Below are 144,179 nucleotides of genomic sequence, written 5' to 3'. Positions count from 1 at the left end.
ATGTTCACTATGTTTATATGCAACCCATTTTAATTGTCCCTTATGATTGTCCGTCTGGATATTGTCGGGTCTAGTTTTAAAGACAACTATATGTTAACACTACAGGAAAAAATGTGGAACTGTGACAAAGGTTCTCAACCCCACAACACAAACAAGTCTTTCCTTGGTGGCTTGTTAATGTGAAGATTCCCAAACTCAGCCCTCAGCAGGTCTACTTCAGCTTCTCTTGGCTCAGGCCCTGGGTTTGTAAGTACCACCTGTTCCCACTTCATATGACTCTGATGTAGGTGGTTCCTGAATCATGATTTTTAAACACTGGTTAAAGAAGGGTAGCACAAGAGGTCCTTGGATGAGAATGTTTCCGTATCTACACACAGGGCATCAGTCTCAGCCCTCAGTATTGTCACATCCCATATAGTTCATAACCTGGCTTTTCTAACCAACAGTGAAAGCTGCAGACAATTTGTCTTTAATAAACCAATGAATTAGCCAACTGCTGGCTTGGTCAGCCTGCCTTTATTAGGCTTCTGTGATGTTTCTCAGTTAGGTACACAGTTCTACAATCTGAACCTAAAAATAAATGCTGTCTATTCTCCATGTGCAAGCCCTCCATCATGTTTAGTTAAGTGGACGGATTAAATGTACTGTTTAAGAACATTGGGAAGCCAACGCTCCAGAAAGTAGATCTCTTTACAAAATAGACTTGTTCTCACAGCCATACCTCCACACAGCCTTCTCCAAGAAAATTTAAAATTAACTAAAAGTGTTTAGAGATTTTCATCCTAATATTTTAAAAATACATGATCAAAAATGTATAGGTAAATTGTATAATGATTTGCTTCAAAATAATCCTAAGAGGAAGTGGGGAGGAGCATAGAGAGAGTAAGATCTGATCCAGATGGTTCATTGCTACATACTGGATACATGGGGGTCCACTATCCATTTCTTCGCTTTTATGGATTGTTTGAAATGTTTCATATGAAAATGTTTAAAGAAATGCAAAGGCCAAATTAGAAGCATCCTGAGTGAAGCAAAGAAGACAAATCCTAGCCTTCACAGTGTGTAGTGTGCTTGTCTGAAACACAAGTAACCCAGTAGGAACCTCACATTCCCTTTCAAGGACACAGAGTGCTGCTGAGTTGACCCTGAGGAGCAGTAGGCTGATGTCTTCCACAGGCTGTGGGTGGCAGCTGTGTCCAGCTCAGCCCCCACAGTAAGTACCAGGCCTTTTAGGACCTCAGATTTACATCTGAAGTCTTCACATTCACAATGACGCACTGTTCTGGAAAAACCTTTAAGAGAGTAAGAGACATGTGCTTCACCTTACTTCCAGGATTTTGTAAATACTAACAGAAAAGATAATGATTTGTTTTCTTTTTTTTTTTTTTTTTTTTTTTTCATTCTTAACTCATTTAGAGAGCAGACTGTCTCAATAGCTTTCAGGCTTAGGGTTTCTTTCCTAGTCCCTTCCTTGTTGGGGGCAGGAGATGGTTACAGCCAGCCAGCCCCTAGGAGAGGGATTTCAAGCCTCTAGAAGCAGAGTTAAGGGGCTATCAGGGAGATGCAAAATGGCTGCTGCACAAGCATAAGGACCCGAGTTCAACTCCTGAAAAGTATGAAAAAGCCAAGCACAAGGTGTCAGCCTGCACTGCAGGGCAGGGAGGGGGAGAGCAGGAAGAGGGAGCAGACTTAGGCAGACTTCTGAAGTTCCACTGGCCAGCCACTCTAGCCAAATTCACCAGCTTAGAGTCACTCAACGACCTTGTCTCCAAAATTAAAGATAGGAAGTGGTTAAGGAAAGACACCCAATTGTGAACTCTCAGCTCTATGTGTGCACACACACGCTTATACACGTGTGCTTGCACAGGTGTGAGTGCACACACGCACACTTACTGCATACATTCACACTAAAAGATGATACGCTACACAGAGAGAGAGGGTACAGGGAGAGAGGGGAAAGAAGGGGAGACAGAGAGACAGAGAAACAAGTTAGTGAATAAAAAGAAATGGACTTGAACCCAGGATTGGCACACATACTCTTAACTACATGTACCCTTTACCCACTCATAGAAACCCTCTTGTCTTTTAAAAACACATTTTCCCCTGTCCTTGAATTTCTGGTTGGTAAATGATGCTTGCAAGTAGCTATCCCTTGAGTCACTTTGAAACTGCATGATGCTCTGGAAGACAAAAACAACAGATCAATCACAAACACACACACACACACACACACACACACACACACACACAGAGCCAATTAAAACACTGGGTGGCTAACTCTTATCTTTCTTCCAGCAAGATTCTTTGAGGATTTCCAGGGTGTAATGTAGTTTAGGTAGCATAAGAGTTTCAGCTCATTTAGAGTTGAAATGTTCATGCCACTGGAGAAAGAGCATAGCCACAATTAAAAATTTACCCAGAGTCCTGAAATAACATGACCCACTTTATGTCAATGTATACTTGTAAAATGAAATGTATGGCTAGTGATCATAGATGTTTTTAAACCATCTCAGAAATAGAGTTCTGCAGCCTAAAAAACAATGATCCCAAATAGATGCACCAGTCTCCCAAGAATCAGGTTGTCACTGACATTCATTTTAAATAAAAAATAATAATAGCAGCTGCTAAAGGCCTGTGCTGTGTGTGGTAAGCCACACTGATTATTTTTCTATTCACTTTGAACTTGCAGATAGGAATTATTACCTCTGAGTTTGAGGTGAGGAAACTCAACAAGGCTAAGGGATGGGACCAATAATATAACCTAGGTCTAGACTGAGACAAACCCCACCACCACCACACACACACACACACACACACACACACACACACACACACACACACACACATATATATATATATATATATATACATATATATATATATATATATACAGAGTTTCCTTTTGAATCACACATCTCAAGTCCCTGCTGAGCCTGTTCCAACACAACATTGGGAGAGATGATTCATTCAGGAATAGAGGGTCTTTGGCATCTGGTGTTTTGCTCACCTTGACTAACAGTAAATGGATGTAGTTAATACAAAAAAACCTACTGTTCATGCTTGTAGAAACCATGGACTTCCCTGGTTGAAGCTAGTATGTGGTTAAGAGCACAAGTCCCCCTAAGGAATGCCAGTGTACTAGTTAGCTTTATGCCAACTTGACACAAGCTAGAGGGATCCTCAATTGAGAAAAATGCCTCCAAAACATCTGGCTGTAGAACAGTTTCCTAATTAGCAAATGATGGAGGAGGACCTACCTAGCCCATTGTGTGGGGGACAATGAGTTGATGGTCCTGGGTTCTATAAGAAAGCAGGCTGAGCTATGAAGAGTAGCCAGTAATTTCATCCATGGCCTCTGTATCAGCTCCTGCCTCCAGTTTCCCTGCCATGTTTGAATCCCTGCCCTGACTTCCTTTGATGGTAGAGTATGATACAAAAATATAAATGAAATAAACCCTTTCCTCCCCAAGTTGCCTTTTTGTCATATCTTATGACTAAATAAGACAGCAGGATGTTTACCACATTTTTTGGTTGCTTTTACATTATGACATTACCTGACTAAAACAACTAGAAGAAAAAAAAGATTTATTTAGAGCTCATGATCTCAGTGGGGTGGCGGTCAGTATGTTATGACAGGAAGAACATGGCAGAGAAGTCCATGGTGGTAGGAGCAGTTGGTGAAGTCTATTTCCATCATGACAGAGGAGAAAGGAGACAACCAGGGACTGCATATAACCTTCAATGTCCCAAAATTAGTGACCTACGTTGACCAGCCAGACTTAACCCCTAAAAATTCCATGACTGTGAAACAAAAGTGTCAAACATGAGCCTACAGAGGACATTTCAGATCCAAGTCATAATATCACCCAGAGAAATGTCCCAGTGACCAAGGGGACAGAGAAGGACGGACGAACATTCAGTGTAGGCTGGACCTGGAGGGCTGAATGGTTCTTTAGAAACTTGGTTCTCTAGGAGCCAGGGAATGATGTATCCTTCTACTAGATGATTATGGGGTGTTTTATAACACTTGGAATTCTAATGACATCATTAGCACTGGGAGCATCCTGTAGATTCTATCCCAACACTATCTATTTCTGAGTTCGATTCTTGGAAACCCTACCTCTAAGCATCATGTACAGGGTGGTTTGAATGAGAATGACCCCGTAGGCTCATGTTTGAATACTTCATTCATAGTAGGAAGAACTGTTTGGGAAGTGGTTAGAAAGTGTAGACTTGTTGTAGGAGGAGTCAATAGGGGTGGGCTTTGATGTTTTTCAAAGACTTTCACCATTTCCAGTCAGGATTTCTCTTCCTTCTGCTTTTAAAGTAAAATATAAGCTCTAGATGTTCTGCTGCCATCCGTTTGCTCTGTCATCACGGACTCTAACACTTTGGGATATAAACCCAATTAAATACTTTATAAGTTGCCTTGGCCATAGTTTTGTTATAGGAACTGAAAAGCAGTATGTGAGCTGTGAGTGTTCTGAGGAGATTCTGAATACATGGAGTTCTGGAGTCACCTATGCAAAGTCTGCTCATGGCCAGCGAATTATGCAAAGGAAAAGTATTATCTTCAAAAGTTGTAAAAAGAGATTGAAAATAATTTCTCTGTGTTCAGTGTGGAGGAAGACTACTCTCTGCTCCAAGGTATATAGCTTTAAATGTATGTATAAGGTGGAGATGAGTGTATTTATAAAAAATTTCAAATGTATGAAACAAAGCCTGCCTGTGGGCAATAATCATTTTAAAATGTTAAACCTGAATCAGGAAAACTTCCAGTGATTTTGAGAAATGAAAGTTCATTTGGCTGAAAGGCTGGTTGATTACATCTGCCTGTTCATTTTATTATTCCATAAATACTTTTTCTTGTAATAACCCACACCAGGTCATGTGGGTATCCATGGGAACACCAGAACATAACAACTGGGCAGAAAATAACAACGAGGCAGAAAACAGCCAAGTAGGTAGATTCAGGTAGATTTTCTCAAAGGAAAGCTTTCAAGCCAAGTAGGCTATTAGAAACTCCTCTTCCTAAAATGGGGCCATTTTTCTTTCTGTCTGAATTCCCCACTGCCTGTAATGTTGAGATGAATGAGGGCCATATAAATAGGCACTTGCAATAATTTATTGAATCAATAAGTGGGTTCAGGTGAGACAGCACTCCACAGGAGTCAGATGGAATGGAATCTTTCCCAGAGTAAGGATGTGCCAGCATTTGGGGATTAAGAAATCAACTTTCTAAATTTTGAACCTGTACTTGTAGAAATAATTAAGATACCTCTCAAAATTCCTTAATGCATAAATTACTCATATATTTGTATCCTTTCTCCAAGCCTGTTCAAATCCTTACCCTGGTAGAATTTCCTTTCTTCCCTGACCACCCTGGTTCATGCTGAGCTTTCACTGCTTATAAATATTGTAATCTAATAAGCCTTAGTGCTATTTACTTCAGAATAGAAGATACAATTAGTTGCATTTGGAAATGATTAATTCTACCACTCTGCCCTTGGGTACAGTGCATGCCAGGCTTCTGCTCATCTGCTGTTTTAGTCCAGCTGCCCTGCTACATCTTGCTGAAACTGTCTGCAGTTCAGCCTCTTTGAGAAAGCCCAATGAAGTGTGGCTTACAGTAATAAAATGTGCATTAGGACACTACAGGAGAGTTTAGCGCAATGATAATGTGTTCATATCTGAGGCCTGCGCTCAATAGTCTAAAGCTAGGTGCTTTGGCAAACTCTGCTGCTACAGGCTACAAACTTGTCTTTTGACACCTAACTGCAACGTTTTGTCACTGCTATTGGCTCATTTCCAGTTATCTGTTCATAGTTCCTGGGCATTGTTCATTCTTGAAGCACCACCCTTCACAGTCAAGAGTCAATGACAGTGGCAGGCTTTTATTTCTGGTCAATGTAATAAACGCCTACTCTTGGTTAGCCTTGAAAGGGAGGCAGATGGTATACTGAGGATTGTGGGTCCTTGAGGAACAGGGACTGGATAAGAGGAGTGGAGATCAGTAACTGTGGTAGATCATCTCCTGCTGTCACTGATTAAAAGATCAACAACCAGCCAATAGTTGCTTTGGGAATTAAGTGAAATTCTTGTCCCCTCTCTCTCTCTCTTCTCATGCATAGCAATATCAGACACCTCTCTCTCTCTCTCTCTCTCTCTCTCTCTCTCTCTCTCTCTCTCTCTGCGTGTGTGTGTGTGTGTGTGTGTGTGTGTGTGTGTGTGTGTGTGTGTGTAAAACAGTGCTGGAGACTGCAATCTTTCACAAGCTAGATAATCATCCTATCATTAATCTACATTCCCAGGTCCTCTCCTGAAAATCTTGTAAAGTTTTAGTTATTGGTTTATAGAAAGCTATGTACAGTGTTTCCCAAAATTGTTTATTGTGATGTGGAGTAAAATTTCAGCTGCCAGTCTTATATAAGAACTTGATGAATAGCCTTTTTCCAAATGAAATGTTTTAAATTTTGGGTTAAATTTCCATTTAGACCCCAGTCTCCTACAGTGTACCACAGATGAGCAGCAATCAAAATATTGGGGAAATTGTCTCCTGGTACTATTCTGTGTCCTCTCTTTCTCTTTCTTTCTGTCTTCTTCTCTCTCTTACTCTCTCTCTCTCTCTCTCTCTCTCTCTCTCTCTCTCTCTCTCTCCTCCCTCCCTCCCTTCTTCCTCCCTCCCGTGTGTGTGTGTGTGTGTGTGTGTGTGTGTGTGTGTGTGTGTGTGTTTTTCTTTTCACACTCCTCTAAGCTAAAGATCAAACCCAAGGCCCCTGAAACACTCACACTGGGCAAACCATACCCCACCCCCCCCCCCCATTACTGTTTTGTCTCATCAGTGACATCTTCATGTCTTCTGCATGTTCTGTGAGCAGCTATGCTATCACCATAGAAAGACATGGGCAAGGAAGGATATATGTCTCAAATTCATAATCAGATCACAGTGTGTAGCCATAGCAGAGGCCGGAGCTCCAGTTTTTAGTACCTGTCCAGGTTTGGGCCACCACCCACTGCTGTTCAGTTGCCTCTTGGCTCTTTAATTAGAGTTGCTGAGTGTGTGGAGGAAAGAAACTGTGCTAACAGTTGCATCCTTTGGTGCAGACTGAGACTATATTGCAACACCCAATTAAGCCTTCCACATGTAGGCCTTGAGGATTTTTCTGAGCTTCTGGTTTTCCAAGTCACCTGCCCTCCATTTTCCCCATTTTGGAGAGAGAGACAGAGAAAGAAAGAGGGAGGAAGAAGAGGGAGAAGAAGGAGGGAGGGAAGAAGAGGAGGAGGAAAAGGAAGAGTAGGAAAGGAAAGGAAAGGAAAGGAAAGGAAAGGAAAGGAAAGGAAAGGAAAGAAGAAAGGAAAGGAAAGGAAAGGAAAGGAAAATGTAGCTACTTTGTTCCCTCAAACCTCTACTTGTAAATAGGGAAAACTGAAACACCTAAGCCAGTCAAGTGCAGATGTACATATGACCATCTTAACCCTTCTGATCACAGGAACATGAGTGAGCTCAGCTGAAACCAAGAAAGGAATGGTCCCAGCAACCTGTGAGTGGAAAGCCATGATAACTCACTGGTGTTTTAAGCCAATAAGTGGGAGGCTGGTTACATGGCATAGGCTGAGAAACTTTCAATACACGGCTTTAATGTTTAGGCTTTTGAAATAGAACAGCCTTCATGGCTGTAGGGCATCAGAGGGGAGAAGAACAATGTTTATGAAGGGAAAAAAAACACATCCAAGTCACCAAATTGTCTACAGCTAAGAAATACAACCCGGAGAGACCCCCCCACCAAGGGCTCAGCATTCTGTGTAACCAGTACTGTAAGTGTCAATACCCATCACACAGCAGGTATTTATAGGAGGAGTTGTATTCTTAACTATTAGTTCCTTGTAGAATACTGGTACTTCTAGTAGCTGTAAGAACTTGCCTGCCTTCTGAGAGTGTTGGGATCGAAGAACCTGTTCCTCAGAGATATGCTGATCACAGGCACCAGACTGCTTGGGGACTCACTGTACACAGAGGACTCACAGGCAGTGAAACCACCAGATGTTCCTAATTTGAAATACTGTACCACTGTGCCTGGGCACTAAACTAGAAAAGAAAAGGTAATTAAAAGCCTGATCTACTGAAGGAGTTTTCCATTTTCTTGTCATGAGGTTCTCTTCCTCTCTAGCAAAGTTTTGTTTCATTGTTATCATTTGGTTGGGGGGTTGTTTGTTTGTTTTTGTTTGTTTGCTTCCAAATATGCTACCATCTTTTGACAACATTATTAAAAGGAATTAAATTGACAGATTTTATCGCAATAAATCTTTATCGATTTACCCAGTGTTACCCTAGCCCGATATCTTTAAACCCACAGTATTCTTGGATCCTTTTTATATATAGCTTGCAAGAGGAAAGTTTGGCTATAGGTGGAATAAAACCCCACCATGCTGATATTTCAGTAGATGCTTCTCCCCAGACAAGGATTGGAAAATTACTCAAGTTTACAATCTCATCTTTGGGGGCTGTCTCTGTGTGTTTTTCTTTGTGACTGGGGGAAAACTCACTTAGGGAAGAAACAAAGAAGAAGATGCCTATCAAGCATCTCTTATGTGCTTGACCTTTATTTGTATCACTTAACTGGGTACTGATATTAGTTCTACAGAGACAGGGTGGAGGCCCAGACAGTAGGCACCATGCCAACTCAGGTTTGTTTGTCTTCCAAACACTAGTGAACTCCAGCCCATGTCACCATCTCTTGGGAGGCCTGATATCTTGTGACGCACCTCCCCAGTGTGTGTGTGTGTGTGTGTGTGTGTGTGTGTGTGTGTGTGTGTTCATGAATGTATATGTATGTAGTTATCCTGGATAGCTTTCTGTCAGCTTGAACAAGCTATAATCATCTGAAAAGAGGGGAAAACCCAACTGAGAAAATGTCTCCATAAGATCGGACTGAAGGCAAGCCTATGGGGCAGTTTCTGAATTAATGGTTAATGTGGGAGCACCCAGCCCTTTGTGGATAATGCCACCTAAGAGCTGGATAATTCTTTTCCTTTCTTCCCCCTTCTTTCTTTATATTTACACCAGGATAACTGCCCTTCTTTCAACCTTTAGCTCTGATGCTCCATTCACATCCTGTTAAACTTGAGACTCATGGGGAGAAAAGACAGAATCCACAATTGTCCAATTAAAAGCAAGCTGTATTTTGGGATGCACCCGGGACTGACCAGCCAGCTCTCTCACCCAAAAGGGATGTGATAGAGTAGCCCCTGCTGGCCTCTTAAGGTCCCTTATATAGAGAGATGAAGTGCTCACAGGGGTGAGAGTGTTGGCTATTATACATTGTAAGAAAAATACAATGAAAGGAAAGGAACAAGGTTATACATCATGTGAATGGGGTCGCAAGTACAAGTTTAGTGTAGGTTGAAAAACATGCTTTGCACTTTACATCAGATCTAAGAAACAAGAACTTATTCTTAATTACAAATAGAAATCTTAACTTACAAGGACTTAACCCAGGACCAGGAACTTGCCCTTTAACTACAAACAGAAACTGTAACGTGCACAAGACAAACAGGAACTTATCCTTAACTGTCTTAACTGCAAACAGAGAGAACCCTTAACCTACGAAGCATATTGTTCCTACTTTGATCTTACAACACTTTCTTCAGATACTTTAAAGCCTTTTATAGAAAGAAAAGGTGGCCTGTTTTCTAAAAAGCAATGTCAACTTTGAAGTGAACTTTTATGTTTCTCACTCAGGCTCTGAAAGTTGTTTTAAACTGTTAGAAATCAACTCTGAATTCTATCTTCCACTATCAAAAGTTTGATGTATGGTGTTCTAGATCATTCTCTTGTGAGTAGATTTCATTCCAATGAGCTCAGAGCACTTTCAGCCCTATAAGCAGATGAGACTGGTCTGTAAACCTTTCATTTCATGTACTGCCTTCTGTTCTAGCTATTTAACGCCATCTGCCTGAGCACTACAACTGAGGTACTGGACTGATTTCCAAAAGCTGTTAGTACAACATACTGATTTATAAATCTTTGGATGGTGTCTTAGTTTGGATTGCTATTGCTATGATGAAACGCTGTGACAAAAAGCCACTTAGGAAGAAAGGGTTTACTTCACTCACAGTTCCATATAACGGTTCATCATTACAAGTGGGACAGGAACTCAAGCAAGGCTGGAACCTGGAGGCAGAGGCTGATGCAGAGGCCATGAAGGGGTGCTGCTTACTTGCTTGCTTCCCACAGCTTGCTCAGTCTGCCCTCCTAATAGAACCCAGAAACACCATCCCAGACATGGCCAGACCCACAAAGAGGCGGGTCCTCCCACATTAATCACAAAAAAACAAAAAAGTTCCACAGGCTTGCCTACAGCCAGATCTTTTTTGTTTTGTTTTGTTTTTTTTTAAATTATATTTAATTTATATTTTTTTCTTATTTTACAAATCAACCCCAGTTCCCTGTCTTTCCCTCCTACTTCCCTCTCTGCCTCCCTCCCATGCCCCCAACCACTCTCTCTTCCCATTCCCCCCCACTACTCCACTGGGTGGGTGGTGCTTTCCATGAGGGGTCAACAAAATCTGTCAAGTCATTTGGAGCTGGGACCAGGCACTCCCCACTGCCTCTAGCTAAGGGGTATCCCTCCATGGGGAATGTGCCACCAAAGTCCTTTGTGCACCAGGGATACATCCTGTATGCTGACAGGCTCCACTGTCAGAGGTCCCTTAGACTGCCCAGACCTTCTAACTGAGACCCATGTTCAGGGAGTCTGAGTCAGTCCAATGCTGATTTCCCAGCCATCAGTCTAGGGGCCCATTGGCTCCTCCTTGTTCAGGTCTGCTATCTCTGTGGGTTTCTGTAGCCTGGTCTTGTCCTCCCTCTCTGCATCTTGGGTTAGGCTCAGTGTTTAGCTATGGGTGTATGCTTTTGTTTCCATCAACTACTAGATGAGGGCTCTATAATGGTGGATAAGTTAGTCATCAATCTCATTATCTGGAAAGGGCATTTATGGTAGCCTTTCCACTGTTGCTCAAATTGTTAGTTGGGGTTAGTCTTGTAGGTCTCTGGACATTTCTCTAGAGTCAGTTTTCTCTTCACATCTATAATGGCTCCCTCTTTTATGGTGTCTCTCTCTCTCTCTCTCTCTCTCTCTCTCTCTCTCATCTATTCCACCCCTGAGTTAATCTTCCTAGTCCCACGTGGTGCCCTTTCCTCCCCCTTCTCTTTCTCCTAGCTCCCACTCTACTCACTTCCCCCCCACTCCCAATATGCTCAGGAGATCTTGTTCCTTTCCCCTTATGTGAGAAACCTTGTATGAATCTCTTAGATTCCTCCTTGTATTCTAGTTTCTCTGGAAGTGTGAATTATAGGCTGGTGATCCTTTTCTCTAGGTCTAAAATCCATATATGAGTGAGTACATACTGTGTTCCTCTTTTTGTGGCTGGGTTACCTCATTCAGGATGGTTTCTTCAAGTTCCATCTATTTGCCTGAGAATTCCAAGATTCCATTGTTTCTTTCCCCCACAGAGTAGTATCCCATTATGTAAATGTGCACAAGATAAGGCTGCCCTCTCTCTCCATATCTCTTCAATATTGTACTTGAAGTCCTAGCTAAAGCAATAAGACAACAAAAGAGAAGATCAAGGGGATACAAATTGGAAAGGAAGAAATCAAACTGTCACTATTTACAGATGATATGATAGTTTACATAAGTGACCCAAAAAGACTCTACCAGGGAATTCCTGCAGCTGGTAAATACCTTCAGCAAACTACCAGGAAACAAGATAAACTCAAAAAAAAATCAGTGGCCCTACTATATACAGATGACAAAGAGGCTGAGAAAGAAATCAGAGAAACATCACCCTTTACAATGGCCACAAACAACATAAAGTATCTTGAGGTAATGCTTACCAAACAAGTGAAAGACCTATATAACAAGAACTTTGTTTCTTTAAAGACAGAAATTAAAGAAGATACCAGAAAATGGAAAGATCTCCCATGCTCTTGGATAGGTAGAATAAACATAGTAAAAATGGCAATCTCGCCAAAAGCAATCTACAGATTCAATGCAATCCCCATCAAAATCGCAGCACAATTCTTCACTTACCATGAAAGGATAATAATCAACATTATATGGAAAAACAAAAGACCCAGGATACAAAAACAATCCTATACAATAAAGGAACTTCAGGAGGCATCACCATTCCTGACTTTAAGCTCTATTACAGAGCTATAGTCCTTAAAACAGCTTGGTATTGGCACAAAAATAGACAGGTAGATCAATAGAATTGAAAATCCTGATATTAACCCACACACCTACAATCACCTGATTTTTGACAAAACAGCTAAAAATATACAATGAAAGGAGAAAAGCATCTTCAACAAATGGTGTTGGCACAACTGGATGATGGTGTGTAGAAGACTGTAGATAGACCCATGTCTGTCGCCATGCACAAAACTCAAGTCCAATGGATCAAAGACCTCAACATAAATACAGCACACTGACCCTCTTAGAAGAGAAAGTGGGAGGTACCCTTGAACAAATTGGTACAAGAGACTGCTTCCTGAACTTAACTCCAGGAGCACAGACACTGAAATTGACAATTAATAAATGGGATGTCCTTAAACTGAGAAGTTTCTGTAAGGCAAAGGACACAGTAGACAAGACCAAATGGCAGCCCACAGACTGGGAAAAGATCTTCACCAATCCTACATCTGACAGAGGGCTGATCCCCAAAATATACAAAGAACTCAAGGAACTAGTCAACAAAACACCAAATAATCCTTTTTAAAAAATGTGGTACAGAACTGAAGAGAGAATTCTCAATAGAGGAAATCAAAAGGGTGAAAGACACTTAAGAAAGTGCTCAACATACTTAGCTATCAGGGAAATGCAAATCAAAACAACACTGAGAAACCTGCCAGAATGGCTAAAATTAGAAACACCAATGACAACTTATGCTTGAGAGGATGTAGAGAAAGAGGAACACTCCTCCACTACTGGTGGGAGAGCAAACTTGTACAGCCATTTTGGAGATCAGTATGGCAGTTGCTCAGGAAAATGGGAATCAGTCCACCACAGGACACCACTCTTAGGCATATACTCAAATGATTCACATCCATGCAACAAAGACATCTGTTCAGCTATGTTTGTAGCAGCATTATTTGTAATAGCAAGAGCCTGGAAGCACCCTTGAAGAATGGATAAAGAAGATGTGGCACATCTATAGCCAGATCTTAAGGATAAATTTTCTCAATTGAAAATTCTCTCCTCCTGTGAGGGACCTTATATGAATCTCTTAGAATCCACCTTGTATTCCTCACAGAAGGGGGGAAGGGACAAGTTGTACAGAGCACATGGAGAGGAAGGGTGGGCAGTGAGTGGAGAGGGAACTAGGAGAAAGAGAAGAGGAGGAGAGGAAAGCATGTGGGACTAGGAAGATTAAGTCAGGGGAGGAATAGAAGACAGGAGAGAGAGAGAGAGAGAGAGAGAGAGAGAGAGAGAGAGAGAGAGAGAGAGAGAGAGAACATAAAAGAGGGAGCCATTATGGGATTGGAAGAAAACACTGAACCTAAAGAAATGTCCAGAGACCAATTCCAACTAACAATTTGAGCAACCGTGGAAAGGCTACCATAAATGCCCTTCCCTGATAATGAGATCAACTAACTTATCCACCATCATGGAGCCCTCATCTAGTACCTGTTGGAAACAGAAGCAAACACCCACAACTAAACACTGAGTCGGACTAGAATCCAGATGCAGAGAGGGAGGACAAGACCACACTGCAGAAACACATAGACAGCTGACCTGAACAAGGAGGAGTTAACGGGCCCCCAGACTGATAGCTGGGAATCCAGCATGGGACCTACTCAGACCCCCTGAACATGGGTCTCGGCTATAAGGCCTGAGCAGTTTAAGGGACCTCAGACAGTGGATGTATTCCTGGTGCACAAAAGGAACTTGTGGGCACATCCCCTGTGGTGGGATACTCCCTTAACCTAGAGACAGGAGAGAAGTCCTAGTCCCCACTTCAAATGACAGATTCAGATGACCCCTCCTGGATGGCATCACCCTACATGTGGAGTGGGGAGGGGTATGAGGGGAGGGTGGTCAGGATACATGTGAGGGGTGAAGAGAGGGAAAGAAAGAAGGATGGAGGGAGAGAGGAAGGGAGGGAGGGAGAGTGAACTGGGATCAATATATAAATAAATAAATAAATACATAAATATAAAAAAGAGAGAGAGTAGCCTGAGGTTCATCAAAAGAAGCAAAAGGAAGGAAGGAAGGAAGGAAGGAAGGAAGAAAGAAAAAATTCTCTCCTCTCTGATAACTCTAGCTTGTGTCAAGTAGCCAAGACAATGGTGTCACATGCCTGCAATTTCAGCACTTGGAAGGCAGAGACAGGCATATTTATGAGTTCAAGGCCAGCCTGATCTACAAAGTGAGTTTCAGGACAGCCAGAACTGTTACACACACACACACACACACACACACACACACACACACACACACACACACACATGCCCTGTCTTTTTGCTATTGTACATATGAGTTGAGGCTGTCATTGCCTTTTTGTTATAATTTTTCTCTATTCCTGACAGTTTCGTGCATATGAATATAATGTAATAGGATCATATTCACCCCCATTTCCACCCTCCAACTTCTTCACCAGGTTTTCTGCCCAACCCAGTGGTGTGTTTCTGTTACATAGCCCACAAGTCTAATCAGTTCTTTCACATACATGGGTGTAGCGCATCCACTGAATGTTCAAATCCTACCTGTGGCAACACCCTCAGAAACTGCTTTTTCCTTCCCAGGAAACTATCAACATCCACCAGCTTCTCAGTTTGGAGAAGTGCCTTTGTTACATTTTAACTTTTTGATCCTTTGAGAATTTCATCCATGATGTATTTCTATCTTGTCAACCCTTCTCTCTCCCAGGATCCTACAATTCCTTCTGTGTCCCCCACCCCACTCACTCTTGAATTCATGACCTCTTCTCATTGGAGGAGAACAGGGGATATCTCATCATATACTTTACATCACATCATTGAGGAAAGGCAAGGCAAGAACTAAAAGTAGGAACCTGGAGGCAAGATCTGACACAGAGATTATGGAGGAAAGCTGCATACTAGCTTTTTGCCTTTCTTATATAATCCAGGCCTATGTGACCAAGGATGGCACCTTGCACACACAATGGCTTGAGCCCTACTACATTTAATAATTAATAATTATTATTAAATTAATAATTTAAGGAATGCTCTCAAAGATGTGCCCATAAGCCAATCTGATGAAGCCGAGTCCTCCATTGTGAGTTCCTCTTCATAGGTTTATCTAGGTTTGTGTCAAATTGACAAAAACCATGATGAACAAATGATCTACTGAATCCAGTTCATGTTGCTCCTATATGCTTGTGTTTAGGAATCATCAACCATCCACTGCCTGTAGCTTTTGATCTAAGCACAGAGCTTTGTATAATTTCCCATACACCTTGGTGTGTCAGCTGATGTGGTCATTATGCAGGTCTTGTGTAGACAACTATACTGTTGATATTTCATGGGTGTAGTACTCTTCTCATGTCTAGAAGACACTATCCTACATCAGGCATCTTAGTCCTGCTCTGGATATTAAATTTTCCTCTCTCTCCTCTTCTGTAATGTTCATTGAACTTCAGGCATGGGGATATGTTACAGATATGACAAGTGGAGTTGGTCACCATATGATCACTTATTTATTGTCTGAATTTTGGGCAGTTGTGAATGTCTGCAGTTGTCTTTATCTGCTTCAGAAAGAAACTTCTTTGATGAGAGTGAAAAATACACTCATCTGTGTATGAAGATAACTATTTAGAGTACAATTAAAACCTATATTTGTTTAGGAAAACAGAAGCAGTAGGTTCTATACTAGGGTTCAATACCTAGTTCTCTAGCCATAAGTAGGTTTATAGTACCAGGACTGAGTTCCCTCCTATTGAACTGGTCTTAAATCAGACTTGTTGGTTACCCCTACGATACAAGTGCCACTGTTGCATCATTATTAACATTTTGCCTATCCAGTCATTACTGGGGTTTGGAGGCTTTATAGTTGGGTAGGACTATTGATTACTTTTATCCTTGGATACATAAATAGCACTTCCCAGTACTATGAGATTAAGTTCCAGCTTGTGTAAAGTATGGTATCTTCATCAAACTCTCGGAAGCAATCAATGGCAATGGCAACAGCCTGTATTATTTGAGGGGTCTCTTTGACCCTCCTGACCAACAACTTGAAGGGTGCTTTTCCTGTCTAACACTGGGGTTTTTGTTAGATAGCCTATAGCTTTTGGTAAGGAACTATTGCCCCATGTAGCATAATGCCATTAAAATATATATGTACACATACACATATACAACATATGTATTTTAAGTAATGTTATAAAATGATGCTTTCTTGTGTCTTTTCAAACAACCTTTATGTTATTTATCTCTCCTTCCTCCCTCTCCCTCTATATTACTTTCCTCTCCTATCTCCAGTTAAGTTCCCCCACACCACCCTTCTTCTCTTCATAGCACCAATGTCCTTCTAGCCCCTTCTCTAAGGATCCTTATCCCTCCTATTGTTGTCCCTTTCTACATTCCTGGCTTCTACAGCTATTTCAGGTCACATATTTAGATCTAGTATCTGAAAATAAGAAAGAATACACAGCATTTATCTTTCTATGCCTAAGTTATCTCACTCAGTATAGTATTTGCTAGTTCCAACCATTGACTTGCAAATTTCATAATTTATTTTTCTTTACAGCTGAATAGAATTACACCAAGTATGTGCACTATGTCTTAGTTGGGGTTTCTATTGCTGTGATGAAACACCACAACCCAAGCAATTTGGGGAACAAATAGTTTACTCAGTTTACACTTCTCTAGCACCATTCATTATCAAAGGAAGTCAAGACAAGAACTGTAACAAGTATGGTTTTTCTACCCGCCACCTGGTCTTGCTCTGCCACCGCACCAGCCCCAAATAACACACTGGGACTCTGTATTTGATACAATGCTATTGGCCAGGTGCTAGTTTCTAATCGGCTAGCTCTGTCTTAAGTATTAACCCATTTGTGTTAATCTATGTATTTCCATGTGGTCTTCTTACCAGGAGCCGGCTGCTGCATACTGCTCTCTCCTGACTCTCCATCTTGACCCTTCCTTACTCCTTCCTCTTCCTCCTTGTCTCCTAGTACCTCCTATCTTCCTTTCCTATTGGCCAACAGTGCTTTATTTATTAACCAGTATGAGAAACATATACAGAATGACATCTCCCATCATCTCCTCTTTTCTGTCTAAATAAAAAGAAGGGTTTTTTAAGCTTAACATAGCAAAATATATCACATAACAGTTATCAACAAAGAACTCAAACAGAGCAGGATTCTGGGGGCAGAAACTAATGCAGAGGCCATGGAGGGATGCTGCTTGCTGGTTTGTTTTTCATGACTTGCTCAGCCTGCTTTATTATAGAACCTAGTAACACCAGTCCAGGGTGGCACCACCCACAATGGACTTGGCCCTTCCCCATCAATCACTAATTAAGAAAATGCACTACAGGCTTGCCTATAGCCCAATTTTATGGAAGCATTTTCTTAATTAAAGCTCCCTCTTCTCAGGAAACATAAGCTTGTGTCGAGTTGACATAAAACTATCCAGCACATACTGCCTTTTCATTATCTATTCATTAGTTGATGGACATGTAAGCTGCTTCCATTTCCTATGCAGCATTAACCATGACCAAGAAGGTATCTCTATAGTGGGATACTTGAGCCTTTTGGGTACATGCTGAGGAGTGGTATAGCTGGGTCATGTGTGGAGATCTATATTCATCTTTTTGAGAATTCTCCCCACTAATTTCCACAGTGGCTGCACTAGCTTGCAACCCCACTACCATGTTCCTCTTTCTCTGCATTCTTACCAGCATTTATTCTAGGTTGTTTTGTTAGTCTTCTGACTGGGATAAGATGGAATCTCAAAGGAGTTTTAATTTTTATTTCCCTGATGGCTAAGAATGTTAAACATCTTTTAGATATGTGTTAGCCTTTTTTTTATTTCTTCTTTTGAGAATTCTTCGTTCAGATCCATAGCCCATTTTTAATTCAGTTGTTGGTTTTCTTAATTTCCTTTTTTTAAATATAGTATTTGTACATTCTGGTCAATGATCCTGTATCAAATGTGCAGCTGACAAAGATTCTCTCCCACTCTCTGGGCTTTCTCTTCACTTGCCCAATTCTTTCCTTTGCTGTAGGGAGAACTTTTTGTTTTATGAGTTCCTATTTGTCAATTGTTTGGCCCTGGATTTCATACTTTTGATTGCAAGTTTAGATATTAAGAAACAACAACAACAACAACAAAAAAAAAACACTGCAACTTTACAGCATGTGTGCCACCAGAAGGTGGTGATGTGCTCTAAAAGCATTTTAGTAAAGACTCAACTATAGAAGTGAGGGAGTTTTTTCCCCCTGAAAAAATTTCTCATTTTACCATTTTATAATTCATCATTTTTCCATTCCAAAAACTCAAATTCCAAACAGAAAAATTCAACATTCTAGAACTATGGAGTAGGGAATAGATAATAATGTAGAGAAGTTTTAAGTGAGTGTTTACATAGCAGTGATGTGTTTCCAATTGATCTTGCCATCCTCTCCTAAATTTTAACCTAGCTCTGGATTTAGATAAAATGTGTGTATTGATTTTCATCTTGGATTTTATCTTGAAATTTAATTTTTAGTCTTCTAAACAGCTTCCTGTTTCAGTGATTTTTAAACTCCAAGGTAATCCTGGCATGACACTGAAACCTCATGACCTGTTACACCCAAATGTCAGCAAATTTAGGCTTTTCTCTGCTTTGGTTACATTTCATTAATGCATGAGTCTGTTTGAATCTCCAGGAATCCTATTTGTGAGTAGCAGGAATAAATTCTGATTCTGACTTAAAATAAAGTAGGTTTTATTGTTCTATTGCAAATACATAGGCGAAAGCCTTCATTGAAAGTGGTTCTGAATGCACACTTACTAGGAGAGATGGTTACTAAGTGATGGCATGGACATCTGAGCATCTTGTCTACCAGGAAAGACCACTGACCTTCCTCTAGAGGTTGTAGACCACTGATCTATGTCTAGTAGTTGCAGACCTCAGGCCTGCTTCTGGTGATTGTAAAAAGAGGAAAGGCTCCTTTAATGCAAACTCTAGCAGCTTTACCTCCAAGGGGAGGGGCAGGAGTATGGGTTGACCCTCTACTAAGAATCCCACAAAAGAATTCACATCACTTTAGGAAATAATGAGGGAGCTCAAAAATTTTAGGTGCTAATAATTGCCACACAGAGATTGGTGAAAGCCTCTGCTTCACATTATGCCCAGACACGAAGGCAGGCACAACACTGTTCCCCTCTGAAGGAAGAGGCTGGGTAAATTGGATCAGTTGTTCCTCCCCCAGGGAGTCTGGCTTCCAAGAATATCACCTGGGTTATGCCATCCCACCAAAAAAAATCTCCAAGTTGTTATATTTTCCTTATAAAACTAGGGGGTGGCATCCAATGAGCATTTGGACTTGTCAAAGCCTCATATTTGAAATAAGCCCTTTCTGAAAAGCATTCCTCACTTTTACATTAATTTAAATATAATATGCCCTAGCGTCATGACTGAGAACATTCCCACAGCCCCAACAAGGTGCATTCTAAACAGTGTGTGTCTTTGACAACACAATGTGACATTTTGGTCTGAAGTGCAAAATCCTTTTTTCAAAGGGCACTGGCCTTTTTGTATCTGTAGACTCATCTCACAAGGCAACTGCAGTGTTTTTTGACAGACTTATGAGATAAATATAGGTACATGTCACATCAGAAGGGTGTGGATCTGGATCTAAATAATGAAACAGGGAAAGGTGGCATATGCACTCTGTGTTGCTACCACTTTTCAGGGCTGCAGCAGCTCAGGAGTGGTGTTTGTATTAAGTTTTGGTTATTCATAGAGAAGAGTCCTCATAAGAACAAAAGAAACCCCCCTCTCTTATTTCTACACAACCAAGGACCAGATTGCATTTTTTCTATTATTTTGATTGCTATATGCAAGGACTCTGATCCAAAAGAAAACCCTAACAATGATCCTCCCCCAGGGAGTTTGGCTTCCAAAACATTACCTGAGTTATGCCATTCCACCGAAAAATGTCCAATGACTTATTCCTGAAAGTAGAAAAGCAGCCACTGCGTAAGTTTATCTTACTGTAGGACACATGGGTGGATTTAGTCATCTCAGGGAGACTAAGCATAAGAATTTATCAGACATACCAGACTGAAGGAAAGATGAAAGTCCCTTGCCAGAAAGAGTTACTGTCCTTGACCCAAAGAATCTTTCCACTCTTGGCCTTTCACTACAAATTTATGTCAGGCATACCTGCTCTAGGACTCTGCTGAGCCTCCTGCAGGTTAGCCATGCCTCTGCGGAGTGTGTGTGTGCCAGTGTGCCAGTGTGTGCATGCATGTGTATAGCAGTTTTGGAAGACTTACAGGGTGGCAGGCGGTGGGAGGTCACGATTTCAAAGGTTTCAGTGCATTGTGGTGGGAAGGCATGTGGAGCACAATGGCTCAGCTCTCATCAGGGCAGCCAGGAAGCACAGACAGGATGCCTTCCCCCTTTTCTTTCTTTATTCCATCCTGGCCCCACACTAAGAGGTATGGCACCACCCACAGTCGGGTGGTTAATCTTCTCTGAAAACACATTCACAAACCCTCAGGGATGTACCTCACTGATCTCCTAAGCATTTCTCCATCTAACTGACAATCAAAATTACCCATCATCTCATATGAGAGTAGTATGTACTCTCCTAAGAAGCTGCAGGTATCACAAAGTATGAAACAAAATCAAGAGCAATGCTTACTAAACCCCCTATAGGTGGGGAATTATTGTTCTAGCTGATGACAACTACCCAGCCATATGCTATATTTTAATCTTCTACTAAATACACTATAAATTGCTTCTTTAGGCATTCTTTCATCATTACAAACTGTAAATGTGGGATGCTTTCTTGAGAGAGAAACAAATGTCCTATAAATTCAAAATATTCCTTTCCTACTTAAAAAGTATCTATTTGTTAAAGCAGCTTAGAAATAACAGTAAGCACAGAAGGTAATTAAATGTGAGGTATAAATTTCCCTAGGGGTTGGAGGAAAAGAAGAAAACATCCACACTAACACCAATCTGTTCGTGTATCTTCACATGGAAAATATTGTGTGTGAAAAAACACACACAGCATATTTGGGCTGGATATGGAGCTTGGCTAGTAGAGTGTCTGCATGGCATGCACAGAAGGAACCCTGGGTTTGATTCTCAATATGGCACTAACTGGACACGGTAGTGTGCACCTCTAACCTCAGCACTTAGGAGGGAAGTAGAAGCTGTAGCATCAGAGGATTAACAGTCAACCTTGACTATGTAAGAAGTTCAAAGCCAGTCTACATGAGACTCCTGTCAGAAAAAAATAAATAAATAAATAACAAGGTTGCTTATATAAATACCTTGAATTACTCTTAAGCTAATAGACTAACATTAACTTAAGCTAGTAGCTAACTGTATCAAGACTGAGCGAAGTAAATGCATAATTTCACTGTTCACTGCCTGCATATTTCCATCAATAAAAGTTATGTACCAACTCCAGACAGAAGCAAAGTGAAATGAATCCCTAATTTGAAGGAGCTTTGGAATAAGACTGTACACTTTGAGAAGAATAATAAGATTACAACTGTGAATTAGCGTCAGGATAAAGGCAGTGAACCCTGGAACTCTATAGCAGAGAACATGGTCTAAAGAAGTGTCATATGCCTCTAAGAGAATACAGGCCAGACAGCCAGCCTTGGTAAATAGACCTCAATGTCCCTTGTGGGACTTTTTCCTGTGCAAGATAAAGACAGCTGACAGCCATCTAGATGGCACCTCCATATGCCACACGGTGTTCCTGTTTCCCTAAGTCATTTCCAGAGTGAGAAACCTGTGTGCTTATTTAAAATTAGAAACAAACACTGTACTCTCTTCCTTGCCTCTCCTAGTGTTAGCATAAGTACAAAGCAGAGTTTAAACGAGCTTCACTGCAGGCTGTAATTAATTAAATAAGTGTTTTCCAAAGTCCTAAAATAGCTCTGGGGTACATAAGATTGATTCCATTTTAATGCTGTGCTGCATGTGGCTTAATTTTCTTCGCCTTGAGTTTGATGATTTTCTGGATCATGATTGGAGCTGATCTGCTGAAGTTTGTATGGATCTGCATGTCTCTGGGTGCCCTTCCTAGGATCTTGTTGACGGAAGCAGAGGGAAAGTTTGGGAGTGAACTCCTTCTTGTGGTTATTTCTTAAATATCTAGTTAACCCCCGAAGGGAGGCATTGCTATTATACAGCAGTATTACCCATCAGCTGTCTGACATGGGCACTTGTGCATGATTGAGTGTGTTGTGTGACCCAGGGGCTCCTAACAATTTTCTCTTCAAAGGACAGGGCTCCCGATGCTGCAGCCCTGACCTCATGCCATGTTCCCTTTCTTGGGCAGTGGTAATCACACCCATCTAGTGACCAAGCCATGTAACTTTAATTGCCAGACTGTTACCTTCTTTCTTTGCCATATCCTCCTAACTCCCACCTCTTCCTCAGCCTATTTCTCAATGCTCTTTACTCTCTCCACCATCGCCACCATGTTCTTGGTTCAAACAAGAGCATCTTTTGCTTTGACTGAAAGTGTCTGGCTGTATATCAGTCTCCCTTCATCTGCTCATACCCTCATCAATCCTCCTCTCCACTACCATCAGAGAGAGACTTTGAAGACCTGGATATGCTGGTCTCTTCTCGAGAGCCCACAATAGCTTCTTGTTGGTCACTAGATAAAACCTTTGTTCTTAACTTGGTCACAAAGTCTTGTATTATCCGGCTGATTCTCCTGTCTCATCTTGTGCCCTTTTTGCTATAGGCACACTGACCATTTTTACCTCCTAGCACCCTCCCTCCTGTCCTTTGCCCAAACTGTCCCATCCTTCTCTGGTCCTCTCCATTACCTCCACTTATTTTCCAGCCACTGTACTGGGTCTCAACTTAAACTATACTTCCTCCAAGAAGCCTTCTCAACCACCTAGGGTAAGTTAATTTCACCCACAGGTACTCAGCTACCACACTCATCATGTTTAGCAATGTGACCCCCTGGGGCCCTGGAAGATGGAGAGCATTTTTCTAATTGGCTGCTGTCCTTTCTATGGTCAGAATGGGGCCTGCCACATTGTAGAGTTAACAAATACATAGTAAGTGAATTAATGATATTACCATAAACATTTCCAGCATAGACAAAAGGGCTCTGTGTTGGTTTGTTGGCAACTGAACATTCCCCCCTTGTTTATTACAAAGAGAAGCTAAGGGTTTCATTTGGGGAAACAGAATTGAATGAAGAACTATCTATGTGAGCCATACTTTTGGTGCATGAATATATTGTTCTTTGGGTTCAAAGTGGGAAAGAGGTAGGGGGAGGAATTGAGGCAGAAAGGCATCAAAGGTCACTTGTGCAACCTGTAGGTAGTGCGGACAGACTGACTTTCAGAAAATGTCTGCATAAAAAACTAAGACAGTGTCAGTTCCTCAACACAGGCCACAGAGGACACAATCTAAAGAATTTGACTGACTGAAGAGTTTTGTGGACAAGTTTCAGAAATTGTAGATGAAAGAGTTAAAGGGATTGTGGGAAAATCTAGAGATGGTTTGTAGTAGGAAATAGAAGTCCATAGGAAATAGAAGTCCTCAGTTGTAGACATTAAATAAGAACCAGTCCAATTCATATATAAGTGATGTAAAGTTTTATGAGAACTGTGTATGCATCAGAATCAGTATTACCTAGATGGAGGGCTTCATTGTGGCTGATATCTCCTGAATCATAAAGTTTGTGAAGAGGCAAAGGGTGAATCCTAGGAACCTTGTTTGTCTGATGGCTTTCATGTGTGTTCTCGGTTTTGTTGTATTGTGAATTAGTTGTTGTCCCTGATCCTTACTGATAATCAATGCTATGTTAGTGCCAGGCCCTGTTCAGAGTCCTTCTCATACATCAATTCACTTCCTTCTCAGAACAGTTTCCTGAGCCACATCAAATACTGCCTAACGAGTAGGCAGTGCAGACCTGTCTCTTTATTCTCTGTCCTTATTTGTTCACTAGGGCATTCCTGGTGGCAACCTGTGGCCAGCACAGAGATGGCTGCTGTCTAGCTCTAATTGGGAAAGAATCCCTGACTCTGTAGCAGGAGGCCTTGATGGACCATCTTATGCAAAGTGAGCTTCTGCTATTACTTCAAGTGGGGAGTGACTAAGGACAGGTGCACTTTCACTTTCTCTCTCTTTCTCTCTCTCTCTCATACATATAACATCACAAAGAAATGAGACAATCTTGCTGGCTTCATGTGCAAATATGCAGAGCTCTTCATTTGTATAGAGGTCTAAGTTTACCTATAGGAAGAGTAAACCTTGGTCTCTTCATGCTTCCATTTCTTTAATCAGTTCTTCCTTCAGCCAGACCAATGCGGGCAACTAAGTCAGAAAATGTCAGGGAGGAGTATCATCTCATAAACTGTCAGGACATGTAAGAACAATAGCCATGGTGTCCTCAAATAGCAGGATGTGCTGTGGGTGGTCCAGCTTTTGTCTGGAGCTGTCTAAAGGCAAAAAAAAAAAAAAATCATGATCTGCCATTGATTCAAACTATATGAAGAGACACCATAGCATGTAGCCACAGAAGTCAAGGCCCCATGAATGTTGTCAGCCACGTGTAGACCTGGATTCCAAGCCTCAGTCCAAAGGCTGGCATTCACAAGAAACTGAAGTGGGAGGCATGATGAGAAACTTGCTATCAACTAGCCACAAGGAGTCAAATGCTTGCTCAGGACATCCAGTGACTGCTTGTTCCTCTACATTACTAAGAGTATATGCTTGGGCATTCTCTAATTTTAAATCCAGTATAGAGGAAAAAGTTCTTTCAGGAAAGAGAAACAGTTGGCTAGATAATTCGTAGTTTAAGAGCTGAGGTGGCAACAGTGGGAAATTCCAGCAGAGGACCTTGATGACTAGGGAGGGGGTGGGGAACTCACTGTCATGACCATGGAGAAAGAGACCTTTAAAGCACTTCTTTTCAAACTGCTCAAGTATAGCAATAAAAAATCCCAAAAGAGCATGAAAGCAATTTGGAAGCAAAGCATTCCAGCTTTTAAGTTCCCTTTTGAAGACATGCACAGCATTTCTTGTGCGGCTTTTTAGCCTCCTGCTCATAAGTAAAAATAAGTATTAAAATACTTTGTTGATGGATCAGTGAGATGCCTTCAGTTGGTAACGGTGCTTGCTGCCAAGCCTCATGGCCTGAGTTCAATCTCCAGACCAGACCTCTCATGGTGGAAAGACATGAAGAATAACTCCCACGAGTTGTTCTCTGACCTCCACATGAGCTTATGCACCCATGCACTAGATAAATAAATAAATAATGTAATAAAAATAGCCTATGCTAAATTTAACATCCAGGGTAAAAAGAAGTATTGATAGAGGGGACAACAACTGTATGCGTTATGCAGGTTCCACTCCTGACTTTACTTCTAATTGACTTAGCCCTGCCCAGGATGTCTCACCTCTCTCACGGTCCACATGTCGTTATCTGTTACCTCTATTAATTCTTGGGATGGAATGTGATGACATGAACAGAGAGATTAATCGCATCTCTCTGTTGGCTACTTGAGAGCAGTTTCTATGCGGGCTGCACACTTTTCTGAGAGCCCTGCCCTGCAAACTTATGCGCTGGCATATGTTCCTGGTTAGTGGCAGAAGATCCTGACTTAGTCTCATTGTCATTTGTTGTTGCTTTTTAATAAGATATAGAAGGAAGATGAGAACAGGTAGACATCCAAACATCTCCTGTGTGCCGATGTCTATGCTTCTACTTGCTTGGTTATCAAAATTCATCCCTGCAAATGTAGTGCCATTCACCTCACTTTATAGATGAGGAAAATAGCATGGGGGGAGGGAGTTATAAGGCTGGAAGGTGGCAAAACCAATATTCGAATTGGTCTGCATGATTCTAAAATTCCATTTTTGTGTTACTCTACCATGCCTAACAAAATAGTTGATGGCTCCTTTTCTATATGCATATAAGTTCAACCTGCCACCTCTACTTGGATGTATTCATCCAGGAGGTGGGGATTAGATTGATCCATCTCATGGAAAAATATGGGGAGAAATGCTATTCATAATAAAAAGGACTTTGAAAAGAAAGGATGCTTGACTGGCATTATTAGCCTGGAACAAATTAGCTTTGAAAACCCTCAGTCCTAAAATGTTTGGATTAGAAGTTGATGTGTTTTCCATGTTTCTGTTAATATAAGCTCTTCAGACAGAGGTTCAGAGCAGACAATTTGATGAGATATCATTACCAACTTGTGGGATGAGATCTTTGATGAAACTAAATCAAAGATGACAAAAGTTGCTTGACATATAGACAGACACACACAGCCACCACTGGTAACAACATATTATTTAAAGTGTAGGGACTTATAATGAATGACTGGACCTGACTAGACCAAGCTCAGATCTGATACCTGCTCATTTAAGTGGATGGCTTTTCAAACACCCCACCCTGCAGTCAAGACAGTGGGCTTGTACTCTCCATCAGAGTTGTCAACCTTGAGATCCTGTTGTGTGTTTGGTCTCTCACATTACTGGAATGCAGACAATAAAAAGAATAAACAAGTTATTTGTGCCATTAGTCTTCATTTTACACAAAAGTTCCATAAGACTGGGTACTCTCGGATATACCTATAATCCCAGTACTCTGAAGGCTGGAGGATTATGAGTTTGAGGTTTAATAGAGCTACATGGCTGTGTCTCTGTAAAGAACTGTACCAAGAGTGGGCTTGTAGAAGAATAAGTGCATTATCTATCTCAAGGGGTAATTATTCCTCCCTTCTCTTTAACATGTCTTCATATAGTCAAGTTTTATGTTGGGTGGACTCCTGGCCATGTGATTAACAGACCTAGCTAGATCAACTCTTAAGAAAGAAAACAATAGTATATAATTTTTTGATGTTTGGAGTGGATTAAAAATGTCATGTCTCCACCCAGGACCATTGTTAGATTCTATTCTTTTGGCCACAGCTTTCCCTTCATGGGCCTCAGCAAAGCTCCAGTAGCCACCTTTGATGGCTTCCAAGACTATTGTAACCCCTTAAGAGTTGAGACCTTAATGATGTTTAAAAGACTGAGGAATATATACAATCAATTTTCATCATAAAAACCTAGAGATCCAGTTCCAAGGTTCTTCATCAAAAAGGGCAAATGCTGGACTGGCATTTCAGTGACACCTTCATGTATAGGCAGGGCTGCTCATTTAGATGAGATAACAAGAAATAAGAATTCTCCTAGTATCCTTGGCATCTGGCCAGGACAGAACCACCATTTTCTGCTTTGGGAAAAGCACAAGGACAAAAACTAGAACCTTTTACTTTTTGATTCAGTCCCTGCCTTCAAATCTGTCTAACTTGTTTCTACCTACTATCGCCATCACCCATGCACATACTCTAAGAAGGAACCCTACAATTAGGGAAGATGGTGAATCTCCCAATATGGTTTCTGCTTCCTGGATGGGGTTACTAGAGTGTGGAAGCTGAAGTATGCTGTTGTTCCCCTAAAGTAGGGTGGAAACTCCAGGGGACCGAACTAGGTCCTCTGTATGTGGGAGACAGTTGTGAAGCATGGACTAGCTGGAAGCCCCTGTCAGGAGAACTACAATACAAACCTAATACATGAGCTAGCTTGTTTTAGCCCATTTCTTAGTGTGGATTGCCATGCTCAGAGGCAATAGGGCCACAACATAATCCCAGTGCATGAGCTAGCTTGTTAGAGCATACTGCCTATGGCAGGATGCCATGCTCAGTCTTAATTCATGGGAGAGGGGCCTGTCGCTGCCCCAATCTATTGTGCAAGATTATGTTGACTCCTCATGGGAGCCCTTACCAGTGAGGAGGAATGGCTTGGGGTGGGCTAGGAGTGAGCTGAGAGAGGGTAGGAGAAGGTAAGGGGGCAGGAAGAGAGGTAGAAGGGAGAACTGTGATTGGAATGTAAAATGAAATCAAAAACTAAATAAAAAGGAAAAAATGTACTTGCAGCCAGGCATTATGGTTTGTAAATGTAATCTCAGCACTTGGGAGGTGAGGTAGGAAAGTCATACGTGAAGGTTAGTGTGAAATATTGAGTAAGATTCTGTCTTACAAGTAGAAAAGTTATGGAATCAACTCTATGTTTGTCTGGGGCATGTGATGTACAACGAGGTTATTTCCAACCATGAAAGCAAAATTATGTCACTGGTGGGAAAACAACTAGGGATAATTATATTAAGTAAATTAAACCAGACTCAAAAAAAAGAGAGATGGTGGCCCTGGAGTGATGTATCTTTTGGTATGAGTAAATGTATTTTATGGAAAATTTTGATTTATAAGATGAATGATACAAGCTACCTATCTTTGAGGCTTGGCTCAATACACAGAATAATGTCTGGACTGTTTTCATGAGCCAGTTTTTGTTTTGTTTTGTTTTTCTTGCTGGTGACCAGAGATTTTTTTTTCACTTAAGAGATTCTTGGGTTCTTGGGTTTGTCATACACTATTACCCAGAATTTTTCAAATATTTTCTCTTCAAGAGAAAATGGGGTCGAACACTGAGGAATGGAAAGATAAAAGCCTCAAGAGCTTTTCATGACATATTCATGAAAATCCCTGCACACTCCATTGGTATTTAAGAGCACAGCCATGGAAAAAAAAGGGTTCCCAAGTCCTGTATCACTACTTTGTTCTTATCAAGTACACTTTTTTTCATCAGGTCAGGAAGTATTTGTGGTGGAAAACAGCATGCCTCTTACTAAAATGCGGATTTATAGGCAGTCTGTGTGCTATAAAACACCTTCACCTCTACCTTATCTACTCCCACAGAAGCCTGCTTTGCTTCCAAGGCAAACGAGCTATAAGTGCCTGGAGGGTCATTGTCTTTAACTAGTTCATTGATTTCCAGATTGATCAACACACTCCGAAGGGGATCAGTGGAGCAGTACATCCCTGTTTTAGTTTTGTTGGTATCTGCTGTCATCCTTCTGGGATTCATTTGTAAATGTGACATGTTCCTCTCCTGAGGTCTGGGGTGGACTCTTGCTCTGCTCAGCTCTGTGGCATGTAAGCCTCAACAGCAGTGTGCCTTGAAAGATTTCATAAAATGTTTTTGAAATGCCAGGTTATTGCACTGTGTAATGATGGATTGCTAAATGAGCTAAAAGACCAAATCAAAAACCTTTTTTGGAGTGGACAAACGCAATAAGAACCTTTAAAAAGATGCTCACCCTCCAAAAGCAATTACACTTCTATGGCTTTATTTGAAGAAGATATTATTAGGGTCAGCCACTAATTGGTCTTTTCATAGACATAAAGTAGATTGCAAAGAATCTTAATAGTAGGATTTTTCCTCTTTGTAAATGTATTATATGTATCCACATAAAACAACTATAGATATATATACATATATACGCATGCACGTACACATGTGTATATGGTTGTTTATATAGAGTATATTGAAAATGTATATCAAACTGTTAACTATCTTTAGAGAATGTTTTTTTAAAGATTTTATAGTCAAGTTCTTTTTTGTTTTTTATTTTGTTTTGTTTTTGAGACAGAGTCTCTCTATGTATTTCTAGCTGTGATGGAGTTCATTGTGTCGATCAGGCTGGATTTTGAGCTCACAGGGATCTGCCTGCTTCTGTCTCCCAAATGTCAAGGGTTTTTTTTTTTCCTCCATTTTTTTATTTTTTGATTTCATTTTTCAACCACAGTTCTCCCTCCTATCCCTCCCACTCTACCCTCCCTAACTTCCCTCCAGCCCACCCCTAGTAAATGTCAAGTTTTTTTAGTAATAAATTCTATTATATATGCAAATAGTACTTTTATTTAATGATTTATTTTGGGTTTTAGTTTGCAAACAATAGAAATTTATTTTCATGGTATTATAGTCTCAAGTCAAATATCAAGGAAGCATACTCTGCCTCTGATGAGGGTTCAGTGTCTAGTTCATACATAAGCAAGGAACTTTTGTGGACTCTATCAACAAAGAACATTTTTACTAATATGAATTTTCTAAATGTTCTTTAATTATCATAGAACAGTCCTAATGAAACTCTTTTGAAACAGAAGTCACACAGCATATTTTTCCATGGGAGAACTGTACTTAAATTAAGCACCAGAGATGTTGCACAGCTCCGACATATAGAAATTAATCAGCATACTCCCAAACAGGCAAAGAGGCAGTCTGAAGGGAACTGAAATACTGTGAATGAAATGACAATAAAAAAATATCAAATCTGGGATGAACCAAAGCCATCCTAGAAAGCCATTTGTATAATAAAATACTTACATATGAAAATTTTAGATGTTTTGATGATTTAAGTTTCTATATGTAGAAAATTAAAAAGGAAGAAAGGAAACAGAATAAAGAAACCTGAAATCAATCCAAAGGATGCTAACAATGGAGATGAAGCTGAGCCAGACATGCTGGTGGAGGCCTGTAATCTAACTATGCAGATAAGATGGACAAATGATTAGAACAGCATAAACTACAGCTTCATAAGTAGTGGTTTGAAACCTAGGGGGATACTTAACTGGATGCAGGGAAAATGTTTCAGATTAAATTATCATTACATACATTTTGACTTGGGTTTAGCCAGAATTTTCAACAATTTCTATTCCTAAACACACTCTTGCTATATTGTACTACATATTTATATGAGTCGTGGTCTCAGCACTAATAAGTATAAACTCAATGTTTTTCAACTTGAAAAATAATTGAAGCTCTTCATCAAATTGTACTGGAGATATGTCAACATTGTAACTCCTTATATAAAACTCAATCAGCAAATCTTTTAGTATGAAAAATTGCTCCCATCTTTAAAAATGGTAAAATTATATGTAGACCAAAGAATTGTTTTAAAATTAATTTGGTTTTGATGTAATATCAGTGAGTTTTTATTTTATGTATGTTATATACTCATATTACCCAGGCTTTGCAAGACTTTCTCAGACAAAATGGAGTCGTGTGTAGAAAAAAATTTAAAAGGCCAGACATGCAATGGAGATACTGGAAGAGGACATAGAATTGTGATTGTCTTATGAATGTTAAAAGAATTTAAAGCACCCTAGGTGCAGATGATTTTAGTAACGAACTCTTCTTGCCTTTTGAGGAATAAATAATATGAACTCTGTTCAATGCCTTGTAAAATTTCAACTGGAGAAGGTAATGCCTGATTTATCCTATGAGGCCAACTCTGCCGCTTAAATAAAAAATGTAACAAGAAAGCAACAAACTATCACTCATCATTAGGGAATCAGAAATTAAAAACCATACTTGGACCTGTGACTAGAGCCATATCACAAATATCACAGTAATAATGAAATCTTTAAAGTTTTCATCTGTACTGAGGAGACCAAGAGTTAGGCAAAGATGTCCCCCTGCATTACTTCTGTTCAAATTATATGATGGTCTGGAGCCATGCAATGAGAATAAGAAAAAGCCATGAAAGATCATTTTAGCTAGCTTTCCTCCACTTCACCAAATACCTGAAGTGATTAACTTACAATTAGAAAATGTTGACCTGGGGAGAAAACCCAGTCAGCAAAACGCCTGCCTTACAAACAAAATCCTGAGGGAATCCCTAGCACTCAGGGTTTTGGTTTTGTTTTTATTATTATTATTATTATTATTATTATTTTGTTTTTTTCAGCTTTTTTTGTTCTTAAAAAATTAGGTATTACATGGTGAGCATGTGTTTGTTCATAAACTAGAAAAACATGAAATAACCATTGATAAGGTAATAGATGATCAGCTGTGATACATTCACAAAATGGAAATGAATTCGCTGAAAATTCACAAAACATTTATATGAATCTCACCAACATCATATCAAGTGAAGAAATCAAGACATTCAAAATATACAGAGTGAACCACCCATTTGTAAAAAGTTCAAGGAACAATTTAGTAGTCAGAGGATTTTTCTGACTCTTGAGTAGTCAAACTATGGGAAACCAAGGCTGCTTCTTGGAAGCACCCAGGAAGTCCTGTCCCGTCCTATCTTAAACCACAATTTCCCATCATCAAACATAAACATAGCTTAGAGCTGACTGGAAAGCTACCATTCCCTTTGCTTTTTGTGACTTCGGCTTTTCCCCTTGCTTCAGATTAAACATAAAGGAATTGAGGTGTTTTATTTCTGGCTTGACTCAGCCCAGGTATCATAACTGAAGCAAGTTTGAAATTCTTGGGAAAAGATTCCTGTCTGATCTGTGTGCAGGTTCTGACTGGGTTTCTGACGAGCTCTGCTAAGTCAGTGTAGGACTCCTCAGACTGAGGAAAGGCTGGATTCCACTGTGTATGGATGGGAAACTTTGCCCTAACAAAAATTTAGTTTTAAGAGCTGACTCATCTTGTCACTTTAACTCTTTTCAGAGAAATATAATTACTTCAAGACATAGTTGTGTGCAGAAACAATTGGGCCATGTTTACTATTTATTTTGAACATTTTCTCTGTGGGACTCTCACTGGCTCTTATACTCGTTGTTGAAAGACCAATAAAACAATTAGCGTTTGAAATAATGAAACATAAGGGTGGTCCTTGTTTTCTTTGCTATGTTTAAAACTCTTAAATAAGTAAGCACCAAAAATTGTATAATGCAACAGATGTGTGGGTGATGAGCTTCTCTGGAAGCATTATTTCGACCCAGCCCAACTGCAGGTCCATGACTTTCTAGCACACTGGCTTCACCTGGAGGTGGAGCCTTACTCACAAATTAGAAAAATGAGGGACTTCAGCCCTCCTGGCTGGTGCTGAGCCCTTCACTTAGTAAGCCAGGGCTCTTCAGGTAAATTGTTTCTCCTTGATGGTGTGTTATTGTTCCAGTATGAGCAAAAAGAAACCATCCCTCATAACAAGGATTTGTGAGGATAAAGGAGGTTCATGTGGCCCTGGATTTGACTTCCAGCACAGAAAGAAAGAGAAGCACAGACCAAGTGGCTTAATTGCTCAGAGTAGACAGCTGTAAACCAAAGTAAGTTATTTACAGGCAATCTTTGTTAAGCCGGTGAAAAATTAATAAAACAATTATACATATGTGGTTAACAGTCCACATTAATGATTAAATAGCCATAATTAATGTTTGCTCGGCCAAAGTATTTCTAGATTTGCTTCTGAGATATGTATAACACAAACTCTTCCCCCTTGCTCGCCCCCTCGCTCTCCCTCTTTCTATTTCTTTTCCTTCCCACTCGCCCCTTCCTCCCTCCCTTCCCCCTTCCTTCTTCCCTTTGTATGTTCCTTCTTTTCTTTCTCCCTTCCTTCCTCACTCTCTCCTCCCCTTCCTTAATTTCTTTTATCAAATATATATCAATTTCTTACTGCAAGCTAGACACTGTACATTAACAAATAATTTGTTAATTAACAAATTACTCATGGTTTTAACAAATAAGACTTCATTACTCTTTTGTCAGTTTCAGTTAAAAGACACAAAGACATGAAAGTCAATTAAAAACCCAAAAGAGAGTTAAGGTGTTTCATTTTGCCTGTCTTCAATTCTCAGCTCCATGCGTCCCTGCTAGATTTCTGTCCCCATCTCGTTAGAGAGACTGTTCTTTCTGCTCGCTGACTAACTGTACCACAAATTTGAATACTAATTCCATGAAAATATGAACATATCTCTTTTCTGATACTATACTTGCATATAGTAGGTACTTGATATTTGTTGCCAAGTTACTCACCCACTGTGAGAGTCCACACAGTGCTAAGGGGCAGAACCACTTACTCCTCCCAAAGGATGCAGGCTTAGCAAGGTTGGCAATGCAATTTTACAGTTTGAGTTTGTGACAGAATTGTTTGAGAGTAAAACAGTGAGTGCAGAAAGATAATATAGAAAGAGGAAGTAGGATGTGGAACTGAGAAAAAAATAAATTATCCAGTTTGTAGTAGAATAAATTGGTTAGAATACAAAGAGATGTGTGCTAAGTAGTCACAGAATAATCTTAGCCAAAATAGTGATGTAGTCAATTTTTATTTTCACAAGATTCTTCTGTTAATGTGATGGGAAAGGCTTCTGTGGTGGGGATGGGGCAATGATTCCAAGATGGGAATTTTTGTCCCAGCTGCTGTTTTGTTTTAACTGTGCCCTATTCCTAAGAACAGCTCAGAAGTTGGATCAGCACTTCACTAGGAGATGTTTGGCATTCTACAGACAAGCATGCAAGTAACCTAGAGGCTGTGGATTAAAGGGTGGTGGGAAAGACCCAAGAGAAACTCAGGAGGCCTTACTTGAAGGGATGATGAGTGAGTTAGGGTGAGAAGAGAGGAGCTGGTGATGGAGTGAGATTATGTAGTGTGATTGGAGAACGATACTGTTAACTCAGTTCACCTGAAGTCAGCACTTCACCGTTCAACAAGGGGAAATGCTGAGTTTGAAGTCCTTACAGGATATTTGGGTAGGAAAAGATGGGGACATAGAAAAGTTATGGCTTCCTTGGTTACTTTTATTTAAGATCTTTATATAAAGAGATTGTTACGACAGTTGCAATAGCAACTTAAACATCATCTCAGCCAACTTCCTTATGCATTGTTACTTGCCCTGGTGCTGTTACAGAGTTTGTGACCCCTGGGGAAAGACTGTAGACTTGGTCTGGATTAGAGTTAGTTAAAATCTTAAAATTAGAGTTAGTTAGAGTATGTCAACAGTCTCTGAGCCAAATCAGAGACACGTTATATGAAGGGGAAGGGAGGTGAGGAAAGGGTTTTTAAACGTAAAAACCACAAGAAGACCTTGAATATCTGTACAAACAAGCCCAGGCTCTTCTGCTCTGCCTAGATTTGGAAGTCAAGGCAGCTTCAAAATAGTCCTCAAATATCTACCTATGCAGGTTACAGAAGCCAAAAGCAGTTAGACATCATAACAAAGCAGTTGGTCATAGCTGTACAGTTTTGGGTGGGGAGGTCACTGAATGAGGGTTACTGGGAACTTATCTTCCAGGGACTGGAGTCAGAGATATATGGCTAGTGAGTACCAAGATGCATGTCTAGCATAAAATGGGGTTTCTTTAGCCATCACAGTGCTGAGCCTCATACTGACATAGCACTATTTTAATAAGGTTATAGACTTTATTGATATGCTTAAACTTAAGTATATTAATATATGCATACATGTTCATATTTTAGTCATATACTTTAGAAGTAAGTTTTTCAGTTTTCCAAATCTCCTTTAAACCTTTTTAAAGCATGTAATCTGCAGCCTTCGTTATAGTAACTATAATCTATTGTTCTTTGCCTCACTAGTCACTGGCTTTAATGCTTTATATTAACTTATCATTAAGCAAACCATTAAAAGGGAATTAAATAAAGCACTGACTGTTAAAAACTAGATACTAAAGTAATTTGTCCAGCCTAAACTTTACTGTACTTTATGTCATCATTCTCTCCTATGAATGAACAGTCCTTTGCCCATTCATAACCTGTTAGTCCATTAGTTACTACAGGAAATTGTTTTATTGTATTATTTAATTGACATGCAGTGTGATGTAATTGTGAACTGTTTATATTTTTATTTTCTAAAATAATGCTTTTATCCTTTGAAATTTTCAGACAATGTATCTTGATAATATTCAACCTCCTCCCCAATTCCCCTAATATCCACGCCCCACCTCCCTACCAATCCAATTCCATTTCCTTTTTTATTATCTATTATTTACTTTAAAGCCCATAGAATCCAATTTGTACTGTCCAAAGCCTTGAGGGTGGGGCCTTCTGGAGCGATGTCTACTTGCTCCGAATCACACCCTGAAAGGAAGCTGACTGTCCCTCTCCCAGCAGCTAGCATTTGCCAGAAGCATTATTTTAATCATGTTCTCCTTGTTGACACTTAGAATTGTTCATGTACAAAATTATATTCCCTTATAATGGGAAACAATGGAGAGCCTTTTATAACAACTTGCAATCCTACTTGAGGTTTTTATGTATTTATCATTTGAACAATTCAGTGACATCAACAAACTCAGCAAGTGAGCAGAAGAGCCAGCACAACCTGGGCTGCAGTTACAAGGTTGGTTACTGGTTTCTTCTAGATGGAATCATACTCACCTTGACATCTAACTGCAGTTGAGGTGGTGCCAACTTCATTATGAAGCAAATGGGCTCTGGAGATGAAATCGCCATTAATTTCTTCTTGATCATCTTTAAGGGCTTCTTCAATTGAAACTATAAACATACACAATTGTATTCTGTTATTATCCCTGTCTGAGTAAGCAACACAAAGAACCCACAATCTCATCAAAATAACCCATTGTACCCTGTAATTTATAAAGCTGTCCCACAGTGATGCTGTAGTTAAAGATAACATCCACTTGCAATGCAACAATTTGAGTTGTTTTTCCAAGGCTGTAATACGATGCTCTTAGCTGCAATCAAACCTAATTTATTCCAAGTTTTTGCTTTCAAAGGCAATGCTGGGTCCCACATGTCTAAACACAGCAGTTAGGAACAAAAATAAATCAATGTCCTTTTTCCTCCATCTATCTCTCAGCCTCTCACAATCTCCATGTCTCTCTTTTCACCAATGGCCCTTCCTTCATCCAATCATTAGATTCCTGGTATATTTTAGAAATGCCAAGTAATGCACCTCACTCCATACCAACAAGCTCAGGCTCCAAGTGAAAGCTGTTATAATCCTCTAAGCATTCCTAATACGAACCAGAACTGGACACCCTTGTCTTGGAGCAATGCATATCAATGATGCTATCATCTTCAATGTGACGATCCACCTCCTATTGTCACATTATTGGCATGAGTGCACATAATCTTTATATGGTATTGAAATCTTTGCCCCATATTAAGACTGTGTTGATGAATTTCCTCTTCCTACAAGAAGGGTCGCCTCAGAACTGTTTGATTGGTTCTTGATAGCCTGCACTAAGATGAAAGAGGATAAACCACAGGTATTGAAAGGCGATATCTGTCAAGGCATCCTTCTTGTAGAAGGGGCTCTTCTGCCTTGTAGGAGGGTCTCCTCTATGGCTGAATGATAAAGGAATACAGGAGTTGGCTGCACTCAACTATGAAGGAGCCAACAAGGATGCAAAGCCCACAATTGCAATGACTTCATCACAGGCTAGAAAGTGAAAACAATGCTTGGAATGGGGAAGACATTTCATGTGTTCAGAATGGGAAAATGCTGCATATGATTTCATTCTTTTGGTTATTTTATTTTTTGAGACACAGTCTCATATGTCCCAGGCTGGGCTCCAACTTGCTACATTCTTAAAAAAGACTTTGAGCTTCCTTGAACCTAGAGCCTTTTGCATTCTAGTCAAGAACTCCACCAAGTGAGCTACATCCCATGCCCCAGATAATATACTTAAATAAATCCAGTTGCTGGGTAAAAATACACTTTCAAATTATATCTGAAGTACTATCTGCCTGTGGTACTACTGCGATGTATGTGTTGATCCATTTTCTTCTAACTCTTTAATGACCTCAAATACTCCATCTCAAGGCTCTTGCATTCTGAGACACTGGAGGCTATAACTGATATGAATTAGGAGAGGAGAATAATTCAGTCATTTCAGGGAGGAGAGTCAATCCCATGTCTGGAGGAAAGAAGTGAAGAGATGCTAAAAAGAGAGCAAGTTATTTATTGATAGCTAGACAGGCAGAAATCATTTTAATGAATCAGAAATTTTATTGGACAATTGCTTTAGTCATTATTTTATCATCATATTGTGGGCTCTACATTTTATTATTAAAATTGATCTACAGCCCCATCCCCTAGCCAGAATATGTGAATATCCCTGACACATGACAGAGAAAACAAAACTCTCCCATTGTCTTTTGGAGCAAGATCTATGTCATTGTAAAACTTTGATTCCAGCCTAGGCATTGGTGGCACACGCCTTTAATCCCAGCACTCTGGAGGCAGAGGCAGGTGGATCTCTGAGTTCAAGGACAGATTGGTCTACAGAACTAGTTCCAGAACAGGCTCCAAAATAATACAGAGAAACCCTGTCTCAAAAAAACAAACAAACAAAAAAATGATAAAATAAAAAATAAAAAACAAAACAAACAAAAAAAAAAACCCACTTTGATTCCAGATGCACTTCCAACTATATGCTCACCTACCCACAATTCATACCAAAAGCAATCAGAACGGGGGCTTTTCCAAGACAAGAGAGTTCAAAGAGGGAGCTGTTACCAAGAGAATTGAAGGTTTCTAGTGGCCTTTGGTTATTGGACCAGCTAATTAATTTGATTTTTATTTTTCTGAAAATTCAAAGATGCTGCCCTGAATGGCTCATGCCTGGAAATAGAACTCTTTAAAGGCCTAGGGATAGCTCATGTGGCATAAATAGGTTTAGGAACTAATTTCAAGATATGGGACAGGCAAGCAACTGCCTCTTCAGTAACATTAAGACATTTCCTTATGTCTCCAATTCTCCATAAGTTAAAAAAAAAAAAGCAATAGCCCAGCCCAGTGTTGTAGGAATAAATGCCTCCTCGATGCACCAAGTTTCATTCTAGAAGTTAAGTAAGTTGGTTATTTACTTGGAAGTTACTTACTTGAAACTCAGGTTTCTGGTAAACTTGCCCATCTCAAACATAGCCAAGAACCAGAAATAAACCTTGGGTAGCAAACCTAAGCATCATATGCACTGAGGGTCATACATTTCATGTGTTAGAGATCTGCTCAGACACTCTATAATGACCTTATTAACCCCTCCTACTCATGAATTTCAAATGAATGCAGAGGTCGTCTGATTTTTGGGTTCAGTGAGCATCAGACTGTAAGACTTTTATTGGCCAGAAGACAGGAGAGAGGAGAGTCAACTGGTTGTAAGGAAAATGTTTCTGAGGACAAGTTTCTAACAAACAAATGATTTTTAAAATTGGATAAATTTGAAGGTTAGTGTATGTATCAAAAGTGCCTGTTCTTGGACTTTGGGGGGCCCTACTCCTCATATGAGTCACCTTGCCCAGCCTTAATACATGGGGGAGGTGCTTAATACTATCTGCAACTTGATATGCCATGTTTTGTTGATCCTCCTGGGAGACCTGCCCTTTCCTAAACAGAAATGGAGGAGGAGTGAATGGAGGAGGGTAGAAATAAAGGGGGTGGGCAAGGCCTGGGAAGAGGGGAGGGAGGGAAAACTGAGACCGGTATGTTAAATAAATAAATAATGTACTTATTTAATAAGTTTTTTAAAGTGCCTGTTCTTGTCAAGTGTCTTGCATACCAAATACAATGTGTAATGATGATCTGGAATTAAGGAGATTGAGGATTAAGCAGAGTATGATGTTGTTGGTCAACTATCTAGATGTTAAAGAACTGCACTGCTCTGGAAATATTCCCATTCTGAATAAACTACGGAAAAAGTTAAAAACATTAGCACTGAAAAAGATGATTCTAACTTGCATGAAGTTAAGTATCATTGCCTGAGAAGATTCACTATAATTGTCCATTTCTAGCCAAAAAATAGTCTCTGTAAGTCACGTCCTGCCATGCTGTCAGGTCAAATGACAAGCCTGCCCTTTCTGTGAGGCCATACCCGGCTGTACTTCCTTCTCTACATTACCTTGACCTTTTAATGGGCAGGGTGGTACAGATTCATCAGTCCCTGACACCAGGTGGGGGGGGCCTAAGGTGATTAAATCTTAAAGTTAATGCCACCATTTACCCATATTTTCAATAAAGATGTAACTAGCCCACCTCTCCTACAGAACAGTGAGAAGCTGATTCCTCTCACATAAATTACATATATAGTCTTTTATCCAAATTTCTAGAATACTTGAGTCATATGGCAATATAAAATGGGGTTTGTCTCAGGATTCAGATTTCCAGGTTAGACTTAAAACTGAAAACAAAGCACTAAATAGTTCAGCAACCACCTAGTACTAGAAGCTACTGTATCTGTTTACAAGCCCTCTTGTGAAAAAGACAAGGGACATCTCTTCCTCAGAGCCCAAGGAGGTGAGGAGACTCCTGGAAGGATGACCTTAGAGGTGAAGATGCCCTCTAGACATGAAGATTGGTCTGTGTTGTTATTGTTGTTCAAACTCAAAGACCCATTCGCCAAGGAGAGAGCCATGGAGGGCTTGTTCTGAGTCAATAGACATGGGGGCATGATCCTAGAGACTGCTGATGCTTCTGAGCCTGAGGGGTCCAAGGGTGAAGCCTCTGGGCCCCTGAAGTGTGGGATCCTGGAGAGAGGATGCAAGCCACCCCACCCCCACCTCCTTCAAAGTTAGTGTGGAAGACGACAGTGCCTTTCTCAGCGTTCCCCCAAAAGAACAGAGGAAAATGAATGTGTACAGGAAGATATGAATGGGGATGTTCTTTCTGATGAAGGGACCTAGAAACAGCATGGCCTTCAAAAAGCCATGGGCCCTCCACCAGTAACGGTAGTGAGAGGTGCAGCTGCACCAGAGATGACCACTGTCAGCAGCATCTGTGGCAGAAACCTGCACCAGCTTTTCTTGTCCTGAACCCATACACCAAGCTTCCTCTTTGACTTTCTGTGACCCCAAGGCTAGTCTGCAAACTGGGGAGGGGGCGGGGGCTGAACCAAATTCTGGACTAGTATATTCAATGGGAGCAGAAAAGTGATGAGAAATGTCCCTGGTGCAAAAAAAAAAAAAAAAAAAAAAAACAAACAGGAATTCAAGAGTTGAAAGCAGCAGTTTAACTCAGGATTGTATTTCCAAGGGAAAATAACATCACAGTTTTATGTTACAGCCTTCAAACAATATTTTTAAATATATTTTTATAGAGAAATAAGAGTTTTTTGTTTTTGTTGTCTTTGTTTTTTGTTTGTTTGTTTGTTTGTTTTTGCAAGAAGAACTCCTGGTTCTTGCTTTTAGTTTTCAGTAGACATCTTTCTCACATGCATATTCAGTTGGAGTCCAGTTAGTATTGCACTCTGACCTGCACCTGGATGTACCTACAGGGGTTGGGGTGGGTAGAGAAGTCCTCCTACCACACAATTGACAAAGGCTACTGTTCTTCCGTGTTAGAGACCAGGATAGAGACACATAGTGAGTTAACCTGCTCCACTCCTCTGTTACCCAGAAGAGCTGGATCCAAGCTCAGACACCCAGGCTACTCAGCCAGCCTATATTCACACTAGCCCTGTTGTGATTCATGCTCATCTAAATTTTCTTTTGCCCATTTCTAGTACTTAGGTGTTAGTTTGTATCTTTGATTATTAATGGCGTCACATATTTTGTCATTGTGTTGATATTGTGTTCCTTCTTAATTAAGTGCTTGTTTATAATCCTTGACAATAAAGTCAGTTTGTTGGACACAGAGTCTTACTACATAGCACAAGCTGGCCTGTACCTCACCATGTAACTTTATGACTCAATTTCCTAAATGCTAATATTACAAGCTTGGTAATCCTTGCATTAATTGTCATTAATCTTTCTCTATACTATTCACAAAAACTCTTCTTTTTAATAACTCAAGTATTGGATAGATGTACATATTTTCCATAATGATCTTTCATTTTGCTTATGTGCCAATGATGTTTTTGATTATTGTATAATCTTATAATTCAACTATTTTTCAATTTCCCCCTTTTATGGCTTTTCAAAGACCATCTCTTAATGTTCCTCACTGCCTTACTATTCTTACAGATTTTTTCTTTATTTTTTTCACTGTCTTAATTATGACTATTTTTTGAGGGTTTCTCTGTGTAGCTTTGGAGCCTGTCCTGGCACTCTGTCTGTAGATCAGGCTGGCTCAAACTCATAAAGATCTGTCTGCCTCTGCCTCCCAGGTGTCAGAATTAAAGGCATGTGTCACCACCACCTGGCTAATTGTGACTATTTTCAAACAAGCACTCAAACTGAATTTTACATGGAATACTTGTATATACACCACCTCTGTTTTCACCATGTTCATCTTATACTTGCTGTATGCACTGGCACACATCTACTCACCCCTTTATGTATCAATTCTCCCAGCTTACTTTTGGTACTTTCCAACACATACTACAGGCAGAAGCACACTTCCTCTCTAAATCAGCATTGTAGTATTCTAAAACTTCTCACTCTACAAATGCTGTTGCACTAAGGGCCTTGTCCACCTCTGCTGATAAGGGGTGAGCACCCCATGGAGAACTTATTCCAGCACTGTGTAAACCTCTCTAAGTCTTATATTTAACTAGACCCTAACATCTGCCTTCAAAGCTTTTTGTCAATTTAATAAAGATGAAATAATCAAATTTAAGTGTGCTTTCATCAAGTTTTGACAAATGCACACACCTACACATGTACCTATATAAACCAAAGTTCTCTCAGAGTTCCCTACCACAACTGCCTCTCAAAAAACCTACACAGAAAACACCATTCTAGAATTTTGTGCATAAGTGATTTACCACCTATAGAATTTCTTCACATCTTGCTAGCTAAGGTGCATGTAGGGCTATTGGTGAAAACATTTTTTCAAGGATATGTGTGTAGTGGGGGGCTTTGTAATACATGGATGCTGTCTTTTGTAGGAGCAAAGGGAAGGTATGCTTACCACTGACTTGATACAGTTTGGTAAGTTAGAGCCCTCTTCACTGGAATGGCAGCTCAAGAAAATGTCCCCTCTAGCCACCATTGTAGCTATGCACACCAAAGTCATCTGTCTCTGACCCAGGAGTCCTGTATCCTCTATTGTTATACATTAAAATATGGTGGGCTCTTTGGTTATCTTGCAAGTAAGCTGAAGGACTATACAGACCTGTTGTGGTTCTTAACATGTAGCTGTTCTGCTTTTGTTATGGGGAAATAGCCTATTGTAGCACCGTTCATTCCTTTGTTCTACTGGAGACTGGTGCCTAGCCTCTGTCCAGATTCGTTTTCTTTTCTTCCTTCCCATGTTTTTTTTTTTTTTTTTTTTTTTTTTTTTTTTTTTTTTTGTCCATTGCTTGCTTTTTGTTTTGGCTACTATAGCTTAAGCTTCCAATTCCTGGTGCAAGTCTTTTTACGAATATGTTTTCACTTTGGGGATGGACTTTGTTGTGGGTAGAGTAGAATTGTCAGGTTACTGAGTAGACACATGTTTAATTTTATTAAAAAGCCCAGCCTTTTCTTAAAGACACTGTGTTATTTCTCATTCCTACCAACATGTATGTGAGGTCAATAGCTTTGTTGGTGATTGATGCTGTCTGCCTGCTTTGTTTTAGCTGTTTCCATGAGTATTCTAATAGTATCTGGTTGTGGTTTTCATTTGCCTTCTATCAGAGAGGACTGTACAATGTGACCCTAGATCCTTGTGTTCCTCATGAAGGAAAGGCAATACTAGACTATTCCCTTCCCCCAGTGCAACAGCAAGGGGTTGGAAGCAGCACTCAATTTGACACTCCCCCTAACAGCCTTTGGGTACTACACCCTTGTCTTCTCCCCCTCCCCCATACTTACACCATTTGCACAAACACGGGAACACATGAGCCTCTGTGTATAGTGCTGTTGTGGGTGATGTTGGTGTTTTGCAAGGTCTGCTCTATTCTCCATCATTGACCTAGGTTATTCCTCCTCATCCTGAATGATCTAAAGCAAAAGTCTGTCTGACACCGTTTCTCATACTTCATCCCACTACAGGTTTCATAGCTCTAGTTCTAGCTCCAGGCCATGCCACATATTTGGCCTTTCTAGAACTTTTCACATTGCAGCTCCTTGTTTGTAGTGTCTGTCTCCCTGAGGACAGATTCAGTAGCCGGTGTCTTTGCAGCCTCAAACTGAAAGTCAGGTACATACGGTTTCCCTGGACACTTACTGTCTGGAAAGAAATGACACACTGCAGCCGCTGAGGTGAGAGGCCTGCCTTTCTTTTGCTCCCAAGGAGTCACCATCAGTTGAAAACAAATCAGACATGTCTTTTGGGGCATAATCCTGGTTTCATTGTTTCTGTCCCTGTGTTCCACTGCTGTGTAACAACAAACTTGTTGGTTTATGCTCATGTACAGTTACAATCTCAGTTTCTGTAGAGTGGGAGTTGGGTTATGTATAAATTGGACCCTTAACTCAGGATCCCCAGAGCTGAGATGGAAGTGTGTCAGCTAAGCAGTGTTCTTACAGTAACAGAGAAGTGTGTGTACGTTCAGATCCTGCATAGCTGGAAGCTCTTAAAAGATGCCCTACTCTCTTTTTCCAGAGGACAACATCAGCTTGCTTCCAACAGACACTAGAAAGTAAAATGCCACAATAACTACTTTTCTGTAGCCTTTCTGAAAGGGTGATTAGGGAGTGAAAAATTTGAGCATGTTATAGAATTCTGGCATGGCATGGAATTCTTTGGTTCTTTTAGAGTGTGTTGCACTGCTGGGATTAACTGTGGTAGACCAAATCTGGGACAGGGCCTCACACTTCCCATGTTTAAAATAAAGCTTTTGCTTTGAATGGCATTTAAACGATGAATGCACTACCACTCCTTGATGTGGGCCTATCTTCTGTGTTGCTACCTGGGAGGATGTTAGACACCTTTGAACTTGTGATCCTACATTTAAGTCTTGGATAATGGCTACAAGTTAGTAGTGATTTTACCTGGGGCCTTTTTTTATTTTTTTTTTTATTATTATTATTATTTGGTTGTGTTTCCCAGGCAAGTGGTTTCCCATCTGGCTATACCTTCATTCTCTTGCAACTTTTTAGAATTCAGATTACTTAATTTTGTTCTTTATATGACAAATTATATAAAGTATGGCCCAGCAAATTCTTTTCATAGACCTTCCAGGAGAGTCTAGCATTTGCTGAAGTTTTCAGAAAGGGTGCTGATTCTGGGACATAGGTCCCATCACCAACAAGTCTGTCACTCATCTTTCTTCAGCTACCAGCCTGAGGCCCCAAGGCAAGGATTTCAGGAGACATTTTTCTAATAGAATGGTTAGAATTGGTTCTTACCAGTTTGTTACTGCTATAGTTACTTACTGGTTTAAGATTGTTTTGTTGGTTAATTTAAAAGTCCATTAAAAGGTAGAGGAAAACCCAAAAAGTCAATGATGTTGACTCATATGTCTGACTTATCCAGGCTGACTTATTGAAATAAACTGATACAGTATGTCCTGGAGAATCTAGTGCAATAGTTCTCAACCTGTGGGCCATGACCCCTTTGGGGTTGCATATCAGATATTTACATTACAGTTCATAACAGTAGCAAAATTATAGTTATACATAGCAACAAAGTAAGTTTTATTGTTGGTCATCACCACAACATGAGGAAATGCAGTAAAGGCTCATGGCATTAAGAAGGCAGAGAACCACTGCTACAGAGCTTTCCTGGTTCATCAGGCATAAGGTACACATAGGATGGATGCATCATAGGTAGTAGTGAACGGGCCATCAAGGAAAAAGGCTCCATCTAGTTCCTACCCAGTGAGTCCCCTTTGTCTGTGTTCCTGGGCACCCCAGAAACCTTTGATTCATTTGAAGATACTTTAAGTAGCAAGAATTTTGGTACAAACTTAGAAGAATCATTTTGTTCTACAGACTTGAGACCTTAAAAAATGAAAAGCCTGAAGGGGTATCCATAGGATAACAAGCTATCAAGTGGTCTTGATAGGATGATCTATGCAATTTAATTCTGGGTGGAACAACATTTGCCCGAGCCTATCTACAGTGCAACAGAAACTGAACAGTTTACATCGGCAAGTATTGCCACAGTGAATGTACTATGTCTTGAACTACTATATTCAGATTATCCACAGACTTACAGCATATAGCTACAAGTATTTATGATTGCACAAAGTTCCTGAGTCAGGAATCTAAGAATGCCTTATTTCTGTTGTTTGGGGTCCAAATCAATTAGACGTTTGAGTCAGTGTTTGAGGGGCTTGATGAGGTTGCATGCTGACAGGAGGGTTGCTGTTTTGCCACTTTGGCCTCTGCCTTTGTCTGCTCACAACATGGCAGCTGGTTTCTCAAAACAAGTATTCCAAGAAAAAGTGGCAGCAACAAAGACAAGTTCTTTATAACTTAGTCTTGAAAGTGACACACTAGCCTTTGTACAGAGTCTATTAGCCATACAGATACAGACAGAGACACACCAGGTGTGCACACCAGGAGACAGGGTGGAGTGTCTGAATGATGATTCCCAGGACTCCAGGCTTCTCTGTCTTCTTTTCACAGGAAAGGGATCTTGCTGACCTCTGTGTATTTGACAGCTCTATCTTTACTTCTCTGTATCCTATCTGCTCCCCGTATCCAGATATGGGAGCAGGGGGAGCAATGGGTTTAGCCATTCATTCATAAACATATATGGGCTTGCTAGCTGCCATCCGAGTTGTTCTAGGCCTATGTGTTTGTTTGTTGTGTGTGTGTGTGTGTGTGTGTGTGTGTGTGTGTAGGAGACTGGGGTTGTCAGGAGGATGATGTCTGGTTTTATGAAGCACAGCACACTGAGTCAGGCTTCAACACATCTGTCATTTCTTGGAAGAAACCTGGCATCCAGAGCCATGTATCTAGATCCCACTTTAGGAAATATTCTGGTTAAGAATTAGGTTAAATCCTTGCACTTTTAAACGAAGAACAAAAGTATCAGGAGGCCTCTGGGAAGCGAGACATGCTTCCGCTGTCCTGTCTTCTGTTTTCTCTGTGCTACAGGAGTGTCTTTGCTCTCTAGTTAATTGCTGAGCATCTTAAGCAAATGCAGACACAGGAAGAGATTTATTGTAGACCTGACAAATGCTCCCGTCATGGTGACAAGCACTGAATAAGAATTGGTTCAACACAGATGTTTTTACTTGATAAAGAGGCACTTAAAATAATGAATTGGGACATTTGAAAGTGTACACACTCAGCACTGGTTTTATTAATGAGGTATCAACAAAACAAATATTTCATGGTAAACCATAACAAACAGCTTCTCTGAAAATAAACAGCATATTTTTCACTTCAAAGAGAAGCTTTTATCCAAGACCCATCTGAGAGCCCTTGATGGATTTTACACTCTTATTGGGTGACATTAAGTGACAACTGTGATCTTTATTTGGGAGAAGAAAAATGGTGTCTCCAAGGGGAAAAGCAACTTGCCTAAGTCTTCATTATCCTAATCATAGCATATATTATCCTAATCATAGCATTGTATGACTATTCTCATTTGATTCATGGAACTATTCTATAAATAACAATGATACTCCAGACTCAGAGAGGTTAAGGAACTTCCTCAGAGTGACACAGTAACTTTCTGTATTCATACCACAATGCTAACTACAGACAATTTAGTGCTAAGCAGACAAGTTACCTTTTTGGTACCTAACCTTAGATTTCTTTGAATATTATAGAATGTTTAAAGCTATTGGTATTGTTATGTTAAATAAATCACCATGGTGGCCTGGTTTCTGAGTCCCAGCTTCAGCATGTAGGGAGAAAAGCCATCCAACCCCAAATCAGAGTGGACTTCCACAACCACAGCATCTCATGTGTGATGTCACGAGGGTCATTGTGGAGAAGAACCAGGGCCAGCACAGATCCAGGATCTGAAGACAGATGTGTGTATGTTACTGTGACTGTCTTTCCAGAAATGTGTTTGCTTCATATAGAATGCTCTAAACATAAGGAAGAGATCCATATTATGAGATGGCTCTCAGTTCTGATGTTCATGTCAGAAAACCTGTGCTGGAGAGTTGTGCTCAACATATTCTAGCATGGGCAGCATTCTCCTAAGAGCCAGGAGAAAACAGGTGGCAGTCATGGGTGGGAGCCACTTGCCTCTTTCTTCTCTCTTCTCATTTCCACAGAAAGACAGAGGGCAAAGGGCAAAGTTGAAAGTTGACATGCATGTGGGAGAGATCTAGCAGAGGGGAAATCCAGGAGTGCAGAGACAGACAGAGAGAGACAGAAATGCAGACAGAGAGATTGTTATTTAGCGTAGGGTTTGAGGTATATTGGTTACAGACCACTAGCCTTGCTTCCACCATGACCACACTCTGTCAGTAGGCCCCAGTAAGCTGCACTTGTGCCATTCGAAATACACCCTCCTTCAGCCCAAAAACCACGGAGCTGGTTCTCATGTCCTGAGAATGAGTTTTGATAGAATATAACATTATATTTTTCAGTAATTTACCTGACAGTTACAACAGGTGCACTGTCTGTCTTGTTCCCCTCCACGGCACTTGGCACAGTGATCTGCCCTGCCCAACAGGGCACCAAATGGCTTGTGGAATAGCACACAACTCTGGGGAGGCATTGCTTATAACCCACATACCGCTTTCCTCTAATCTTTAAAGAAAGGAAAAATAAAGAAGGAGTTAATTCACTGTTGTCACAATTTCCAGATGCATCTGAAAAATCACTCTGATTGACAAAGTGACTCTTGATAGTAGAGACAGACATTTCTAAAATGGCTAGAGGGAAGCTCTGAAGAGTCACACCAGCCATGGCTTTAGGACTAGGCAACACCATGGGAAACAGAATTAAGGGGGATGGCATACCCGAAGTGTCCTACAACTTGGAGGCACTTGGGCATCCTGTGTCTTTAAATAGGAGAATTCTGGAGGCCCTAAATCCTGCCTTGTTTTACTCGCTTCCTATGATGCATTAAATTGTCTTCTTTGAGCTCACATGCTAGAGTCCTAGAACCTTGGTACACAACTGTATTTGAAAGCATGCTTTTTTACATTTCTAACAAGTTGAGATGAATGAAGGATAGTCATATAATCTGACTTGTACTCTGTGAAAGGGGCAGGGGGCATTTGGGCAGGCATAACTTATATAAAGATGAAGGCAGAAATTGGAGGATACATCTATAAAAGCATCACAGATTTCTAACAGACCTCCAGAATCTTGGGTAACTGTGGACAGGATTCTTCACAGCTCTCAGAAGAAGCCAACTCTGTTGACATCTTGGCCTCAAAACTCCAGAATTGTAAAGCAATACATTTCTATTGTTGAAACCACTCAGTGGACCTTTGTACATTACTCTACAAAAGCTATGACTAGCCAGCTGTGCCCCTGGCTCTGAGACATTTGACCATCTCTGCAGAGCCTCCCTTGACAAATGGCAGCAGATAACAGCTGCTCCATGTCATTTGTCAATATAAGAATTTTCAAGAACATGGGCCACTCTTGAGTATAAAGCTAAACAATTTTATGTTTCCAGCAATTTAAAGAAATCAAAACTAGTGATAATGGGAACTGAACTGAAGGGCCAGATATGAACAGTTCTGACAAGGTTGGTCCCAGAGTTCACAGCAGGTGGTGGTGATATGACACATTTACTTCAGATGAAGTGAATGATGGTCCCCGTTGATTGCAGGACCTTGGTTCTTTAGTATGGGATTTCTGCCTGCTCTCTGAAATAGTGTCCCTTTGTGAATTTTTCTTCCAATGAGACCAGACAGCTCTTACCACACTGGAGTAACCATATGCCTTGTTTTACTGGGCCCCGTGGGTTATTGTGAGCACTTTATGACAAGAATTCTACATTTATTTCTTCTCTGATGCTCCAGTACACTGAACATGTAATTTATTTAATGGTAGCCATAAAATGCCTTTTAAGGTGATCCTTATAACTAACTGGCCTTGTGACTTTGGTGAGATTGAACTTCCTGAGGAATATGTACCTGAGGTTTTTTTTTTTTTTAAATAAAGCAAGGGTACAGCCTTCCAAGAGTCTGATAGGACTGGCTGCAGTGTGAATGGAAATTAGTCGATGAAATGGAAAATAGTTAGAGGACAACAGAATCTTCCATGGCACTCCCCAGTTCTAAATATAAGAGAAAAGGGGTAGCTGGTTAAACCATTCTATATTAAAACCATTCACAAAATGAACTGTCTACCAGCTGGCTCAATAACACAGGTCTTTTCTTGAACTCATAATTAGAGCTGGGATGGAAGAGACATTGTGCATAGTGTAAGTCAGGCTTTGTCTCTGTATTATTAACATTTTCTATAGGATAATTGGGGGGACTCACTGTCCATTGTACCATGGGATATTTAGCAACATCCCTGGATGTGTATAGGATCACCCATCCCATACATTTGCAGCAACCAAAGTCATCTACAAACATGACTAGAGAGGCTCTAGAGGCAAACCTTCCTTTTGCTGAAAGAAGATGATCTAAATGGAGGACAAAGAGTGCTTCAAAACCACCACTGTTGCATTCCTCCTGGAAAGGGATGAGGGCTATCATGGTTAGATTTCAGTTACCACAGGAGGCATGTGCCTTAAATATGGCTGAGGGAACTGGAGGACCTACACAAAAGCTCAGAATGCTCACAAGACTGTTCATGGGGCTTCTTATTTATTCCTTCTGGTTTAGTGAGAGATTTAAAATATTAAAGCATGCATAATGCTATAGAAAATTCCAGTCATTTTCACATACAATATGTTATCTGCTGTTACATGCATGGGATATGATGTTAGCACGGGATATGATGGCTCCTCTTGTCTACTCTTGATGCTTTCCTGCCAAGGTCTTCCAAGGTTCTAAGAATGTTGACACAGTCCAGTGTGACAGCCTGGCTTACTCTTCACTTGAAGTGAAGAAGCTTGCTCTCCTACTCTTGGACCATTGCTGTCATGAAGCCACATTGAGTAGTACAGTGCTGCCTCCACTCATGAGCTACCCATTGACTGATGAGATTAAATTTCTCTCTCTTGTGTTTCACTTATTGCTGGCCCTCTTGGACCTGAGCTCTAAGAACTAGAGAAATGGAAGCTGTGTCTTTGGCCCACACATTCACACAGAGACACATTCCCAAGCCATAGCTGCAGAATTGAAAATGGATGTAGAATATGCCTTCTATACTGGTGCCTAGCCTAAGCTCCTCCCTGAATTCTGAGGAGGAATGCTGGGCTTCTCATAGTCAAAGGGCCAATATGGGGTCTTATTGCTGCCTGTGACATGGGGCTGCTCGCGAGCAAACTGAAGACTTAACAGCATCAATCACTACTGCTACATCGATGATCACTAGCACCACAAAAGAGGGCAACATCAGACATCCTACTGCGGGCATCCTGGGCTTTGTGGCAGCAGAGACAGCTCAACCTCACCACCATTCCAAGTCACTCTCAGGATGCACCATTTCTCAAGGTTCTTGGTAGTCAATGCACCAGGCAGATCTTTTCCAAAGTAAAATGGACTGAGTTTCAAATATTTGGTAAACTCTGGGAATTTTGTCTTATCAAATAATTTGATCTCTTAGTCAGTGAGACCACAATATTTTTTTCTGAGTACCTACAGTGTGGGGGGGGGCATAAATAGTGGCAAATAAGATTGAAAAGTTCCCTGTCTTCATAAGTTCCTAACCCACTGGGGGAGATTTACAGTATACAATTAAGTACACAGCTGAAGATAGTTTAGGGTTGTGACATAAGCAAAAGAAAAATGAGTGGAGCACTGTCATAAAATGTAACTGAGGGCAGCTGCATTGGATAGCGGATTACTGTATCTTTATTGGAAATTCATTTTTTGCTCTGAGGCCCCAGAGAGTTTAACTTCCCAGCTATGTGAGCTGGGATGCCAGGGAAGAGTTGACGGAGAGGAAAGAACATATTCAAAGGCTCTGACATTTAAACACTTGCTCAGTTTGAGACTATCACAGGGAGCCAGGAAAAGCAGAAGGAGTCAATGATATGGACTGAAGGTCATACCAGCCTCTGAGTGGAAAAAAAAATGGGTAAATATGATGAAGGTCTGAAGCAAAGAAATCTGTCAGCAGAGGATGGTAGCTAGTTTGGCAGATTGGGTGCTGGGCAGAGGTGCTGGGAAACAGATGGACTGGGGGGTGTGGTTTTGACAGAAACAATAGGACATGCTAGTGAGTGAGATGCAGGAGGTCTAGGAAAACAATGTCAACTGGCTGGTGACACTGTCCTTTGCTGAGAGGCAGATGCCTGAGGGAAGAAACATAGTTAGGGATGAGAGGACAAACAAGTCATTTTGGGACATTAGAAGTTTGAGAATCACATTTGACATTCAGGTGGGGATGTCAGGCCAGCAGCTAGATGTGTGATTTGGAGGAACTATAGGAAAAGCCGTGACTGGAGACATTTGGATCTCAGCAGTGGACAGTGATGAAGCCACAGGCCTGGGTGATCATTTAGAAGAGGGTGGGGTTAAAGATGAAGATGGGTCCTGGACCATAGACCTGGTACTTAGGAGAGTATAGCCAGAAAACAAACTAGAAAGGACTATAGGACAGACAAGAAGTCCAAGAACCTGTGGCATCCAGGAGGCTGAGGAGTCAAAGTTTGGAGACAGAAGACAAGGTCAGAAGCACTTTGCACTTGTGAGAGAGACAGAGGAAGGCTTAGGCACACCCAAGGCATCTCTGATCCCTCACACTCCCACCTCTGGACACACTTTGTATTTCTTACTCATCTTCTTAAGAAATGCTTTTGAAGCATGGATGTTCAGAGTAAACTATCCACACTCATTGATTCTTTTTAGTAAATCCTGCAAGGGGCTGCTATTTGCTTTTAAATAAAACAACAGAAGAGATAATTGATCCAATATCTGTTCTGTGGCAACACCTGAAGTATAATGGAGGAGAAGAAGCACAGTCCATTTCCACCATCAACAAATGCCACTATAGGCAGGATGATCACCTCTCAATGATCCTGCGCTAATCCAGGAACCTATGAGCACATTCCATTGTATGGCAAATGGGACTTGGTAGATGTGATCGAATGAAGGATCTTGATTATCCTGGGGTATTTGGAGGGGTGGGGTAGGGGAGGGCTAATCTAACTACAAGGTTCCTTCTAAGCAGGAGACAGAAGTCAGAGAAGGGGACACATAAATGGAAGAAGGAAGGTCACATGATTACGAGCCAAAGAATGAGGACAGCTTCTAAATTCTGGGAAAGCAAGGAAATACGTCCTGGAGCCTGCAGAAGGCAACAGCTGCCAAGAGTCATAGCACTGCAAGATGTGTGTGTTATTTCAGCTCACTAATTTCAGGTATTTGTACAGCACCAAGAGAAAACTCATACAGGTGTCCTCTCATGAGCAAGGCCAATAAAAAGGAATAGTTGCAGCTGTGGCACATGCAGGGAAAGGAAAAGATAAGAGAAGCATCCACTGAGTTGCTAATTTATGTTCAGTAGTCAGGAGGGCATCTGAAGCTTGGTCCTGAAGCTGTGACCTGAAGGATAGAGGAGAAGGTGGGACACTTGGGCATTTGGGAAACAGACAGCAGAACACATGACTAGAGCAATGTGAGACCTAGAGTTCACAGGTTTAGCAAACAAAACTTCACCGACCTAAATTTGAAATCCGTCCCATACATACAGTGCCTGGACATGCCGTTGAGGCCAAAGGTGCTGGCTGGGAGGCTACAGGAGCACAGATTATGTTTTTCAGGGGGAGGGGGAAAAGCTTTGTACTTGTTTTCTCAAAAGCTCAGTTTCTCGGACTTTGGGAGCACATTCCCCATGGAGGGATACTCCCTTAGCCTAGAGGCAGGAGGGAGGGCCTAGTCCCTACTCCAAATGACTTGACAGATTTTGATGATCCCTCCTGGAAGACATCACCCTCCCTGTGGAATGGGGGAGTGGGATGGGAGGGGGGTCAGGGAGCATGGAAGGGAGGGAGGGGGGGAATTGGGATCCATATGTAAAATCAGAAAAAATAATAAATATTTTAAAAAGCTCAGTTTCTCTTGCCTTTTTAAAAAGAAAAGGTAATAAACTATGTTTATATTCTTAACTGGGGATTAAGAGAAGGACAAGGAATATTGTTCTAGGTAGCGGGGAAGCATCAGGAAGCAACAGAGACATCCTCTTCTCCTGGTGTTTGTACTGACATATCTTGCTCCCTCTACATGGAGTCCAGACACCATCTCAGAATGCTCCTCAGGTTTGCCCTTTGAGGGGGCACTGCTGATTTACTAACTACACATGGCTTCCAACTTAAAACTCACTCTAAGCTATCAAACCTAAGACATTAGACACACTAACTGAATATGGAATTCTCACCTGTGGTCCCAGAACTTCAAAGGTCGAGGCAGGAGGCTCAGAAGTTTGGGGACATCCTGAATTACATAGCAACTTCAAGGCTAGCATGGGCTACATAGCTATCTTCAAAAAAAAATCAACAATAAATTACAGTACATAATTTTTTTATGTTGTATTTTAATTTTTATTTGAGGTTTGTTGAAGGAGACCATGGAGGCTAATTTAGACATAAAAGTTAACATCAGTCTGCCTTACAAACATGTGAAAAGTTAAATGCCCAAGTCATGCAAGTCCTTCACCAGCTCACTTGGGGATGTCTGAGTTTTCCTTACTGTAACTTCTTCTGTGCTGTCATGAGTGATGAGGGTACAACTGTTTCTCAGACAATACTCCAGGAAGTATCTTCAGAACTTTTTGCAGGGCTGTTGGCACCCACAGCACATTATATTTTGTATACCTCAACAGAAGGTGTTACTAAAATAAAATCACCCCCAGACAGTGGATTTTAGCCCACACAATTACAATAAGGAAATGGAGACTTCTATGTAGAGATGGACTTAATTTTGAACACAGAATGGATGAGTAGGGATTGATATCAAGGGATGGGGAGGAGCTGGGGTTGGAAAATCTCTAAGAGTCCATCTCTGAGCATTTCTCCTAAAGTGAGTTGACAGGACTTGGGCTGAAAGCAGTGACAGCATCAGACACAAGCCGGGGATAGTGGAGGATGAAGAGTTCCTTTACCTATCTGGGATGATCAGATATGGAGAATGACTGGTACATACTGAAAGAATCCAAGAGGTTTCTTTACAACTGAATTTACCAAGTTTAGACAAGCTCAGTAGAAAGTTTAGAAGCGTTGACTAAAATTTGGCCAGGCAGAGGATCCTTGTCAGTGTTAATGAGGATTTTCAGACAGCATCCACAGTTCTCTTGGCTTGCTCTGATGGTCCTTAAATGATGGACAGACTGGTGGAGACATCAAGAGATTAAAATTGTCTGGTAAGGCTGCTAGGGATTTCAACAAAGTACACACACTCAAAGACATTGTCATTAACCCTACCACAGCCCCATGCTGTGGTATCTTAGAACTAAGATTATTAGTTCTAAGATAAAGGTTGATTTGGGAGGTATTAGAGCATGAGGGAGAAAATCTACATCTTATGAAATATAGAGATCACCATTAATAGGTAGCTCTTAAATATTCTAAACACCTTGAATCTTGCAAGAAAAAAATTGAAATGACCTTAAAACATTTATGTGAAGTCAGCTCCCAAACAGGGCATCAATTTTTGCCAGCATTCAGTCTACAGTGCCTTGGGGACCAACCGCGAAAGTTAAGCAAAGAGAAAAATGGTGATGGCAGCTAAGGTTAATTAAAAGCTTATCTGGATAAGGTTGAAAGTCGTCTCCCCTTTTCACCCTAGAAAGTGACTCTATTGCTATTTTCTTTATTAATGGATAACTATGGGACCAACTAATAAGATGAAACTAGACAATTAAGCTCTACTGAAGGGCTAGGGTCAGGAAGTTTAGATATGCAGACATCCTAGGAACTGCATTTGTGTCAATGCAATGGATATATATTTAGAGATGTGGGTTGATTATGAAAGGGTGTTGGAGTTTGTCAGAGACTTTTTCTGCATTTTTCTGTGGTTTATTTCTTTAAGTTTATGTATATGGTGAATTACATTTACTGATTTTCAAATATTGAGCCATCCCTGCATCTTTGGGATGAAGCCTACTTCATCATGGAAATAAAATTTTAATGTGTTCTTGGACTCAGTTTGTGAATATTGAGTATTTTTTGTATCTATGTTCGTAAGAGAAATTGGTTTATAATTTTCTGTCTTTGTTGAGTTGTTATGTGGTTTGGGTATCAGGGTAACTGTGGCCTAATAAAACAAATTGGACGATGTTCCTTCTGCTCCGATTTTGTGGAATAATTTGAGGAGTATTGCCATTAACTACTTAAAGGTATGATATAATTTTGTTCTAAAACTTCTGACCCTTGGATTTTTGCTTGTTTGTTTGCTTGGGGGTGTTATTGTTGTTGGGAGACTTTTAATGACTGCTTCTATTTTACTAGGGGTTGTGAGTCTACTTAAGTTGTTTATCTGATCTTGATTTAACTTTGGTAAGTGGCACATTTCAAGAAAATGTCTATTACTTTTAGATTTTTTAATTTTGTGGATAACAGGTTTTGAAAGTATGGCCTTATGATTTTTTTTGCATTTTCTCAGTATCTGTTATTGTGTTCCACTTTTCATTTATGATTTTGTTAATTTGGATATTCTCTCTCTGCATTTTACTTAATTTAGATAAGGACTTGTCTCTCTTTTTTTATTTCCTCAAAGAGCCAACTCTTTATTTCATTGATTCTTTGAATTGTTCTCTTTATTTCTATATTATTGATTTTTGCCCCAACCTTGATTATTTCTTGCCTTCTACTCCTCTTGTGTGTGCTTACTTCTTTTTGTCCTAGAGATTTCATGTGTACTGTTAAGTTGCTAGTATGAGATCTCTCTAATTTTTTATGTAGACACAGCACTATGAACTTTCTTCTTAACACAACCTCATTGTGTCCCTTAAGTTTGGGTATGATGTATATTCCTTTTCATAGAATTCCACAGTCTTTGATTTCTTTATTTATGTCTTGACCCATTTTTCATTCACTAGAAAGTTGTTCAGTTTCCATGAGTTTATAGGCTTCCTGTTATTTCTGTTGTTGATATCCAACTATAATCTGCAGTAGTCTGATATGATGCAGAGTGTTGTTTCAATTTTCTTGTATCTGTTGAGACTTGCTTTGTGTCCAAGTATGTGGTCAATTTTAAAGAAAATTTTATGAGTTGCTGAGAAGATATACTCTTGTGTTTGGATAAAATTTTCTCTAAATATCTCTTAGGTCCATGTGATTTATAACATAATTTAGCTCCAGCATTTCTCTGTCCATTGGTGAGAGTAGGGTATTGAAGTCTACCACTATTAGTATGTAAGGGTCGGTATGTGGTTTCAGCTGTATTAGTGTTTCCTATACAAACTTGGGGGCCCTTGTGTTTGGAGAATAGATGTTAAGAATTGAAATATCATCTTGGTAGATTTTTTTCCTTTGATGAATATGTAATGTCCTTCCTCCTCCCTTTTTTGTTAGTGTTGGTTTGAAATCTATTTTGTTAGAATTAAAATAACTACCCCCATCTTGCTTCTTAGGTCTATTTGTTTGATATATCTTTTCCCAACCCATTACCCTGATATAATGTCTATCTTTGATGTTGAAATGTGTTTCTTGAATACAACAGAAAAACAGATCCTGGTTTTGTATCCATCCTTTTAATCTGTGTCATTTTATTGGGTAATTGGGATCACTGATATTGAGAGATAGCAATGACCAATAATTGTAAATTCCTATTATTTTGTTGTTGTTGTTGTTGTTGGTGGTGGTGGTGGTGGTGGTGGTGGTGATAGGATTTGGTAGTATGTGTGTCTGTTTCCTGTCTTTTGGTTTTGCTGATGTAAGATTATTTATTTCCTGTGTTTTCATGGGTGTAGTTAACCTCCTTAGGTTGGAATTTTCCTTCTAACACTTTCTATAGGGCTGAATTTGTAGAAATTGTTTAAATTTGACTTTATCATGGAATATTTCATTTTCTCCATCTGTGATAACTGAAAGTTTTTGTAGTCTGCACTTGCATCTGTGGTCTGTTAGAGTCTGCCGCACATCTGTCCAGGCCCTCTGGATTTTATAGTCTCTGTTGAGAAGTTGGGAATAATTCTAATAGATCTGCCTTTTATGTTACTTGGTCTTTTTACCCCTTTAGCTTTTTTGCCAAACATAATATTTTTATTAATTATCTGAGAATTTCATACAAAGCACTATAAGTTGCTTCCCATTTCTCACAGGTCTACCCTTGAACCCTACCCCTACTCCACCCCAAAACCTACCAAGTCCAATTTGTGTTGCCCATGTATTCATTGGAGTCTGGTCAAACTCCCAGTGGCCATCCCTTAAAGAATATGAAGTCCTTCCCCATCCCCATACCCCCACATCCCCACCCCCACACCTCCACCAGAAGTCATCAACTGTGAATAGCTACATTTTAGCATCTTGATCACAATTTTTAAGGATTCTTTTCAATAGCTTCCTGTCTGGACTGTTTCTTTAGATTGAGGATGGTTCACAGACATCTTTAATGTCTCTCATTTTCAATGAGTCACAAATACCACTGAAAAAGAAGTTTCCTTGCCCATAGCAGCTGGCAACAGCAAGTATTATGGGCTTCCACATGGTTTCCAGTGGCAACTTGTATCATGGACATCAAAATAGTTTCACAGACATGAACCTGATGGCGCCAGCACAAATCACAGACATTAATATGATGGTCTTAGGCAGCAGGACAGATCCCTTGAAGCTTTTTAATATCCTTTCTTTGTTCCACATGTTTAGTGTTTTGATTATTATGTGGCAAGGGGAATTTACTTTCTGATCCAGCCTATTTATTCTATAAGTTTCTTGTACTTTGATAGGCATCTCCTTCTTTAGGTTAGGGAAATTTTCTTCTATGATTTTGTTGAAAATATTTTCTGGCCCTTTGAGATGGGATTCTTCTCCTTCCTCTATTCCTATTATTCATAAATTTGGTATTTTCATAGTGCCTCAATTTTCCTGGATATGTTATATCAGGAATGTTTTAGATTCACTATTTTCTTTGACCAATTATCCATTTCTTCTATCATATCTTCAGTATCTGAGAGATTCTTTCTTCCATCTCTTATATTCTGTTTGTGATGCTTGCCTCTGTAGTTCTTGTTTGCGTTCCTAAGTTTTTCTTTTCCAGAATTCCCTGTTTGTGTTTTCTTTGTTGCTTCTTTTTCTATTTTTCAGGTCTTGAACAGTTTTATTCACTTCCTCCTACTGTTTGTTTATTCCTGGCTTTCTTTAAGGGATTCACTCATTTCCTCCAAGTATCTGTCTATTCTTGACTTTCTTTAAGAGACTTACTCATTTCCTCCAAATATTTGTATTTTCCTGCTTTCTTTAAGGGATTTATTCATTTACTCCAAATATTTGTTTGTGTTTTCCTGTCTTTCTTTAAGGAATTTACTCATTTCCTCTTTAAAGACCTCTATCATCTTCACCATAGGTCTTTTTCTTGTGCTTCAGCTCTATTGAAATGTTCAGGGCCTGCTGTGGTGGGATAGCTGGGCTGTAGTGGAGACATATTGTCCTGGCTGTTAGTGATTGTGTGCTTACACTTGAGTCTAGACATCTAGGTTTGGGACGATTGTTGGTCTAGGTGCTGATTTCTGGTTTTGTCATTGGGTAGGTGTTTTGTTCCTTGGTTTCTGTTTCTGTTTCTTCTCTGAATTTTCAGAGTGTGATATCCATGTGTTACCTGTTTTACTGGCCTACTCAGCTGGTGTGTTCACAGGGAATGCCTGATGGTGTTGGATGCTGGAATACAGCAAGGAATGCCAGAAGGGAGGTCAGGAGTGGATGGTCTATGGAATCCACAAGAGATGTGGGCTGAGGGGAAAGGAGGCTGCAGCTGATGTTCTGTTGCAGTCCTCAGAGGTAGACTATGGGGTTGGGTAGGGAGAAGAGAGAAAGGAAAAGGTCTACAAACAGCATACCTGCTTTCCTGGAAGGCCAGTCACCTCTCATTTTAAATCAGTATGTCCATGACCACCTTTCCTCTGAGAAAGTAACTAAAACGAAGCCAGTGAATCTACTATTGACCAGAAAAGGTCCCACCTCTCGTGACTGATCATCTTTGCTTCTTCTTTATGCTTGTTGAATTTGTTTATATAAAATCTGTTTCTCTGTAACACACTATTGATTTTCAGTAGTGATGACAATGCCTTCTAGTATGAAAAATGAGTTGATGAAGTTAGAAACATTGGTACCCAAACTCAAACCCTGTTCACCAATTAATTCACAAGTCAACCAACCTGCTACTTTGTGCACATCATAAATTTCCTGTTATCTCAACTGTCTTCAAGCAGTTCTGTCAGTTCTATTTTTTATTTTAATATTATTTACAACAGTTGATTACTTTACTGTCTCTGATGGCCTTTTGAAGAACTGAAGGAAAATATTTTTTCTAGACACTCTTCTAATAAAGATAATATGCAAAACCCAAATTTATGGGGATTGTATTATCCAACATGATGCATCAGTGTTATATGAATTTTACACCTGCTATATAACATTATTTGTTGTACTTAACATCTCTGAATCTCAATTTTCCTCTTCATAAAATAAGAATAATGCCTGACTGAGTAAATAGCAAAAAAGAAAAAAAGAAAAGAAAACAGTTGCCTTTTCGAGTCTTTGAAGTGAAATTTGGCACATTTACAAAGTTGTTAATGGAACTGGTTAGGTGTCAGGGAATAATACTGAAATAACAGAAGAATTACTCTGACTCATAATTCAAGAGGCTGAAATGCTCAAATGTACAGTTGATTGAGGCCCTGTGTGTCTGTATGTTTTCTTGGCTTGAAACTCTCTGACATCTTCACCCCCCCCACACACACACACATACACACACTTACAAGATCTGAAGGCATTTCCTATTTAGTTTCACTTGGCACAGGGTCTATGTGAATAGGGGTAGATTCTTTACTGTTTCCTTATTTGCTCGATGGGATTTACAGAATTTGAGCTGCTCTGCTGGTGAGAATATCATGAACAATATTGAGGACAAATAGATCCATCTGGAATATATATGTGGGCTAGGAGGATGGCTCAGTGTTTAAGTATGAGGATCTGGTTTTGAATTAGCAGCACTCAAGTAAATAGCTTGAAGTGATTATGCATGCTGGCCAGTTATTTGTTTGTTTTGTCAGCTTTACATAAAGGCTGCAGTTGTCTGGAAGAAGAAAATTCAATTGAGAAAATAGATCCATAAGATTGATGTAGGCAAGTCTGTGGGACATTTTCTTGATTAATGATTAATGTGGGAAAATCCAGTTCACGAGAGTGGTGCCAGCCCTGAGCAGGTGATCCTGGGATGTATAGAAATGCAAACTGGTAAGCAATGTTCTTCCATGGCTTCTGCTTCAGTACCTGCCTCTGGATCCCTACCTTGAGTTCCTGTCCTGTCTTCCCTCAATGTCAGACTGTGACTTAGGCTCAAACAAATTCTGGGTCAGTGTTTTTTTACAGCAACAGAAAGCAAACTAAAACACTATGTATGCTCTTGTAAGCCCCCATGTTACAGAGAGTGAAGACAGATGACCCTAGGGCTTGCTTTTAACCAGCCTCACTCCAGGTTCACTAAGAAGTAATGCAAGAAGTGATACAGCACACACCTGGTATCTTCCTGTGTATGGGCACTTTTGTGTGCACATATACACACTGCACATGTGTACCATACATCACTGTTCTATGTAGTTTAGAGAATGATCGACAATAGCCATAATTTTAGTTTTGAAAGAATGAGTTTATTAAGCATATACCAAACCAAAGTAAAAGTAACGAGAGAGGAGATAGGGAGGGAAAGAGGGAGAGTGAAGGAGGGAGGGGAGAGAGAAGGGGGCACACAAAGTGTAATCAAATCAGGTATTCAAATTAGCCAGCAAAATGAAATGGGGAAGTCCCTTTAAGGCAGCCAACTAGAGTTCCCCATAGAGAAAGTCCTGGGAAGAGCAGAGTGCCTCTTTGGGTGCCATCTAAGTAGAAGAACAAATGGAGACATCATCAAATTGGGCTGTCGTAACAGCAAGCAGACACCAAGTGGGAAAGTTGCAGCAGTCCACTGGAGGTCCCAGTTGAGTTTTCTCTCCATGGCCGATCTTCTCATGGCTGAACTCCCTGCTCTCTGTCCCTCTAGAGGTGCTTTTATATCATAGGACAAACAGTAGCAAACCTCTGTTGGAATGTCTAACTTTCCAGCTGCTCTGCTGTTCTCTTCCCTTACTGTTACAAAGTTAGAGGGGGCAGTCCATGCTCAGACAAGGGACTAAAAGGAAACTTGGAGACAAACATGCTAGGCTCTAAAATAGATTGGGTTTGGAGGGCAACCCTGCTTCCACAGCCACCTTCTCAATGAGCTCAAAATACACACAAAGAATCACCAGTATGATGAACACCATAGCAACATACACACATTTATATGTAAAACACACACGTCATGCACATACATATAAACACACAAACATACACATATAAAACTCACACACACAACTTCACATACATGCACACATACACAACATACATAAAACTCACACAACACACATATACAGACATGCACATGTACACATGCACACACACACACACACACACACACACACACACACACACACACACACACTAGATGAGTTCCCTCAAGAGAACCATTAAGAAGAGATTCTTGGAGAAGACCTTGAAATTTCCCTCCTTTCATGAGCCTGTCTTTCAGGACTCACGACTGGATTTATTGTGAGATTTAAGTTGTCATGACCAAAGGACAGAATACATTATGAGAAAAGGAGAGATTTAAAACAATAAATAAATAAGAGTTGATTTTGAGGAAAGGTTTAAGTGTCAAGTCCAAAGTAAACTCCAATTCCCTAAACATCAAAAGGCAGCCCAGATATCCAGACGGGGCTCAACCTGGACTATAGAAGGATTTCGGGAGGTTAGATAAAAGCCAGCATTCCTCAAAAATTTGTGAAGCCCACTCTCATCTACCAAGAGGGCTCTCTATTAACATATACTTGTGGCCCAAACATTAAGGTCCAAATGAATACTTGTAGTGCCTATCAGTGTATCAAGGTCCACGCTGGCCTCCAGGTTCCCCCAGTCCCTTCTTACAGTATTTGTTATATATTTCAATGTCCCCAACCAGTCTCCTGGCCCTCCCCTCCCCTCAGCTACTCACCCTTCTTGTAGCTGGCTATTCTCACTGTTCTGGACTCCTGATCCTGCGGTTCTCACTATGCATTTCTCTATTCTCTGTCCTCTGCTACTCTCCCCTCACTCACAGTTAGCCCTGGTCATGTCCAGTCTGCTACTTTTTCTCTCTGCTCTGGACTCTTTCAGATGCCTCTGGCTCCTCTCTCACTCAAACCACAATAAAACCTTCATATACATGGAGCAGTCATGTTGTCAGTTTATACAATGGGTTGATGTGATACCTCACATCCCCATGATATTAATGGTCACTATCAACAAGAAGGAATTTCCCAGGGGTCTATGGATCAATCAGCCTGTCATCACCTTGCTGTTCCAGAACATCGGGAAACCAAGATCCTGAGGCAGGGGACTTGCTGGTAGTCTAATTCTTAATAGTAAGTAGTTCTCATCTATATATATAGAATATGTTGGGATGACACTTGTCCTCTGCTACATCTCTAATAAATGATATAGCCCCTTTTCAAGAAGGCAATCATGTTTCTGGAATTGTTTTCAAGTGGATTATGGCAACTTCAAAATGAAAAAATATTTCAAAGTTTTTTCTGATGCCGATAAAACAAATAGATGTATCATTTGATTGACTGGGTGCTCTATGGCCCCATGTTTTCCTGAGCCAAAAAATGAACAGCATAATGAAGCCATATAGCACCACACTGATCTCAAGCAAAGAAATGCTTTATTAACATGAATGCAGAAGAGATGGAGACATCTCTGTGACTCTTATTTCTTTGGGTGTGTGTGTGTTCGCGCGCACACGCGTGTGCGCACATGCACATGCATACTTGCTAAAGGGAATGAGAAAATGGTCTCAGAAAAGAAAAATGAGAAGCAAGATTGTCTGTGTCACTAATGAGGCAGGATGGTGATGCGAGACTTTCTCCTTATCTCCTGTCAAGTCACATTCTGCATAAACAACTTAGCCTTCTGATAGAGCTAATGAGCCATTGTTTTCTAATTTCTTTCTAAGGGCTGGCAACAGCTGATTAGGTCAAATGTCACCATCACTAGCCTGCCTTTCTGTGGGACCATTGAAATGGTAGTATTGTCTTTATTTACAAGTGACAATTTCCAAATTCAAATACACATAGGTACCACACACACACACACACACACACACACACACACACACACACACACACACGCTCACACGTGCGCGCACGTGCGTAGAATTTATTGCCTTGTGAAACTTAATAAGTCCAGGGAGAACTGTTGATATTGGTAAAGCTCACGCAAGTGCCATCTTCTGTGGCAAAGATGATTCTGACAACACCACACTTGCATTCTACTGATATAAGCAACCCTGAAAATTGAAGAGTACTATTCTCAAGGATTTAACCCAAGTCTCAGGGCTAGCTTTTATTGGTTTAACTAGATCCTTATTTGGAATACAGAACTGTACCTCAAGCTGATAGGTGAGCCCATCCCTAACTGGGAGGAATGGCTTTACAAGCCATACAGTGGAATGGAGCAAGAGCTTCTCCTTGGAAAACCTGTCTCTCTGTTGACCACGAGAACATGTTTGGTGTAGGCAGGAGGAAAATTTGTTCCCTCCAATCACCTGCCTTTCTTTGTAGTAGACTGACTCTTGGCTTAGTCTCACTTGACTCCAAAGCACCGACCCAGCTGGCCTCATGTCCTCATCTCCTCAGGAAGCATTTGAAATAATGTTCATGTTATTAAACCAGTCATTTGGAATATGCTAAATGCTGCAAACTACTGGTGGCAAGTCCTTTAGGAGGTGACTTTTAGCCTTTTGATCAATTAGCTTAGAAGTCTAATGCTGCTATAAGTTCAGTGGTCGTAGCAAAACTCTCATACATTTGCATATGTTTCCATATAAACTTCATGGGATTGTGGGTTCTTTATACATTCATATTTTTCTTATGCAACTTAAAGTCAAATTTATTTTATTTCTTGTCTCAACACTTTTCACTACATACCTGCCATCAGGGACTGAATAGAAGCTAAGATATAGCCCAAGACTGCACATAAAACCCAGTATTTCTCCAGTGTGTTTTGGACTACTTTGTCTTCATTTATGTTACTTGTGAAATGGTCTCTAGAGTCTATGAGTCTATGAGGGTAGGAGACAAAGAATCTGGCCAGATGTTTCCATAACTCTGGGGGCGGGGGAGAATGGTGTGGATATTAACAGCACATCATGCAAAATCAAGAAAAGGAAAAGTCAATCTTTGTGTGTGCTCTTTGACCATGTAAGTCAATTGTTAAGAAAATTTTACCTCATAGTTTATAAACCCAAATAAAAATAATTTTATAATAGTAGTAGAGTTGTATGAAAATGAAATGAAGTAAGTAAGGATCTAATGAACTCTGGACTAGACTTCCCCAGCTCTAACATTGTGAATTGGGGCCATTTCTCTGTATACGCAGCTGGGTTTCCTTGAATATGATGTAGATATAATCCTAGTAGTGGTTGACAGGGCTGTGGGGACGAGTATAATTACTGGCTATGAAGAGAGAGTGCTTCAGAGAGTTCCCAGCAATTGCCTCTCCCACACCACAGGCTGGTGAAGGTGCCCATAACCCTACTCCTACTCTCCACATGACCACATTGCCTCTTGTGATAGTCATCTTCATGAGTAAGATTCCTCTGAAGACCACCAGGCCAGGTTCCTCATGGGTCTCTAGCACACACCCTAGTCATCAGGACAGCCACTCGCTTTTCGGGTACTGCTGTTTATCCTGTTAACCCACAGGGCCATTTTAGAAATGAATTGTTCCTAAGAACTTCTCCTTGAAGACTCATGTCAACAACACTGAGGAACTTGAAACTTCAATGGGCACACCACACCCCCAGGTGCCCCAAGGGACCATCTGTTTTACCTTCATCTTCTTCGGGGAGGCACTCCCCTCTACCATGGGGAGGTGAGAAAGTTGAAGCTATCACAAAAGTGACTTCCCTTTCTTTCCAGGGTAGTTGGAGAACATGCCCTGACTTTAGGGTCTTAGAGGCATTTGATACTTTCACTATTGTTCTCTGCTTCTGGGGCTCTATCCAGAACTGAAGGGATGGGAGTCCAGTTTTAGGATCCTATGTTAGCAGCTCTTGTTGACACCAGCATTTATCCTTTGGGGAAAGAAAGCCTTTGAGCTCAGATTTATTGTTTCTTCACAAGTCACTTGGTCTCTCTGGGCTCTGATTCCCTCATCAGTAAACCACCTGAGGACCCATGAGATAATACAAGCACTAGATTTTTGTGTAAATGAAAACATTTTACATGTGATAAAGTATCTCCTTGACCAAAAGGGAAACTTTCCTTGACCAAGGCCTTATACTTTTTGGCCTGCTTGTGGTGCAGTTTACAAGCACCAGCTTGTGTTTTGCATTTTGTCAGTAGATATAATTTTCTGGAAAATTAAGCACTTGTAGTCACCTTATATAGAAGGCGGGTGGTTCATTAAAAATTAGTGATTTTAGAGATTTATAGGGTTACCAAGCTTTATAAACAAATAATAAAAAGAATGTTCAGCTAACTTTGAATCAAATGATTTTATCTCAATCTAACATGCCCATTGCAGAAAGTTTTGCCTGGCAACCCTGTGAAAATGTTTCAGTAGACTGTGAGCAGAAATCATCCAGATGACTCCTTACTTTATATTTTCTGATCTTAAAACAATGTCTGACCCCATAGAAAATGGGAGATTATTTATTCGGAAAGCCGTAAAATGGAAAATTACTTCTATCAACTCCTTTGAAGTTTGCTTGTTTGTTTTGATCTATAAATAAAAATATATATATACATTAGTTATTATCTCACTTATTAATGAGTAAGTGACATGAAATAGGCTACAGGAATGGTTTTCCTGAGCTCTTGAGTTTTCTGCAGATATGATGTAAGTATACTTGCTGTAAATGCCACAAGGAACAGAGAGGCAGAAAAGTGAGGGGCTAGGGGCATCATTCAATGGTAGGATGATCTCCTAGAAGGCATGAGACCATGGATTGTATCCTTGGGACAGCAAGAAAGAGGAGAGAGAGAGAGAGAGAGAGAGAGAGAGAGAGAGAGAGAGAGAGAGAGAGAGAGAGAGAGAGGACTAGTAAGTAGGTTGTTGAATGTGTTAATAAAGTCTACTTGTGTAGCAGACCCCACCCATTGTTAAGCAGTTCCTGCCCAGCTGTTCCCATTTGCACCTGAAAAGGGCAGCATTTTGGGCCTAAGCTACCAGGAAGGAACTGCACCTCACTTCTGCTGTTTTAGGCTATGTAGGCTCAGGGCAGTTTTCTTCAAGCGTCTGCTACTGTCTTGTGAGGCCTAGATTAGCAAACCAGTAAGAAGAGCCTACAGGGAAGTGGAATCTATCATACTTCTTCTGGTGTAGCCAGGGTGCTCTGAGTTGGGGCCCTGTCTTTCCTGGCTTTATAGCCACTTTTGTACACACTGTGGAATTACTGAGTGATTTTAGGAACTGTCTATGCTGATATAGTTGTACACACTGGCATAAATTGCCTGATGCTATTTCTAGAACTTATTTAAATTTGTTTTTAGATTTCTAAACACCTCATTGGCTTAGAATTCCTGGAAAATAATTCCTTGAGACATATCAAATGTGGCACAGGTTACCATCTTTGAGGTTCCCCTGAGCTACAGGTTTACAGATGCTTACAGATGCTAACCTTTTGAACACGGGTCTCCTATAATGATCCAATCTCAACCTCATTTCTAAACGTTAGTGAAATCAGCACTCAGCATAGGTTCCTCTTGCAAACCTAACTATGTGTGAGCTCATCTTACCCAAGCTTGTAGCTGCTAAAACATCTCAGTGGACAATTCCATACTTCTCCTTCCCAGTGCTATCTTGCTAGCAACACACTGTTTACACCAACAGCCTCTACTCTGTCCTCTCATGGGTTTCCCAAGCTTAACACACTCACACACACACACACACACACACACACACACACACACACACACACACCACTAAGTCCCCTTGTGCCTTTACTGTGCCAGCACTGAAATCCAGAGGCTCAAAAGCTAGGGGTTTGGGGTTTGCTATCAGCACATACTTGTTCATCCTCAAATGGCTTGCATGAAATGATCTGTTCCAAAGCTTGTCACACTTATCTCTGAAACTGCAGTCTTTTCCTTCTTTCTCTCTCTCTCTCTCTCTCTCTCTCTCTCTCTCTCTCTCTCTCTCTCTCTCTCTCTCCATTACAGCCTCAGTTGCAGCTCACCTAAACTTATCTCTCTGTCCCTCTGTCCTGTATATTCTCCATAGCTACACTCATGAACCTTTTCAAACAACGCCTGTGAACAGCAGAATTCCTGCCTGATATCCCACATCAGCTGTCATTAGGGAAATGCATAATAAAGCCAAGGCAATGCCACTCCATGACACTGAGTATGGGGACAACCAGAGCTCTTATTCCTTGCAGGGGAAATCCTAATGGTGACATACCTTTGGAAGGCAGGTTTTTCCAACATATTCTTTCCATACTACACAGCACTCATACTCATTCCAACATATTCTTTCCATACTACACAGCACTCATACTCATTCAAACATATTCTTTCCATACTACACAGCACTCATACTCCCGGCTACTCACTCACAGAAACTGAATACTTATATACCCACCCAAAAATGTATGCACTTGTGTTTATAGTTTTTAGTTTTATTCGTAATTTCCCAAACCTAGAAGTAATCAAGATGATTAATAATCAAGGTAAGGCTAAACAAACACCCAAATATCAACCCACGGGACAAAGAAATGAGCTGGCACGTTGTGAGAGCATGATGGGGACCACATGGAGTTCACATAGTGAAAGAAGCCAATTGGAGAGTTCCATGTATTGTGTGGCTTCTACTACATGCTGTAAAAACATCAGCACTGCCTCAGAGCTGGGGGCAAGGAAGAATGTAGAAGGAATGCACAGAGGTTCTCAACTCACTGTAATGGTTAAGGTTTGAATGTGCACTGTGCCCCCACAGGCTCGTGTGGACCTCTTGTCCCCCAACTGGTGACCTCTATTTGGGGGTATTCTGAAACTTTAGGGGACAGGGTCTTCAAAGAAGTAGATGACTATAGATATGCCTTAATTGAAAGGTTGTCCCTTGACACCAATCCCTTCCCCTATCCACATAAAGTGAGGAATTCCCTTTACCACACCCTTTTGCCACTGTGATATTCAAACCAAGCAGAAACGGTGAGCCTGAATGGATCTTTCTCCTCATAAGTTGTCCTGTTGGGCATTTTGTCCCAGCAACACTGAGAAAGTAACCAGTACAGAAACTACTGGGAATGGCACTGTGAGGATGGCTACATGCCAGTGTATACTTAGCAAAGGTTTGCAGATTGTCTAGCAGCAAAAGAGAGGCCTACGGTAATGCAAACGATGAGCTTTCACGGATGATAATGCGGCATGTGGGGTTATCAATGGAAACATGCTTATTGCTGAAAGTCAGCGGGGCGGGACAAGACCGATGTGGAAAATCTCTGGAACCTCTGCCCAGTTCCTAAACTGCTCTAAACAGTTTTAGGTTCCCAACCTAAACATAATTAATCTTAAAAACATAATTGATCTTAAAAAGTATTCTTGAAGGCAATACCGGCGCTTTTCTCTCCCTCCAGTAAGCTCTAACTGGGCGTCTTTCTCCAGCTGTGGATATAACCCCTCCAAGATGCTCTCCATGTCTGCCCTGCCTTCTGACTCTGGGTTTATGTACCCACATGTACAGCAACTAACAGATCTATTCTTACTGATTGTGTGTAATCTGGTACACATAAAGCAAGTGTTTCTGTGATCCCTAAATGAGAACATTTTGTTTCTTTTCTGCATATGGTAACTCTTTAAAATGTATGGTCAGAACAAACCCTTTTCATCATCAGAAGCAGAAAGGACGCCATGGTGTTACAGTTAGTGCATGTGCTGGGCACATTACACTCAACTTTTTCTGGTTGTGCCATGGGCACTCTGCTCTTAGCCACACTAACACCTTTAGGAAGGAAAGGCTTCAGGCCAGCTCTCTCACACTTTACCAATAAAACAATCCTGATTTCTCCTTTTATTTTTTAAATAGATTCTCACTATGTCTAACAGTTGATTAAAAGAAAACTTGTAGTGGAGGTCAAAGGATGCTTGACTGTGTGGCAAATGGTCTCCAAGGAAACAGCAAATTAGCACTTGTAGCTCTCAGCAGCATCTCCAGAAGGGCATCAGGACACCAGCTGCATGCAGCGTGGTGTCTGTTCTGAAACAGACTCAGAGCAGTCAGAGGAAGCATGTAGAGAGAGTTAACTGTCTCTGAAGAGAAGGAATACTCCAAGAGAGGTGTCTTTCACATCCTGTGCTCCAGCATGCATGCTCTTTTCCTGGGTCTCTGCCTGTCTCCTTGCAGGTGGGCTGTATTTCCTATTGTCAAGGTCACCACCACAGCATGGTTCTTAGTGGATATCCATGAAGCCTGGCTGGATGTCTGTTGGTTAAATTAATTCTTACTTATACAATCGGAGGTTTGGAAATTGCTTCAGAGAAATCTGACAGACTCCCCCAAAGAGAAATTGTTTTGAAGGCTGGTGAGAAATTACTTATTTAGGTGCCAGATTATTTAGACTATGTGCTCTTTAATTAATTATCACAGTGATTTCTGTGGCTTTTTTTTTTTTTTTGCATATAGAGTATTTTTTATTTAATTTTATATAACAAAGTCCAATTAAATGAAAACAAACATTTATACACAATATTTGGGAATTTGGGCGTCGTTCTTTCCAAACTACTTCCTGCTGGTAAGGGGCGCTGTCTTGGGGGATTCGAAGAAGATTCAGATATCCTAGCTGTAGTCTGTAGGGCTGTTTTGTCCAGCTGTTTGGAATGTAGGATCAGCTTGTACTCTGTTTCAGGCGGTCTGGTGTGATCAAACCACATTAGTCTGGAAGGAATCCACAGCTTTTCATTTTCTGTGGAAACAAAAATAGAAATACTTTTCCCCAGTAACTTGTTCTTCAACTTAAATTTTGGAGTCAAAGCGTTTTTTTTTTTTTTTTTTTTTTTTTTTTATTATTATTATTTTACATGTCGATCCCAGTTCCCTCTCCCTCCCTCCCTCCCTCCCCCCCAAGCCCTCCCTCCCTCCTTCCCTCCCTTTTGCCCTCTCTACCCTCTCCCATGCACTCTAAACACCCTCCCCTCCCAACCCCCCACCACAATACAATATGTAGGGGAATGCCATCCAGTTGGGGTCATGTAGATCTGACAGGTCCTGTGAAGTAGGGACTAGGGCTTCTCTCCTATCTCTAGAATAAGGCAGTTATCCCTCCATGGGGGATATGTTTGCAAAGTCCTTTTGTGCACCAGGGATACATCCTGGCTCCACTGTCTGAGGTCTCTTAGACTGCTCAGACCTTCTGGCTGAGACCCATATTCAGGGGAGTCCGAGTCAGACCTCTGTTGGCTTCCCAGCTATCAGTCTAGTGGCCCTTAGCTCCTCCTTGTTCAGGTAAGCTGTCTCTATGTACTTCTACCTCATGGTCTTGTCCTCTCCATCTGCTTCTGGGTTCTAGTTTGACTCAGTGTTTATGTATGGGTGTTTGCTCCTGTTTTCAACAGGCATTAGTTGAGGACTCCATGGAGAAGTTAGTTGTTGATCTCACTCTCCGGGGAAGGGCATTTATGATAGCCTTTCCACGGAAGCTGAGATTGTTAGTTGGGAGCAGTCTTGTAGTTCCCTCGACCTTTCTTTGTGTTCAACTTTATCTTCAAACCAATATTGGCTCCCTCTTTTATGTTCTCTCTCTCTGTCTCTGTCTCTCTCTCTCTTTCCTATTTTCCATTCCTAACCAGGCTCAATCCTCCTAGTCACACATGCCTTCCTCTCCTCCCTCTCATTTTCTCCTACTTCTCTCTCCATTAGCTGTCCTCCCCCACCATACCTGAGGTCTGAGGGACTTGTCCCTTCCCAGTTCTGTGAGGGACTTTATATGAATCTCTTAGAATACAACTTGTATCCTAGTTCCTCTGGTGATGTGAATTATAGGCTGGTGATCATTTGATCTAGGTCTAAAATCCATATATGAGTGAGTACATACTGTGTTCCTCTTTTTGTGACTGGGTTACCTCATTCAGGATGGTTTCTTCAAGTGCCATCCACTTGCCTGCGAATTTCAAGATACCATTATTTTTTTCTGCAGAGTAGTATTCCATTGTGTAGATGTGCCACATCTTCATTAACCATTCTTCAATTGAAGGGCATCTAGGTTGCTTCCAGGTTCTTGCTATTACAAATAGTGCTGCTATGAACATAGTTGAACAGATGTCTTTGTTGCATTGATGTGAATCCTTTGGGTATATGCCTAAGAGGGGGATTGCCGGGTCCTGTGGTAAACTAATTCCCATTTTCCTGAGGAACCGCCATACTGATCTCCAAAGTGGCTGTATGAGTTTGCACTCCCACCAGCAGTGGAGGAGTGTTCCACTTTCTCCACATCCTCTCCAACATAAGTCATCACTGGTGTTTCTAATTTTAGCCATTCTGGCAGGGGTAAGATGGTATCTCAAAGTTGTTTTGATTTGCATTTCCCTGATAGCTAAGGATGTGGAGCATTTTCTTAAGTGTCTTTCAGCCTTTTTGATTTCCTCCATTGAGAATTCTTTCTTCAGTTCTGTACCCCATTTTTTAATAGGGTTATTTGGTGTTTTGTTGACTAGTTTCTTGAGTTCTTTGTATATTTTGGAGATCAGCCCTTTGTCGGATATAGGATTAGTGAAAATCTTTTCCCAGTCAGTGGGCTGCCGTTTGGTCTTGTCAACTGTGTCCTTTGCCTTACAGAAGCTTCTAAGTTTGAAGAGGTCCCATTTATTAATTGTTTCTTTCAGTGTCTGTGCCCCTGGAGTTATGTTCAAGAAGCGGTCTCCTATACCAATTTGTTCAAGGGTACCTCCTACTTTCTCTTCTAAGAGGTTCAATGTGGCTGGATTGATGTTGAGGTCTTTGATCCATTTGGACTTGAGTTTTGTGCATGGCGACAGACATGGGTCTATCTGCAGTCTTCTACACACCCTCATCCAATTGTGCCAGCACCATTTGTTGAAGATGCTGTCTTTGCCCCATTGTATCATTTTAGCTGTTTTGTCGAAAATCAGGTGTTCATAAGTGCATGGATTAATATCAGGATTTTCAATTCGATTCCATTGGTCTACCTGTCTATTTTTATGCCAATACCAGGCTGTTTTCAGAACTATAGCTCTGTAGTAGAGCTTAAAGTCAGGAATGGTGATGCCTCCTGATGTTCTTTTATTGTATAGGGTTGTTTTGGCTATCCTGGGTCTTTTGTTTTTCCATATAAAGTTAATTATTATCCTTTCAAGGTCGGTGAAGAATTGTGGTGGGATTTTAATGGGGATTGCATTGAATCTGTAGATTGCTTTTGGTAAGATTGCCATTTTTACTATGTTTATCCTACCTATCCAAGAGCATGGGAGGTCTTTCCATTTTCTGGTATCTTCTTTAATTTCTTTCTTTAGAGTCACAAAGTTCTTATTATATAGATCTTTTACTTGTTTGGTAAGCGTTACACCAAGATACTTTATGTTGCTTGTGGCTATTGTAAAGGGTGATGTTTCTCTGATTTCTTTCTCTGCCTCTTTGTCGTCTGAAAAAAATAGGGCTACTGATTTTTTTTGAGTTTATCTTGTATCCTGCTAGTTTGCTGAAGGTGTTTATCAGCTGTAGGAGTTCCCTGGTAGAGTTTATTGGGTCGCTTATGTAAACTATCATATCATCTGCAAATAGAGACAGTTTGACTTCTTCCTTTCCAATTTGGATGCCCTTGATCTCCTTTTGTTGTCTTATAGCATTAGCTAGAACTTCTAGTACGATATTGAAGAGATATGGAGAGAGAGGACAGCCTTGTCTTGTTCCTGATTTTAGAGGAATTGGCTTAAGTTTCTCTCCATTCAGTTTGATGTTGGCAGTTGGTTTGCTGTATATTGCTCTTATTATGTTTAGGTATGTTCCTGTTATCCCTGACCTCTCTAATACCTTTATCATGAAAGGGTGTTGAATTTTATCGAAGGCTTTTTCTGCATCTAGGGAGATAATCATATGGTTTTTCTTTTTCAGTTTGTTTATATGGTGGATCACGTTGATAGATTTTCGTATGTTAAACCATCCCTGCAATCCAGGTATGAAGCCTACTTGATCATGGTGGATGATTTCTCTGATGTATTTTTGAATTCGGTTTGCCATTATTTTATTGAGTATTTTTGCATCGATGTTCATCAGGGATATTGGTCTGTAGTTTTCTTTCTTAGTTGTGTCTTTGTGAGGTTTGGGTACCAAAGTTATTGTGGCCTCATAAAAAGAGATTGGCAATAAACCTTCTGTTTCTATCTTGTGGAACAGTTTGAGGAGTAGTGGTATTAGTTCTTCCTTGAATGTCTGGTAGAATTCTGCACTGAATCCATCTGGCCCTGGACTTTTTTTCGTTGGAAGGCTTTCGATGACTGCTTCTATTTCATTTCGGGTTATAGGTCTATTTAAGTTGTTTGTCTGTTCTTGATTTAATTTTGGTAAGTGATAGTTATCCAGAAACTTGTCCATTTCCTTTGAATTTTCAATTTTTGTGGAATACAGATTTTCGAAGTATGACCTGAAAATTGTCTGGATTTCCTCTGTGTCTGTTGTTATGTTCCCCATTTCATTTCTGATTTTGTTAATTTGCATGTTCTGTCTCTGCTTTTTCGTTAATTTGGATAAAGGTTTATCAATCTTGTTGATTTTCTCAAAAAACCAACTCTTTGTTGCATTGATTTTTTGTATTGTTTTCCTGGTTTCTATTTTGTTGATTTCAGCCCTCAAGTTGATTATTTCCTGGCGTCTGCTCCTGCGGGGTGAATTCGCTTCTCTCTGTTCTAAGGTTTTCAGTTGCGCTGTTAATTCATTTATGTGACTATCCTCTGTTTTCTTCATATGGGCACTTAGTGCAATGAACTTCCCTCGTAGCACTGCTTTCAAGGTGTCCCATAAGTTCGGGTATGTTGTATCCTCATTCTCGTTGAATATTAGAAAGTCTTTAATTTCTTTCTTTATTTCTTCTTTGACCCAGGAGTGGTGCAATTGCACATTGTTCAGTTTCCATGAGTTTGCAGGTTTTCTGCTATTTGTATTGTTGTTGAATTCCAATTTTAAAGCATGGTGGTCCGATAAGATACAGGGGACTATTTCTATTCTCTTGTATCTGTTGAGGTTTGTTATGTCTCCTAGTATGTGGTCGATTTTAGAGAAGGTTCCATGTGGAGCAGAGAAGAAGGTATATTCTTTTGTCTTTGGATGGAATGTTCTATAGATGTCTGTTAGCCCCAGTTGAGACATAACTTCTGTTAATTCTTTTGTTTCTTTGTTGAGTTTCTGATTTGTGGTCCTGTCTAGTGTTGAGAGTGGTGTATTGAAGTCTCCTACTATAAGTGTGTGAGGTTTTATATGAGCTTTGAATTTTAGTAGTGTTTCTTTTACGAATGTGGGTGGCTTTGTATTAGGGGCATAGATGTTCAGAATTGAGACTTTGTGTTGATGGATTTCTCCTGAGATGAATATGAAATGACCATCTTCATCTCTTTTGACTAGTTTTGGTTTGAAGTCTAGCTTGTTAGATATTAGGATAGCTACGCCTGCTTGCTTCTTATTTCCATTTGATTGGAAAATCTTTTCCCAACCCTTTACCCTGAGGTAATGTCTATCTTTGGAGCTAAGATGTGTTTCTTGTATGCAGCAGAAGGATGGATTCTGTCTTCGTATCCATTCTGTTAATCTGTGTCTTTTTATAGGTGAGTTAAGACCATTAATGTTGAGGGTGAGTAAGGACCATTGATTGTTGATGGTTGTTTGATTTAGGTTTGTTGTTGGCAGTGGTATTGTGAATATATTTGTTCTGCTTCACCCTAGGTTTCTGGTGTAGTTGGATTATCTGTTGCCTACATTTTTGTGGGCGTAGTTACCTTCCTTGGGTTGGAATTTTCCTTCCAATACTTTCTGTAGGGCTGGATTTGTAGATACATATTGGGAAAATCTGGTTTTGTCATTGAATATCTTGTTCTCTCCATCTATATTGACTGAGAGTTTTGCTGGATATAGTAGCCTAGGCTGGCATCCGTGTTCTCTTAATACTTTTAGAACATCTATCCAGGACCTTCTGGCCTTGAGGGTTTCCATGGAGAAGTCAGGTGTAATTTTGATAGGTCTGCCTTTATATGTTACCTGTCCTTTTTCCTTCGCTGCTCTTAATATTTTTTCTTTATTCTGTATGCTAGGTGTTTTGATTATTATATGTCGAGGGGTCTTTTTTCTTTGGTCCAGCCTATTTGGGGTTCGGTATGCTTCTTGTACTTTCATGGGCATGTCCTTCTTCAGATTTGGAAAGTTTTCCTCGATGATTTTGTTGAATATGTTTTCAGCACCTTTGAGCTGGGCTTCCTCACCTTCCTCTATGCCTATTATTCTTAGGTTTGGCCTTTTCATGGTGTCCCACATTTCCTGGATATTGTGTGTTAAGGATTTGTTGGATTTATGGTTTTCTTTGGTCGATGAATCTATTTCTTCTAGTTTATCTTCTGCGCCTGAGATTCTCTCTTCCATCTCTTGAATTCTATTGGTTATGCTTGTGTCCGTGGTTTCCGATTTTTTGCCCAGCTTTTCAATTTCCAGCTTTCCTTCCATTTGTGTTGCCTTTATTTTCTCAATTTCGGTTTTCAAATCTTGAACCGTTTCCTTCACCTGGTTAATTGTTTTTTCTTGGCTTTCTGTACTTTCCTTAAGGAATTTGTTCATTTCTTCCACTTTTTTGTTTGTTTTTTCCTCTATTTCTTTAAGGGATTTTCTCATATCTTCTTTGAGGGCCTCTATCATTTTTATGATGGTGATTTTTAAGTCATACCCTTCTGCTTCCTCTGCTTTGTTGTTGTGTTCCATTCTAGTTGGTGTAGATTCCCTAGATTCTGGTGGTGTCATGTTTGTCTTTCTGTTGTTAGGTGTTCTCTTGTATTGCCTTCTTCCCATAGTTTCTTCCTGTAGGTGTTGGTGGTGTCTCTTCCCTCTCTCTATGGTCCTTCCCAGATGGGCTTATGTGGATCAAAGATTCAATGTCTGTATCTCTGTGTGGTCCAAGCTCTCTAGGAGGCTTCTCTCTGGCCAATAGCCGGGAGAAGAGGACGAGGGCTGGACTGGAACTTGAGAAGGTTTTGCAGGGTAGTGGGATCTCACTGGAAACTGGCGCTCTCCAGCTGAGACCTTGTTCTTTGGCAGGGCCCGGATTTGGGGGTCAAGGATCTTGCCTGCAGGAACTCCAAGTGGACCCGCAGAGATAGGCGGATCTCTGGGAGGGGGCCTGGGACTCCAGCAGAGGACTGGAGGCGGGGTCAGGGACCAAGCCGGTGGAAATTACAGGTGGTCCCACGTGGATAGTCAGGTCTCCTTTGTTCGGAGTTGCTCCGAGAGGTCTCCGAAGTAGGGTGGACTGTTGGCTCCACCCTCTGTCCCAGTGCTCAACCAGAGCGGCAGGACCGTAGGTGGGGTAGGGCACAGGGTGGGGGGGGGGGGGTAGGCTGGAGGTTGGGATGGGTGGGGGTGTATCAGAGCTCCAAGGGTGCTCTCAAAGGGGACCGGAGACAGGAGCAGCAGGATCAGGGGCCAATCCAGGGAGTTCAGGCGGGGGAGGGGGGTAAAGAGGTTGAAGGGGACAGGCAGCCCCGATTGGGCCCAGACTCACCTCTGGCCAATAGCCGGCAGAAGAGGACGAGGGCTGGGCTGGAACTTGAGAAGGTTTTGCAGGGTGGGATCTCACTGGAAACTGGCGCTCTCCAGCTGAGACCTCGTTCTTTTGCAGGGGCCCGGATTTGGGGGTCAAGGATCTTGCCTGCAGGAACTCCCTTCTGTGGCTTTTAAAAAGATTTTGCTTCTTATTTTTATTGTACATTTGCACACACGGCGCATGTCCATACAGTGCCCATGGATGCCAGTAAAGGAGTTTGGATTCCTTGTAGTGGGAGTCACAGGCAATAGTGGGTTCTGGGAACTCAACTCAACTCCAGTCCCCTAGAAGAGCAGCTGGTGCTGTTAACCACTGAGCCATCTCTCCAGGCACCAGGCTCCTGTGGTTTTAACTTCAGTGATATTTTAGTGATTTACCAAGCTGCTGGTAGGTAAAGAAAAGACATGAAGTGAAAATTCTGTCTGAGAGCCCAGCACCTGGAGAAATAAAGGAATACAAAGGGAATCAAATAAATGTTTGTTTTTCTACATAGTGAATCGTCATCCTCATGAGACTGGCAGATGTTCCAAGTGAGTCTGGCCTGCCTCTATTTCTAAAGGATGAAGGAGGGAACCATGGCAGTAAGCTGGAACTCTCAGTTCTTCTGAATCACGCATGAATAGTTAATACTGAATTTTACAATACACCAATTCATTGAAGGCATTTTTAAATAAAGAGAATTAAAATTCTCTCCCTTGTTAGCAACAATATCTTTCATTAGCTGAACCATCATGTTTCATAAGTAAATAGTGTATTTTGTAAAGGAATATTTCAGAATTGCTTTTACTGAAGCAGTTGTATAAATATATTTCAGAACAGATAGTAAGGTAATTTTTCTTATATTACTCATGAATATTTCTTTCATATTTCCATGATGAGTAACAATAATATAAAATAAGCTAACAAACAGATTACACAAGGCTTTATCTTTAAGAAAAAGACAGCAGTTAAATTTTTAATTTATTTTTGTAGTGAGAGAAAGCATTATGTATGTGCATGTATGTACATTCACCTGCTATGGTATGTGTGTAGAAGCCAGCTGACATGTCTCTCCTTTAACCTTTCAGCAGAATCCAAGGTTAAACTCGGGTTGCCAGGCCTGCATGCCAAAGGCCTTTTCCTTTATGGGTAAGCCATCTTGGCAGCCTGGACCGTTGAAACTTTTGAGATGAATACAAACCCAAAAGGACTAGCTAAGCAAGGTCATGTGGTTAGCCTAAGCACTGAATGGCATTTTAAGGCCTTGTAGTTGATATGAAGCTTGTGAGCTTGCAGGTGACTCACTGTTCCCTGCAGTCATTTCTCTGTTCTAAATGCTTGGCTAGAACCATTTTGAATCAACAAATCTAAGCACCAATCTGGATTGTGTCCAAATGGTTATAAGATGTAAATCAGCTGGAGCTTTTGTTTCCATTCTGGGACAAGTTACAGGTCCTGAAGTCTTCTGTTACCCTTTGCTGGAAATTCTGGGAGTACAGAAGCATGGTCTTCCCACCTGTGGTTTCCACATACAAAGTGCTGCCGTGGTCTTCAGATGGGCTTGCGATTTTATTTGCTGGTTCATCACTTAGACACATGTGAGGACTCTGTGCCATTCTGTCTATTCTCTTTAGTTATAAAACTTATAGTAGATTTAAAAAAAAACATTTTTCAATAAATATATTTTTCAAGAAGAAAACTACCAGCCTCCTTCAACAACATAGCCCTATGATCACTCCTTCACTACTGTCTCAAATTTTTTCCTGTATTCAACTTTATGCTAATCCAAATCTTTCCTGCCATACTTTGATATTTCCCCCTGGAAGCATATTTGGTGTGATTATCATTTATGATACCTTTTTCCTGATATACAAGAATAAATTGTCTCTGATATTTAAAACCAGGAAAGCTCTAAGTGTTTTGAATGTTCGTTTCCTTGTGGAACGTACCCTGAAAGCAACAGAACTTCTTTCAGTATATGTGTAGGTGTGTAAATTTTGGATATAATTTTATGGTTTGGAAGCATTTTGAAGCCTCCAAATAGCCTAAATTCTAGATAAAGAGCTCATACTTCTTGCCATTTGTGGACTTTAAAGAACAAAGACCTGGCTGACTTTGCAATACATGGCTAGATTTATTGCTCTCCTCTCTCTCTCTCTCTCTCTCTCTCTCTCTCTCTCTCTCTCTCTCTCTCTCTCTGTGTGTGTGTGTGTGTGTAGTCTACCTGCCTGACTGACTGACTGTGTCTATATGCCTGGGTCTATATGAATATGTACCTGTGTAAATGCATGTGTATGTCTGTATGTGTATGTGTCTCTGTGTGTGTATGTGTATGTGTATGTGCCTATGTATATGCCTGTATATGTATGTGACTGTGTGTGTATATATCTGTATGTGTGTGTGTCTATGTGTCTGTGTGCATGTGTGTCTGTGTGTATATGTCTGTATGTCTCTCTCTCTCTGTGTGTGTGTGTGTGTGTGTGTGTGTGTGTGTGTGTGTGTGTGTATCTATGTGAAGACCAGAGAACAACCTCAGCTCTCATTGCTGAGGTGTCATCCACCTTGCTTTTCACCTGTCTGGAACTCACTAAGAAGATATCTGGCTGGCCTGACACTGAGCTTACACCATCTGTCTCTGATGTGAGATTCCACTGGTGTGAGCTGCTACACCAGGCTTTTGTGACATGCACTGTGAGGCTTGAACTTAACTGACATGCTCTTAATCCAGCCCCGTGACTAGAGTTTCAAAGTCATATATGTGTGGCATTTTTAAATCCAAATTATAAATAAGGCTGAGAAAACAGTGAATTTAATTCTTATTCAAGATGAGGAAGGCATTGTAGTTGAGGGGTAGAGATATGGAAAATACAGGTAAGGAAAAACATAGAAGCTAGAATGGACAAAAATAGATGAGACAGAAAGAATGAGATTCCACATGATCAATTAATTGAGGAGACAGCTAACCTGCAAACCTGGGAAAGAGCCCAGATGGAATGGAGGGACCCATCTAACCCACCTAGTCCTTCAGCTTCCCTAGAAGCCTGATCTATCAACTTCCCCACAGAATTATTTATGTTTTCCCCTGCAATGACTAAGAATCTTTTTGGTGTTCTCTTCAGAAAGGGTGTGTGTAGCTCACAAAATTCCAGTGTTCCCCTCTTTGATTATAGCCCAAGGTAAAATGGGGCTTTTAATCACCACAACTTGCCATGCGAGCCCCATGACAAATGGCCTCAAACTAACTAGTATAAAAGTTCTCCCTACTCATAATTTTTCAAAATTATGTTCTCATTGCCATAACTAACATGACGCATCCTATGAGATCTTTCAGGCTGATTCTTTAAGTAGATGCAGAGAAACGCTATTAAAATAAGAGGACTGGTGTGGAGTTCTGGTTTGAATAGATTGAAGTTCTGAAGATAGGTGGTGGTGGTCCTTCAGCAGCAATGCAAAAGCATTAGATAACATGCCTTAAAATGGTAAGACTGGCAAGCTTGATGAAATGTGATATATGAGATTTGATGTGAGGAAACGATTGTTATTTCTGTTTCTTGTCTGGAAAAATCAAAAGACAGAACTATCCACTGGTAGAGGGGATGCTCCTAATAGTGAGCCCTACCAGTCCCAATCTCTTTTTTGTTTTATGTGTGTATGTGTGCACATGTGTGTGGACAGTTGGAGTGTGTGTTTGTGTGTGTGTGTGTGTGTGTGTGTGTGTGTGTGTGTGTGTGTGTGTGTGTGTGTAGGCCATAGTTGCTTTTCTGCTTTCTTGGAGTCTTTCATTGAACCTGGAACTGACTGCTGTGACTAGACTCATCAGCAAGTCTTTGGAATCTACCCAACCTCACAATGAACCCAGCACTGAGGTTACAGGCCCTGTTGGGTATCAGGAGTTTTACATGGGCTCTGGGGATCTGTTTTCTGGTCCTTACAATTGCATGGCAAGTGCTTTACCAACACCCTTAACTCCAATTTCTGTTATGCTTTCCAGACAAAAACCCTCAAATCCAAACCTGTATGCATAAATAATATTTTAAGGGCTTCATGTTTTACCAGACCATGAATTTCATGTGTTTAATGGATTTTAAAAAACCATGTCCTCTGATAGAAGTCCTTATGACTAACTTTAATAAATTTTATGTATGTCCCATTGAATTTTTTCTGGATGGTACACTCTTTAAAGTAGTTAAGATTGCAGATTATATGCCATTTATATACTTGCAAAGAAATTTGACCTCTTCTTTCTGCTATTTGTGAGATTTTGTATAGGTCTTTGGTTCTGGGCAGGCTCGTTGCACTGATTTTTCTCAAACAGTGCTGTGCCCATGTGTGGGTAGAGTTGTGAAGGGTTCCTGCCTAGGATAAAGTGAGGATCTCTTTCTCAGCTGCTATGCTGGGGCTTGGGGAAACACACTTTTAAAGAAATGAGGCTGGGGAATTATTTTGAACACATAAGCAGGCTGTGGGCTTTGATGAGCTGGGAGCAATGCCATCAGGTATGAGGTCACAGTGTCCTCATAGGTGTGTAAAAATATTAGTCTGGACTTTTCCCAAAGAGCTTTTTATGTCACCTTCTCATTCTATAGACAAAAACATGCAAATCTTGACAGCTGCAATGACTTCCCAAATCCATCCCTCACAGTTTTACAAGCCCCTCTTAATCATATGTTTGAAAGAACAACTAAACTCCAATAGCTGATAAACCATGAAAAAGTGATTTGGGGGTGCTCTGGGCTGAATCTCTTCCCCAAGGACATTTCCACATCAGAATGTTCACAGCCATTTCCTCTTCATGAAAATGTTTGCCTGATATGGAATTATCATACACATGTGCATGTATACACACACACACACACACACACACACCTAAAGTCCTTATGATTCCAATTCTTTTTCAATTCGTTCTTATTCTTTTTAAATTTTCAATTTTATTTTTTTGTTTAAGTGTATGTGTGTGCATGTATGTACACTGTATATGTGTAAGTCCCTATGGAGGTCAGAAAAGGATCTCAGGTCCTGGAATTACCAGTGAGTGAGTGATAAGCCATCCAGTTTAGGGAAAGGGAACTGAATCCTGGTCATCTTAGTGGCAAAAGTTCATGACCACTGGGCCATTGTCTTAGTTACTTCTCTTTTGTTGTGGCAAAATGCCATGAGCAAGACAACTTATAAAATAAAATATTTAATTTGAGGGCTCACAGTTACAGAGGGCTATAGTCCTTGACCAATTGTGGCAGCAGGCATGCAGGCATGGTACTGGAGTAGTAGATGAAAGCTCACATCTGATCCAAACGTAGGAGGCAGGGAGGGAGAGCTAACTGGGAATGGTATGAACTTTTGAAATCTCAAAGCCCACCCCCAGGGACACACCTCCTCCACCAAGGCCACACCTCCTAATCCTTCCCAAACACCAACAGTGGCCCAAGCATCAAACATTTGAGCCTGTGGTGGCCATTCTCATTCCAACCCCCCGCAGCCGCAGCCATTTCTCCTGCCTTGGCCTTAGTTACAGTCTGAGTTCCTTTTGTTCCTCTGTCATCCTTTTTATTCCTGGAGGATAACAACTTTACTCAACTCTGTCAATTATGAGATAAAAGAAGTGTTTGTCATCACTGGGGGGAAAATGATGCTGGATGGGAATGGAGTAGAATTAAGATGCAGGTGTCAACATTGAGAACATTTGAAACACATGCAAGAGTTTCTCTGAGGACCCTCTGCAGTAACTACCTACGAGTTCCTCCTTAAATCAAACCTGCTTCCCTCCACCAGTCACTTTCAAAATAATCAAGAACATTTGATTCAATGTTTTCTTAGTTCATGTAATGGCTGCTTTTACTTTACACATTTTTCACTTACAAATCTACAGTATGTCAGCACTAGGACACATTGGTGGGATTTGATGCTAAACTGTAGTCAAACCTCAATCTGCCCCTTGATTTATGTGTGGAAATTCATTCGCATTTAGAAAAGCATATGTTTGAGATGGGTGTGAACACAACAGTCTATGTGCACACAGAATTCAACTGATTTTTTACACAAAGAAAAGAAATAGTTTTCAAGTCAGTGATTGCATTGTCTGTGCCTTTGTTTCTCAGTAAAATTTAACTAGTAAAACTGATAACTAAAAATTTGACTAAAAAACTGGTAAAAAAATATATTCAGCAGTTCATGTGCTATAACATTGTACACATAAAATAATGACCAGCATACTGTGTCATTGAATCTTTAAAACAACCTTCTCCTCTGCCAAGGAACAACCTGAAGCAAGGAGAGGGAAGACAACCTGCTCTCCAGAGAGAGCTGAAGATGACATTCCATCCAGGTCATGTGACTCCCAAATCCAGACTGGTCAATATAAAAAAATTATGATTTCAGTAGACAGGGCTGGACCAAACTATACATTCAAACCCCCTAGAAGCTGCTGCAGACAAAAAAAAAAGCATCATGTTAAATTTCAGATGGAAGCAAGCCCACAATGACCGTTGCTGTCCAAGCTTCTGAGATTGAGAAGCATCCTTGAAGTAACCAGGACTCCAGAAGGACAGGGAAACGCTGAAGCCTGTGACTGTGAATTGCACATTGTAGGGAAGAAGAACTTTAGGAAGGGACAAAGTCCAATCTTCTAAACAGAATGATTGATAGATTCTTTTGCTACCAGTAAGACTTCTAGTCTGTCAGTATCAAGTCACAGATATTTCACATTCATCTAAACACCTAATAGAGCCAAACCCACAGTAAGTTATATTATGACCATATTAAATTTGCCAAAACTCTTTGAGAGCCAAATCTGTTGCATTTATCTGTTGATCAGTCCTTTCTACTTATCTTTTAATGGACTCCATGCAGAATGTAGAAGCTCAGAGACCTCCCAAAAAGACTGAGCACATGCATAGTCTCAGCTCTCCCAAGAGACATGAGCAGAGGTGTCAAACAATCCCACCTCTGTGGCCCAGATTCTTTTGTAACTCAGGGCATTTCTGTGCAGCTCTAGAGGGCCTGAAAACCTCTTTGTGGCTCAAGCTGGCCTCAAACTCATAGCCTCTGTTCCTGAGTGCTACCACTTGTGGCTTGCTGTCCAGATTCAGGAGGATCTAAAAGTAACTATCAGTGTAGCTTCATTAAATGTCTGCCTCTCCAGAACAGAGATATGAGGTGACAACTGGTTGTATCTGGTGGTTTCTGACTTTTCTACTAAGACCCCAATTTCACAAGCATTTACTAAATATTTACTGAGAACCTAATACCTTCCATAGAGATATCAAGGGTCCAAAAGAAGGGGAAACTGATGTGGGACATGGTGGCACAGGCTTGTGATCCCAGCACTTTGGAGATAGAGGTAAAATGATCAGGACTGCAAGGCCAAACTCTGCTACACAGTGAACTTGAAGCCAGTCTGGTCTACAAGTTCTATAAAAAATAGTAATAATAAAATAAATTCATAAATAAAGGTAAAGATGGGTCGTTATCCTTATTACATCATTTCCAATGTTGTTTATTTATTATCAATTTGGCAAATAGTACTTGAGCATGTGTGGTTGGGAGCTGTAAGAGTATACACACGAAAGTAAATGGATGTTACATCTAATATTATCTTTATATCCTCCCCAGAGGTCAAGGTGTTACAGGGACCCCACCAGAGAATACCACTCAAACACAGGGTATAGCCAACTGAGAAGTCTTTATTCCAGCTGGCTGGGACTACACAGAGATATTTAGGAACCTCAGTGTAGCCCCAAGTGTCCAGAACACAGGGTTTTTGAACGCAGAAACCACATCCTAGCGTCTTGCTCAGCAATTTGAGGGGTGTAGGGGTAGAAAAGCAAGCAGTTTGACAGAAGCTTGAGGGGGAGGTTTTCACAAGCAGGCAACTTAGCAGAAACTAAGATGAGTTAGCTGGGGCATCATGACCTTGAGTTCTTAGAATAGAGCTGGGTAATTTTCCACAGGATTCTCCATTAAGGAGATCATATTTTTGTTAAATCTGAAATGACCTTAATAGTAAGGCAAGATGGAGGAACCTTTGCACTGTCTTGCCCTGTCACATTCCCGACTGGATCTATGGGAGTGAGTCAAAGCATTGACTCATCCTGTTGTGGGAGGACATATTTGGTCCTAGAGACCAGGAGCTTAGTTGGCCATGCAGATGAGGATGCAGGGCCCCACTGTTAGCTTGATACGAATAAGACTCAATGATCTGGCTAATGTTGACAGTAACATGGTCAGCTAAGGGACCAGGTAAACAGAGACTGACACCAAGTATCTGATCTATGCCTTCTTTCCTATCTTTGATGCATTTTTTCTCCATTTTTCTCTTTCTCCTTTTCTCTTCTCTTTCTTTCTCTTTCCCTTCTTATCAACTATTCTTTTTCCTCTCTTTCTCCCTCCACCTTCTTTCACTCATCACCCCTCATGACTTCCTTTCTTTAAAGTAGTTGCACATGCATGCACTGCAGGGCACTGGCATCCAGCTCCCCCAAGCACTTCCTTACTCTCCCCTCCTATCTTAGAACAGCAAGTGCAGAATCCCCAAGAAGCCTGCTGAAAGCCAGGCATTGGCCCACCACCACCCAGCAGCCTCATCTCCTGTGCAAAGGACTTAAGAGGCTGATTTCCAGGGGACATCTGGGACTGTGGGGGTAAATACTCACTGTCTCACAGAGCCTTTCCAGAAACCCCGAAGGTGTGTTATCAGGTTCTTGAGTGACTTGAGTTACTGTGAGTTAGCTGATCTCCTGGCTGCTGTTTTTAATCCTCCCAAATAATGAGAGGAGCTTCCAACACCCTTTTACCTTAAAACATTTTCCAACAGATAGACAAGGGCCTGTGGTTTCTCTAATAATGGAGGAGTTCAGGTCTTCCAATTATAGAATTTTACAAGTCACTGCAAGAAGATGACATAGGTCATGAATGGGAAAGGAGTTGAATTTCCACTCCCCCCCCCAGGTGGTACTGGGAAATTGCTTCCTCCTTCTGGAGCCTGATTGGCTACTTAAGGGGAGAGGGGGGAGGGTGCATGTAGCTCCAGGAACTCTTTCCTTCTTCCCTGTGGCAAGGATGAGAGAACAGGCAGATGTTTTGGGTTTCCATGGGTGACCTGATCTGGTTGAACCAAAAGAATACAGGTCCCAACAAGAGGGCACAGATCTTTTTTTTTTTTTTTTTTTTTTTTTTTTTTTAATTTTATATAACAAAGTCCAATTAAATGAAAACAAACATTTATACACAATATTTGGGAATTTGGGCGTCGTTCTTTCCAAACTACTTCCTGCTTGTAAGGGGCGCTGTCGTGGGGGATTCGAAGAAGATTCAGACATCCTGGCTGTAGTCTGTAGGAATGTTTTGTCCAGCTGTTTTGAATGTAGGATCACCTTGTACTCTGTTTCAGGCGGTCTGGCGTGATCAAACCACATTACTCTGGAAGGAATCCACAGCTTTTCATTTTCTGTGGAAACAAAAATAGAAATCCTTTTCCCCAGTAATTTGTCCTTGAACTTAAATTTTGGAGTCAAAGCATTTTTTTTAATTTAATTTATTATTTTACATGTCGATCCCAGTTCCCTCTCCCTCCCGTCCTCCCTTTTACCCTCTCTGCCCTCTCACATGCACTCTAAACACCCTCCCCTCCCATCCCCCCACCCCAATTCCATATGTAGGGGAATGCCATCCAGTTGGGGTCATGTAGATCTGACAGGTCCTGTGAAGTAGGGACTAGGGCTTCTCTCCTGTCTCTAGATTAAGGCAGTTATCCCTCCAAGGGGGATGTGTTCTCAAAGTCCTTTTGTGCACCAGGGATACATCCTGGTTCCACTGTCTGAGGTCTCTTAGACTGCTCAGTCCTTCTGGCTGAGACCCATATTCAGGGGGGCCTGAGTCAGTCCCATGCTGGCTTCCCAGCTATCAGTCTAGTGGCCGTTAGCTCCTCCTTGTTCAGGTAAGCTGTCTCTATGTGTTTCTGCCGCATGGTCTTGTCCTCTCCATCTGCATCTGGGTTCTAGTTCCACTCAGTGTTTATGTATGGGTGTTTGATCCTGTTTTCAACAGGCATTAGTTGAGGACTCCATGGAGAAGTTAGTTGTTGATCTCACTCTCTGGGAAGGGCATTTATGATAGCCTTTCCACGGAAGCTCAAATTATTAGTTGGGAGCAGTCTTGTAGTTCTCTAGACCTTTCTTTGTGTTCAATTTTATCTTCAAACCAATATTGGCTCCCTCTTTTATGTTCTCTCTCTCTCTCTCTCTCTCTCTCCTATCTTCTATTCCTAACCAGGCTCAATCTTCCTGGTCGCACACGTTTTCCTTTCCTCCTCCTCATTTTCTCCTACTTCTCTCTCCATTTGCTGTCCTCCCCCACTTCACCTGAGCTGTGGGGGACTTGTCCCTTCCCAGTTCTGTGAGGGACTTTATATGAATCTCTTAGAATACGCCTTGTATCCTAGTTCATCTGGTGATGTGAATTATAGGCTGGTGATCATTTGATCTAGGTCTAAAATCCATATATGAGTAAGTACATACTGTGTTCCTCTTTTTGTGACTGGGTTACCTCATTCAGGATGGTTTCTTCAAGTGCCATCCACTTGCCTGCGAATCTCAAGATACCATTATTTTTTTCTGCAGAGTAGTATTCCATTGTGTAGATGTGCCTCATCTTCATTAACCATTCTTCAATTGAGGGGCATCTAGGTTGCTTCCAGGTTCTTGCTATTACAAATAGTGCTGCTATGAACATAGTTGAACAGATGTCTTTGTTGCATGGATGTGAATCCTTTGGGTATATGCCTAAGAGAGGGATTGCCGGGTCCTGTGGTAAACTAATTCCCATTTTCCTGAGGAACCGCCATACTGATCTCCAAAGTGGCTGTATGAGTTTGCACTCCCACCAGCAGTGGAGGAGTGTTCCACTTTCTCCACATCCTCTCCAACATAAGTCATCACTGGTGTTTCTAATTTTAGCCATTCTGGCAGGGGTAAGATGGTATCTCAAAGTTGTTTTGATTTGCATTTCCCTGATAGCTAAGGATGTGGAGCATTTTCTTAAGTGTCTTTCAGCCTTTTTGATTTCCTCCATTGAGTATTATTTCTTCAGTTGTGTACTCCATTTTTTAATAGGGTTATTTGGTGTTTTATTGACTAGTTTCTTGAGTTCTTTGTGTATTTTGGAGATCAGCCCTTTGTCAGATATAGGGTTAATGAAAATCTTTTCCCAGTCTGTGGGCTGCCATTTGGTCTTGTGTCCTTTGCCTTACAGAAGCTTCTAAGTTTGAAGAGGTCCCATTTATTAATTGTTTCTTTCAGTGTCTGTGCCCCTGGAGTTATGTTCAATTTGTTCAAGGGTACCTCCTACTTTCTCTTCTAAGAGGTTCAATGTGGCTGGATTGATGTTGAGGTCTTTGATCCATTTGGACTTGAGTTTTGTGCATGGTGACAGACATGGGTCTATCTGCAGTCTTCTATACATCCTCATCCAATTGGAGGGCACAGATCTTAAATTATTACAGGGAACTCGTTGTTTCTTCAGCCATGGCTCAGGGGCTGCTGGCAGCACCATACCAACAACAGCAGTGGACAGCTGTACTATAATCATAGTAACCGCCAGATGTGAGGCATCACAGTATTCATAGGCAGCTGGCATGGCCTGTGAGCTGACCAGTACACTGCCTCAGAGGCAGCTATGGCTGTGGTCTCAGGATGGCTCAGTCCCCCTTCTGTTTTAGATCTGTTTTCTCCAACCAACAGAATTGTAGGTAGTGCACCAGAGATGACCACTCAGACACAGTGTATAGCCCATTGAAAGTCTTTATTCCAGCTGGCTGGGACTATACCTAGGTATTGGGGGACCTAGGTACATCCCCAAGTGTCCAGAACAAGGGTGTTTGAAGTCAGAAAGCATACCATGGCATCCCACTCAGAAGTGTGTGGGAGCAGGGTGAGGTACTTCCCATAAGCAAGCAATTTGAAAGAAACTAAGACAGCTGAAAGTGAATAACTGGACAGGGGAGCTGTACACAGGCAATTTAATAGAAACTAAGGTAAGTTAGCTAGAACATCCTGACACTGGGTTTCTAAAAGAGAGTTGGGTAGTTTTCCATGGAATTCTCCATCCGGGATATCAAATTCTGGTTAAACATAAAATGACCTCAGAAAGAATACAGGAAGGAGGAACCTTTGCACTGTCTTGCCTTGTCACAAAGGAGCTTCAAACAATGCCCATGGAAAGCGAACAAATATTAAGTCTACAAGTCAAGGCAAAGCTGTGCTAGGAAACTTGACTAGGGGGAGAGATGTTGGGGAGGGAATAAATAGACCAGGAATCACAGTGCAGAGGAGTACAACTAGGTACTGAACAACAGATGCAGAAGAGGGACAAGAAGTGTTCAACTAATGTCACTAGAACTGAGACTTGGAATAGAAAGATGAGCTTGCAAAAAGAGTCCCAAGGCCTGGAGAGGGAAGCAATGGCACATTAAGATGGAAAGAAATGATGAGAGAAAACTTGCTCCAAGCAAGCTAGAAAGATACCACTCTTCTTTCTCCAGTAGGTCATGAATTCTAGCTCTTTCTGCTGCCTTGGACTTTGGTTTCTACTTCCTTTGTGCAATAGTAACTTGGTCTAGCTTTTTGTATCACAGTGACAAAATGGCCCTTAAGTAATGGCTGCAGATGGTAGACCTATCTTCTTGGATCTTCCAGGGGCCCTCTTGTGCCACCTTCTGATCAATGCCTGAAATTGGCAGTCACCTGCTGTTTGTCCTCTGTTGTCCTTTTGCAAAAACATCACAAGACTGAAACTCTCATACCAATCTTGACTAACACTTCACTTGACTTCAACCTAATCTACTTTCCAGTTTCTCCAGTCTCTGACTCCATTCCTAGTCTTTCCATTCTCTCCTCCACTCTGTTAGGACTACTTTCATAAGTCATCTATGATACTCTGATGGCCATAGATAACATCAAATTCTTCCATCATCCATCTCCTGGACCTTCTAACAGTGTAGAGAATCCCAATTTATGAGAGTTAGATTTGTGGTCTTTCCACAAATCAGTAGAATGGGCCAGGCATATGCCTTAGGAGACACTCTGGTGCAAGCCACAGTTCCTGCTGAAGCATGTGACCACTGGGGCAATAACCAATACCCAAGGACCAGGGCTACCAAGCTACAGCAGAGCAGGTCTGGGGTTTTGAATGTATTCTCGGTTGTCTCTGGGTTGATCACAATATCACCCTCAAAATGCAGGAGCATTGTTGTGTGATGTGGTCAGCTTTGCCTCTCCTGAAACTCTTCTCCTGGACTCCCCTGGACCCTCTCTTGGTCTCCATGAGTCTGCTTCTGGCTTGCCTACTCTTCCCTTTTGTTTGAAGGCCTCTGTTTCTCTCGTCCCTTCAGAACAGCATTCTCCAGGATATTTGTCCCTCTAGACAGTTCTACCCCACAGATTCAGATGGTTGTCTTCTGGTCTTGCTCTCCATGGCCTATTTTATGCTAATGAAGACAACTATGTATGAGCAGTTCAAACTTCTTCCATCAAAATTGATGGTTTCTGTAACTTGTACCTTGTTTTTCTGCTGTCTGTGATGCTTTATCTACACTGACATATATTTAATTCTTAGTACATATAAGCTTGTTCATGATGTGCCTTCTTCCCTAGTCATTCAGTTTCCATCTGTTACCTCCTTACCCTTGAAAATCCACTTGGTTTGTTCCATCTTCAGAGAGACTCTCCTGGGTCCCCTGTCTACACCCTGTTCTCTTCTCTTTCACTGTCTCCTCTTGATTTCCTCATAATACACAGAACATAGATTTCCTTGTTGGCACATTTGCTTACCCATGTTATATCCATATGTCCATTCGCGTACTTCAAACCTTGTAACTGAGACCATGTCCATTTCATCAGCTTAACCTTGATGACACCTATTATGATGCCTGGTACACAGTGAGGACTCTGCAGCTATTCCTTGGATGGATAAGTGAGCTCATAAGTAGATTCACTATCTATTTCTCCCCTTAAAAAAAATAACCCACACTAGGTTTGCCATCCTAGGCTTGCAGACTTTGGATCATATACTAATAAACCAAACATCTGAAGTGAAGTTAACACTGAACTGAGAGGACCTGGGAGGGTGGGTTCTTCAGCATAAGACTTTCAGGAAAGGAGATGGTTCATGAGGAATTTACAACTGAGAAACCCAATTTGATGTGATAGCCCAAACTATACCTCATATGGGTTGGTGTCACACACCATTGATGCCTTTGGCTCATTGTTGCTTCATTTGAATTGCAGAGTTGATGCCACAGACACAAGAAACTGACAGGTTGTTTTCCTACACTCTTTGATTACTGACTGTTCTCATTTCTAGAGTCCTGCAATTTCTTCTCCTCTCTAGGACCAGGGGCTTGAAGATTCTATTTCCATTAAAACAAGGATTGTTGTTATATTAGCATGTTGTGTTACACTTCACCTCCTTTTTCAGCTTCTTTACCTCGAGAGAGTGTGAACTAAGGCACATATTTGGTCTTTGCTGTCTTTGGAGGCCAGAGCTTGGTTCAGCACTGGGTGTACAGGAGAACTGTTTCAGTTACTTTTCTGTTTCTGTGATCAAATATTATGGTCAAAAGCAACTTAAGGGAGAAGGTGTCTGTTTTGGGTTCCAGAGGGCTAGAATCCATAACAGTGAAGTAGGCATGGCATGTCTAAAGGAGCAGGAAGCTGGCTGGCTATAGACTCATATATTTGAATATGTGGTCCCCAACTGATAGAACTATGTGGGAAAGATTAAGAGGTATGCTCTTGTTGAAGGAGATGTGTTACTGGGGATGGGCTTTGAGGTTTCAACAGTTCATGCCAGACCCAGTGCCTGCCTGCCATGCTCCCCACCATTGTGATCATGAACTCCAACCTTCTGAAACTGTAAGCAAGGCCCACTCTTCTATAAATTGATCTGGCCATGGTGTCTTTGTCACAACAATGAAAAAAACAAAAAACAAAACTAAGATACAGGCTGTTCATACTTTCAGCTATACACAGCTATATACAAGCAGAGGATTGTATAAGTTTGGGGTCTGGTTAATTTAGGTGTGGGATGTTTTTATTTATTTGCATGACTTTTTATAATAAAGTTTATAAAAATATTTTTAGAATAAAAACAGAAGCAAAGACAGAGAGAGAACAGAAAGTATGATGAAGCTACAGTCAAAGTCCATCCCCAGTGACATATTTCCTCCTTCAAGGCTACACCTGTTAGCCTGGGACAGGGTTGACCCAATTGCTCTCCAAGGAAGGCTAAATGTGGAGGTTTGTCTCTTCAGTCAGGGTGCCTGAAATGATGGGCAATTGGTTACCCAAAACAAAGGCAGCAAGAGCCTAATGGAGGGAAGCGGGGTGCAAGGAACACTTCGAACATAATGCAAACAGTATCTTTCATTTTGTTCCAGGATCACTGCTGCAAATTTACGTTGTCTCCTAGACAGTGTGAACATCAGCAGACTTATCTTTCACTCCAGCAGAGAAATGTAAGAGTTTAAGAGGACAGCATGCATAATGACACTGTAAAAGGAAACCTTTATATTACACTCAATTGTCAGTAACAGCACATTAAGCATCCCAACACTTGCATAGCTGCTGTAATTTGCCTCACATGGCTGGCTTACACTACTCCCAGGAGAAAATTTACCCCTGTTTGCTTACCAAAGGAACAGAACAAATCCTGTTAATATCTTTCCCCCTCATCTTCAGCCAAGAAATGATCTTTGCAGTGGGGATTTTGATGAAAGCTTTTCAACAGTCACGGGAGCCCAGAGATGGCAAAACCCCAACACAGCTCCCCTGCATTCTAGGAAGGAAAATATTAAAGGAGTTTAAAACATTCTACAGTTCCCTGCTAATTTACAAAACCTTGCTGATTTCCTTAAGTCCCTGGCACCACGGATGAGGTTTACCTTTCTTCTAAGAAGGCTGCCCTGACTTACCTATCCCTTTCCATCTCTTCATGTGTCCTAACACCCACTCATGCATCCACCTTCCCATCCACTTATATGTTCCCACATCCACAGGGCAGAGTCAGAAAGATTTTTATGTTTGACATCATTCCCACATGTTCAAAAATCTGCATGTTCTATGGGATAGTAGTTCCCTTCTCTCTGCATCTGTGTGCTGTCTACACTACCTATTTCTTCTCATACTCAACCAGCTCAGCTGTGACCTTTTCTACCAACAGTATGTAATGTTTCCAAAGACTCTCTGCACATGATAACCTTCTCTTACTTTCTTCTATTGCCTTCTATACTCGTACACAATGTGCTTCCCTCTTCTGACCCTTCTGGGTACTTTTCTTAGGTTTGCCGCTGTCTTAGATAAGATTTCTATTGATGTGATATATATCATAGCCAAAAGCAACAGTAGAAAGGTGGGGTGGTGTTCATCTTATAGCTTCAATCCACCATGAATGAAGTTAGGGCAGGAACTCAAGACAAGACCTGGAACCAGGAACTGAAGCAGAGGCTATTGAAGAATGCTGCTTAATGGTTTGCTCTGTGGCTTGCTCACCCTGCTTTCTTACACAACTTAAAGGACTACCTTCTCAGGGTGGTACTGCCCACAGGAGGCTGGACCCACACACATCAATCATTATTAAAAAGAAAATGCTTCACAGACTTGCCCATAGACCAGTCTCATGGAGGTATTTTCTCAACTGACAGTCCTTCTTCCCATATGACTCTAGTTTGTCTCACACGCACATAAAACAAATCTATACTGCCACCATTTTACCTTGTGGCTTCTAAGGGGCCTTAGCCTATTTATCTGCACTCTTCAGTTAACATTTTTACCTCAAAATGGCCTTATCTATCTATTTGTTAATTCTCTAGGACTACCATAACAAAGTACTACAAACTCACTACATTAACCAGCCAAGATCTGTTGTCTCACTATTCTGAAGGCTGGAAGTCAAGCTATCTACAGGGTTACTTTCCTCAGAGCCTATGAAAGTGCTATCCACGCAAAGCCTCTTGCTTAGCCTCAGGTGTTTTCTTGGACATTTGGGTGTCTTTTGGCTTGTGGAAGCATCAGCCATATCTCTTTCTTCTTCACATGGGGTCCTCCCTCGCTCCAAGTATGGTGTGCACTATTCTTTTTTATAAAGTCATCAGCTATATGGAATGAGGTCCAGCCCTATGTCCTCATTTTAATTTGGTTACCTCTTACTGTTTCAGAAGAAAGTCACATTTTCAGGTTCCAGGGGTTAGGTTTTCAGCATGTGATTGGAAAAAAAAAAAGCAAGTACAGTTCAACTCATGGTTGTCCCCATAACTACTGCGGTGTGTTAATATGATATGACTCCCACACTTGAGCACAAATGTGTCTCATGGAGTTTCATGGCATTGTTCCTCAGTCATCTTCCTATGAGTGAGCTTCATGTAGTGCCACATTTCAACATCCTTCCTCAAAGCTTTGTGTATGGTGTCTTCCCAATTTATCTGTCTTAGATAAACTTGAGTGTGTGTGTGTGTGTGTGTGTGTGTGTGTGTGTGTGTGTGTGTACCCACATGGGTGCAGGCACATGGGGACACAGCACAGCTTCATGTGCTCTCGACATTTGTCTGAAATGGGATTTCTGATCGACCTAGAACTTCACCAAGTAAGCCAGGTTGGCCAGCTCTTGAACTTCCAGGGGTCTGCCTGTCTCCACTGCCTGGAATTCCTTCTCTAAAGTTATAAGCACACACCACTACACCACGTTTTTCCATGGGTCCAAAGATCCAAATGCAGGCTTCCAATTGTGTAGTGATATTTTGTTTGTAATCTAACAAATAAAGCTTGCCTGAAGGTCAGAAAAAGCACAGCAGCCAATCCACTAAAGAGCTCTTCCCTCTACCAATGCTCTGACCAAAGCTCGGGACCATCCTGTCCCCAGGGTGACTACAGACTGCAATGCTCTTCACAAAACCTCAGACTGCACTGAGCTCCTGCCTTATATTCCTCTCTATTGCTGGGATTAATGGTGTGAGCTCTATTTCTCTTTTAAACTGATTCACTCTTGTGTAGCCCAGAGTGGCCTTGAACTCATAGAGATCCATCTGCCTCTGTCTCCTGATTGCTGGGATTAAAGGCATAGCCACCACTGCCTGTCCCCTATGGCTAACTACTAGTTTAGGTGTGTGGCTAACTAGTGGCTTAGCTCTGCATACTGATCTTCAGGAGAGCTTTCTTGTTAGATTACAAACAGAATGTCACTGCACAATTGTGTAGGGCAATTGCTTTACCACTGAGCCCAGTCTTTGCTCAGGGAATAGATCTGCCCACAATTAAGATGTGTTTCCCACATCGATTAACAATGTAACCAAGATATCGCCTCCCCCACTTCCATTTGAATGGATTTAACATGAAAATAGTATTGTCGGGTTTGTGTTCCTGGAAGACTTCTGCAATGTGAAAATTGGATAGAGTTGGGACAATGGGCTGATGTCATGAGACAAATAGTGGACAGTGGGCCCATACACTTGACTAAAAGCCTTGAGATCTATTTTGATGGGAAAATGGGATTTCACTAAGTGGGGAATATTCTTGTGGTGGTTAGAATTGTCACTTTACAAAACTCTAATGTTACGTTGGAGACAAATCTCTGCACATGCCTGTTGTGGGTTATCGTTACATCTTTAAGTGATATGGAAAACCCCGTCTGAATTATGGTAGGCCCATTTCCTTGGCAAGGACTACATGAAGATATAAAGTCAAGTATGAAAGCATACATCCATTGTTGTCTTCTTCTGGCTGTGGCTATCATATGTCCAGCTGCTTCAAGCCCCTAATGATATGACTTGCCCCACCATGATGGACTGTAACCAGGAACTGTGAGCTGAATCTACCCGTTCTCCTTAAATTGTCTTTGTCAGTGTATTTTATCACAGCAACCGGAACTGAAACTAAGACAGAGTTCATGGACTTTTTCTGCCTATCCATCTGGTATATGTAAGTGTCCACATGATTATGAATATGGCCTAATGCTGGTCGTATAGCTTTTCCTGTGGTCCTCAGTGGCAGAACTGCAATATAGTTCTATTTCTATTGTGCCTTAACCCACAGAACTGCCTAAGCAGCTGCCTCTACCAGCTTCTGGCCAGCCTTCCTCCTTGGGCAATTGATGTGTATAAACACCATTAGTTCTCTCCCTGGCAGGAGTGTCTGTCCTTTCTTTCCCTGCTCAGTGAGAAAGTCATAAATATTTTGTGAACTGATACATAGGCTTCTGGATTAAAAGTCAAGCTCCTGAAGGAGAAGATATTTGTAGACCATTAGCATTGGCAAGGGACTATGCCATGAGTTGGCTCCTGGAGATCAGCTTTTCCACCCACTTGGCATTTAGCTCACTTTACAAAAATTGCTTCTGTAATTGGCTTTTCCCCTCCTGGACCATAACAAAATGAGGGCAAGTACCATGCCTTCTTGTTCATCCCTGCATTTAGCAAAAGGCTAAGCCACAGCCAGGTCCACATTGGGTGTCAGCCACATTGATTACCAGGTTATCACAGAAACAGGCCAAGAGACAAAGGTTTCTCTTGAAGTGAAGTTTGACTAATAGTGAATGATGAAGCTTCTTTATTAATGTTCTGTCAAATCTGTCAATCAAGAAATTCAACAGGGCTGTTTGGAAAGGAAAGTGTTTCAGAAAAACTCCAGAAAAACTTCAGAAAAACAAATTTCAGAAAAATTTGTAAGCAGAGGTTTTTGAGAATCTGTAGTATTTCCCAAGGTAGGTAGGCAATGGTGATGTTGCATGAAGGTGGTAGTGATGTTATAAGATACAGGGTTGCAGGTCCCTTTACAAAGCTCTATGTGTGAGTGAACAACATGGTTTAGGTCACAAGAAAACCTAGACTTCAGGGGAGGGGAAACAGAGGCCCAGCCATTATAGAAGAAAGTCAGTGTACCACCTAACACAAAGCAATGGCTCACAGAGGCAACCCTAGCATGTGAGAATCCAGACCTTACCTACATTGGCAGCTCCTCAAGCTCTCATCCTATCCAAACCCTCCACTGTGCTAACAATCTAACACCAGGCATAAAAGGCTTTCCATCATTTTCCCAAGAAGAGCACCAGCTTCTTGTGCATAGAAGTAGCTTAATAAAACTGATATGCTCAGCCGGAAACTGTACTAGAGAGGATGAGCTTTTTACTTAGCACTGATTCGTTCCTGAGCTGTTAGAGATTCACTATCCCCATCTGTGAAATGGGGATAGTAAAATCCATCCTGCAGTATTGTTGGAAGACCTGGAGATTGTGTACGTGAAGCTTCTTGGGACATAGTACATGTTAAGCATATGCTAGGTATTTTATTTTTATGTCACAAAGATCAATAGTAGTGCTAACTCTTTGGTATTAAAGTCAACTGTAGATACACAAGCTGCATCATATTCTAGACAGAATAAATGAACACTGTTTTATGGGTGAGATATGTATAGTGGGAGTGTCCTATTGCTTTTCCTTTTACATACAAATTTTGGGCAAAAAAAAATAACAGTTAAAATGTTTTTTTTTAATGTTAAGTACCCAAATCTTTCAAACACATATCTTTAAAAACAACCTTTTTGGTTAGACACTTATCATTTGGAATAATATAGTTAACAAATCTTGAAAATTTTCTTAAATGTAAAACACATAAGACCTACAAAAATACAGAGAATGATATAAACAGCAGGTGTTTCAACAAGGTAATTATCTACAGAATAGATAAAAATCATCAGCTATAAAAGATGGCAAGCACATACCAAGTACAATGGGTAGAGGTAGGCCTAGGAAGTTTTGGTTTCTTAGAGAACATAAGCACTGAGCTGGGAATGTGGTTCACAGGTAAAGGATTGGCTTACCATGCCCAGGGTCCTGGGTTTGACTGTCAGCACCACAAACATAAATAATAAATAAATAAAATACACCAAAATGAGGTTGTGGAATTACATATGTGTAGAACCCCTATTGGAAAATGCTTTTCAATAACTCTACCACTCTGTGTTTACCTAATAAGGTAACCCTTAGGCAAACCCCAAGAAAACTTTTATAAACGCCTAGCCAATACTACTACAGTCCTACTACAGTTAAATATTTTCTGTCTATGAAATTCAACACAAATAATTTTTAAGAATTATTTTTAAGATGGGCAGTGGTGGCATACATCTTTAATCCCAGCACTAGGGAGGTAGAAGCAGGAAGATCTCTGTGAGTTTGAAGCCAGCCTGGTCTACAGATCAAACCCTGTCTTGAAAAACAAACAAAAAAACACAATTATTTTTAATTATTTATATATGTGTGCTAGAGTATGCACATAATGTGTGCAGGTACCTGCAGAAGTCAGAAGAGGGAATTACAGGCAGTTGTGAGCTGCCCAGCATGGTGCTCAGAAATGAACATGGGCCTTCTCCAAAAGCAGTATGACTTATAAGCAACGCTCTAGTACACAATGATTTTTTTAATGAAATATAGCTTTCTACCTAATGTTTTGTTGAATTATCATATTTTGCTTTGAGAAAAAAAGTCAGATAATTATGACTGCCAACTAACACAATTAAAAACTATAGAATTCTATTTCTGCTTTTCATGTTTCTATGTTAACACTGACATCATCATTTAAAAATACACACACACACACACACACACACACACACACACACACAGCTCTTTTATCCCTTGAAATTCATTTGAAAATCTCAAAGTTGGTTTACAGTTAGCACATTATTTGAAAGAGTTAGTTTAAAAAAAAAAAAATCATCCACCAAGGAACCTAGTGTTCGATGTAGACAGTAAACATGCATGAGGTAATGAACACAACCCAGGGGAGTGTGAGGTAAGGAGCTTGGTTCTGCCTGGCACCAGGCCTGCACATGGTAGTTGCCTAATAATTTGGGGAAAGTTAACATTAGGTATCCAGATCAGCTCAGAGGAGTGTTTTGTGAGACCATAGTTTTCATTGGCTTTCTGTGCCCATAGGATTTAAAAGCAGATGGTAGGATCTTCCGTTTAAATGATAACTGGGAATTTGTTCTGTTATCTTCCACATCTTTGTTTACACAGAAACTGCACTGGTGTTTTGTGTTTCACTCACAGTACTTTCCAAATACTTTTGTCCAGTAATTCCTTATCAGCTTGTCTGAGAACACCACACCTCACATTCAATGTACTCAAGCAATTTCCTCACTCAGTCAGTAGCTGAGACACTTTATCTTCCTTTGGCTTTGAACTCCATTGAGCAGATCCCCATGGAACCCTCTGCCCAGCACCTCCCACTTCTTCCTGGGAGCTTTTACAATATCCCCACTACTAGCCATGGGAACTAGACTAGAAGTAAAGTAATACAAAGACCTTCCTCTAGATTCTTTAACTCTGGGCCACTACGTTTCTCTCATAAGCCTAAAGCTGTGAGAAGGAAAATCTGGAAGCTTGTCATTCTCTACAGAAAAGACAAGTCTCAGCTAAATGAGAAGAAATGAAGTCAGGTCTTACAAAGAAAGCTAACTCTGAGAAGAGCTGGTACCAAAAATGGGTCCAGCTGATCCTGCTTCAGAAACATCTTAGCTATTCTGCCTCTAGGTTGCTAAACTCCAAAAAAAAAAAAAAAAAAAAAAAAAAAAATCACTCTTGGTCACTGTTTTCACCCGCTGGTTGTTTGGTTGTTGGCCGCCATCACCTGTGCTTACTGAGGAATCCCTTTGAGCTGTTCAACCAGAACAGGAGAGGAAACAGAAGGGTGGAGACTCACACGGCTGCATAGGGCTCAGTATCTACACTTAGATGTTGCAGAGCCCAGATTTCTACCCGATCTCCCCAGATTCAGGCAGCCTGGTCTTTTAGCTACTACCTGCTATTGTGTTCTCAGATTGGCAGAACTTCCTTTCCAAGAAACAAATAAAGGCAGAAAACCAAGATTCCCAGGCTTTTGTGATGCTATTTCAGAATCTTAGTGCTGGTCATTTGCTGTAAGGTCCCTCAGTATACACTGTGAGCATCCCAGTAGTAAGTCTCTTCTAACTGGACAGTCCAGTCCTCAGCTTAAACCCTGCCTGCTGATGTGTTGTCCATTCCCCAAGGACACTTCTACAGTAACCGCAGGGACTTCCCTACTCCATGCTTGACACAGATTCACTCCTCTCTTAGTCCTTAGTCCATTTAAAGTTATGGTTAATTGGTTACCTATCTAACTTTAATACTGAGTTGAGAGCTCTCCATGAAGGCATGGATTATGTAGCCTTCAGTTATCTGACTTGTCCCTGACACAAAACTACTTAATAATAGATATTTAATAACCATCTTTTGCACCAAATTTAATTTGGGGGCATGCATAGTCCCATCACTTCAGATGGAAAAATATTCTCCAGCCTGGATAGATATGAAAAACAACCCTACTACTATGGCTCATGTCTTAGAGACAGAGTAGAGAAACTACCTGCCTTGACTACTGGGACATTTCCAGCCCTGCACTCCTAATAATGTTGCATCTCAAGTAATACTCTGATTATTGTTTTTTTAAATAGATTCTGTTCTTCTTTTGTTTCACTGTTAGAATAAAGCTGGACAGGGGAGGGGATCCTGTGTGGGGGACCATCGAGGGTTCTATGGCAGGGGAGGGTGACCAAGGCAGAGTGACAAACACACCAGGCAAACAGAGCTTGAGTGAGAAGTTTTATTAGAAAGGGGAGTGTTACAAGTTGTTTTCCTGCCAGCCAGCCCAAAATAACACACAGAGATACTGCATTAGATATAAACCTGTTGACCTGTTACTAGCATGTCTTATTGGCTAGCTCCGTCTTAAATATTAACTCACGATTATTAATCTAAGTATTTCCATGTGGTCTTATCTTACTGGAGAGAGCTCTTCTCTCTCATTTCTATATTTGGAATCTCCTCCTCCCTTTTCCCAAAACCTCCTTTTCACCTAGTCCCACCTATCTTGCTTTCCTCTTGGCCAACAGTGCTTTATTCATTAACCAATAAGAGAAACATATTTACAGAATGACATCTCCCATCAGGGGAGGGAGGGGGAAGGGAAGAGAAAAGAGGTAAAGAGACTAGAGACACGGGGAACAGAAGAGAGGAGAGGACAGAGAGAGAAAGGGAGAGGGAAAGAGAAGGTTGTTTGCTTAAAAAGGGAAGTTTGCACATGCGTACTGAGTCCTTACACAGACCTGTAACTTGTGATGTAGCCATGACATGGCCACCTGGGCATGCATGTCCTGCCCACCATTAAGGGGTGGGGTCAGCAGAATGCTAGTTTCCAACATTCCCATCTCTTATTATTATTAAAAAGGTGACAAGTTAGGTATGGCAGGTTAGGGAATAGGATATTGAGTTCTCAAGACTACTTCCTGCAGACCTTGGTGAAATTGACCATCTTTGGGGGACCTGAGAAAGCCAGGGTGCTGCCACATCCTGGGGTAGCTAGTTGTTTCATTGAAGTCCTGGCTGTATGGAACTCTGGCATCTCTTTGACCTGGTAAGATGTTGGCAGAGCAGAAGACATTCTTCTCTTGTATAATATATCCTGACCACAGTTTCTCCTCCATCCTCTCCTCTCAGATTCCCCTACACACACCTCCCTCTTCTCTAGATTCACTCCCCCTCCATTTTCCTTCAAAAAGGACAAGGCCTCCAAGAGACAACAACCAAACATGACAAAGCAAGATACAGTAAGACTAGGCAAAAGCCCTTGTATTGAGGCTAGACAAGGCAACCCAATAAAAGGAAAGAGAGTCCCAAGAGCAGGCCAAAGAGTCAGAGATACACACCACTCCCACTGTTAGGAGTTTCACAAAATTACAAAGCTAACAGCCATATCATGTACACAGAGGACCTGGTGCTGAGCCATATGAGCCCTGGACTTGCCATGTCAGTCACTGTGATCCCATATGAACTCTGCTTAGTTGGTACATTTTCTTGGTGTCCTCCATCCTCTCTGACTCCTAGAATATTTCCTCCCCTCTACAACAGGGTCCCACAAGCTCTGAGGGGAGGGAACCATCTAGGCTCTCTTATATAAAAAAAATTGATTTTTTTGTCATGGTTGGTTTTATATTAAATTATTAGTATAAGACAATGTAGGATAAGACAGTGTCTTTATTTCCAAAACTGAGATGATTGTTTCATGGCTCAAACACCTAATGTGTCTCTAGGCCTGACCATGAAGCTTAAGGTTTGCTTTTTTGAAAATTAATGACTAAAACCCTCCAGTAGATGAACTGTCATCAGTTTTCAACAAACCAGACAGTGGAGTATGATTGGCAGTGGGTAATGGGCTATTCCATGTAAGGAATGGGAGACACAACTGACAGGATCTAACAGTGAAAACACTGAAGAAAGAGAAATCATATAGGTGGCTTCCAAATCTATATCATGTAGGCTAGGGGTGTAGCTCAGTGCTTAACATACAAAAGGATAAAAGGTTTTAAGTTTGATCCCTAGCACTACAAACCAGCAAAAAAGAAAAAAGAAAAAACAATACTGATCATATAATACCTATATATGTGTTGCCAAATTTAGGTAATCATGGTCAATAGTTTGCTTCAACCCCATCTTAACTTGCAGCCTACCATAATTCTAGACTTCCTCTTTCCCACCTAAAATGTTGGGTAACCATAAGAGGAAACCTGGTACTAACATAAAAAAAAAATCAAGAAACACATCTCATGGGGGCACACTGTATTAAAGAGACTTGATTTTGAAAGACCCCTGAAGCATCTGTGAATCAGCCTGATGGAAGATGTTATTCTGTAAATATGCTTCTCATACTGGTTAATGAATAAAGCACTGTTGGCCAATAGGAAAGGAAGATAGGAGGGACTAGGAGACAAAGAGGAAGCAGGAAGGAGGAGTCAAGATGGAGAGTCTGGAGAGAGTTGGACGCCAGCCGGCTCTCTGAGGGTAAGATGAGACCACGTGGAAATACATAGATTAACAGAAATGGGCTAATACTTAAGACAGAGCTAGCCGATAAGAAACTAGTAACTGGCCAACAGCATTATATCAAATACAGAGTCTCAGTGTGTTAATTGGGGCTGGTGCAGTGGCGGGACAAGACCAGTGGCGGGAGGAAAAAACTTACTCCTTACATCAGCCCTTTTGGAAAAGCATCAGTTGTTGGGAGCACATGACTCTCGGTATCTTGCCACTGAACTTACACTGTTCTTTAAAAACATCTCTATGTCTCTATGCAGCGGTCAATGAAAATTTTGGATATGAAATATGACCACAAATATTCTTAGTATAGAGCACTGACTTAAGTGGAGATATCAGTGTGCAGTGCTTCTGTTGGCTCTTGAACATCTCCGCGTTTTAATTAACTATTAAATAATATACTTCAGTCAGATCAGCTTGAGACCTGAATCTTTAGATCTCTCTATTCATTCTTCCAAGATTAAAAGAGAAAAAGAGGGGGAAAAAACACCAAATAAGATGGGAGGGTATCCCTGTAAAATGGAACTGACACTGAATTTAGACTGTACTTACACACTTCTGATTAGTTCTCTCTAGGTCTTGAGAGCTGAGGAAGACAAGCTTTCCTTTTCCTTGATAACTGCTACTTCTCAGCTGCAAGTCTGATGATTTTCATGGTTACCAAACTAGTCTACAGCTCTGCTTCCTACTGGTGATGAGGAATCTCATGCCTTACCATGAAGAGCAAATGCGAGAGTCCAAGAGTGAAGAGGCTATCTATTTTGGTAGACACGTGTCTAAGTTGATTCTCATATTCTGAACCTAATCACTTTGGTGGATCCTTATGGAACTCAAAAGTGCTGTTTGAGGTCATACTGTGTATTGAACATATTACCCAAATTTTATAAACCATATCAACTATAAGTTATATAGATACAGGTTTGACTAGGGCATATACATATATATGCATACACATATATTCATGACTTGACATGTGTACACATATTTTCTAGTTCTGACAACTGAGTGGGCTTAGAGGCAAAGGAACCCAGTAACAATGAACTCATTCACAATGAGACCCTGGTATCTAGATATCATTCTTCAAGGTAAGGATCCATTCTAGGAGAGGGACACAAAAAGAAAAGACAGGCCCAGAGAGAAAACCTCATAGTAGCTAGAGGTAAAGAGGAGCACAAAAATAACGTAATGGGGGCATGTCAATGAAACTCGGCAGCTCATCCTGAGCAAGAGTCAGCAATGCAGGTTTGATCATGACTTAAAGTATGAGATGAATATGTATGACTTCATACCACTCTAAACTGCTGAATAAATAAACAAGAGAATGTGAGGGGGAAAAAATCTATTTATTAAAGAATTTCAAATAGTCAATGTCAAGTCCTCTAGAAAGTGGCTTACACCCTCTCTTTCATCCCATGGTGTGGCAGGACTTAGCCACTGGCTATGAAGCAAGAGTACAAGAAGGGAGAACAAGAAACCTGAAAAACTGGGTGTCGGGGGATGGCTTGACAGTTAAGAGCACTGGTTGTTTGTAGTCCCAGTTCCCACATAGCAGCTCACAACTATATCTAACTCCAGTTCCATGGGATCAGATATCCTCACCCTCTTCTCACCTCTTCAGGCACTAAACATGTATATGGTACACAGACACACATACAGACAAATAAAATAAATTAAATAAATAAATAAAAATTTAAAAGAAATGCTTTCTGTTTAAAAAAAATAACCCTACCTTGGAGATGTGGTCATAGTCAGCATCATCACTAATATCAATTAGTATCACATGTCACTGATAACAAAAAAAAGATACTCCATCTCTCCATCATTTCCCAAACCCATATCCCCAAGATTATCATGAGAAAAACACAGAGCAAATCTTACTTGAAGGAAATTCTACTAAACAGTTTATCATCACTCCTCAAAACTGTCAACGTTGTTTAAACTGAGGAATGTAAGAAACCATCATAGACCACAGGTAGTTAAGGAGATATGATGACTGGATGCAACATGGCATCCTAGATGAAGCACTAAAATAGAAAAGGGACATCAGTAATGAAACAAGTTGAGTATAAATGCAGGTTGGAGTCTCTTCAATAGTAAGGTACCAATATTTATTTTGTAATATTGCCAAAGACACCTTTTGGGGTGGGAAAGTCAAGAATTTGGATGCAGCCATTGTTGGAATAGACTCCTTGGAGCACAGTTCCTACACAACTCTTCCAGTTGTGACCCATGAAGCCTGTCCTGTGTGGGGGATATATGGAACACTGAAGAGAAGAAGACTGGGATACACAGGGGGACAAGGGCAGATGCTGAAAGCTGAGTTTTCACCGACCACGTTGGATCAAGACTAAAGTTGAAACTGGACTTTAGCAGTTAACCTGGTGGAAAAGCAAAGGGTGGATTTTGATAGGAGATGTTATTGGCAGTTTGCCACTTAAGGAAGGCAAAGAAGTGACAAAGCAAGTGTACCACAATGCTTTCCTTAAATTAACTGTTGGGCTGTGTGGGCAGTTTTAATTCAGGGCACAAGTTTCCACCTAAGCATCATCTTCTAATATTCACCTGCAGTTAATGAATCCATCCAAACAAATGTCTTTAGAGGCCTGGAAGCTCTGTGCGTTTTCTTGCTGGGGGTTTCTTTACAGCTTAGGAATGAGTTCATTGAGACTTTCATGGTCATGTATTTGACTGCCAAGGAATTTCATGTCACTTCTGACTTTTCTGCTCAGAAGTTCTCATACTGGTGTACATTCTGTCTTTTCAGGTACCTCCAGATCATCAGTTACTCGATGCAAACCAGGATCCAACTGCACCAGTTCACACAACAGCATCAGCAGGCAACTGTCCCCTCTGTCTGTCACTGAAGACTCTTCTGCTCCTATTCTTGAACTTCAAAGCCGAGGATCCTCTGGAGTTTGTGGACACAGGGTTGAGAGACAGAGCAGATCAGGTATGTGGGTGACCTCCTCTTAAGTAGGACATTTTAGTAGCCTTCTAGACAGCCAGGGAATGGCACTGCCTTGGGCACAGGAAGCAGAAATGTTTCCCAGACTCTTATGACTAAGTGTAGGGATGGTTTATCAAATGAGAAGAGGGAGAAGTTAGGACATAGGGAGATGCAATTTATTAGGGATATACAGTGTCATAGAGAGCCAAACTCCAAAATTTATTGTTGAAAAAATGCATACCATAGCCAGTCAATGGCCTCAGGTGAAATTTACAAGGTAGTTCATTTTCTCATCTTCAAGTGCCAAACCCAGCATCATTTAGCTCAGCTCTGGGATTCAGTGGTAGCATTCTGTGTCCCAGCTAAAGAGAATTTTAAAACATCAGCCAGATTACACACTGTGTTTTTGTCCTGGTCAGCACTACCTGTCCCTGGCACCCATCCAGTTTTCTCAAGTTCCTGTGTAGCGATTAACTAACTGTTCAGCATTTTCTGATCACTGCAAACCTTCAGGCTTTCCTCACATCCACCTGACCACTCACTAACTCTTGGGTTACTAGGTTGCTAGGGAGATCTCAGCCATGCCCATGAGATCTCCAGCAAAATGTGACTAGCTGATAAAGACTTTGACTATTTAGCCTTGGGCACCTTATTTTTTTGTCTCAGCTAATGTTCTAAAGCCCCAAGTTTATATTCACATTAAATGACCACATATCTACCTCCCCAGAAAGGAAAAACAAACAAGTTCCCTCTCTGTCTGGGAGATTTTGTTCACCAGTTAGGATCATTGCAGGATCTTTCCTGGCTAGTGGCTCCCTCCCTGTCTGCCCTCACGTACTCTATCTGGAGTCTTCCATGATCAGGCCTTCTGCGCCTCTTATATTTACATCCACAAAGCCTCCTCTACCTGAACCCTCAAGCACTGCCAGCATGCCAAATCCCTTACAAATTTCAAAAAGCTGTAAAAGTAACAAACAGCAGAATATAGCTTTCATAATAACTGGCTATTAAAGAAAACAAAGCAGAGGGTTAAGAAACTTTTTTTAAGGGATAAAAATGACAATTTGTGAGACAATTGGGGTGAGTGAGTAAATTTTAAAATGAAGCCAGAAAAGGAATGAAAGACCTCGAGTGCTCTTAACTTATGAATAGATTATTGTATATGAATAAAGTCTAGACTCAATGTGTGCTCATAATAGAGGGACCTAGAATTCTACTGACTTACAGCACTTTTCAGCCAAGCCTCCACTCTGTACTGAATAAATTCATGTTTATTTCCTGGCCTCCTGGCACAATAATCTCTCATTCTAATGTTTTTATTTGTCTTCATTTTCCCTTCTCCTCACTGCATAAATCACAGGACATTTGCAGGACTGTTGCCCAAGCAGGTACTGTCTGGATGTAGTTAAGCAAGCTAGCTAAATCTTGCTTCCTTGCTCATCTCTCTATATTAGGGAAGTTTCTCCCCACCACATCTGTCCCTCTGCTCTATGTAGCCTCATCTCTGTATGAACTGGCCCTTGTCTTCATGTGTCCTGTGTGTTTTTCCAAACTGTAAACTCAAGCCTTTCACCTTTGAACACCTGGGACGCAAGCAGAGAACCAGATATAAGAGTCTTCAAATGGTTTATTGAATAACTAAGTCAGACAATGACAGTTTCCCACTACTGTTACTTAAGACCCCAAGAATTCAGTACCATTTAGAAGATTAAGTTCAGAGTGATTGCTGTGTCTACATTTATATTCCGAAGTGATGAATTCACTTTCAAAGATTATTCTTGAAAGCCTCTTCCCAATAAAGGTTTTAACCCAGGGTGCAGCAGGGAGTCAGTCAAGCTTGGTTCACCAGGCAGTAGGCACATGTTCAAGCAGGTTCTGGAAAGGTGTGAAAAGCCCCACCCATCACTGCTTCCACCCCAAGTATAGCCTTGGGCCTCAGCTAAGTTCCTAGAGATGTAGGAAAATCTTGCAGGCAATTCTGTGTCCCTTCAGGATGCTGCCATGTGGGATCTCAGCGAGGAGGGTGTCCTCCTTCTCAGCTGCTGAGAGGCACATGAATTCATTTCTAACTTATTTGTTCTATCAAGAGAAAGGACAATGATGGCTGTCAACTCCAGAGAGTTTTGACTATTTTAATGTGAAAAATGCTACAGAGTTTTCTTAGTAAATGTTGAAATCCAGACAAAGCCCACTATGTTTCCAGAAACACAATTGAGCAATAATTTGTTGTAAGATGGGAATGACTTTTTGTATAGTCACAGTTGTCTCTGCTCTTGGTATGCACTGCTTTCAGTTTAAGCGTCATTGGGTGCCGTTTTTAAAAGTTCTCAGGAGACTATAAAAACAAGTACTTACTTCTCACTGGCTTTTCATGTTGGTGGACACATGGCAGCTTTGACCCAGTCGAGTTCATCTCCCCACAAAGACTGAAAGAGCAGCTTTGTCTATTGTGGAGTTTCTTAGTCACAGAGAGGAAGAGGAGACCTGGTAGAGCCCCAGATGCCTCTAAGAGCTTCTGCTATGGGACAACAACTCCACACATGTCCCATGGGACTAGATGAGGCCTGCACAGGTCTTTAGAAGCTGAGATTTAGGACACTCTTAAAGGCAAAGCATGCCTACAATGTAACCTATACCAGGTGCATAAGCATCTTTGCCTTCTGGCTGGGGTCCAGACCCACACTGGACCCTGTAAAGTGAATCCATACGAGGGGGGGGGTTGGGAATGAGCTCAGGGTGGGGAGCTACAGGTGGCTTGCAACTGGTTCTAACTAGTTCCTGGGGATTAGACACCCTCTTCTAGCCTTCACTGGCCCTGCACACACATGGGGCACATACAGTCAAGCACTTCATATTTATAAAAATCAAATTCAAAAACTTTAAGAAACAAACAAAAAAGATGAGCTGGGATCGTTGTCCCTTCTGATGGTGACAGAAAAGATAGTTCTGGCATGCTGATGGTACTTGCAGTTACATACATCTTCTCAAGGCAGCCAGCACATGTGATTGCTGTTTTACATCCTGCTCCTCCACATCTGTATCCCTGTCCTGTTTGCAGGGGATGAGGGGACACAGACTCGTCCTGAGAGCAACAGCCAAGAAAGCAGACTCAAAGCTCGCTGCCTATCTTGCACGTCCGTGGTTCTGAAGGCCATCTGGGGACTCTTGATCATCTTGTCAGTGTCATCATCGTGGGTTGGAACCACACAAATTGTAAAAATTACTTACAAGAATTTCTACTGTCCCTTTTTCATGACATGGTTTTCAACAAACTGGAACATTATGTTTTTCCCAGTTTATTATTCCGGCCATCTAGCCACAGCTCAAGAAAAGCAATCACCAATGAAAAAATTCAGGTAGGTTCCATGTTTAATGATCTATCGGGGACATTTCAAAACCTGTTTTATGCAAATGTGCACATCCTCATCTATTCCGGATATGAGTTGACTTTGCATTTGAATCAAAGAAGCAAGATCTATTGTTAGTGAAAAACAGGAGGAAGCAGAATTGGTCCCCTCTGAAAACATTGTCTCTATATGTGGCAGGCATTGAGATGGTTGGTGCCTTTGTGTCCCTTATCCTAGGTCATCATCATCATCGTGGTAGCAAACACCTTTCCAGGTGGTGTTAGTATCCTCATCTTAACCAAGATAAAACAAATTCCCAAAGGAAACAAATTCCCAAAGGCTGAAACTCTGCTCCAAGTTTAGTTGTATATAATAGAACCCCTATTTACATTTAGATTTCTCTCTGAAGGTCGTATGTTCAGAGTGTCTTAAACTTTAGAGGAAAAAAAAAAATCTGTATTAATAAATTTCATTGCCGAACACACACATATGCTTACTATTTCAAGCACTCTGATGTTTTAGTGGATGAAATGGCCTTGTTAGCTGAGGCAGGAGCCTTAGCACTGAGCAACTGGAAGAAATGCTCATCTCTGTGGTGGGAGCACATGGATCTTGTCTGTTGTTTGGTAAATATGCATGATGGTGGCTAGCCTACTTGTCTTGTGGTTCCGGTATTTGTCCAGTGCTAAACCACATCCTCTCTGGGAGTGCTCAGGAGCATGGCAGGGCTAATATCAGCTTTGTGCAGCACTCCTGGAAGGCAAAAGCAATGTTTGGGTCAAAGTTTCTTTGTGGGCTGCAGCAGGTAAAGTGTTTGCCTTGCAAACATAAGCATCTGATTTCTATCCCAGAGCAAACAAGAAAGGGAAGAAAAATCTAAGTATGGTTGGACATATTTGTTATCCAAGCACCAGGTAAATGGAGACAAAAGGACCCCTGGAGCTCACACCACCTCAAGCCTAACATTCACACACACACACACACACACACACACACACACACACACACACACACGTCCAGAGCTAAGAAACAACATCAACAACAAACACTCTCATTCACTCATTGCAAGGTCCTCAGTAGATCCCAGCAACTGGTCTTCAATGAGATGATAACAATTTGTCATACAGGAGCTCAAATAACACCTCTCTATTCCCCCTGTGCTCAACAAGAAAAAAAAATGATTACTATGACTGGTACATTCTAAGATTAGATTTTAAAACAACTTCCATTTCTTGTCACCAACTTGGAACAGTGAAGTCACACTGTGAGATAGTTTTCTAAATATGCAATTTTAAAGAAACAAAAAGAGGGGCTGAAGATGTAGATCAGTGGTTAAGATCACTTGTTGCTCTTACAGAGGACCTGGGTTTGACTCCCATAACTCACATGGTAGTTTCCAAGGGATCTGATGCCTTCTTTTGACCTCTTTGGGCATCAGGCACTATATATATATATATATATATATATATATATATATATATATATATAATATATAATATATTATATATATATAATATATTATATATTAAAGTGATATATATATATCACTTTAATAACAATTTTATTATTGAATTAAAGTCTTTCCAGAATTTTCCCATTTGGAGACTTAACATCTTTTTTTTTTTTTTCCTTCATTTTATTTATTTTGGATTTTTTTCTTTTTATTCAAATTTGAAACAAGGTTATTTTACATGTCAACCCCAGTTCCCTCACCTTCCAATCCTCCCCTATCACCCCCACCAAACCCAGACCATCCCCTTTCTTCTCCCCAGGGAGGGCAAGGCCTTCCATGGGGAGTCTTCAAAGTCTGTCATATCATTTGGGGCAGGGCCTAGGCCCTCCCCCATGTGTCTAGGCTGAGAAAGTATCCCTCAATGTGGGATGGGCTCCCAAAGTTCATTTGTATTCTAGGGATAAATACTGATCCAATAAAATTTTTTTAAAAAGTCTAGACTTAATAAAAAAAAAACTAAAACAATAAATATCACCTATCTTTTGAAGAATGCCCTATAATTGTTTGTGATTGCTGAAGATATTTTGTATTTGGTTCCCATTAAAACAGAGGCCATCTTGGGGCATGATTTTTTTTTTTTTTTTTTTTCTGAGACGGGGTTTCTCTGTGTAATCCTGGCTGTCCTAGAACTTGCTCTGTAGACTAGGCTGCCCTCAAACTCTGAGATCCACCTGCCTCTGCCTCCTGAGTGCTGGGGTTAAAGGCATGAAATTGGGCATTTGGGGCATGATTTTCTTTAAATAATGGCATTTTTAAAAAAAAAAAAGATACCAAGAAAGTGTGATTATCAAAGTGTAATTGTTAAAAGTTGTGTGTGCCAGATAGTACAATATAGTCCTCTTCCCAAAAGTTCCTGTACTTTAGATACACATGTGATTTAAAAAAAACAAAAATTTACAAAGTTCAAAGTTTAGAGGAAGGAGAGTAACTTAAGAGCACTTTAAAGCAAGTCATGTTGCTTTATTCCAGAGAACACATTTACAGCTGCTTGGGGAGTGGGCCACAACTCTCCACATCCCTGGCTGTGAGCTTTGCTGAGTCTGTGCCTGCAGGAGATGCCTCCACCTGCTAGTGTAGGTAGAGCAAAGCCCGCAGTTTCTGAGATTGAATCAAGGGCTTTTACTGTGAAGCAGAGAACATGGCCTCTGGGAGGACTGTTCTCTAGTGAGAACAGGGAGAACTGAACATTGTTAGAAAACTCTTAGCTCTTTGAACTTCTTTCCCTGCAGACTCATTAACACCATCTGCTAAGAAGGCACTTCCAAGGCTTTCAAGGCTGAACAGGGAGAGGTGAGTTAGTGTGGCAGACAGAAAGCTGAATTCTCCCAGAGCACTAGATCTCCCAGGATTTTCTCTACTGAGCAGCATGGAAGAATTTCATGTTTTTTTTTTTGGTGGGGGGGGGAGTCCTTTATCACTAACATCAAAGGAATTTTCAATAAAGCATCAAATCTAGGTGATAAAACATGTCCCCTTAGAAGGGGACTTTGATAAATCCATTGTTCCAATTAAATGCTGCCAGAATTCAAGTGCCCTAGGTGCAATTGAAATTTGCAAAGACAAAGGTATTCACTACAGTTTTAATAAGGATGCTTCATTAGTGGGGGAAAAAAATCTCTAGAAACAATGAGTTAGAGTCAAAGCTACCACAGTCTCTGATGAAATATACTTAAAGTACCACTTGTCATACAAAAAGTGTCCAATAACTAGTTAAGTAGCTGCTACTATACGGGAGAGCATAATTAATTTATTATTTCCCCCAGCTTCTAGCTTCATTCCAAGCTTTGCCACCTGTCAATACCTCTTATCCAGAAATTCTTCTCCCACCATCCCAGAGAGAGGCACACCACTCACTGCTCCTTAGTGAGCATCCTTTCCTCAGTGCCTAAGCTCACAGTGCATAGTTTCACAAGGGTCACCTAGCATTTGGATATAGAAGGGATTGGAAGGCAATTTCTAATATCCGCAACAGTAGACATGTGTGGCGGTAGATGGCAGTGAGATGGGGAAACAAGGGGGTGGGGGACTGAGTACCCTGGGGACATTACCAGCTAGAGAACAGCCTCTGCTGGGAATCAGCCTTGCTGGCCACTTTTCCCATGATCCTCTGCCACCATCCAGTAGAACAATGTTTCTGCCCTGCTGGCTTTACTTGAAACCCATGACTCTTTTCTCTGGGGATAAAAAGAGAGAAGCCATTTAATGAGAAGTGGGTTTCTTCATGCTTTCCGGTAAATGTGTATTTACAAAGGACTCCATTGGTTGTGGATAAAATAATTAACTCAAGCCTCTCAACTCCCTCTTACTTTCTGACCAGGCAAATGTCCTGCCCTACCAAGAGCAAACCTTGCATCTGGGACAGTCTGAAAACACTGCAGCTCGCCCTCTGTACGAAGCTGCCTCCTTAGTAGCACAGGTGGCCGACAGCCCTTCCTTTTTCTCTGTGCTTTACCCAAGGCTTCGTCTTTAGGGTATTGATTCTCTTCCTTAAAGCCCTGTCTCTGTCAAGTTAAAACTTCCCTTTGGGAAATTTCATTTTCCATTTATGAAAACTTCCAGCTTGGGGGATCTATCTCACATGAATGCCAATCCGCAGGACAAAGTTCCGTGTGCGTGCGTGCGTGCGTGCGTGCGTGTGTGTGTGTGTGTGTGTGTGTGTGTGTGTAACGTTTTGGCCTTCCTGAACCCCCAGTGTCTTCAGTGGTTTGAAAGCTCAACGTGGGGCACCATTTGCAGCTCTGTTCCCTGTGCCTAGGGCCCTTGTCACTGTTCCATTCCTCCTGAAAGGGAGGCTGGTTCATTTAGTGAGGCACGCCCTGGCTAGAAATCACTGGCATTTGCAGGCCAACAATCTCTCTTTAGTAAAAGCTGAACTAGTATTTGTACTGTCTGGAGTCATAGAAATGCATTCTACTATAAACATGTTCAAATATTAGTAAATTGTTGCTTTGAGCAAGATATTTATTTTACTTTTGAAACTACCATGATGGCAAATGATAATTGTCTAGTAAATACTGTGTGTTTGTGTTTGTGACTGCAAGTAAAGTAAGCTCCCAAAGGGAGTCTTTTCAACCCACAGTAGCAAAGGCACTGTCATCATACCACTGCTGATACTGCCTCTGTCACTAGATGGAACATTTCTGTTACAACAGCACTGATAGACAAGTAGCCAATTTAATCATAATTCAAACAAATCAAAAATTTCATTAGAGGAAGTGCCTATTTTCATATACTAAATTCAAATGAGTCATCCAAAATGAACAATACTTACTGAACCTGAGTTTCATACTTACTTTTTAAATTAAAAACATTAAATAATTGAATTTAAATAAATTATCAAGAAATGTTCTTCATTTTTCTGCCTTAAGGAAACTGGCAGAACTCTGTCACTAGAGATTTTAGAAAGAAGCAGTGTCTCCGAAATAACTAAACCCCAAAGTGTGTGTGGCTTCACATCCCTGTTCGCAGGATTCTGGGAGCTGTCTATAGACCATTCGCCCTACAGCAGCCATCTTGGTCCTATTGCCTTTGCATACCAGAAGCTTCAAGCTTTATAGCTAATGACTTCAGCAACAACCCATGTCTGAGTTTCTCCAGGCTTCTCTGAGAATCTTCAGAAGCAATAGAACGGCTGGCCATCTCCGGAGAGTATGATGAGGAGAGGGTCCTGCTCTATGCTGAGCAGCTGTGGATGCTTCCCAAGGACCATTTGTACTTCTGGCAGCTCACAAGTGGCAAAACTGAGTTCAGCACATTCTAGAGAGTCCAAGGTGTTGGACCGCAATGTTTGTGCGTTTGCCTAACAATGGGCACAGAGTCAGCCAGACAAGATAAGCACCTGTGTCTTACCCTCTTTTTCTTTCCTAGGGAGTGCAGTCGCATTTTTGGTGAAGATGGCCTGACACTGAAGCTCTTCCTGAAAAGAACTGCTCCTTTTTCTATTCTGTGGACTTTGACAAATTACCTGTATTTACTGGCTTTAAAGAAGCTGACGGCCACCGATGTCTCTGCTCTGTTCTGTTGCAACAAAGCCTTTGTCTTCTTGCTCTCCTGGATTGTGCTGAAAGACAGGTTCATGGGAGTGCGGGTAATGGCACGCTCAATTCCATGCGCATGCGCGGTGCCTCCCTGCTGCCTAACTTAACAAGGACTGCTGTCTCATGGAGTGTCTCTAAAACTTTCCTTTTTGATTCTGAGTACAAATTGAAATTTGAAGATATGTTAGGAAGCCCTGGCAGTGACAGCATCATGAAAGGAGAAAGGGATGTTTCTACTGGGGAGTCAGTTGATTACAACAGTAGGCACTGAAGCAGACTGAGAAATAAGTTCCTTAGAATTAACTTGTAGAATTATTGTCACGGTCAATTCCTTATCCTCAGCAAAGAAAGGTCTGAGAAAATAAGCAACAGTAAAGATTGGAATTTGCTTTTGTCAATCGACATATTTTGGAACAACCCCCAACCTGCCCTTACCCAGATGGATTTAATTAATATTGGTGTAAGTAGACAAGATTACCAAACAGTAATTAAAGTCACTGGTACTGGCACAATGCTATTAAAAGTGGCTATATATCTAGTGTGACTAATCTAGGGATGGAAAGAAAAGCAACAATTTGTACTTTGGGGTACAAATCCTTAACTGAACTATGTTAAATGTGTACTATCACCACAGCTTTGAGTTTATTCCTTTTAGTAGTGGCATGGAATCTTAAATATAACTTTAGGGTGCTTACTTCACATTAGACAGATTTCTCAGGAACTGTGTGGATTTCAGGGGCTGGATCCCATTCACATGTGACTTACCCCAGTCCATATCAAGGCATTAATACTTGACAAGGAAAACCACACAGGCACACAGGAAGCAGTTTTTTGGGGTTTTTTGGTTTTTTGTTTGTTTGTTTGTTTGTTTGTTTGTTTTTGTTTTTGTTTTTTGTATCAAGATTATAAAATCTTTTCTTTTCTGGAAAATCTGTCCAAAATTGGGTTTGAAATGTATTTTTCTCCCCAATATTGATCTAGTTGACAAGATGTCTAGGTCCTTGCCTCTTTCCAAATGCTGAAGTTAATGTTTATGGGTCTATGGAGAGACAAAGTACTCGATGACCACTATAAAGGCTTTCATTTTAAAAGAAAATTAAGTGCCTGTACTGCCTGTAGTAGAGGCTGAAGCAGGAGTACACTTCCTTCAGACTAGGAATTCAAGGCCAGCCTTGATAACAGAAAAAAGTGAACAGACTTGTAGGTAGCAACAACAGAGTGTTAAGCTAAATATAGGGAAACCACACACACAAAAACACACACACATGCAGTACCCGTTTATCTACCCTGGTCATACTCCTGGTCAGCCACCAGTGTTTCCGATACCTAAAATAACACAGAGCACAAAGTCCAAGTTCAGTTTCTAGTTGAAGATAAAATAAATGAATCCATGCTTTGTCGGTAAGTATCACAACAAAATGAGATCGTCTGAGATGATGAGGGTAAGGTCTAAATCCAAACCTCAAGTATCCTCATAAAAGACTCTGAGGAAAGGACACTGTGAGTCCAGAAAGACTGGAGAACATACTCACATGGCAGAGTGCCAGGGTGACCAACAGTCTCTAGAAAATGCAGAAACTGCTTCTCTCTTTAACTTGCCTTTGGCAGTATAGCCTTGTGTAAATCGGAATTTCTGGCTTCCAGGCCTCATCTCTTTTGTTTTGGGTCTCCGAGTTTGTGGCAATTTGTTCCAGCAGTCTCTGACTGGCAAAGAATGCTAAAAAGCCAACAAATACCTATCAGTAAGTCTGCCCAGAAAGGGGGACATTAGCGACATCAAAGCAGTGTCGTGTCAGGAAAGCTGGTAGAAGTCTGGGGATTTTCTTTATCAGTAACAGGTGCTTCCCTGGTCTCCATGATGCCCTAGGAAGTGGTCCATGCCCCCCACTCCTGGAGCATATCAAAATTTAATTTTAACCCATATCAAAATCTAATTTTAACCATGCCCATGACCAAGCTGCAGAATCGGGAAAGGGCCAAGATATATTCAGCATTTTTCCTTTTGACAAATTAGCAATTCTTTTTCTTCTCAAAGCGTATAGAGCACATATATAATTAGATCATTTGAGAAATTAAGGGAGGTTGAACATAGCACTGGCAACCTAAATGATGCTCCTCCAACTGCCCCCTCCATAAACAATCCAGGGCTTAGTCCCCCAGAAGTCATTCTCCTGAACTCTGAAACACAACGGGCTGCTTCTACAAGGTTAACATTTGTCTTTCCACCTCAAGCTAAAGCTTAGCAGGGGTGAGGTGGGGGTGGGAGGGTGGACTTGAGGGGGACAGGGTTGTGAGCACGTAGTCATTGGACTTAAACTCTCATTTGCTTGGCTCCAAGAAATATCCTGTTTAAGATAAATAATGAAGGTTTTCTTTACTTTTTTTTTAATCTCAACACCATGGACAGAAGAAAAGATGCTTTTAGCTGTAGAAATATCAGTAAACACAGACTAATAAAATACTCATATAATAGTAGATATCCATTATGAGTGACTTGTTCATATTTTGTTTACTTGGACTGAAGTACAGATAGAAAGAAAAAATATTCATCATTTTTCTATCCTAAAGTCATTTCATCCAATTTATTAGTAATGTATAATGTGTTAAACTGCCCTTTTGGGAGTAGTTGTTTAGAACTAATTTGGTTGTCTGGAGGAAATTTGTAAACTTCATACTTTTTGTTTGTTTGTTTTTTGAGACAGGTTTTCTCTGCATGGCTTTGGAGCCTGTCCTGAAACTAGCTCAAACTCACAACAATCTGCCTGCCTCTGCCTCCCCAGTGCTGTAAACGTCATACTTTTAAAAGATAGTAGAAAGCCATAATCCACCCGTTGGAGCCTTGAGTGTGACTGTCTTCCTACCTCTGAGAGCCTGTGAACTGAAGTATATTTCTTAGTCATGTAGACTGCCACAGCAGTTGTTCCACTGAAGACTGCTGGTCTGGTGTGCACATGAGACCCTGGGCTCTGTCGCCAGTACCACAGAAGCAAAGAACACAGAAGGGAATGCCTCCTGACCAGGAGTTTCCTTCCCTGTCACTGGTGCCTGTCCATACCAACAAGAATTAGACACATGACTAGTAATTTAGAACCTTTTCTTTGTAGCTTCATCCTCTCTTACATTTTGTACCATTATTCAATTTTCTCATTTTCAAATTAGTGAAATAGAGAAATTTTAGAAACTTGGTGGTTGGAGACTGCTTAAACAGACTCTGACTTTCTTAGAAATTTAAGGAATGAATTTATGTTCCTTCAACATGAGCTCCTGTGGCAACCAAATTGTGTTATTCCCAAGTAGCTAACATGACATGGTGTGACTCTTGGGGACCTTTATGAGAGCCCCCAATTCTAACTGGAGAACATCACCTATACTGATTCTTTTGCTTCATAATCTGTAATTTGAATTAAACTGGGCCTGGGATGGTTTTAAAACAGGATACCAGAGTTGAGCTGGCACTGGGGTGTGCTAACCCTGAACACTCAGAGTTTCAAAATGACCTTTAGTCTGCTTTGGGTAACTGCTCGTCCATACACAGTGCAGACTCACAGGAGCAGGCATGCTCCCCGAGGGCAGCAGCAGAGGATAGACTGTGGAGGAGTTCCCATTAGGCCCCTCTTGGCAGAACGAAGTCTTAGGGATGGAGCCAAGAAAAGAGAAAGCAGGTTCTGATCATTGTCCCATTTGATTGTCATAAGAACAGTGCCCTTAGTCTCTAACTCAAGGGTCAATGGTCTGTCCGCACAGCTATCCGTCTTCTTTCTGGGATTTCTTTCCCTCTTTTCTACCCAGGTCTTATTGTGCTTTCACTTTTAAGTGGATTTTATGCAGATAAAAATGGTCATGGATGGACTAGAAACGTAGAGGCCCAGTGCCCCTCACGCTCTACGGACTTTTTGCCTCTTCCTGATGGCTATTGATTCCCCACACCCTTTTACTTCTCACATTTCAGTTCTTGTTTAATTTACAGTTCAGAATAAAAGAGCTAGTTCCTTACATAACTTTAAATATAGCATGTATAGACTTTTAAGGGTTCTGTGGTTCCTTGAACATAGGTCTACTGAAATCCATCCAAAAGTTGGATTCATACAGCTTTTGATGGCTGAGCTCTTAATTGGTGCCTGAGTCTTAATCACTGATATATAGTCTTGAACTTTAGGGAAATCAGGGTCAACAATGTAGTTTAATACCTTTGTTCTAGGACTTCTTGTTGGCTTTGAGGCTCAAGGGTCCTTGTGATCCGGTGACCTTAAGGACACACATTAAAATCACAGTTCTATCTCATTTACATCTGTGAGGAGCTTATAGGAACTTTGTAGCAAAAGAGTGGGTTGAAAGTTTATTTCAATGACTTGGGGGTGGTGGTTTTGCTAGGTGGAAAATAATTCTTGGAACCATTTGTGAATGGGAATCATGGAGAACGAGATCTTCTGGCTTTGGAAGGCCTGCACAGAAAGAGGGAAATCTATATATATATATATATATATATATATATATAAAACCAGCAAAAGTCCAGATGCTTCTCTTGACTTTAATGGTTTTTGAGAGGTAAAAGAAGCCTGATTCTTCTGTAGGAACAACAGATGGTGATTAGGGTATCAAAAATTTCAGTTTCAGAAATGGACTCAAATGGTCTCATAGCCCTCCACAAAGTGTCCCTGAATGTGAATGTCAAGAACTCTCTGAAGGATGGCTGCCAGAAGAAGGTAGCTGGCTCACAGGGCTGTGTCACTTGCCTGGCATGTTGGGAAAACATGATAATTGAATCCGTGACCAGAGGTACTCAACTGAAGTAACCACACCAGCTGCAAGAGAACAGAGAGCTTTTGGGAGTTAAAAGCAGCAACATTGTCACAGTAGTGACTAATATTGTCACCCAAATGAGATTCAGGTGATAACGATGGTGATGGTTTTGCTCACCCTAGATGCTTGTAGTTGGTTAGGAAATTGAATCTGGAATAATCTGTAAAAACCAAGCTTTTATAACATATGGGTTTTGACTATGTGTGGGCAGTTTAAAGAAACCCATGCTTTTGAGAAGCCAAACAGGTAGCCCTACGAAATATGAAATATTTCTTTTCTTTTCTCTCTCTCTCTCTCTCTCTCTCTTTTTTTTTTTTTTTTTTTTTTTTTTTTTATTCAAAGGAATATCTCATGGGAGGTAGAGTCACCTGGGTAGTCAACATGAGCATGTAGAAGAACCTGTTAAGCTGTAGGGTCCCTGTGAGTTCATCGCCAGTGTGCTAAGCAGAGTCCTTCCATGTTTCTGCTAAATGAGTGTCCAAGCCTTTGAAGATTGATTCTAGAAATGTGTGTGGCTTAGATCTATACTTAGGATGTTTGTTACATGAATGTCTCAAGTGTTTACTCTTTGAAGATTAAACCAGTGGTACCAAGAAAGCTGTTCTAGGGTCATCCAAAATGATTTCTCCAAATAGGCTTTCCCCACAATGCATTCCTGCCTATTCAAGATGAGCTGAGATCCATCCCTCAACTTCCAGCTGTGTCCATCAAAAATACATTGAGAATTTCTTAAAATACGAGGTAGAGAATTTATGTATTCAGATTATTATAAATTTTAAATTAAAATGTAGAAAACATTTATCTCCCCTTGAGGAATATCTTATAAATCATTGCCTTTACCATGGGGAAGGATTTTCCTAATACCTCATAATACTCAGATTTTATGCTTTCAGAATTTAACTAAGAGTTATCTGGCCCCCTAATGGGAAAACCACCTCTCCCCATGCAAGCAATTGAAACAGACACTGGTGTAATTGGCATATCAATTCAAGTAGTTCAGGCAAATATTTTCGCAGGCTCTTACAGATGCTTGCTATGGATATAATTTCCAATTGCTTCAAAATTATGTCATCTTTAACCATATTCAAGTCTCATCTTGAGAAAACTTATGATAGAAATATCTGCATACACATTTATTTTTACTTCTACCTAATGAGGAAAGGGAAGCATTCCCACCTGTGCTTGTCCTGAAAATAATTCTATCGCCTGTTTATCAGTTCCTGAACAAGGGTTTGTTCATTCCACTGTTGGGGACAGTGTTTTTTGCTTGTTTTTGTTTTTGTTTTGTTTTGTTTTCCTAGTTCCCTTCATTCAGAATTATATATAATAGACAATGACCTAAATATAAACATTACCTTATAAACACAGCTAGCCATGCTCAAGTTCATTAGGATTAACAGTTTTATTAACCCTATTTGAAGTAGTTATATACTTATTTGACCAAGAAAAATAAAACTGATGGTTGGCTAGCAACATTATTTAAATTTTCCAAGTTTGGTGTCCGAAGGGAAATCTGTTTCTGCACATGAACACTTAAGATGGTAAAGATGATTTAAACACAAAATCAAATCAGAATGTCGTTGTCCAATATGTCTTTTCATTTTTCTGAAATGAGATTGCCCCAAAATGGTTATATTCTCTGGCTGAATGATAAATCCCAAATCAAAGCAAGTGATTGCCTTCCAAAATTCTTAGACATAGATAATCCCTTGGATTTACTTATCAGCCTATGACTTCTCATTTTTAAAATGTCCCTGGTACTTTCTAATATGTGTATTTAATCCTACACACACACACACACACACACACACACACACACACACACACACACACACACACACACACCACGGGTAGGCGTTAACAAGAGTACATACCTGGCAATGCCAGGTAACTAACATTTGCTCATCTCCCTGTTAACTTGTTATAAAGCAGTTCTATCTCTGACAACATGAAGGTTCTGTTCTCAAGGGTTCCTACTGTGTGCTTGCCACTGATGATAATTAACAAAAGCACCACTGAGTTGAAGCTCCTGGAGCACACTCTGAATGCCTTCAAGACTTCGCTCACATTTTAGTATCTAAGTAATGTACTAATAGCATTCATAATGGCCTAAAACACCCCAAATATGAAAAATATGGCTTCAAAGGCACTCACTTTGGAATACTCAGAACTGAGAGGCTAGAGAGATGGCTCAGAATTTAGGAGCACTGGCTGCTTTTCCAAGAGGTCCTGAATTCAATTTCCAGCAACAACATGGTGGCTCACAACCATCTATAATGAGATCTGGTGCCCTCTTCTGGTGTGCAGGCATATAGGCAGACAGAATGCCATGTATATAACAAATAAATCTTCAACACACACACACATACACACACACTCAGAGTGTATTTTACTACAGTTAATTTCCTTGCAGATTCTCATCTTCAATTTAAAGTCAGTGAGAAAATGTTATTCCTATTGCAGGGTTCTTGTTTTACTGTTTGCTATAAGTTGGAAATGTTTTCCAATGGGACAAGTTCAGGAATATTAATAAAGCAGATACAGGGTAGCAGACCACTCTGAGTGAGCTCTTGGACATACCTAAGTTGTATCTCCTGATGACAAATCATTTCAGCCTTGGTCAAATTATTCATAGTTCTAGTTGTAATGTTAAAGAATGTTCTAACAAGGTGGTAAAAAGTAAAAGGTAACTAAATTAACTTATCTTTCTATGATTTGTCTTTTAAAATCAATTAACTCTCATGGAAAGAAAGGGAGAAGAGGCCTCACAGGACATGCCAAGTGACCGGTGCAGATCTAGCTTGCTTCTGTCTATGTCACTAAGAGGTCTTTCTGCCCTACATCTAGAATTTCCCTCTGAGCTCTATCAAAATTGCACCTCCCTCCTCAGGTCTTGGTGATGTGAGCATGTTCAGAAACACACTGATCCAAGGAGCTTGTTAAGATGTATATGGAATTATCTGAAGAATTAAATAGAGATGAAAATTCTTAGAAGTGACTTCCTGCTAAATCCATTTCACCAACAAGGATATTAATCTCAAGGAAGGTGAACTATACAAATTCAAAGCTTCTCACCCTTAATCAGCACAGCTTTTTATATTCTATGCCCATGGCATGAGCAGACTGGTCTCTTTGATACTGACCCTTCTTAAATGTAAACATTGACAAAAGAGGAAGTAATTAGCCTTAAAGACATACTTAGCAGCTTTCTTACAGCTTAAATAGCTTGATCTATAATGTGAAAGCATAATTTTTTTTTCTGTTTCTTTCCATTCTGTTTGACAGATAGTTGCCGCAATAATGGCAATTACCGGTATTGTCATGATGGCATATGCAGACAATTTCCATGCTGATTCCATCATCGGTGTGGCATTTGCAGTGGGCTCAGCCTCTACATCTGCATTATATAAGGTATGCCCAAGTGTTCCTTTATAGTCAACTGTTACTCAAAATTTAGGATTAAGCAACAAAATAAGGAATTCAATGAAAACCTTAGAGAATACAGGTGTGTTAAATAACAGTAAGTAATGTTTTGTCAATACTTGCATGGTAGGCATCTAACAGGAAATTTCACCCCTGTTGACATGTCCTTACATGCCATAGATCCTTATTTTACTTGCTGAATTAAAAAAAAAAAAAGCTGAAGCTTTGAAATATTAACTCTCCAAGGCCCATGAGTTAGCTGAAGTTACAACCCCGTATTGGAGCCAACAATGCTCCCCCACCCGACCCCGATCAGACAGTTAAACCAAGAATGTGAGGAAAGCAACTCCTCCCCTCTATTTTTTCCCTATGTGAATATGATAATTATGTTAGCTCCTTGGACATATTGCAAATAATAAGCTGTCATTTGAGAGTGTGCTCTTTGCTACATAGGAAGTGCCTACACAATGAGGAACCCATACATTAGCAAAATGCAGACACTGCATGCTCTGCTACAAGGACTTTGTGTATTTTCTTCCCTGGACTCCCTGCCACCCAGGAAAATATCACCAGAGTCACTGCACCTAACTTCAGAAGCAAGGTCTCAGACAAAAAATCTAAAAGGTTATTCTCAGAAAGCTCAACTGCTTTAAAAGCAAACTTTCTTAGTGGATCTAAAGGGCAATTGCAATTTCACCTCTCCTAGAGTTTCAATAAAATGAAAATCATAAATGAAACAAATTCTCTGGAAGAAACAGTTCTCTGCCTGTCCTCCAGGAGGCATGTGTATTCACCACCATCATGGCCTGTGGACATTGACACATTTTGGGGGCCGTTGATTGAGACAAGCATTTACAAGTGTTCACTCATTTACCATGCATGTCTAACACGTTCTCCTATGGAAACTTCATTAAAATTGTTGATGGGACCACAAATCAGCAAGACTAGTCTTCTAAGAGAAAAACTAATATATTTATGAAGTTAAAAATCCAAACTCTACTGGAAATGGCTGGGGAAGCAGGATGACTATTATATAGAGAGAATTCTCCTGGCCAGATTACAGAATTCATTGGTTCTTGGAGCAGTTAACAGTTGTTAATGGATACAAAATCATATCTGAACCCTAATTCCAGGCAGATACAACCTGCTCCATTTGATAATATGTGTTAGTGGATTAACAAAAGGAATAAGGGGTTAAAACGCTAAGACTACAGACTTCAGGTCTGACTTCCTCCTTTTCTGTGAGTTCATATTAGTCCTCCACTTCTACTTGTTATCTGCCTCTACACATGGGCTTCTAATCCAGAAAAAGAAGTTGTTTTTAATCCAGAGAGCAACACATCATAAACTCAGGAAGTATTGTGTTTATGAACCTATGGCCTATTTCTCTTAACAACCTAATAACAGGTTGTCTGTCCACTCAGTTTTCAGCATCTGTCATAATAAGGATGCAACAAATGCCAAGGATGCAAGGAACAAATTGATGGCATCTCAACACTGTAAGATTTTTATAGGCTCATACAACCTTTACTTATCCTTCACCCTGTGCCTATCTTGGACATTTTGTTTTCATACTGTTGAATACTCCCAGAAACTTATAACACCATAAGAAATTCACTTCATGACAGTCACTATGCTGTGTGAAAAAATGGGGAATTTTAATGCCTTGTCATCTCAGACCATTTAACAACATGGAGGTGACAGGGCAAGAAGACATGGAGACTAGGCTCTAGGCCAGTAAGTTCAATGTGCAGCTAAAGAGTTTCTCTCCTTTCCAGGTCCTGTTCAAGATGTTTCTTGGAAGTGCCAACTTTGGTGAAGCCGCACACTTTGTCTCCACCTTGGCTTTCTTCAACTTGATCTTTATCTCCTTCACCCCCATCATCCTGTATTTCACCAAGGTGGAACACTGGTCCTCTTTCGCAGCTCTGCCCTGGGGCTGTCTCTGTGGGATGGCAGGGCTATGGCTTGGTAAGTGACCCTAGCTTGTACCTGCATTCTCTATGTCATTTGATCTTTCCCTTGAACAGAGAGATGGTCATGGTAGGGTTATTCCCTTGCCTGCTTTTGTGCTCCACGACCAAGATTACATTGGTTACAGACATTGAATATATGCAAGATTCTTGGTAGACTCATTCTTGGTTATTTCAAAGCTATCCATAGTGTGGATGCCATAGATTAAAGTATCCAGTTAGAATTGGTAGACTCATTCTTGATTATTTCAAAGCTATCCATAGTGTGGATGCCATAGATTAAAGTATCCAGTTAGAAGCCTAGGTCAGTCTATCCACCACTGAGCCTTTAGGTGTCCTCATCTAGTCTTCATGATGTGGTTACTATGCTTCCTATGTGTATGGTATGACAGACACAAGTGAGAACAGATGATGCAGTCAAATGTTCAAAATAGCCAGAGCATTTGGGTTCAGCTGAGAAGGAAGAGGAGGGGAGGGGGGAGGGGAAGGGAGAAGAGGGGAGGTGAGAAGAGGAGAGGAGAGAGGGGGGAGAGAAGGAGAGGAAGAGGGATGGGCAGGACAGGAGGGGAAGACATTCAAGAAAAAAGCAGATCATGAAGAAACTGGAAAGCCTTAATGAGGGACTTGGGTTTAAAATCCACTTCATCTTGGAGCTGAAAGTGGCAGGTTCACCCCTGCATATGAAACCACTCACTCTGATGAGAACATGTCTGCACTAGGAATCCCTTACCAGGACAGAAAATAACACAGTGTGTGCTGAGTTTCATGGTCCTCACTAAGTAGACTGTGCCCAATTGAGGGCAAAATAAAGGTCACCTGGAGTCTTTCTCTTGGGCATCCTGGAGCTCTAGGGCTGTATGCACCACTGAGCTCCAGACTCCCACTCTGAAGCTATCCACCTACTAGTACCTGATGGGAGATGAGTCTACCACCAGAAAACCCTGCTCCTTTTCTCAAGCCATTGAAAACAGCATACCCTGAGGTCCCAGGGCTCATGCTGAGTAAAGTCAGCTTCATTCTGCTCCTTCTATGTACCACCCAAGGTCAACCACTCTGTCACTCCACATTTGCCCAACACACTTGTCGTGCAGGACCTCCACTGACCTTGTAAGCCAGGGTGGCACTGAAAATAGCAGCAGCACTGCAATTCCAACAGAAAAAAATGTCCTGATTCCAGCAAGATCATTGATTGGCTTGTCTTTTCCTGCTCTAGCCTAGATCCCTCAGGGATGGTCTTAAACTGAAAATACTCAAGAGAAGGATCAAGCATTATCTGTTGGTCCCTGGAGTTGTGCTTTCCCAAGGCCAAAACTGTATGGTTATCATCTCTCATTACTTCTAAGTTGAGTAAAAATCAATAACATATTTGGAAGTTGATTATGTTGCCTTAGATCAAAGTATCCTAATTAAAAGTGCTCAGATTATTTCCTGGCCAGAAATAATATAACTGGGAACAATCGCAATTAAAATGTCACTTATTTTTAGCCACCTCTGAACACATGGAATTTGTGCCTTCTGCAAAATAGCCCTCCACCAATGAGAGTAACCGGCACATCTAGTATGTTAAGCATTCTCAGGCTGGGCCACCTGTGGCAGTCAGACCCTGGATTCTCCAAGCAGCGTGTGTCCACACTCCACCAGGCATGGCGCCAGCTGGCACTGCAGCTGCTCCGTTAGGCCCACCAGTGCACAGCAGAGTTCATTGTGCCAAAGCAGAGCTGTGACAAATTGAAGAGACAGCCTCTCTCCTGTATCATGTACTCTGGGGTCTTAGACTCCTCAGTGCTTTGTTCCCAATGTTTTTATTTCCATCCTTCTCTTCTCCATGGGAATCACACATAATCTAGCTGGGACTAGTCCTAGAGCCAGAACTGAGCTACCAGTGTGTGCTTCGAACTCCCACATCTCCTGTGGCCTGCCCTCCAGGGAGTTATCTTAGTCTGAATGCAGGTCAGCCTCAAACATTCATCAGACTTGAATTGCATTTAAACTGGGGCTGGATCCCTCACAATGGAGAACACATTGAATTGGATATTCTTTTCCTTGGGTAATCAAGGAAAACTATTCCACCCAAAGAACTAAGGAAAATACACAACACATTTCTTGGAAGCTGAGGGCTCAGTTCTGAAACACCATTGCATTCACTCGGACTGCCAAAATCCAATTCAGTCAATAAAAAGACAATTGAATTCAGCAGAGCTTTGATGCATTTAGTAAACTCCTAACTTGTTAGAATTTTCCATACTGACTCCAGGAGATTAAGGAAAGACTCAAGGTGCTGGAGTACGCATTTACACTGAACTTTGCCATGACAGAGGAACATTTACAAACCTAGGAAGGACCTGTATCTTTATTGCCTGTGTCTTTACTATATGCCTGTGAGTCTTAGAGTGTCAATCCCACTACCTCTCATCTCCAGACTGCTAAATTAGTGAGCTTAATTATAGATGACAGCAGAAAAACACACAACATCCTCGCTGAAATAGAAACTAATAATTCTAGAATATTCTTTAAGTCTAGAATCTTCAGAAATACAGGCAACATGCTTCAACTGTTCTCATAAAGACCATGTCATATTAAAGAGCCTTTGTACTTGTGGATGCTCATCTCTACAACCTCTGAAAAGTTTAATTTAACTAGATTAAAATAATAGTCTATAATTTATAAACCCAGAAAAGTGTAATTTTTGTAATCTTGGATGCAGTTAGATGATTGTTTTAAATAATGGTCTTTTAGCTAAAGAAGTCCACAGTATTAATTAAAGAGCCTCAGCTTACTCTAAGAGTTTGTTCTGTGGATCTGACCCCTGCTGACCTTTGCACAAACAGGGTGAGAAAACCGTCTCCAGGCTCTAGATAATAACACTGAGCTCAGCTTTATTTGTCCGCAGGAGCTTGAAAGAAAAGGGGGAAGAAACAGGATCTACTGTCCTTGGGCAAACCTTAATTTAGACAGCTGCACCAGAGCATACAAATTGCCTGGATTCTGGCTTAAACAGCAAAGTAACAAAGAATGAAACATCAAAGCTTAATCGGTTACCTGCTTTTAGCCTCTAGCTAGCCACAGACTGTCCTGCCAGTGCTAAGATGTGGTGTGGAAGGTTGATGACTTCACCTCTTCCTTATGCCTTTGTCAGCCAGCTGGCAGGAACTCAGGCAGAGTGACAAAGGAGGACCAAAGAAATTGACTGATTCGAGCAAACGATTCATGCTCCTCTCACCGAAATGGGAAAATTCATTGAACAAGGGTGCAGACCCTTGGGAAAGCACATTTAGCAAAGGTGTTGGTTCTTGTATAACGAGAGACTGATGTGCTTGCTAACTCTTCACTCTGTATACCTCCCTTATTTTACAGCATTCAATATCCTGGTGAATGTTGGAGTTGTGCTCACATACCCAATCCTCATTTCCATCGGGACAGTGCTCAGCGTCCCTGGAAATGCAGGTACCGGCATAGAGCGGCCATGTGTGTGCTTACGTTCTGACTTGTTTCTTGTGACAATGGAGAATTATGCCCCTTCCCTTGGAAGATGTTTCTAACTATCATGAGGTGGAAGACAACAGAGTATGCATCGGATTTTAAATGTGCAGCTACAAAGGCACTGTTTTACTTGATCGTGATTTTAGAATTAAATACCAAATGTATCATTTGGGTTTCATGCAATCTCCCTGACAACCTAATTTTGTGTTATTTTTAGAGAAAATCCTATGGAAACAAAAGGCTTCTCGGCACAGGACTATGAAGTCAACATCACTAATGAAAGGGCAAGCCATGCACAGGGTGTTGGCTCCCCGTCAGATAGTCCTTGGGGAGCTGGGGAGGCTTCTGTGGGGGGCTGAGCAGGTGGCCCTCCAGGAAAAGCAATTTGTCTCATTTCAAGGACAAGAGGAAAAGCTATTAATATTTTCCTAGGAAGTTTCTAGTGAAACCTGCCATTGAAACTAGTAATGGAAATTAGCTCTCTGGGTGATTGTTCAGTCATTTTTGACTTTAAAATTCTATGATCCCAAGTCTCTAGTAACCATCTTTCCTTTCTTCGAAACAAGTAGCCAGTGTTTATTAAGTACTTACTATATGATCAAGGCTGTGTTGAAGAAAAGAAAAGAAATTACATTGCTATTCCCTTAACAAACTCACAGATGAATTTGGAAAAGACAGTAGGCATAGCTAGACGAAATAGCTAGACCTCTACAAAGTATTCTATTATTAAATGTAAAATTGTGTGAGATAGACTCCAAGAGCTATAAGATATTCAGAGAAAAACAAAAACCAGAGGTGGAGTTGTCAGGAAGTTCATTTATTCATCCATAGATTCAATTTTTTTTTTCAACAAATAGCTTCTGGTGGCTTAGCATATGTCAAGGGCTGTGCTGATATACTGGTGACAGATTCTGAATAAGGCATGATTTCCACCCCCAAGACCATAAAAGTAGCACAGAGAAGGAAACCAGAGGAATTGACTAATTCTAGCACAAGGAAGCAATTGCTCTGATGGATGCTCGCACAGGGTTGCTGAGCACACATAGGTATGGCATTCTTTAAAAGGGCTCTTACAGGGAGCCCTTTATACAAAGGTCTAAAGAACAGTTAGCAGAATGAACTGGGATGTGAGGATCGGGGTGAGGGAAGGTGTCAGACAACATTGTGAGTGTACTAAATTCGTTTTATAAAGTTAATTTTAGACTTATATAAATTTCACTCAATTAAACCCTGAAAAAAGGACAGCACATATAAAGACCAAGACAAGAACATGTTTGACCCATTAAAAACAACAACAAACAAACAAACAAGCAAAACAGAACAGCGGTTCAGTGCAGTGAAAGAAAGGTGAAAGCATGCCTGTTCTGGGAAAGAGCTTAGAGAGGAAACTGGAGAAGTTCCTATGCCCAGTTGCATGGATTGAGCAAGCTGAGCCTTGAGCAAGTGTGGTTTACAGAGATGGAACAGGAAGTAAGCATAGATAGTGGTGGAGAATAAATAGGATGTCTGGCAATCTTGAGATATAGCCTTGGGTTTGGTTGCTGATTTCCAGAGAAACTTATAAACAATCATAGGGTGTGACTGGTGTGACATTTTCCTTCCCCAGCTGTGGATCTCCTGAAGCAGGAGGTGATATTCAATGTGGTCCGCCTGGCTGCCACCATCATCATCTGCATTGGGTTTCTTCTGATGCTGCTGCCTGAGGAGTGGGATGAAATCACTTTGAGATTTATCAACAGCCTGAAGGAGAAGAAGAGCGAGGAGCATGTGGAGGACCTGGCAGATGTCAGCGTGCACCTGCGGAGTAGAAGCAGGGTCAATGGGACAGTGTCCATACCACTGGCTTAAAAGGAAATGACACTTGGATGCATATGTGTGTATATTCTGTGAATATAAAATTTTCTCACTACCTGTACACTCAAATGACAGTATCAGCTCTGAATTTGAATAAACCATATGTGAAATATTGCCAACAATAAAAGTTTACATTTATATGTATACCAAGGAACCGATGTAAATAATCATAATAAATTTTTTATTAAAATGTATTTCCCTTGTTTTGTTTATCCTATTCAGAAGGAGGACTCTCCACGACTTACACAAGTTCAAAAAATGTGAGATTTTGTTGGATGATAGACTTTCCATAGTTTTCTTAAGTGTAACTTAGACCTTTTCATTAAGAACTAGTTGTCAAGTAGGAAAACCTATGAAAATGACATATATTTTACATTTACTTCAGCCTTGAAATCTGAAAGCTGGAGAGTTGTTAAACAAATACCAACAGAGTTCTTCTACACTGGGAATGGTGAGGATATAAAGACAGGAAAGCCCCAGCTGAACTCTCAGTATGTTTCAAGCAACATGCTGACACACATCACACACTGGTCTCTACAGCCCCTCACCACCAACCTCCTATCCTTTGTGTCATTTCACTCTACTCCTATTCTCTTCTAACCCCACTACCTTTCACCTGCTGTCCCCACCATTGCTCTAAAGTTGCCTTCTATCAAGTCTCTAATGGCTTCTCTCTAACAAAATCATACTGACAATGTCAACTCTTCACTTTTTCAAAAGCAGTTGGTATGATGATCGATTTACCTCCTGACCTGATAAAACAGTCTCAATTCTTGGACCATCACCTTCTCATGGTTCTCCTGCCTTCCTCTTCCTAGGCTGCTCCCATTGCCACCAAGGTTCTATGGTCACATTTCTTTACTGTCGCAGGATCTCTCCCCACACTCCTCTCAGGGACTCAACTGTTCCCATGGTTTCAACTGTTTCCAATACATTGATGGTTTAAAAAATTCATTTTAGGTAACCAGGTTTGTGATTTGAGCTTTAGAGCTTATATTAGAATCTCTTTATCAGCTCATTTGGATACCACAAACATAGCAAAAGCAACGTTAATTCAGTCACTCCTCTCCAGACCCAGGCTTCTCTTTTTCTTGTCTAAGTTAATCATTCTTTACAGCTACCCAAGCCAGGGGTTAGCCTCCATGTCTGCCTCTTCTCTTTATTGATATCTAACTTGTAGCTTTGCCTCTCTGTAATCTTTGTAGAGCGACTTTCTACTATAAATTTGATTCTATCTCCTCTACATAAAATACTTCAGTGACATCTTATTTTCCACAAAATCAAACCTAAATACCTTGAGATATCCTCCAAAGCTCATTATTGACTGGCCACAACTACTTTATATTACAGTAATTGCCACTAGAACTTTCTGTGTTCGTGGAAATTATCTACATCATCCATACTAGTAGGAATTCTGTGATGATGAGCATTGTCTGTATCTGTCTATGTAGTCTCTATGCAAGGATATATGTAGTCTATCATGCTGTCCAAGGCAGTAGCTGTGAGTGGCTGTTAAGAACCTTGAATGGGAAAATGTATTTTCCATTTCATCCATTTACCATGCATATCCCACTAAGTTACCATACTAGAATCTAAGCAGAGAGCCCACTTCTGCCCCACTGTGCTATAGTTCCCCTGGACACAGGACACTTCCATGGGACCATGCCTCTTATGATTATTCAGCTAAGCGTGCTGTCTTTCCTGCACTCTTTTCTGTTCCTCTATCAGTGCCTGAATGCTACCTTATTTACACTTCCTGATATTACCTACAGCTATTTTCCTAAGGAGATTTTCTTATCCCCCAGTCTAAACAATGCAGTTTACTTAGCCCCACCATAGTACTGATGTTGCCCTCTGTGTTAGTCAGCTCTCTCTTGTTGTGACAAAATATCTGATAGAATTAGCTTACAGGTAATGGTTTGTTTGGGCTTGTTGTTCCAGAGGCCTCAGTCCACAGACATTTGGTCCTGCTATTTTGGACCTCTGGTGGGAGAAGTACATGGTAGAAAAGACTGCTCACCTCATGATGGCTGGAAAATAGAGAGGAAGCATCCAGAACTCCAATATCCCTTCAAAGACATACCCTAGTGACCTCACTTCCTCCAACTTGTCCTATTTCCTATGGGTTTCACTACCTCTCAGTAGCACTAAAGTCTGGAGACCATCAACCATTGGGATACACTTATCCAAATACTAGTCCTGCCTATGGCCATTGTCAGCCTACTGTTCTGAGATTCCAGTAGACTATGAGCTTTTGAGAGCAGGGCTGTGTGGCAGTCATGGTTGTTTTCCCAAGTTTTAACCATTACAGACATCCCATAGGAGAATCATGCTAAGCTCTGTGCAGGATGTCTTCTTGCCTGAACTGTGTGAGGTCAGTCTTAGTGAGGGGGCAGACATTACCACAGATGAGGTTGATTAAGTTAGGAAATGGAAGATGGCAAATGCAGCACAGCCTCTGTGGAATCCTGCTGAACTTTTAAAAGAGACTTAGACCCAGAGAGGCTGGTTCTGGCCTCTAGCACTGATGATACTCTGTGTTTCATGGGAAATTTAGGACAGTAAGCCAAGCATTTATGGTCTTTGCTCCTCCTTCAGCTCCAAGTTTCCTAAAAATGTAAGTGAGCCAATCACCAGGCAAGAGAGAGGAATTCAGAGTGCCTTGCTGCCTAGGCATCATAATAAAAACTTTGATTATCAAAACTTTGATTTTTCTGTTACTTTTTGGAAGAGGCACCACCGTGTCGTGGCATAGCGAAATGACATGATTTTAAATCAGATAGCAAACATTTCAAGCCCCAGGACATGTTTTAGGCTTCATGAAAAATAGTACAAAGGAAATGTAATGTAATTAGTAAATTGAATTAGTTTGTTATCTACATACAGTTACTTTGGGCTATTTAAATGCCATATTGATGCAAATATTGATCTTGCCTCATTAAATTACTGTTAAATTGTAGTAATCTCTGTCCAACTCACAAAGTTTATATAATTAATATACTTGACATGTAAAATTGCATTTTGACAACTTTTCACAAGGAATTGTTTTATTTTTTAGCACAGTTCACTTTGAGAAGCAGTATCCACTACTCATTCAATATTAGGTGAACTCTTAAAATTAACTCAGCCTATGTAGATCCCGAAATTAACTCAGCCTACTTGAAGAACATATTTTCCATTGTGTCAATCATTCATTGACTCACTCAAACATTATTGTTACTTCAAATTGGTTTTTACAAGAGATTGTTATCAACAGGTCCCTGCTTGACTCTAGGGCAGCACTGTAGGTTGAAGATTACTGTAATCTTAGAACTAGTCTATGTCTTGTAGAAAAGAAAGGTAGACACATAGGTGTGCAGGGAATAGGCTGTGTTGTAGGCACTTGCTACCTTTACAGGTAAGCATGCACCCTGACAATTAAAGAACTAGCTTCAAACTTTATTTAGATCACCCTTAAGATGATAGGGCCTCCCCTTTAACTCAGTTATAAGGAAGGACAACACCTTTCCTTGTTGCTTTTCATGGTCATCATGAGAGTCAAAGGGGTTGCTGTATCTTCAGCCACTGAGCAAATAGGATTGTGTCTGTGTTGTGCTTTAATAAGCCAGCTGCAGCTGGATCTTGGAAGACACTAGAGGAAGTAAAACTAGCCTGGCTCAGCAGTCCAAAGCACCCTGCTGAGTTCTCTTTATGACACATCATTCATTTCTAGAACACCAGAAGGCAATGGTTACTGTGGGTGACTGAGCAGCCAGTATAGTTCAAGGATAAGGGTGCCCATGTATGAACATAATACATACTTCTTCCAGAGATGATCTGACAAATGGTAGACTCTGCCTACCCTCGCCTTCAAAATCAGCAAAGTAAGATGGTCACCTGAAATTACTGAAAATTAAAACAAGTTGAGATCTTAACAGAATGCCAGTGTCCGAAGCAACGACTCTGCAAGCGTTGTCTGTCTCCCTCCAGGTGCTTTTGCACTCAGCTTGGCTCCCAGACCAATTCTTTGACCATTGGGCTCTTGGCACAATGCCTTCACAAAGCCACAGAGGTGCTGAGCAGAGAATTTAGTCAAAATAAACCAGAGACAAAAGAAGGCTGGCATGGGCAAACTTGGAAGAAGCAAAGCGGGCTCCTGCAGCATCCATGCCCGGTCCCCTAGGCACTTTGAGTCATAGCATTCATGCCCAGCCAGTGGAACTAATTGCCTGACAAAAAGACAGACTAGCAACTTTGGCTCTGAAATTAAAATCACTTCAACCACGTCCTGATCTCTTCACAAACAGATTACAGGCAAATCAATTCTGCTCATCCAGGCTTGCACGCCTGTTAATTTCTTGCAGACACTTTGTCACGATACAGAGGACAAATGATCAGGAGAAGGACAATGTCTGAGATAAAAGAGAGAATGATATCACCAGCAGAGCATTAGGGTGTCTGATACTTATGTACAAATCCTCTTCCTTGTGGATCCATAAGCCCCTGTCAGAAACACAAATAATGTCTGATGTAGGCCCTGCAGTTTATCTATGGCAACTAAAACAGGAAGGCTCTGTTAACTATGGTTCCCTTTAGTTTCTTGAATTTTCTCCTCCATCCCTGTGGCAACTGGAATTGAATTTAAAAGAGGAGTTATGGCATAGGGTAGCAGTGCCAAGGGCCCAGAGACAGAAAGGGGGTTCATTTTAGTACTGGTTGGTGGCATGTCCCCATGTGTGCCACCAGAACAAAGGAGCTTGCTTGAGGCAGAGATACCGGATGCTTCCAGGGTCTAGGGACAGACTTCAGCAGCTATTCCAAGAACTAAGATTTTCAAAATAGTTGGAATTTAGTTGCTTTATTCTGGAAGAATAACTTCAGAGACTTCTGTGGATCTGAAGGCATGTGGTCCTACATTAGGCATTAGCTAGCCACATATGTATCTTGACATATGTCTGGTACTAACTGAAATGTGTTCTTTCAAACACTTTGCTTTTAGAAGGCTTTGTGTTTTATCAAGATAATACAAGTTGTTTCATATTAGCTTTAGGTTGTATTCATTAGATACTGGAAGTATTTTGGATATATTTGATTAAGCCTAATATATTTTAAAAGCAATTTCATCTGTTTTATATTTCTATTTTTAGGATAATGATTGCATCCGGGGCTGGACACATGCTAGGCAAGAGCTCTACCAGTCAGCTATATTCCCGGCTCGATTTCTTTCTTTCTCCCTTTCTTTCTTCCTTTCTTTTTTACTGTAAAAGAAAAGATTTGATTTGGGGTTCACAGGTCCAGAGGGTTAGAGTCCATGACTATCATGATAAAGAGAGTGGAGTAGGTAAGTAGACATGGTGCTGGAACAGTGGGGGAGGGCATATTTCCATCCACAAATGTGGGAGGAGGGAGGGGGACCGAGAGAGAGGAAAGGAGAGCAAGGAATGGCGAAAGACTTTTGAAACTCAAACCCTGACACTCTGACACACCTCCAATAGTCCTACCCTTCCTAATCCTTCCCAAACAGTTCCATCAACTGCAAGTGCATGAGCCTCTGGTGACCACTCCATTTCAAACCACCACATTCCACTCCTTGACCCCATAGGCTTGCAGCCACATCATATGCAAAATACATTTAGTCAAATATCAAAATCCTCATAATCTTTCACACTCTAGATACATTTTAAAAGTCCAAAGTCAGCAGGGCATGACAGTACATGCCTTTAGCCTTTAATTGCAGCACTCAGGAGGCAGTGGCAGGCAGATCTCTGTGAGCTGGAAGAAAGCCTGGTCTACAAAGCAAGTTCCAAGACAGCCATGGCTGTTACTCAGAAAAGCCCTGTCTTTGAAAAACAAAAAATTAAAATGTGAAAGAATAAAAGTCCAAAGTCTCTTCTTAGACATAAGGCAATCCCCTAATTGTTTTTTTTTTTAAGATGATGTTTTTTTTTTTTTTTTATTTTATATAACCAAGTCCATTTAAATGAAAACAAGCATTTACAGACAATATTTGGGAATTTGGGTATTGTTCTTTCCAAACTACTTCCTGCTGGTAAGAGGCACTGTCATGGGGGATTCGAAGAAGATTCAGAAATCCTGGCTGTGGTCTGCGAGGCTGCTTTGTCCAGCTGTTTTAAATGTAGGATCACCTGGTACTCTGTTTCAGGTGGTCTGGATTGATCAAACCACATTAGTCTGGAAGGAATCCACATCTTTTCATTTTCTGTGGAAACAAAAATAGAAATCCTTTTCCCCAGTAACTTGTCCTTGAACTTAAATTTTGGAGTCAAAGCATTTTTTTAATTTAATTTATTATTTTACATGTCGATCCCAGTTCCCTCTCCCTCCCTCCCAACCTCCCTCATTCCCTCCCTTCTTCCCTCTCTCCTTCCCTCCCTTTTACCCTCTCTGCCCTCTCACATGCACACTAACCACCCTCCTCTCCCATCACCCCACCCCAATTCAATATGTAGGGGAATGCCATCCAGTTGGGGTCATGTAGATCTGACAGGTCATGTGAAGTAGGGACTAGGACTTCTCTCCTGTCTCTAGATTAAGGCAGTTATCCCTCCATAGGGGATGTGTTCTCAAAGTCCTTTTGTGCTCCAGGGATACATCCTGGCTCCACTGTCTGAGGTCCCTTAGACTTCTCAGTCCTTCTGGCTGAGACCCATATTCAGGGGGGCCTGAGTCAGTACCATGCTGGCTTCCCAGCTATCAGTCTGGTGGCCTGTTAGCTCCTCCTTGTTCAGGTAAGCTGTCTCTATGTGTTTCTGCCGCATGGTCTTGTCCTCTCCCTCTGCATCTGAGTTCTACTTTGACTCAGTGTTTATGTATGGGTGTTTGCTTCTGTTTCCAACAGGCATTAGTTGAGGACTCCATGGATAAGTTAGTTGTTGATCTCACTCTCCGGGAAGGGCATTTATGATAGCCTTTCCATGGAAGCTCATATTGTTAGCTGGCAGCAGTCTTGTAATTCTCTAGACCTTTCTTTGTGTTCAATTTTATCTTCAAACCAATATTGGCTCCCTATTTTATGTTCTCTCTGTGTGTGTGTGTGTCTCTCTCTCTTTCCTGTCTTCTATTCCTAACCAGGCTCAATCTTCCTGGTCCCACGTTTTCCTTTCCTCCCCCTCATTTTCTCCTACTTCTCTCTCCATTCGCTGACGGGGCCACTTCCCCTGAGCTCTGGGGGACTTGTCCCTTCCCAGTTCTGTGAGGGACTTTATATGAATCTCTTAGAATACACCTTGTATCCTAGTTCCTCTGGTGGTGTGAATTATAGGCTGGTGATCCTTTGATCTAGGTCTAAAATCCATATATGAGTGAGTACATACTGTATTCCTTTTTTTTGTGACTGGGTTACTTCATTCAGGATGGTTTCTTCAAGTGCCATCCACTTGCCTTCGAATTTCAAGATACCATTATTTTTTTCTGCAGAGTAGTATTCCATTGTGTAGATATGCCACATCTTCATTAACCATTCTTCAATTGAGGGGCATCTAGGTTTCTTCCAGGTTCTTGCTATTACAAATAGTACTGCTATGAACATAGTAGAACAGATGTCTTTGTTGCATGGATGTGAATCCTTTGTGTATATGCCTAAGAGAGGGGCAATCCCCTAATTGTAATCCCTTACTAAATTAAATTAACTAAAAAAGCAATCACATACTTCTTCCTAATATAAATTCAGTTTTTCTTACTCATCTTTCTGTGTTGTCAGAGGCTTCTGGAATAGTGTTGAGTAGGATTGGGAGACACCCTTATTTGTTCAAGTCTTAAAAGGAAAGTAAGTTCAGTCTTTTGCAGTGATATTAGCTATACTTTTCTTATATATGTTCTTTGTAATGTGAGGGCTCCTTCCATCCCATTTTCCGTGAAATGATATTATAAGAAGCTGTTGAATTTTCTCAGATGTTTCTTACACATCCTCTGAGAGTCATGTGACTTTTCCCCTTCATTCTATTGTGAGTGTTATTGATGAACTGATTTGCCACTATATTCCTAGAATAAACCCTATGTGGCTATAATACATTTCCACTTTCTGGGTTTTTTTTTTTTTTTTTTTTTTTTTTGGTCTTGCTATTTAGCCCAGCCTAGCCTCAAACATGGCCCTCCTCTCCCAGCCTACTAAGTGTTGCAATTAGAGGTGTGCATCCACACATGGCTTGCTTATCCTTATATGTGTTGCTGTACTTGATTTAGGAATACATTGTTGAAAATTTTTATAGTCATGTTTGAGAAATATGATTTTTCTTTTAAATCTTTGTCTTGTCTTGATATTAGTTTGGAAGCATATTTCTACTTAAATTGTCTGGAGTAGTTTTATAGAATGTATGTTAATTTTTTATTTCTTTTCATAATATTTTATAGATTATTGGGGGATTTCATACCATGAACCCCAAGCACACTCACTTTCTAGGTTCCCCACACCCCACCCACCCTTGGGACTTTTCCCCCACAAAAAAAAAAAAAAAGAAATGAAAAAAGGAAAACACTGTGTTGCCCATATACTCACTGGAGCATGGTGAAAGTCCTGGTGGCCAGACCCTAAAGAAAACTGAGTCCTTCCCTACCTGTACGCTGCCCTCACCTGTTGCACTGACCACGCCCATTGGGGCATGGGGACAGGTGTAGACATAACATGTGGGGTCTAGGTCTTGGGCCCCCGGACTCCAGCTCGCTCTCTTACTTCCTGGTGGGAGACAGAGAGCATCTTGGGGCATCCTTGGAGCAGGAACCTGTGACCATCATCTGTTTCTGGTGTAACTGATTTCTCCCCAAATAAACATCCATCAGCCTATATTGTGCCCCAGAATCTTATTTCCCACACAATACCTACCAGAAGCCATCAATTGTGGACAGCAACACTTCAGTACTATTTCAAAGTTCAAAGTCTCTTCTGAGACTCAAGGCAGTCTCTTAACTACAACCCCTGTAAAATCAAAAATTGAGCTACATACTTCCAACATACACACACAGACTGTACATCATTCCCAAATGGAGGAAAGGGAGCACAACAAGGAAATGCAGGGAAAAACAAACAGGGCAAATTCCAAATAAATCCTGCAACCCCTTGCCTAATGTTAAAGGGCTTACTAGACCTTTCTTCCCTTTCAGATTTTCTGACTGCAACATACTTCTCTCTCCTGGGCTAGTTCCACATGGTGTACGCAGCACTGCTTGGCAGGGACCCCGTGGCACTTGCATCTCCAACATCTTGAGGTCTCCAATGCAATCCAGGCTTCACCTGCTCAGATTCACAAAATAGCCTTTCTGGGCCTCCATGCAGGGGTACCCCTGTCAAACATCTGTTCTCCGTGGCTTCCTTTAACCATGAAAGAGAATTCCACAACCCTTTTCTTGTATCCTTCTTAACTGTAGCACCCGCGCTATGATCTGTTTCACGAATTGGGCAAAGGCCTAGAGAATGAAATAAAGAAGCAAGACAGTGGGTCATTTGTTCAATGGCAAAGTCAGAATGCTGAATGCCGAATGCCATTTATTGAAGGGATGGAACGGGCTTAAATACTGACTTACAGCACAGTGGAAAATAACAGGATTTTTAGGCTTAGCTCCTCTCCACGAGGTGTGTTTTATCGCGAGGTGTGTGTGTTATAGAAACAGGAAGAGTACCAATAACAGCTCTGGGGCAAGGAGTTCCAGCCAACAGCTTCAGGCTTGCTCAAGGTGCCTCGGGGACCCACGCAAGGCCCTACACTTAACTCTAAATCCAGAATATGTGGCTGAAGCTGCCAAGTTCTTCTGTTGCTTGGGCTGGGCTGGAACTTGCCCCTCCAAGACTTACATTTTCATCAGCTTTGACTTGTTGATGGCTTCCTTTGCTGCACAAGTTTTTTTACAAATTCTGGGATTAGCTAGTGAGTGGGGGGGGGGATGTCTCAACCTGAGGATGCCACCCTATATTCCTCTCAGTATCAGCCTTCTCCTTAAGCTTCTCATTTTCTTGAGCACAGAACTTGGCTCTAACATTACTCCCTTTTTTATTCAAAGTGTACATTTTCTATTTCTCTTTACCCCACATCCTCCTTTTTCATTGTAGATGCATATAAGAGTGATAACTAATAACCCTGTGACACATTCAATACTTGAATGTCTTTAAATGTCCTCTGTCAATGATATTAGTCCAAAACTCTTCAATTTGGGCTCTGGAAGATTCTTAGGATAAGGGCAAAACTCTTTACCAAAATATCACAAGAATGGTCTCTAGACCACTTGCTAAAATTCTTCCCCTCTAAAACCTTTCATGCAGGGCCTCCTTGTTACAGATACTTTGAGAAGTATTCCTGGTGGGTGAGGGACAAATGGCAGGTGAGAGACAGAGACCTGCAGACAAAACTTATATGGAAAGTTTATTGAGGAAAGGTAAGGGAGTGAAAGGGAAGAGAGAAGAGAGAAGAGAGAGAGAGATGCCTCTTCAGAGAAACAACAGAGAGATAGTAGTCAGAGCTTGTCTCTTAGAGGAACCTTCATACCTGTGTACAAAGCCAGGGTACTGCCTGCCATGCCTGCCAGGTCCCCAAAGGGCAAGGCCAGGTTTGTGTTTGCCTGGATGGTAACACTTCCTAGAGAGAGAGAGAGAGAGAGAGAGAGAGAGAGAGAGAGAGAGAGAGAGAGAGAGACTTGCCTGGTGTGGGCTTTTGCCACCTCAGAGCCCACACCCAATGATACACAGGTCACACTACAGCAAGGTCACACCTACTAATTTTGCACCAGCAGTTCTACTAACCCAGAACCAAGCATTCAAACATATGAGCCCATGGGGACCACACTCATTCAAACCACACAACAGGCAACAGTGCAATAGAATGTCAGAATGAGACAAAAATCGTTGACCTTATATAATACATCCCCAACCCCGCCCCCAGTAACTCACATTCCATCTCTGGTCTGAGCCCACCCTGACTCCTGGTCTTTTTATTGAGCTTTTCACTGCAGTTAGTCACCTATCTCATCCAGGCCAAGGCTATATGTTTTACAAAAATTATAGATAAATAGTAGCATTTGTTTTTTTCTTCCAAATTAGTCAATCACATTCACTGTTGGGTTTCTTTGTGACAAGGTCTATGAAGTCCCACCATTCCTGCAACTTCCAGTGTGGATCATGCTGGTCTTGACCTCACAAAGGTCCACATGTCTCTGCCTCCCCATTGCTGGGATTAAAGGTGTGCACTACCACACCAGGCCTTTCACTGAGTTTCAAGACCAATATCTTATATTTTTAAAAGACAAATTGGTATTTATGTATCAGTAATTACTCCCTTTACCACTATTGATATGGTTTTTTCCTTGAGTGAGAAAAACCAAACTCTGCTATTAGAGATGTAACTGGAATTTCATTCCAGACATGAAAGTACCATTGCCTACAGGAAGAATTGATATTTCAATTTGTTTAATTAAAACATGACTACATCAGTTCCCCTTTTCATTTCCTCCCCTAATCATTCCTATTCATCCACACTGTACTCTCTCTCTCTTCTCTCTCAAATTCACAGCCTCTATTTCTTTAATTGTTGTTACATATATATTCCTAAATATATAAATACAACCATATGAGTATGGTTTCAGGGCTGACCACTTGATATTGGATAAATGATTTAGGGATACTTCCCTAAGGGAAACTATTTCTCCCACTCTCAGTATTCAGTAGCTGCCTCCAGCTCTTTGACTACAGTTGAAGTCCCATGAGATTTACATCTTTCATGTGAGCATGCCTATTGGTGTTATCCTTGTTTAGAAATCCATGTTGGTGAGATGTCATAGTTGTAGCTTCTTGGATATTTCTAGACATACATTCTCACAGCAAACTTTCTGTTTCCCTGGCTCTTACAATCTTTCCATCCTCACTTTCACCGTGATCTCTGAGTCTTAGATGCAGGTGTTATGATAGGGGGACCTTCATAACTTACATTTATACACCTTATGTTAGACCTTTCCATCCTCAGCCCTTCATAACTTGCATTGATACATCTTATGTTAGACCTTTCCGTGAAAGTTATGAAGGTCCTCCTCATGCTTTATTATAATAGCAGGAGCTGTGTTGTCAATGAACCAGATAGAGCTAGGTACCACAGGGTCACTTGTGTTCTCTACATTTTAATGGGGTTTGATTTTCTGTAATGGATTCCATCTGGTGCATTCCTTTGCTGAATGAGACCTAAGCTTATTTGCAAAAATACTTAGAATGAAGTTAGGAATGTGCTGGTTTAGTAAAGTAGTAGTTGTAAGCTCTCCTTCACAATCCATGACTTATTTAGCTACTTGACTAGGTTTCCGGTACCAGGCAAGTATGATTTCCTTCTTGTTGAACGGGACTTAATTCCAATCAGACAGCTATTAGTTACTGACAAGGCTGCATGTCCCTTTTGTACCCTTAAATATACTATACCATGCTGGTCATTGTTTTAGTTTATAGGTGTCATACCCGGGCAGGACTATTGTTTCCTTCCCTCTGTAGGAAGCTTACATGACACCTTCTGAAAGCTAGTCCTCAGAGTAGAAGCTTTAGGTGAAAATAGCCCACATCCTCCAGGTCCTGTGTCCAAAGCACATGGTGTTTTCAGCAACAGAGACTTACTTTCCACCTCTAGGGGTGTGGTTGGGGGTGGGGCAAAGGCAACATCAACATCCTGTAATAATTTGTGAGTCTCTTGAACAACCCTGACAAACAACTCACATGGGGGCGTCTCATGACTGGTGTGTCAGGGTTTTTGTTAAATAGTCTATAGCTCTTAGCAGAAGCATTGCCAGCCCAGATGGGAAATCTTCACTGAATATATGTATGTGTATATGTATGTGAATGTTTATGTGTATGTGTATACATACATGTATGCACAGGTAGATACATAGTAATATTATGTAGATATATGTATGTAATATTAAAATTAGGTAGGTACATAGTATCTGACCATTTCAGATACTCCTACTGTTATTTTACCCTCCATCTTTGGCATTAATCTCCTTTCTCCCTCCCTGGCTAAAACCCTCCATTTTCCCACTTTCCCTTCAAAGCCCTGTACCCTGCTATTCTTCTCCATTAGTACATCATTCATAAAGTGTTCCCTTGCTCAGAAGTAACTGATGAGAGTCTTGGACTTTGTAAAAGAATTTTTATTGATATAAATGTCTTGTCTCAAAAAGCCCTCCAATTTAATTTCACCACCTGTGTTTTTTAGCCAGTGAGCATAGTTAGCTACAGCGAGGAATCCATACCAAACAGTAGCTGACTGGCCGAAAAGTCACACCTGGGTTTGGC

General features: G+C 40.9%; 1 protein-coding gene across 1 annotated transcript; it reads left to right on the top strand.

Moving 5' to 3' along the window:
- The first annotated feature begins 50,992 nt into the window (after window positions 1–50,992).
- Window positions 50,993–131,117, top strand: Slc35f4 (solute carrier family 35 member F4). Its single transcript, XM_051177117.1, has 8 exons — window positions 50,993–51,122; window positions 106,318–106,503; window positions 109,559–109,856; window positions 115,228–115,447; window positions 123,483–123,608; window positions 125,399–125,591; window positions 128,948–129,037; window positions 130,680–131,117. The coding sequence occupies exons 1-8, from the start codon at window positions 50,993–50,995 to the stop codon at window positions 130,919–130,921; spliced, it is 1,485 nt and encodes a 494-aa protein (XP_051033074.1). The 3' UTR covers window positions 130,922–131,117.
- Window positions 131,118–144,179: the final 13,062 nt, after the last annotated feature.

Source organism: Phodopus roborovskii, unplaced genomic scaffold (genome assembly GCF_943737965.1).
Source record: "Phodopus roborovskii unplaced genomic scaffold, PHOROB, whole genome shotgun sequence".
Lineage (NCBI taxonomy): Eukaryota > Metazoa > Chordata > Mammalia > Rodentia > Cricetidae > Phodopus > Phodopus roborovskii.
This window is presented reverse-complemented; position numbering and strand designations above follow the sequence as displayed.

Excerpts from the sequence above, each read along its gene's own strand:
- Slc35f4 (XM_051177117.1), top strand. The coding sequence starts at position 50,993 with ATGATCACTAGCACCACAAAAGAGGGCAACATCAGACATCCTACTGCG. Across the intron at positions 51,123-106,317 it reads AGGATGCACCATTTCTCAAG|GTACCTCCAGATCATCAGTT; the intron begins GTTCTTGGTAGT and ends CTGTCTTTTCAG. Across the intron at positions 106,504-109,558 it reads TGAGAGACAGAGCAGATCAG|GGGATGAGGGGACACAGACT; the intron begins GTATGTGGGTGA and ends TCCTGTTTGCAG.